Source organism: Neopsephotus bourkii, unplaced genomic scaffold, assembly GCF_033783945.1.
Source record: "Neopsephotus bourkii isolate Nb327-2 ecotype Australia unplaced genomic scaffold, CSIRO-AGI_Nbou_v1 NB_1107, whole genome shotgun sequence".
Taxonomy (NCBI): domain Eukaryota; kingdom Metazoa; phylum Chordata; class Aves; order Psittaciformes; family Psittacidae; genus Neopsephotus; species Neopsephotus bourkii.
In genome coordinates this window covers 36,293-180,471 of record NW_026901594.1, presented here as the reverse complement: position 1 = coordinate 180,471, position 144,179 = coordinate 36,293, and the positions used below count along the sequence as shown (strand labels likewise).

The window sequence follows — 144,179 nt, the reverse complement described above, 5'->3', positions numbered from 1 at the left end:
GCAAGCATGAAAAAGTGTTTTGCCACATTAAATGAATTCACTTCAGTCTTCTTGATAGACCCTTTCTGATCTAGTCACTAGGGGGTACATTGCTTCTTTGTATGAACACACCTCTCACATACTATTAATAGGAATTGCAAGTGTTTGCATCAAGAGAATCATATACTCCTAAATAAATTATAAATGGCCCTGAAGTCTTTCAATGCATCACCACTGTAACTTCCAGAAGGCCAATAGTCCCTCAAAGGCTGGAGAAAAATGTGTATGTGGATACACTGTAAGTCCTAAGAACAGGACTGGGTAAGGGGCTCAAGAACGATTTTGGTGCTCTTTCACTTTAGTGTGATGCCTGTGGCAGTTTGCCCCACTGCAATGGCTGAAGCTCAGGTCTCTGACAAGAGGTTTGAGATGGAATTTCAATTTCATAGTCCATCTGGAAGAGCTCATTGAAACTTTGAAATATGGAAGCCTCAGCCCTTCAAAGGAGTGAAATCGATCGATATTTGTCCAGAATTGTGGAAATGCCATGCCACTTATTTGTAAAAATAGTAACATTTCTAGCATAAGGTCATCTAGAGGATCTTAAATCATTTTGCTTTTTCCTCTTTGGTCGATGCCCATCTCTCTGTTCAAGTCAGTACTTTACCTGTAAAAGCAGCAATTCTCCAGCTGGGAGACATAGTGATATTCTGAATTCCCTAACCAGGCTTAACTGTAGTTAATACAAGAGACATTTTTCCTCTCCTTTATTTCTCTGTGTTGTAGCAAGATTGGCAGCTCAGCCTCAGGAACTACAGCAAAAGAACACAGGAAACCTGCTGGTTCTTTTCACTGAGCATGACGCTAAAAAAGGCAATCCAAAGCCACAAACAAGATGCATGAGCAAGTGCACAGTTAGCAATTTCACTTCAAGATCTCTAGGCTGGTGTGCACCTACTTCCCTGATACCCCCACACAGTGTAGAGCAATGTCCTGTGAGCCGCACCAAGGTCTCACATAGTCCTCTTAGTTCTGGTGCAGTACCACATAGCTCAGTCATCTCTGCTTTCCTCCACCACAGCTCACAGCTCTGAGGTGAAAGCTGGCAGGCCATCACCCTGATGCTGGTTTTGCACCATTACTCCATGTCAGTGGTGGGACCTCTCCTATTTTGACATTACACCCATTTCCCCTTTAGATGAGGACATGTTTTCAGCTTTTGGTGTTTATTTTTTTCCCCAAAGCTTCCTTGGATGTGCAATTGGGAGGCTGCCAAATTCGTTAAGGAAACATTTCTTTGTTGATCCTACTGTGTATGCAAAAGGTACAAAACTAAAGGTTCAAAATCTGTAAGACAAAACATCAAATTTATGAGAATTTTCAAGTCAGCTTCATGATTCTGACTCACAAGGTCTAGATATCTTGGGCTGATGATGTATGCAAGCCTCTTTCTGTGCCCTCCACCCCTTGCCTTTCACTCCCTCTCCAGCCCCAGCTTAAGAGCTGACTCAGGAATTTAACAGTTGGGCTCTCTGTTGTTACTGCAGTCATAGCTAGCTGATTCTGGGGATGGGGTAGCTGCGTAGTGGTCCGGGTACAAATTTCCACAGCTATTTTTAAGCTGCATGCATTACCAATAAACTAATAGCTGATGATTTCTGAGTAGCTGATTTGTCTCCGTGTTCATAAGTAGGGATGCAAACTGGATCCATTTTTCCAATTTCATTTTGCATGCTCTTATCCTCTGATGTGGACTAGAGGCCCTGCTATAACTCAATTTAATTTGAAACAACCAGCCTATTAGGACTGGAAAGCTGACTACTGAGTCAATTATGTTCAGAACATTTTAAAATGCTACTCTGTCCTGGTACTAACCCTCATGATGGCTTCATGCCACCCACTGGCAAGATGCAGCAGGCAACGAGAGTAAACATAATGCATTTTTTTAACATGAGATGAGCTCCCTGGGGGTATTTAGTGCAGATTCAGACCTTAACAGAATCTGGTCTAACTCCACTGATTTTCATGGCATCATTCTTAAATTATTTATCTTCAGTGGAATAAAAAATGGTTTTTTTTGGAGGTGTACTTCAGGCCCTAGAAGTGACATTCTTGTTCACAAAGGTGCAACTCGCCCAGCACAGGAGGTCTGTGCAACTGCACTGGGCTATGAGGAACAGCTTTAGGGGCAGTAAGCCAGTAGTCTTTCTGTGCACAAGGCCAATTAAACAAAAGAAGAATTGTGGAAGTAATGAAGAAAATATTTTTTAAACTGGCAGAACCCCATCTTATGTGAACATTTTCTAATTTATCTCAATCAGGCCTTGATGTTGCTAAGAAGAATCTTTAGTATACATTTCTAGTTAAAATTTTTGCACCGCTTGAAAAACAAGGTCAGTGAAATCACGGTGAAAAAAAACCCCGAAGAACAAAACCCCCAAACAAACTTATGAAATTGATGGCAAGGCAGTACTTTTTCACATAGCACATGAGCAGAACTCATTGCCGCAGGATGTCTTATGGCCCAGATGTATAAAAGGTAAAAAAGCCCAAAACACCAAATAAGGTGGAAGGTTCCATCAAGACCTATTGAAGCTGATGGCCTTGGTGTGACATCTGGGTCAGGAAATCATCAAACCACTGATGGCTGAACTGTGGTAAAAAACTCAACAAGGATCATGTTTTCCATTAGCAGCTGCCAATAGTCACTGACAGAAAGAATACTGGGGAGGATGAAACTCTAATGTTGTAAGTATGGATGCTTTACATTCTCCTGAGAAAAAGATGGAGATTCAGATGGAAAGCTGGTGTTCCTTTATGCATTCTGGTGCTCTTTGTCAGTATCAGAGCACCTAACTAATTTATCTTTACCTTATGACACCTGGTTCTGAATATTTAGTTAATTTTGTGACCCAAAATATCAGTGATTTTTACAATCACACATAAAATCAGTTAGCTGTCTAAATTCAGAGTCCAGGAGGACATTCATGGTTATGTTTCTTAGAGAGTTTGGAATACTTCATTCTTGCAAAAGAATATGTTTTAAATTATCTGTTTGTTTGTTTATTTTTGGTTTTTGTTAAGAAAACAACTTTCTAACTTTGAAAACTTTCTGGCCAGAAAGCTGCCTAATGCCCAAGTAGCCTTACTCCATAAATATGCTGCATCATAACATCTTTGGAGAGAACTCTTGCAGATCAGTGTGGATCTAAACATTAGCCCAGACTCTGTGTAGCATAAAGATTAATATTTAGCAGCAGAAAGAAGATTATTCCTTCTCTCTCCCTCTAGTGCCCTATCTAGGCAAATTTTCTGTGCACCCAAAATGGCATACTCCTATTTGGCTTCTATGGGAGTTAGATATCTGTAAAGACTTATGTTGTGAAGTCTTAGAATTAAATGGCCTGTTACTGGCAGAAGTAATTTTCCTAGGTGATTTTTAGTCTGATACAATTCCTTCCAAGGGATGGGAAGGATCTCTTTGGTTTAGGCACAGTTAAAATTCCCTTTATCATGAATCATTAGGAGAGATTCCCAAAGCTAAATGGTAAATTATACCATAGTCTCATTGGCAGATGAATAAAAGAGTTAGGTTGGCTTCCTTTTCTGTTTTTCAGTAACCTTTGCTGAACTTAATTACCTGTAAATTATACAACCCCAGGGCAGGTTGGACAATAGAGAGGAAACCAAGTTAATATACATACACTTCTCTGTTAGCAATCACAATAGTGATCAAGCAGCCTGATTAATTTTGACTTGGCATTAGACAGCAGCTGGCATTTAAATTCTCCAGCTTGTTTTCATCACATCTCTGTGACTCAGACCTACTGCATAGCTCTTCCATTCAGCCGTTGACAATAAGAACCGAATAATCCTTCTTCAGAGGTTGGGAAGGCAAAGAATAGGCAATGCATGCTGTGTTTGGCACTGCATGGAAAGGATGGGGAAGGGCCCTCTTTTAATGCTGCTGGGCAGTGGCACAGCTGTCACTACATATAGGAGTGGGGCACAGCATGGGAGAGAGGCTGCTGATGCACTGACTCCTTGTTGCTGACAAAGTACCAGCCAGGTCTCCCCACATGGGCTCCCCCAAACTCTAAAGGGGCAGTATGACCACCATCAACCCTATAACAAATTCCCTCCATTCTCCCTTTATCCATTCCCTGCTGACTCAGAGCTGTGAAATTTGTCACAGTATTTTCTGCTTACCATAAAACATGAGGAAGTGCATTGATCTGATGTATGTGTCTGGAATAATCAGTTCTAAACAACGGAGCATTAAACATTTACAGACACCATGTGGACTGGAAACTCATGCCTTTTCTCAATGGAGAGCTGGAAGCCTCCCTGCTTTTCTCTTGATTAATGTAAGGCTTTTATTTCAAGTTCTGCCTAGATTTTCACTACCTTAGTTTATAGGAAGTCTGGTTTATATCACTTCTGGAGCTCTTACATTTTCCCAAATCTCTCCTCCTCTCTCATGCTTCTACTAAGAATCTCTTGGTGCTGAAACAGTTTAGCTTTGGGTGAATACAAAGATATGGGAAGAATACTCGTGCTGATATATAACTTTTCTGAAGGTGTGGTGTAAGTACAGTCCATGTCATTCCATGATAGTTTGACTGTAGCTCTGGCTGTCATTTGGCCAGAGCAGTGAATCACCTGGCCAGTGCATGCTGATGAGCAATGTGCACTTCAGTCCTTTGCTTTCCTCAGTGCAGTCTCTTCTGGTGTGGTCTGCCAGATGCAGTTCTGTGCTTCTTTAAAATGTGCCTTTTTCTGATCCTTTGGCCTTGCCCTGCTGCCAGGGGAAGGACACCCAAGGAATCTGGGGGAAAAACAAGAAAGTAAATTGTTCCATCAGAGCACACAGTGACGAAGTGGGGGCTCTGCTCTTCTTTAACAGATCATTACAGTGGTTTGCAGTTATAAAATAATCCCCTGCTTCCCCAGTGCATGCAGTGCCCTTGGAGGTGGTTGGGTTGAAGTTTTTAAGTGCTCATCTGTGGTACCTCTAATGTGGGGTTCTGTGTTCAGGGTAGGGATTGTGGGGTTTAACTCCACGAAGCACCCAGGTGTTATATCAAGAGGAACAAAGTCTTGCATTTCTTTCAGTGCCCCTCAAAATTATCAGTGCAGATGCAGAGCCAGGCTGCAGGACCAGGGACCTGGTGTGGTCAAGTGCAGATGCTGCAATGGCTGGGGTCGACTCCAGCATGATCCACCTGGTGCTGCCTCTCTCTGTGTTCTGCTTCAGCTATATACACCAGCAACAATTTGGCACTGTCCCTCCTCTCAGTGGTAGCCAGGGGCTGAGTGTGGTTCCCTCGCACCTGCAGTGCCCCAGGCAGGTGGCTGCCTTGGCTGGCAGAAGTGGCGTTCTCAAATATCTGGTTTTGTTCCAGGGTGGTTCTCTTTCCATTGATGCGAGGTCATTGTGCCCTTGACGAACATCTATTTTATAATGTACTTAAACAAACCAGCCCTGCAAAGTTCACCATGACTGGCTGACACCTGGCTCACCTCCAACAAACACGGTGAGATGAAAGCAGTGATGATGGGCTTCTTCCTTTACATTCTCAAAGATCTTGTCCCTTTGACAAATGAGCTCCTTGTACCAGCCAGTGGAGAAAAGGACTGTGGTACAGCATGAGGAAGGGTGGAGGGGATAGACAAGAGATGGAAACAGGGATCTCAGAGAAGAATACATGTGCACTATAGAAATAAAGATCATACTGTTTACGGAAAAGAGCTATGGAAACCCAGCATGAATGTCGAGAACCAGATGCTCAGCCTGCCATCACTCCACGCCAGCCTGGGAGTAGATGACAGCTGGAGCACCAGAGTTGCACGGGGCCTGCTGGGACCCCAGGGCTGACGTATGTACAGACCATGTAAAGCATCTTTGCTCTCTAGTGTCATTAACCACGGTTTGCCCCAACCAAAGATCAAATGTCCTGAATCATTGCAGAGCTCTGCCTTGACACTCACAACTTTATCCTTGGGATTTATTGTAGGTAGCACTGCACGTGCCCAAGTTGATGCCAAGTCAAATTCAGAGGGCTGCCTCCCCTTTTGCAGGAGAGAAGGTATGGTGGTAGGTCTGATTAGGCAATGATGGGGGAGTTAGTCCAGCATCTCTAATCAATGACTGGATTGCTTCAGGATAAATAAGGCAAGGGGCTGGTCCTGTTTTTCAGTGTGTTTCTATACTGGTGGTTGTTGTTTTTTTTTAGTTCCACCTTCTCTATGAACACAATAGCCCTAAATAGTCATGAACATGACTAAAAGATGTGAAATCATGCAGTTTGCTTTGAAATTACCTCAGCAAAAATCGCTTGGCGTTTGTTTCGTTTTTAAAGTTCATGCATTCTGAGAGCATGTTTGGAACATTTTTCAGCCCCTCTCATCCCTCCATTTCTGAGAAACATGGAAATACACACGTATCTTTATCTCTGAATACAGAATATAGTGCCTTTCTCAATATAACAAAATACTGCAAAAACCTGTGTCCAGACATAGGAACACCAACTTTGCTTGCTGTGTTTTGAGGGTTACCAGCAAGTGTCCTTAAGACTAGACAGCTTGTCCCTCAAGAGGACAAGCTGAAACCTTGACCTTATGTGTAGCCTGAGGCCTATGTCCAAAGCACGCAAATAGTTACAGGAAGGTGTGCAGAAGCCTACAGCTGGGTAACCCTCCTTTCCCAGTCAGGAAATTGACAGGCTGTTCTGGAAGTCCTCAGGTGGTTTTTGTCTTTAAATATGGTATAGGTCTATCCATTTCACCTAAATAGAGCACTCTTAAAGCCATACAGGTTAGCTAGTTTGAAAAACCCTCATTGGGGGGGGGGGGGGGGAGGTACTATGGCTGAACCAAGAGTAATATTTCATACTTTTTGCAACTGTGTGGAAAGTCAGTCAATGTGCTTTAGGGGAATTTTGCAGGGAGCGTGCCTGGCTTTCATGGTGGTCCAGCCCAGTGCAGAGGGTCAGCTCTTCCAACACATACTCTTCCTACTTGACTTGAGGCACAACAACTTTAGCAGGCATGGAGTAGAGGTGGTAGTGGTGTGGGGTGACACAGTCCGAGTCCTTTCTTGGAAGTGGGTCTGAGGAGACCTATAAACTATACGCTGTGATAGGTTGATTGAAAATAAACCCATACCATGTGTGTAAAGTTACAGGGAGGTGTTGAAAAGCAAATGTCAACATCTGTGCCCTAAAGAAAGCTTTGCTTGTTGGTAGAGACCTTGCAAACTATCCTCTTGTGTGTAGTCACTGAGCTAGGATCTGTAGTCAACGCAAGATGATACATGTGTGTATAATGAAAGAAGTCATCTTTCAGTGCCCCTAAGGTCCCAGCTGGCAGGCTGTGCTGCCAGGATGGAGGCTGAGGGCTGCCTAGGGCTGTGTAGAGCAGGACTACACCAGTCACTTTGAAAAGAGCTGCTTTGCTTCTGCATCACCTAAATAAGCTGCTTTCTGCAGGGAAGCAGCAGGGATCCTTGCTGCTGGTCACTGCTGCTGCAAGCCTAGTCTCTGAGCCTGCTGTCATCTTGTTCTTCCCCAAACCCTGTGCTTGCAGTCTCCATCTTATGAGCATCTGAATTCTAAGGGCAAAAGCAGCTAGGGTGAAAGTTGCATGAAGGCTCACTGTGAGAAATCGAACAGCACTGTGCCTTACACACTTAGCACCATCTTTTTGTCCCCCTTTCCTTAAGTCCTTCTCACAAGCAGCTTCAGCATGTTCATTTTTCTTTTGTCCTTGTCAGCCACAAATAATTAAAAATGATGAAGACTTTTGTGTAAATCACTCACAGTTCTGGGGAAAAAAAGAAAGTAGAGGCAGTCTTGGGAGTGAAGGACTCTAGCAAAGTACTTAAAGCAGAGATTTAATATGAAGCATATGTGCAGTCCTGCTGAAATCAAATAAAACACATTGAAGGCTTTTCTGAAGCACAGCCAGCTCATCTGCCCAGGTGCACCATGCAAAGGCAATGGGAATTACTCACATTCTTAGAATCAAGCAGTGTGCTTTGCCCCAGTGGAAGAGGGTGTATGTGCTCTGTTTACAGGAAAGTGGCTTCAGAAACAGCTTGCAGAAGTATTCTGTGCTGTTTCACTTATGCACATTGTCTGGATAACTGTATATGCAGATGCTTGGGCCTTGTGCATAGGCAACAGATAAATTTCACCCAGGTATTGGCTTCAAATGGGCCTTCAGGTGGAATAATATCTGATTTCCCAGACCTTGTTTTCCTTAAGTAGTGACGCTACTTCCAGATTTCTGAAGCAACAGTTAATGCCACAGCATGATACATAATACATAGTAGCAGGAGGATGGTAAGTACTTAAAAGAGCTAAAAAGTTATAATGAAAGAAGGTGAGATATCCATGAATAACAACAAATGTGATATTGGACTATTTTCTTTTTTCCATTTAATTTATAAAAACAAATCTAAACTATTAGTGATTTCTTCCATTCTGCTCCCAGAAGATGTTCACCATTTCCTGTTAAATCCCTTAGGCCACTGAAGGTCCTCACAGGATGTCACTCTCCCCAGTCTACCATCCTCAGTTGCCTGAATGACAGCTTAATCCTTGTGGTACAGATCCTGGCTCATTGTGCTGTTGACAATATGTAAGCCCTGAAGCACTATTAAATGCTGGTAGGCCATATACAGGCCTACATTGGGTAGATGAGAGAAAACTTGTATGAATACAATTTAAACTCTGATGTACCATATGTCCTGGAAAAAAAATAATGTGGGCATTTGGAAGATTTATAGGCTTGAAAGGTTTGGGACCACATTTAGCTGATGGCTCTGATTGAGCTCAGTGGCTGGGTGGGCTTCATCAGGCTGAAGAAATATTCACTTTGTGGGTGGAAACCTCTCTCCTCAGGATATGGTCAGGAAAGAGAGTTGGTATGTTACTCTTGTGTTTGGGCAGTGGAAACAGGTACACCTGCCTATGAGGATGTCTGCCCTGGCTTCCCATTGGCAAGTGTAGGTGGCCCCACTTGGGATGCTCTGCTTGTCCCAGGCAATAGCAAAAGGAGCGGAGCTGGGGCTGAGCACACTCTCCTGGTCTGGGGAATTCTGAGACCTTGGTTTCATTAGTCACAAGAGGAAAAAGCATGTTATCTCCTCAAATGACAGAAAGCAATTGGGTTAATTTGAAAAATGTTCAAGCCTCTGTCTTATCTCATCTTGCAATTCCTTCTGTCCATATTTTATTGTGTGCTTTGTGCAGACACACTGGAATTAAAAGAGAAAAATAATTGATTAGTGTAATAACATGGAGCTTATTTTAAACCCAGGCAGCTGAGACCTAATGATGAAACTGTCTTTGAGGTACTCATGATTTTGCCCAGATAAAGCCGTAAAGGAGCCACTTCAGATCTGATGGGCCAGACTTTCATCAAAGCACATTTCACGGTGCAAATCATTTTTATGCATTTGCTCCTCTCTGTGACACAAGTTGGAGATCTGGCCTGTTCTCCCCAGGGGTGAACTGAGGAAGAAAGAAAAAAGAAAAGGAGAAGACATAGCAGGTCCCCTGCGATAGTGTGGGGTATGGCAAGATGGATGCCAAGGAAGCTAGCCTCACTGGACATGAGCCATCCCTCACATGGCTTGGAAACACCAAGGCCCACTGAAGTATGGCCCCTTGTGCACTCAATGTAACTGGGATTGCACCTGTGGAGCTAAATTTGTGTATTGCCTTAAGTTTTCAGATTTCCAGCTCTGAGGTTACACTAAAATCCTTTTCCTTTAAAAGACAGAAATGCAGCTAATGATCTTTCCCTTTCCTCAGAACAGCAGACCAAGTTATCGATTTTAAATGCAAATATTTATAATCCACCACTAATTGGGGATTGGGTCAAAGAAAGCAAATGTGAAAGTTAATGAGACCCTGTGTTCAGCAAGTGCAAAGCCACTCATTTCACACAGCTGAGGACGAAGGTAGAAATCAAGTTGCTTTTCATGTCTAGATCTTAAAAATACAAGACAACAGACTGTTATGGTGAATAATCAGAGCCCTCTGGTACTGAGTTTAGTTGCCATACTTTCTGGATTTTTCAGCCTGGCAATTATCTGTAGGGTCAACATGGTTTTGTTTTGCTGTCTTGCAAATTGCATGTTTTGTCTTGCAAGCTCTTTTACCCTTTTATGAGAAAAAAAAAAGAGACAAATATTAACAAAGATAGATAGTCTATTAAAGAGATTATTAAAAATTGGTTTGGAGTTTTGTGGGAGCAACACAGTAACTGCAAATTACAAAAGAAAAGCACATGCAAACCTGAAGCAGCTTATTATGTCTTCTGCATTTACTTGAAAGTGGATGCATTGTGCCATTTGTACACAGTGAATTACATGAACTACCAACCAGAATGAAGAAAACCACTTTTTCATTCTTTTAAGTGTTAACTTTTTAAAATATATTATTTCCTTTAATCTCAAGTACATATTAACTTTCATAATGTGTGTAAACTTGGATAAAATAAGCAGCATTTCTACAAGTTGTCACAATATTGAATATTCAACTTTTAGGCACCCAAAGTCAGATTTTTATAGGTAATTCTATCCTGTATTTTGAATGTAAGTCTGAGCTCACTAATTTGGACGTAATATGACATAGTAGTGGGCATTAGCAAACTTGGAGCAGAATGGATGGGAAAGAGGGGAAGGTTAGGATCTCACCATCTGTTGGCACAGCCTTAGCTGTGCTGCTGTCTGGTTTGGTACACACAACAGCAGTTTGCTACGTTACTGATCAATAAGAAAGACAGAGGCCACAAGGTTCCTTTTGGAAGGGCTGAGCTGGGGTCTTGGCCACCCCTGTGCCATGTCCAGCAATGTAGGGCACCTGAAGAAGAGCTGAGGAACAGGCTGGGCTTAAACATGCTCCCTAGTGCACTTTTCTGAGGAGAGTACAGGCATTTAGACCAACACGTAAATTTGATCATGTAGAGTCACTCAGCACATAGGCATCAGACATTTTTCTCATTTATACTTTTGACAGTTGAGTCCATCCAGAATTTTCTTTGTTTTAACATGTGGCTTCATCATTAGCATCTTCATCCTGCTGAGGGCTGCGGAATGTGGGAAGGATGGCAAGACTTAACTACAGTGATGATACTTCAGTTCTACTTCAAGTTCCAGGAGATGGTCTCTGTTGCTGGCTGGATACCAGTGATGTAGGTAAAGATAGTGGAGAAAGGCAAATGAGCTTTTTGCATAATAAAAATGTTATGCTCATTGATACATGAGTGGTTGAGAATTAACAATGCCACAGATGCAGAAACAGAACTATGCTGCTTCAAGGGATGGCTGAGGGCTGAGTGTGCAAGACTGTGGGCTTCCATCACCCTGGTGCAGAGCTGGAGCAAATGCCACTGAAGAGGCAAAGCTAGCTCTGGGTAGACTGGGCTGGAGGCAGGCAGAGTCAAAGAAAGGCTCCCAGCTTTGTTGATCGAAATGCTGGCAAAAGAAAACTTATTCAGATGTGGCCCAGGTTTTTAAACTCACTAAAATTATTGTGTACTTTCAAGGAGTGAGTACAGCTGACCTCCATTTCCTAGGTGTTGTAGTAGGGGTTACGGAGTAATTTTTGTCAGGGTCTGAGTAGTGGGAGCCTAATTACCCTCTATGTCTGTTTCCGAATAATTGTAATGATCTCAAACATTTCACCAGATATTGAAAATGCAGGGAAGACATTGATTTCAGATACCTGTGTAGGAGTGCTTCATGTCTTCACAACCCTAAAGAATGAACCAACGAATCCTCAATCCAAGAAAGAAAAAAAAATCAAAATGAAAGAATGAAAGAATACCTAAATTATTTAAGAATTCCTATTTCTGACAAAACTGGATTGTCCTCTCAGCTTTCTTGGAAAAAAAAACGGAAAAGTAAAAAAGATGTTTTAGTGTGTTAGTGGACAAAAGGAAGCTAGGTCAGCATGAGACTGCTGGTCTGTTTTGCAATGAACTGTGAAGTATTCCTGTCCCCCTGTGATAGCTGGGCATTACTGGAATGAAGGCCTTCTGTGCTGAGAGTGAGATCATGCCCCTCAAAAAGTCTCTTTTACAGGAGGAGAAATCATTCTCCCCATTGCTCTATCTAGATAGTGAAACAGGATGTTTTAAGTACCCATTTTGTACCAATGACCTGCTGCCCTCAACTTCCTGTAGCCCTGGGAAAACCCTAGTCATCTTTGCAAAATCTTTGCCGGCAATTATTTATTCCATCGTTTTGTTGCACTCCATGGGCTGGAATCAATTCATAAGTAAAACTTCTACACCAGAAGAGATTTCAGCACCTCAGACCTCCCTTTTTTTCTTGCTCAGTATCAGGACTCAAAAAGTTGGCATTTACTACTACAAAATTAAGTTCCTCATGGATTTAAATCTGGAAATGCTAAGCATGCCTTTAAATGAAAAATTCTATTTGTAAAAGGTCTCTGTGCCTTATTTTGGTTAGACTTAGACATTTTGGTCTGACTTCTTTGTCATTTAACTTTTAGGTAAAGGCATAACACAGCATAAATCATACAGGCCTACTGTATAAGAAGCCACTGGTTCTGCAGTTTTCCATTGAAAGCTATAACCAGTGACCAAGTATTTCTCTACTGGCCTTTTTATATTATCACATCAGTGTTTTCTGAAGGAAAAAAAAAATAACACCTGGAAAATTTCCAGCCAGTGTTACTGGAAACAATGTTCGTGCTGCTGTGTCCATCTCCTTTGAGGTCAGCAGGTTGGTTATTTATTGGCAGGGATGTATGACAATGAATATGTCCTTATGTAAGTCAGATATTTCAGCTATTTCAAAATCAGCAAAGTTTATTTAGCACAGCCATGAAATCCAAAGCTAGCAGAAGGTAAGCAGAATGTAACCCTGCACAGGCTATGATGACTATAATAAACATTGCTAGCCTGGCTTGCCTACAAAACTGGAATCAAAGGATTTGCTAAGCCAGAGGAGCCTTAAATAGCCCAGAGGCCTGGTGCAGTGGGGCACAGCTTCCTGAGGAGCCCTTCGCAGGCTGTCTCTGTGGCCTCGTGTGTCAGGAATCTCTGGGCTGCATCCAGCGAGAGCAGGCAGCAAACCTCTGCCCACTCTTGGAGCTGCTTTACAGTGCTCCCTCCCTGCTGCAATGGGAGATAGAGCCTATAGGCTCTCCCTGGCTTTATGCCGAAGTGTTATCACCCTTCATTAGCTCCGTGTCTTATGTGCAGAGTGGGAGACAGGCAAACTGTGCCCCATCAGTGAACTGCCAGCTTCAGCTGCCCTTCAGCCAGGAAATACTGGCACGGACCAAGAGCTCACTACTGTTGACTAGTTTAAACTGAATCTTAATTTAGACCTGTGAAATATTATGCTAAAATGCTGTTTTAATTGATGTAGATTAATGTGTATAAATAACAGGGAAATAGTATGTTTGCATCAGTTTCAACACAAGTGTATTAGAAGACCCCTCCCAGCAGAAATGCTCACTTTGAGGGAGATGTCATACCTGCTGCTGAATCCTACCCACCCTACGCTCTCTGTTAATCCTCTCCATACAGTGGCATTGTAGATGATGCCAAGCTCCACTGGTGCAGTGCCAGTGCTGGCAGCAGCTTGAGCCAGCAAGCAGTGGGTGGGCATCTCTCAGGATGCCGGCTTATGGTCATGCTGAAAAGAACCTCAGAAGGGTTGGCCAGAAGGAAAGGCAGGGGAGACCGCAGTTATGAACATCTATGGCTCTATGCCCCATCAATTCAACCCACAACACAAATCTCACACAGCTGAGGTGTGAGGACCCAAAGCACATTTCTACTCCGTGTCAGAGGCATGGAGCATAGCAGTAATACTTCCCTCACGTCCTGCACCATGGATCTAAGCTGCTAGTAATCTTGCAAGGACAAGTTACTCTTTCACAGATTAGTTTTTGAACAAATGTGGGAGAGTAAAACAAGCCTGCACCAGTTCAGAGCTCCACAGCCCTGTGAACGTGATTGATCTGAAAGTAAAGCGCCAGCAAAACAGGGTTAGCACCTCAGATATGGGGCCAGTGACAGCTGGTTATTCCTAGACAGACACTACCATGAATACCTTTACAGATCTCATTTATTTGGTTATATATTTCCTATCTGGCCACAAGGCAGGAAAGCAGTTATCTGGTTTGGGATTTTTGAATATATATATGGAGTCCCTTTATCTAGGAGGAATCAGCCTCTTGCTTGCTAGTGTACTAGTGTATTAATTTCTCTGGCTGAACGAAACAGAGATTTTCTTTTGAACATTGACAATATCTGAACTGTTCTGTTCGCTGAGTGCTGTAACTGAAAGATGGTAAGAGCAAGTATGATTTTGTATGCTAAGGCTCCAGACTTGTGCTGGCAGCTTTATACCCATGCCTAATGTCCCACTTATTGCCCAGGACAGTCTAGTCTTTCCCTTTCTCTTTGCCAGGCTGCTTCATGCCTGTAGAATGGAAACTGTTTCTAAATCAGTTGTGGTGTGGAAACCAGATAAGTTTCTAAAATATGTCTGGAGGGCTGTGTACTTGTTTATTTGGATTCATTATCCCACTTTAGTAACTTTCTCAATTCCTCCTCCTCTGCCTTGTTCTCCTATCCCGGCACAGGTTTCAGGGGCAAGAATAAACCAGATTCTTATTAACCAAGGCTGAGTAGAATCATAGAATCATAGAATAGTTAGGGCTGGAAAGGACCTTAAGATCATCAAGTTCCAACCCCCCTCACAATAAACGATGTCACCCAAGGCTCTGTCCGACCTGATCTTGAACACTGCCAGGGATGGAGCATTGACAGCTTCATTGGGCAACCCATTCCAGTGCCTCACCACCCTCACAGTAAAGAACTTCTTCCTTATATCCAATCTAAACTTCCCCTGTTTACATTTTAACCCGTTACCCCTTGTCCTGTCACGACAGTCCCTAACGAAGAGTCCTTCCCCAGGATCACTATAGGCCCCCTTCAGATACTGGAAGGCTGCTATGAGGTCTCCATGCAGCCTTCTCTTCTCCAGGATGAACAGATCCAACTTTCTCAGCCTATCTTCACACAAGAGGTGCTTCAGTCCCCTGATCATCCTCGTGGCCCTCCTCTGGATTTGTTACAGCTCCATGTCCTTTTTATGTTGAGGACACCAGAACTGCACACAATACTCCAAGTGAGGTCTCACAAGAGCTGAGTAGAGGGGGAGAACCACCTCTCTCGACATGCTGGTCACGCTCCTTTTGATGCAGCCCAGGATACAGATGGCTTTCTAGGCTGCAAGCACACACTGCAGCCAGCTCATGTTCATTTTCTCATCGACCAAAACCCCCAAGTCTTCTCCACAGGGCTGCTCTGAATCTCTTCTCTGCCCAGCCTGTAGCTGTGCCTGGGATTGCTCTGACCCAGGGGTAGGACCTTGCACTTGGCATGGTTAAACTTCATGAGGCTGGCATCAGCCCACCTCACAGGCGTGTCAAGGTCCCTCTGGATGGCATTCCTTCCCTCCAGCGTATCAACCAAACCACACAGCTTGGTGTCATGGGCAAACTTGCTGAGGGCGCACTCAATCCCACTGTCCATGTCAGCGACGAAGATGCTAAACAACACCGGTCCCAACAATGCTCCCTGATGGACACCACTCGTTACAGGTCTCCAGGTGGACACTGAGCCATTGACCACAACCCCTTGCCTGTGGCCATTGAGCCAGTTCTTTATCCACTGAGTGGCCCACCTATCAAATTGATGTCTCACTAAGTTAGAGACAAGGATGTCGTGTGGGACAGTGTCGAACACTTTGCACAAGTCCAGGTATATGACATCAATTGCTCTACCCTTGTCCATCAATTCCACAGCCCCATCATAGAAGGCCACCAAATTGGTTAGGCAGAATTTCCCCTTAGTGAAGCCATGCTGGCTGTCACCAAGCACCTTGTTGATTTTCATGTGCCTTAGCATGCCTTCCAGGAGAATGTGCTCCAAGATTTTGCCAGGCAGAGAGGTGAGACTGACTGCTCTGTAATTCCCCAGGTAATGCATTTTCCCCTTCTTGAAAATGGTGGTTATACTTCCTTTTTTCCAGTCATTGGGAACTTCACCTGTCTGCCATGATTTTTCAAATATGATGGACAGTGGCTTAGCAACTTCATTTGCCAGCTCCTTCAGGACCTGCGGATGGATTTCATCAGGTCCCATGGACTTGTGCACATTCAGTTTGTTAAGATGGTCTCGAACGAGATCCTTCTCCTACAGTGGGCCCAAGGTCTTCATTCTCACAGTCCCTGCGTCTGCCTTTCAAGTCTTGGGTGGTATGGTCAGAGCATTTGCCAGTGAAGACCGAGGCAAAGAAGTCATTCAGAACCTCAGCTTTCTCCAAATCCAGGGTAGTCAGTTCTCCCAATAGCTTCCAGAGAGGACCCACATTGTCCCTAGTCTGTCTTTTATTCGCAATGTACCTATAGAATCCCTTCCTGTTATCCTTAACATCCCTAGCCAAATTTAATTCTAACAGCCTTAGCTTTCCTAACCTTGTCCCTAGCTTCCCAGACAACATCCCTGTATTCTTCCCAGGCCGCCTGTCCTTACTTCCACCTTTTGTAAGCATCTTTTTCCCCTCTAAGTTTCCTTAGCAGCTCCTTATCCATCCACAGAGGTCTCCTGGCCCTCCTGCTGCACTTCCTTCTAGTTGGGATGCAACACTCCTGATTTTGTAGCAGATGACCCTTGAATATCAACCAATGGTCTTGGGCCCCCCTGCCCTCTAGGGCTATATCCCATGGAACCTTACTAAGCAGGTTCCTGAACAGGCCAAAGTCTGCTCTCTTGAAGTCCAGGGCAGTGAGCTTGCTGCACGCTCTTCTCATTGTCCTAGGGCCTGGCTTAATCAAGACTTTTCATTGCAAGATTAGAAATAAATTGCAAGAAAGAACAATAACAGCACTCCATACGGAAACTGGGTACTTTTCTCATGCCCAGGCTCTGCTATGTAAGAGCACCAAAACATGAAGCCCATGGACAGGGATACAGAAGGAGCTGAGTGGTCACAGACCATGTTTTCATGTCACAGGGTCCTATACACTCCATATCTTTAAGTAGCCTCTTTCCCCTCTTCTCCTGAACTCCTGCTTTACTACAAAATTTCCTGTACCCCTCTCATTTACTGGGACTAGGGATTTTACATAAAAATGCAAATATCATAGACAGATCTATTAGGAGCTGGGCTGCTTTAAGGACTCCTGGCTCATCTCTATCAGCTTGCTGTTCAGTTACTGCTGCCCAATACAGGCCATTTAATGCCTGTGCCTGCGTACTAAATAGTACCAAGATTATAAAATGATATAACTATGCATGTGTACTGAGAAGGTGTGTTACTAACCTCCCTGAGGGAAAATGCGTGGTGTATTGACAATACTGATGATAGACTTGTGAGGAAACTATTTCAATCATCTTTTACCTCCAGGCAATTATTAGTATTAAGAGCTTTGGTTTCACAGCTGGACAAAAAAGTTCAGAGTAAACATTTTTCCACTGAAAAATTGTATTCTGATACATTTAGATGAAATATTGGATGCAATTAGGTGAGATGAGTCTATTTCAATTAATTGCTTGGATTTATTTTTTACCTTATCAGAACAGAATATCTTCATATTTCATTTTATATTAATTAGCTCTGAATTAATATATTACAAATTATAGAGGTTTCCGTTACTCCTATTTTCACTGAATTCAGGTCTTGTCAAAGAAAGACAACAGTCTTTGTTTGACATGATTATGGGTCTTGTGACCTATAGGTACAGGTAACTGTACTGATACAACAGCTGACATCTTCAAGACATCCTGCATGATAATTTGATTAAAGCACTTGAATGATGCAATTTATGGGGAACATGCTAGGTGGATTAAAAATCATCTACTGATGTGTCTCAAATGCAATCAAGTCCCCACTGAGGACAGTCCAAAGACCATGCATAGGGCTGATCGTGACAAAGTTTCTCACACATCTGTTCATTGTCACTGAGTGTTTTATAATCCATATACAGATATAATCTTGTCATGGAGTCATCATCAAATTACGAAGATCAACAAATGGTCCAGGTATTATGAGGAACATACTGGGATGTTTAGCAAAGAACATTAGCTTTGAAGGATGAATTAATCTTCAGGAGTTCTTTCATATCTGCAGGAGTTTTTTTAATTAAATAGTTGTGTGGGTCTGCATCTAAAGCAACAATATGACTGTGGACACATCTAAATTATGTGAGAGGGCAAGGGACCTGACAAGGAAGTTTTAACTTCAGTTTGATCAAACCACTTCCTGTAAGAATGGTTGTCAGCTCTTCTAACAGGTACAGCTGAAAAGTCATCTCTAGATTATATCAGTCACAGTATGGCCTGTAAATCTGATTTAATTTTGTACACGTTTTTTTTAATCTAATAAAGAAGGAAAATGAAGAGAAGTTATCTTACTGTTCGTTGTACGGTTTTTGCTAAATGCAGCATCAATTACAGTGCATGTTGCCTCTGACTTTTGGTGAGTACATCTGCATATTGTCAAGTGGCATGGAATGAAGTTCTAGTCCCTTGGGACTAGAGGGAGGGCATTTAAAGGGAGGATTTAAAGGGAGGACAGTAATCCAGGTCCCCCCTCAGGTTCAGTCCTGTGGTAAGAGTAATTGCAGTGACCTACTTCTAACTTGGATAGAGTCATCACCCTGATTCTCACTGGCATTTCAGTTTAATGAACTCATTGTCACTTGTTGCTTTTACATCTCAAATTTCTTCCCTGAATATTTATATATGGAAAATATGTCATCCAAAAACCGTGCTCCCTACTCTCCAAAGAACTGTTCTATACTTTCCAAAAGAATGATTAAGGAGCAGCTAACAGACAATATGTCACTTTTTTCTTTCTCCAGAGATTCCTCATTAAAACCCAGTTAAACAGGGGAAGAACAAATCCCTAGTGTAATTGGTCCACACACAAGATTCATATATAGGAGCTCTTGATAACAGACACACACATGCACATAAAAGCATTCCAGCTGCAGTCTCAAGCTTTTTCCTGTCTTTTGTTTGTGCAAGACCATCCTCTGAACTGGGGTATGTAACTATACTTTCTACTTTCTTTATTAAGAGACATGGATATCTATCGGTGAATCTTCATTACCAAGCCACTATCTTCTAGGTAATGCTTTGAAAATCTACCTTCATTGAGATGGCAACAGTACCACCACTAATGGTACCTTGGTCTTCTCCAATCTAGCCTCTGCCATCATAGAGATTGACTAGCTTAATCGCCACAGATATTTTCTTGGGAGGTTTGTGGCCCAAAGCATTGTGTCTTCCAGTGATCTGGAACTGAAAACATTTGCTTGAGATGATACAGTCAACAGCTGGAAGAGAGCTGTTTCATTTCCATTCTAGGTTAGACATGGAAAATGAAAGTAGGGTTTGAGCAGAATGATCTCTAGTGTGTGCATACCATTGATAATGACAGAGAACAAGATGAGTCTGAAGGTATTCTTTCTTTATAGTGAACCACTAAATTTATGTGGCTGGAGCCAACAAAGTACTGTCTACAGAAACAACACCATCTTCTTGCTTTTCCCATGAAAACAAGTATGTGCAACAAGGCAGTTGGAAGGAACTAATGGGATTTACGCTGACAGGCCTTGGAACATTCATCCCACAGGTGTGAACTCCTTATCTTGGAGATCACAGCTCTTTCCTGGCTTACCAAAACCTGTCTACTTACAAAATAAAATGGCAGATTTTCCTAACTGCTTTTTATTTTGACACAAGGTATTAGCAGCAGAAAGTTTTATAGGTGTTTGTCATGTGTATCATACCTACATGTATGCATCATGCATGTATTTACAGAGGCATCATGGAAATCACATATTATTTTGAACTCCATCCCCAGCTGAAATTCAAGACAGAACTTATGTACTTCTTCAAAAAGAATATAACCGGTTTTATGTAGTCTTGAAATATCTTTGAGAATCATACGGGATGCTCAGAAGAATAAGGTATAAGATGGGGAGCTAAGTATGAGACTGGCTCTAGATCTAATGCGTAGACCTAAGGTCACGAGTATCTCAGGAAAAGGTCAAGTACAGGAGTTTCAAAGTTTGTGGCTTATCCTTCAAGTCTTTCTCTGAGGTCTTCTCACAGTAAATAAGGAGACAACTCCCATATAGATCTTGCTACAAACAACTTTACAGAGGTAAGCGTACACTGACATGCACAGAACAAGCCTTCACTTTGTGACAGAAATGCTTCTGGTGTTAGGTCACGTCAGCATATATCCTTTGCTATCTTAGTCGATCTTAGTTGAGTTTCTCTTCATTAGGAACATGTAACCTCAGTGTCAGAGTTGCTTGGAGGTTCTTTTTTAAGTTTATATGAGTTTAATGAGTGTTTCTCATATTTGAAGAAAAAGAGCTGAATCCAGCAGAAAGCTGGGAAGTATGTTTAAGAAATTGGTTTTCTATCAAAGGTGTATTGCAACAGATGGATGTAAGTTAAGGAACTTGGCATCTTTTTTCCTGATCTAAATTTATTACATATAATTTTTGTCTACTGCGCATATTCTTGTGTCCAAAGCTGTGGATCAATCTCAGATGCTATAATGGGCTCCACTTTATGAAGATGCAGAGGAAGAGACACAATTATTTATTCAAGGTGCTTTCAAAATCCTACAGCTTTCTGCATCCTGTTCCTCATCTCTTGCCCATTGTGGCTTTCCTTCGCAGCACAGGAAAACTATTTGAGCTCCCACAGAGGGAGGGGGACCTCACTCTGGATAACCCAAAGGATGGAAGGCATCCCACTGAGCAAACAGCTGTTTTCTGAGATGACTCATTGGTGTCTTGCCCGTGTCATCACAGAGCAGGTCCTGCTGCTGATAGGGTCCACCTGGATAGTTGTCTCTTTGCTGACTTGCTGGAGAACTGTCCTGTGCCTGGGGCAAGAAACAATGCAGAAGCATTGCAGAAGGTCCCCTTCCTGTTATCAAGCCAGGGGACACAAAGAATAGGTCCTGCTTCCCAGATGCCATTTTCCCATGGAAGTACCAGCCACACAGTAGGAGCACTGCATTCTGTAGCACGGCTGCTCTGTAGCTGGGACCTTGGTGACATCCAAGGCTGATGTACAACACACAGGTCTTGCACCTTATACCTCCTGCATAGCTGGGAACAATAGCCACAGGGTGCTGCTAATGCCTACCTAAAAAGAAGCAGCTGCATTAAGTCTATTTCCTATGAAGTACTAGTTAAGGCAGGATCAGCTCCAAATGCACTGTTTTCTGATTGTTTATGCAGGTATCTCATGGAGAACACACATCACAGCCATCAGACAGTTGTAAGCTATGGCTGTGATAATCATGTCTCTAGTTGGTTGGGCTTCACTGAATTTTTTTAACTGAAGAGATGGAAGTACGACAGGAAACATGGACAGCTAGAGACCAAAGATCAGAGACCACTGACTCCGGGACATGGAACTTTCTTCCAGGACTGAGAAAAAGTAGGGCTTTCAGGGTTTAGCCTGTGTAGAAGATCTGTGAAGGAAGACAGGGTATCACCAGAAAAAAAGGGCTTATCTGGTTATACTGGAGAAGATGTGTGTCATGATTTAAGCCCAGGCCGTAATCCAGAACCATGCAGCCGCTCGCTCACTCCCCCAACTTCTTCCTCCCTCCTGCTCACAGAGGGAAGTGGAGGAGAATTGAAAGAATGCAACTCCCATGGGTTGAGATAAGAACAGTCCGGTAACTAAGGTATAACACAAACCACTGCTGCTACCACCATTAATAATAATGATAAGGGAAATAATAAAGGAAAGGAATATAAAAATGAAAGGGGAAAAGGAAAAGAAAACAATAAACACAAGTGATGCACAATACAATTGCTCACCAGCTGCTGACCGATACCCAGTCTGACCCGACCAGCGTTCTGGGCCTTCCTAGTGACTCTCTCAGTTTATATACTGGGCATGATGTGCTGTGGTATGGAATACCCCTTTGGCTAGCTTGGGTCAGATGTCCTGGCTCTGCTTCCTCACTGCTTCTTGTGCACCTCCTCACTGACTTCATGAGAGACTGAAAAGTCCTTGATCAGGGTAAGCACTTCAGAGCAACAACTAAGAACGTTGGTGTGTTACCAGCATTGTTCTCAGACTAAAGCCGAAACACAGCAGTGCACCAGCTACTAAGAAGGAGAAAAGTATCTGCTACAGAGGAACCCAGGACAATGTGACATCTCACAAATAGTGAACTTTCACTAGATCAAAAAGTGATTTCAGTACTGAAAGTGTTTTTCTGGGACCAGATGATTTGGGCTGAGCTAGTACAGGTAAAAGTGATTTTTCACAGGCAACATTTATTCTAATGAGCCATATCTGTGTCCTGCACTCGTGGTCCCTGGTTAACTGGGAACCTCAAGAACTGAAGTTTAGCCGCATCCCAGTGCCTGAGCACCTGGGAGGTTTCCAGTGAGTCCACTGACTGGACCTCTAGAAGGGGCAAGCACAAATCCAGAAAAGGCTCATGAGGAAGTGTCCGATGTGTAGCAATGCATGTCCTGCATCTGAAGGGTTCATGGAGAAAATCCTGGAGAATCAATCACAGGCTGCCAAGCACTCTGAGGGAGAGGTTGGAAGTGCAGTAGCTTGAGTTTAGGACAAGAAAGGCTGAGGAATTTGCAAGAGCAGCATCAGTGGGTGAACCCACACCTCTGTCCTTCAACGTAATTTAAAGAAAAATTTGCTGCTAGCCCACAGAGCTAGTATGTGTTATGTGTCTAGGGTAAACATAAAAGAACAACAGCTGGCTATGAGAAGGAGGCAACCATATCTTCATCCAGAGCTCTCATGCAGCCCATTGCACTGCGTGCTGTCATTTCCCTTCTGTTGTACAAATGCTGCACAAGAGGAAACCAATAAAATATTATCTCAGCCATTTAGACAACTTGAGGTTATGCTCTGCCCACTCAGGATTCAGCACAGATCTCAGTCCTTGGGAGGAGCAAGTTCATGTGCGTCAACTGAGCCACAATAACGAACTATGTTTTCTCTCAGCGTAAAAGGTGGTGATTTAAGCATCAGTGAAAGGCATCTGACCCTGTGCATTTGAGGCTTGAAGTATGCATGATGACATTGTACTTCAGCTGGTGCAGAAGAACTTCACCAGCACAGGAGGAGGTCTTTCCCACCTAGTGGTTAACCCCATGACTATAGCAGCCATCAAAAAGATCATATATGAAGGACTGAGTTATAAAACTGTCAAATTGTCACTTCTGCATCTCCATGCAGAGGGAGCTACATAGTACAGCAGGAAAGCAGAGAATTTGGCTTTGGGGGACACTGAGACCCTTTCTATGGGGAGGATGCCACAGAAACAGCATTCTCAGCTGCAGCTGGGAAGCAGTCAACTGCTGGGGGACACTTGTCTCCTAGTGCAACAAGGACCTTAGTACAACTCTGGGGCAATGTGCATTTAACCAAGGCAAGTCTTCCTCATCTCTGCCTGCCACAGAGAGGACAACCTGCATCCACAGACACGTACCAGCAGGCTGCTGAGATCTGGAATGCCAACCTCCACTTCCTCCTGTCCCAACACCTTCTATCCTTTGGAGCTAAAGGGAAAGACAAGTCTTGATGATACTGGCTCTTGGGAAACTCCTTTTGTCTGCTGCATGCTGGCAGTCCAACTATAAAGGAGCTTTAGTGTCCACTCATAAAAGTGGTTTTGCATTTACAAGCTTCCAGCTTGTTGTAACTGTTGCTTCACTTGATAAAAATACTTGTAACTGGTGCCTATACCAGAGGACATTGAAAACCTGTGAACTACAGAGAACACATCTTGCTCTCTCAGATGTGCTGCTACATATAAGAGGACAGACAAGAACCTTAACTAGTTCTGTTCTTTTCTTTTAATTGTTTTTTCTAGAGTATCACTCCCAGAACACTATTATTAACTTTATCCCTTCCACACAGTATTGAAATAAAGGCTCTGCAATGTGTATGATATATAACCTTCAAAACTCACAGAAAGGAAACCTACATGTTCACATTTGGGCTAGGAGTACAGCCCACCCAGTGCAGACATTGTTTAGATCCTCTAGGTTTATAAAGGAAAACAAACCGTTCCTCTCAAAGAAACCTATGCTGCTCATTCAGAATTAGAAACGAGTAAGTGCCTCAGAGGTTATGCAGGGATGCCGCAGGCAGACCTATTTTCCTTCTGAAGGTCCATTAGACATTACATATGTTTGCCCTGTACTAACATTACATTCCTCTCTGGGCTGTCCCTAAGTAAAGGGGGCAATGATGTTGGCTTAAGAACAGAACTGTCAGGAGTGTCAAGATATTTAGGGAGGACCATTGTCATTGGAATGCTGTTGCTGTTTGTCCCCTTCTGTGTGTGCTGTCTGGCCCCTAACACAGTCACACTGGAGGTGTCAAACCCTGTGCAAGGGCAAACAGGACGTGGCTCCTCCTTCAAAAATGCCAAAGTCTGGTAGAGTGGAAAACCACTAGAAAACAGAAATAACTTTTCCACCAACTGTGATTGTGTGTGTGAAGTTGCACAAGGAAAAGCCATTCTGACCTGCAAAGGTCCCTTAACCACAAAATCACCACCCCTTGCAGAGGCTATTAGCAGATTATTGCTATTTTTTATTGCAAGTGAGTTAATGAGTAATGGCTACTATAGCTTTCTTCATCGGGGCATTTATTCAAGTAGTTTAATTTCTTGTTTCATTAATTTTTTGGATTGACGCTTGTGTTGGGCACTTTTTTTCTTTTTTTTTTTTTTTTCTTCTTTTTAGTTGGCTGTACTGTTCTTTTTGCCAACTTAGCAGTTATTTGTTAACCATTTTTCATTAAGATCCTTAAATTCATCATACTTCCTGGTTCCTGCTAAGGCTTATGCTGCTTATTTCATGTTCTCATAGAGCAACAGAAATTCCGTCAGTAAGTTGTTACTTCAGTTCTTCAACTAATGTGACACTGGTCCTTCTGGCAAATTATCTTCATTAATGTAATTTCACTGTAATTTCTTGCCACATGAGACACTGAAGAGCAAAATTAACTCTTAATAGTTTTTGATTTCCAATTCTACACATAGTATAAAGTCCAGTGATAGTACAGATAGTACATTTATAAAGAGATTCCACACCTATTAAAACTTGACTTGTCATGAAGATTAAGCCTTAAAGTCTGCAGTGGCAGATGAAACAAATTTGTAACAACAGATCTGAGGTTTTTCAGTTTCTTCTTTATTCATCGGGTTGCTACAGTAGAATTAGTCTGTACAGATACTCAAGCTGCACCTAGTGTTTCTTGCTTTTCTTCTAAGTTCAGTTCTAACCCTATCATTGAATTTTGCTTGGGGTGAAGAAAATTTGAACATTTCTTTAACTTTTTTTCTCTTTGCAATCCATACTGTTCTAAATATCTGATACAGCTTAACTTGGGGTTTTCAGCTGAGGAGTTGCAGGTGTGCAGTAAAACACCAGCAATGGGTCAAGCTGACACTTAAACATAGTTACAGATGAGGTCTGCGGTTTGAAGATGTGTTGTGAACCCACTGCTAATTGTGGGTAGCCAGGTAGGCTGATCAGTGGCTTATTCCCTTGTAATGGTCTAATGTTTAGTAGCTATGGTGTTGAGAGAAGGGTGAACAAAATTCTCCATTCATAATAACCTTTTAAAACTGATAATTGGTATTTATGTTATTTAAGAAGTAAAAGTTCAGCTTTCTTTCCTAGATGCAGTGTATTAGTATCTTGCACGTGTTATGTGCAGTGAGAAACAAAATATAGGTATGGAAAATGAATAGGAGAGCAAAAATGTTTAAACCCCTCTACCCCCCTTTAGAATAACAAGGCATGCAGATGGGAGTCAGTCACTGACTGTTAGTGTCAAGAAACAGAGGGCACTAAAATTTACAGTTCAGCTCTCTAGCCTGAAAAAGCCTTTCAAATGAGGTGTTTTAGCCTCTTTTTATCATGCCATATAGGGCCTTCATGGGTATACTGTTTTTCAGGTGGAAGAGAGATGCACAGGATCACTTATTGTATTTGTGTGTATTGTCCTGTAATTGACTGATGATTTCTGCCTTTGTGATGGGAGTGTGTGCAAGGCAGAGCAGGTAAACATTTTATATTTGTACTGCCCAAAATTTTTACAAGGGATAAAACACTGAAATGGACAGTTCTGTGACTATTTGTCACTCTTGAGGGAGCATTTTCCGTAGCGATGTTTAGTATTGCATTGATTTCCACATCAGTTCAGGTATATTTTACTTGTCCAATGTGTCTGCTTGCAATGTGGAAAAGTATTCTGTAAAAATGTAGTTTGACTGATGGCTGCATCTTCTTCCCACTTCACATTTGCCAGGAAAGCTGCCTGTTTCACACTAGGTTTTATTAAGTCCTGCCTGCAGAGCCATCATAGCTGCTGCAGATGCTGTTCTGCTGCAAGACATACTCTGTCTCCCCAGAATGCCAGCTAAATTTTCTTTCTTAATCACATGCTGCTGACAAAGGTTCATGAAATCCCAAGAGTGCTGCTTGGTATTAAGATAAAGATCAAGTAATGACTGTGTTTTGGAAGACACAGAGAGTATATGTAAGGGACGCTATTTTCAAGGCAGGCTTCTTTCTTACATGAAGAAATGTCACAGTGCTACTATGTGATATTACAAGCGGGAAATAAATGGTAGAGAAGAAATGGTGATATGACAGTGTGACAGCTTCTGCAGCAGGCTCCTGCTTTCTTGAATCTATGTTGCACCATTACAATCAGCAGTGTGCACACTTCAGGTAAGCAAGGCTTCTTTGCTGTGATTGTGCTCGGTCTGGTGGGAGTGGAGTTAGCATTCTTCATAGCAGCCCATATTGCATTTGTAGCTAAAACTGTGTTGATAACAGACCAATGTGTTGAATATGGTTGAACACAGCACCCAGGCTTCTTCTCAACTCCCTCTCCCATCCAGAGAGCATGCTGGGAGTGGGCAAGAAGCTGAGAGGGCTCATAGTCAGAAGAGCTGACCCCAGTTGATGAAAGGGATATCCCAGACCATTTGACATCACACTGACCAATACATACTCAGGGAGAGGAGGAAAGAGGGATGTTTGAAGTCATGTTTTTTGTCTCCCACAGCAACCCTTATGACTGCTGAGGTCCTGTTTTCCAGGAAGCAGCAGGACATCCATCTGACAGCAGGAAATGGTGAATGAATTCCACTTCTTGCTTTGCTTGTGCATGTGGCTTTTGTTTTCCCTAATAAAGAATCATTATCACAATCCACAAGTCTCTTCACATTCTGTTTTCTTCCTATCCTGTGGGAGAAAGGAGTGAGTGAATGTATGGCTGGGAGTTTGGCCAGGGTCAACCCACTGCAGTGGTGGTAAGTTTTTTACCTTGTATGTCGTTATTGATACATCAAGATCTCAATAGTTGCATTGCTTAATGCAATGATGTGTAACACAGCAGACAGCAAGTACAGAAGTACATGGAAAATTACTTTCAGCTCTTTTGTCCAGGGAGTAATCGGTAAGTTTATTTAGCTTTGCAAAACAGTTCACACTTACACATCAAGAATAGTTTAGATGTGATGGTCCACTTCTAAATCCAGTAATTTCAGACAAAAAAATCTAAACTTCAAACATACAGCAAGAACAGGTTGTTCAAGCTGTGAATATTGCATTTCAATGGAAAGATTTCTTCTCCCTGTGGTAGTTATAATGCACTGGGGCTTCAGCTGAGGAGAGGAGGCAAAAAGACTTTACAGATTTTTCCTGCTCATATGCACCTTACAGACTAAGTAGTATGGTGACTTTCTTTTTAATCATTAATTACAGTAGACCTACCAGGTACACTTGTGCTAAACTTCCCTACAAAGATTTATTGTCTGTCACCAACACCCACCCAGCTCACGTGAGCCATCGTTTTGTCACAAACTCACAGGTCCCATGTGAGGACTGGACCTGTCACAAAACACTGTTGATTGCATAAAGCCATCAGATCTACAGAAAGCCGAAGCCCTAACAAAAACAGCTTCTCACATGATCTCCCCGCTTAAAAGTACTTCAGCTGTAGCTGACATTCCTTACACTTCCAGAGAGGTGAGTGATGTAGTGTGACCATCTAGTTCCCCAGTATTCATGACACTAACACTCAAAATGCACAAGTGCCTGTGGAAAGTGAATAAGAAAGTCAAAGGTGACTGAATATACATGAGTTTTCAAACATGAACAGGTTTTCAGACATTGCTCTTTTTCTCTGTGTGGGTTTGCTGTGCTGAGAAACAGAGAGCTCAGGGAACGTGCTGACCTCTGGGAACTGCAGGAACAGCTTACACAAGAGTGATGGAAATTAATCTTCTTCTTCTCAAAATCTGCTTCTACTTTCTTTGTTCAGAAATACAAATATCTTCAAATTTCCTTGGAAATGTGAATCTTAAATATTTTTGTTACAAAGTTTATTTTTTCTAAAGCGTGTATCTTTTGAATCGTTTGCATATGTGCATTTTTATATAACACGTACAACTACTGACTTGTGAGGAAATACAGAAGTAAAGCAATAAAAAAGGTTTTACAAATCTTCTGCTAATAAGATAATTGCATTCCAAACAAATTATGTATTGAAAATATTAGTTGGAAGATTATCAAACTTTGTTCAAAGTGTTTTCCCCCTGCTGGATTTTGCTACACTTTAAGCATTTAATGGCAAAAAAATACATTTTCTAATGGAAAAATCCTTTAGACAAAAGCCCCTGATCAGTTATTACCTGATGAGTTTATTACATGACACAAAGACAGTCTTTTCTAATTTTTGGGATCATCCTGTAATCAGGAGGTGGTTTAAGTTGGTTTCATGATCATATAATATTTACTTGAACATTTGCTTTCCTCATCACTCACAGAGCCATTAGCATTTGCTATGGGACTTCCGTACCATAATTATTATTTTTATTAAAACAACTACTTACATTTTATAAGCAGTGAACAGGTACACACACACACACACACTTGCTGATGGAGTGTTTTTAACTTTGAGCTGGGGTGACTTGCATTTCAGCTCTTTCTGAGTCAGGCTGAGCTGCCTTCCATGTATCAAATTCCTGACAAGCCAGTGGTTTTCAGATGACAATGTAAATTTTTTACAAAACATGCATTTTAAGCATGGTGCAGGAGTGAAGGAAAACATTTTTTAAATTGATTTTTTTTGGATTATGCTTCATGTATATTACCAGTGGTTGAAGAGCTGTTGCAGTTTAAACAACATTAGAAGTATTTTCATATACCAGCTCTATTTTCAATTTCTGCATTCTCACTTTAACTATTGCTTATGACTACTGATTTCACTTTTAAAAGTTTTCATATGAAAAGAAGTTCATCTGGATGCTTAACTGGATTTTGTTGCCAGTTGTTTGGAACTTAACACTATAGAGGATGATTCTGGTTGCAAAGAGGATTGCAGGAAAAGGCTACCAACTTCAGTGGGCCAAAGAAATACCTACCAAGTCCTGTACTTTACTGGTGTAGTGGCATTACTGTGATTTCCAACCAGTCACCATTCAGCTGAAAAAGTGACAGTAATGCAGTTATGAAGGAGTTTGCTGTATAACAATTTATTCCTTCTCAGGTTTCCTAAAAAAATTGCTTATTCTTAAAAATCTGCAAGATCTGTATGTTGCAACTTTCATGGCTGAGCATTTTGTGGGTTTGGGTGATGGGTTTTTGATTTTTTTGTTTGTTTGTTTGTTTTTTTTTTTTGTTAATGCAAGTTGCACATTTTTAAAACAAAAGGTTATAAAATGATACTATCTTACCTGTCTGAACAGTGACTTGGCAGCTGTCTGTATCACCTTCTCACCTCCTTGTTTGAAGAAAATACTGTCCATGTTCAGCTCAAATTTACCTCCTCATCCCTGAAGCAAGCATCCCCCTGACAACAGCAGAATTTCTGGTGGCAAATGAAGGATTCCTACAAATGTGTTACCTTTTGGTGAGAGACGAAAAACACTACATGACGTTTGATTGATGAGATAATCCACCCTACAAAAATAACTGTATAGATGCTGACAAAGTTATTTTCTGCATCTCTTAATGACCATGAAATAATACTTTCAAAATATTAAGACTTAGCCATAACCTTAATCAGTGTAAGGCCAAAGCCAGTTTAATGAGTTAATCTAACCTGAGTAATGAATGCCAGTATGGAAGGCCTTACCCAAAGTTTGTACATGACTATCTATTCCTATCAAAGGACAGTGGAGCAGCTTTTTTTTCTGCTGAACTATAAAGATTTTCCACATTTTAACATTAAGTACTGCAGCACAGATATTAGTAAATGTAAAGATGTTCTGAATAAGCAGTTTTCAGAAATTTATGTTCATTAGCTGATCTCAGTTGTAGGTTTCCTGCTTTTTCTTAACGATATACATACCCAGACTAATTTCCCATAAGGTGGCAAACTGTTGAAGCTTTGCCATTCACTTACACGGGCTTGGAACAGGATACCGTATTAGCTTATGGATAGCTGGATGCATCCTTTTCTTCCTTGTGAGGGTGAAAATCTGATGAGTCTTTAGGGAAAAGCTTGGGAAAAAGTTACGTTGAGACTGTAAATGTGATAATGGCAAATTAAGAAGAAAGTTGAGTGCATTTCACAGAAGGGAAGCACACCATACTTTCCAATCATTAGTAACAATTCTTCAGAGATGATCACACACCATAGTTTGAAGCATATTCCTGCAGGATTTTCTTACCCATTTTGTTCTATCTGCACAGAACTTCTGTGGGACCCTGACTTTCATATGGACATTGAGTATTTTCCTCACTGCGGAAGTTCTGGCTACCTTCACATTCTCAGTGCCAAGGAATTTCAACAGTGTGAAGGGCAAAGTTTAAAAAGAACAAGAAGGAACAAGCCAGATGATAGAAATCTGGAAAACCAACACTGCTCCTAAAGTTACAGTTTTAAAAGCCGATAAAGAAATCGGAAACAGTCCTCTCCATCCCACAACATGACATTTACTTCTCTGGGCAGAGCAGGGTCAGCCAGTCACACTGCAACTCGTGTGTGTTTCTGAAAGCACCTTGTAAATGTAATTCCTACTTTTATCTGAAGGAGCAAACCCAGACTCTTATTCTCAGAAGCCCCTAGCATCAGCTGCAAGAAGGTGCCCCCCAGATTCAAATGGAACAGGGGTTTTGCAAGTGAATATTCTGAAGATGTGAGATAAATACAAGACTTTAGGAAAGAATTCACTAACAAATAGTCCATTCATAGGAATGTAAAGCTATAAACAGACCAGTAGTTTTCTGATACCACTGTTACTTAATTACAAACCACACAAGTGCAATAAAGAGCACAATTTGAATGTTAACCCACATGGCATAAAGTGCTTAAGATGATGCTATATTTGTAAACAGGACACTAGGTAGATTGCCACAATGGAAATTCAGTTAGAGACAGAGAGACCTTTTTACTGCTTATGCTCAAAAGCAGCATAAGGAACATTTAATGAACATATTTATATTTAATGAACATATTTAAATGTTCATTTATAATGGACATTTAAGGAACCTATAATGAACATTTAGCTACCTCTACTTTGTTGCTGCTTTCCAATCTAAATGAACATCTCTTTTCTATATTGCAGATGAATTGGATATCTGTAGCCTTTCAATAGAGGGATTTCCGTTTCTCAGCTCAGTGTCCTGAGTATTGTCAATGAGGTCATACATATGTTCTCAGTAACATAATGGTAGCTTCAGCTTAAACATCAAGATACTGATTTCACCCTTGGGAAACTACCAAGCTGGGCATCATTAAAATAACATTTGCCACTTCACAGTGATTGCAGTAATGCAGTATCTCCCCTGGTGCATCAGAGAACAGCATTCCCCCTTACTGTCCTTCCCGCAGTGAAAGCTGTGTGTTAAGTGGTGCCTGCTGCAGGTGACTATCCATACATTAGTTCACCTTAGTACATTTGAAATCAAAATTACAACCTAGGCTAAGATGTGGTTTCTTCCAGAAATAAAGGAGAAGTCATTTAAAAAACTGTAGTGACTTCACCTAAGAGAAATAACTATCATTTATGCATCAAAACTAATGAGTACCATGTGATCAAGATCTGTTTTATCTCTCTTTTACACGATAAAGTGCTATGACCCCTCCACATCATGCTGGTAAATTGGCTCAATAATGACTCAGAAAATGCTACTTGTGCTTCCACCCAGCAGCTGAGTTTTACTACAAGTCCTTTAATTGGAAATACGATTTTCCAGCTAGGCTTTCTTTTGTAACAAAGGTTTTGCTCTTGTGAATATCTTGTACTTGCTTTTTCTTAAAATGTAACAGTTGGCATATACAGTATGTGCTTCTGAATAATATCCTTCAGTATAGTAAATACAGCCAAATATATAGTGTCAGGAAGTGGCTTCTTGAGAGCAGGGCCCTGTTTTCATTAACATGGGAGAAAGGCACCTTGCTGTACAGCATTGGATAGTCTTCAGGTACAGCTGCTTGACTCAGTGCTGTGAGCGAAACAATGAGCAGAAATCAGTCAGGGGACTTAATTACAGGAAAGGAAGGTGTGGGGGATGGGAAGCAACCCTCGTGAGGGTCTGTGATTGGTGGCATGTTCAGTCAGTCTGTGCCAGCCACCTGGACTTTTGGGAACGCAATCAGAAAGCCTGGACAGTTGGTTAGTTGAGGAGTACCCCTGCCAGGCACCCTGGAGAGGTGGAGGGGGTTAATGAGTCCCTCTGGTCCCAGCAGGGCAGGTGACAAGAATGCTGGGGGAAACCATGAACTCACTGTGGCAACTCACCAGAGACCTAAAGGAAAGCTCTCCCTCCTCCTGGGGATCTCCAGCTGAACACAGGGCAGGGAGGGGGAAGGGAAGTGGTTTTGCTACTCTCCAGGACAAGGAGACCGTATATGTACATCATCTTGGGGTCATTGTTAAATGCAACATTTCCATCTCACTCTTCACACAAGTGTGTTCAAGGCAGGAATAGCTAAACTTTTTCCCAACTAAGGCATTTCTAGCTTGTGAGGGACTGGAGACTCTAGGTTTTCAAGGGGGATGAAGGGTACTAAAGAAGGCACTTCACCATGGGTTCCTATGGACCTTTGTCCCTCCAGTCCTTACACGATGATTGCCCAGACAACATGTAAGCTAGTTTGCTCCTGAGCTGCTTTGTGTCATGGATCAACTAACCCCTCCCAGAAATCCAGAACTGGTGGATGAGGACTTTGCTCCAGGATCTGCTCCATGCAGCCCACGAGGATGTGAGCTGTGCAAGTGATCACCACCTCAGCCCAACAGTCTTTCAACATTATCTATGTAAGTCCTGGGCTCTCCCACATCCCATGCATGCATGACAAACTGCTGCTTTCCTGAGACCAAAATGCCATGCTCGTGGATTGGTAAGGCTCTTTCTTTAAATATACGCCTTATTTTGAACTGGTACTAAGAACACTAGCATGTTGCAGGGGCACAGATGGGAAAGCTGGGGCTGAAGGGGTCAAAGTCATCCCAGATGCCCTCTAGAGTCCATCACTGGCTGGAGCATGGACATGGATCTTACCAGCAGCTCCTCCCTCATCATGGGTAACCCTGACTGTGCAATGTAAGTCATGTGGATAAACATTCCCAGTAGAGTGGCATTGAAATGATCTATCACCTGTGTGACCACAATGGATTTTTTCAGCCATTAAATCAATGGCTCCATTAAGTCTGACACTTTTTTTACAGGGAAGTGCCTTTGAAGAGTTGGTGATCTGGCTCAAAGGGGGTTCTCAGTTCCCAGCCTGGCACACAATAGGTGGCCTTCTATCTTTGTACATTTTGCATACTGGGTTGAAGATTTCACATGGTTAGTCCCAGTAGTGACAGACACTGGTATCCGTAACCCCAAACCTTCTCTGTAGAAGGGAAGGACTGCTGCAGGTTGCAATCAAAACTGAGGTTATTTAGCAAGTGGGTCTGTGCTGAGGAAAGCTAAAAGCAAGTGTAGTCTGCATACCTAGGAGCCAGAGGTGAACCATCTTGAGTAGTACCCCTCATGCAAGTGTGCCCTATCTCAGCTGGGCTCCCCCGGGCTGAGGCTCTTCCAGTGAAAGGATCTTTCTGTCAAGTTCCAAGAAGCTGTGGGTGAGAGCAGGGTGGGAGCAGCTTTGCCAGGGAGTCATGATGGATGTGTGCTGCCTTTTTATGGTGTGCTCTGCTGTGTTGCTTGCAGAGTGCAGCACAGGCAGTGAGGAAACACAGGCAGTGAGGACACAGGGGCAAATGAATATGAAGGGCACTGGGAAGGTGACAAGGTTTGTTCTGAGTTTTGCTGCATTTGGACTGCTCCAGGGGGACTGGATCATGAAGAGCGTGAGCATGAGTCACCCTACACCAGCTGATCAGAGGCTCCAGTCTCCCTTCATGGATAGTCAAGACTGCATAGATGTAGCCTAAATATTCCCGTAAGCATCAGCGCTCAACTGTCAGTCAACACTACTACTCACAACTTGTCATTTGACAGAGTAAATTCTTCTGAATCTGATTTTCCAATAAAAGCTTCTAAATCTGTACCTGTTTTTTTCTTGCTGGCGGGTAGACATCCAAATGGTATGCTGTCCAGGGAGAAACTCATGACTAAGTCTTCCCGGAATCCACAAAATATATCTTCCTACTTTTTCCACTTTGCAGCTCATTGTCACGCACATACCCTGAGCCTGCTGATGCAAAGGGTGCGGATTCTTGGAAAGGGGGAAATGAGACTGTAGCAATATCACCTGATTTCACCTGTTGCTGAGTACCTCCTCAGAAAGGCCCAAGGACAGGGTGTGCTCACAGCTGGAGTGCCCAGGGATCCAGGCTGGAGCACCCATCACAGTCAGGAGCCTGTAGCTGGCAGGGTCAACTGCTGCCCATATAAGTATCCCAGTCCCTGGATGCTCTGAAAGAAAGGCTCTGACATCAAAATGGCTGGTCCCCTTGCAAATAGGAGTCCCAGCTTTTCTCAACACTAGTTATTTGAAAGAAAGTTTAGACTACAAGGATCAGGACAGTGTTCATGAGTCAATAAGTCATGAATTTTCCCTGAAAACCTTTCATAAAAAAAAAAACAACCCTCCCTGCCATCTCTTCTATAGATCAACATTCAGATCAATACAGTAAAATAATTGCTCCAAATTCATGTTTCTCTATTTAACACAGGTCTGACCAGTTCTTATTTTGTAACAAAAACGCACACCAAGACTGCTGCAGATAGCATTTGCTTGATTTATATTGATCTGAACTGCCCTATAAATCTGTGGGGAAAACCCATGCTTGTAGCACCATTACAGGCAGGTAGAAAGGGAGGAGTGGCAGAAGGTAGCTAAAAAAATAGACTTCAGATTTACTGTGCTAAAAATGATAGAAGTGGCGTTCTGATCTTGCAGGTTTGATGGAACAAAAGGGGAAGTTTCAGTAGCATTTAGTGGTTTGAGTGAAAATGAATGAAGACTGTGGATTTTTTAACAAAATCTTCCCTATTTCATGTGTTAATTAATAATTGATGCTACCTAGGTGTTAATAACAGAAACAGAAAACACAGAGCTTTGTAAAAGGCTTCGTGCGAATGAAATCCTTTCACTCTCTGTTCATACTGAGCTTTTTTTTGCCCTACATAATCTCACCATTTCTTCAGCTCTTCACTCATCCTGGTCTCCCTAGTCTGCAGGGTTTTCTAGCCTGCATTACTGATGGAAAAAAGAAATTCCTAGGGGAAGGGACAGTCTTTTGCTATTCATTAGGACAGAGCCTCGCTCAGTTGCTGGGATCCTGATCTAGAATCATGGCCTGTAGCTGCTGTCCCAGTGGCAATGATGTGAAGAGTGAGAGAGAGCCCTTGTCTCTGGACTGGGGATCACATGGTGCTGAGTCTCTACTTGGTGCTGAGTCTCTACATGGTGCTGTGCTGTGCTCCACTGTCCTGTCTGAAGTGCTGCAAGTACTGCAAGCAGATAGTACTAAAGGGCAATCAGCCTCTCCACACTGAGGTCTGTAACTCCATACGTGCTGAAGTCATCTCTTAGAAGAACACTAAATACTGTCTTTCACCTTACTTCACAGCCACAGGTATGAGAAGCTGCATCTCAGCCATCACAGGGAGGGCTCACATGGGGGGCTTCATAAAAATACTACTGCAATCTAAAGCAAAAGAGATGTTGCTATTCTCACTCCCACTCCTTCATAGTGTGAAACGTCAGGCCTGTTGACATGCAAATGGAAACACAAATTACAGACACTTGTCAATTATTCCTTCATTTACTTTTACTTTTCCTGGAAATACTCTTACACTGCTACGTTATTACTCTCGGTAACGTTTGATGCCAAATATGATACGATCTCTGGTGTGACTTGTATAGTTCATACTTTATCTTTCTTCAGACAATGGCATTAATATTTTTCTTCTTCATTGCAATGGAACATATTATGCCTACATTTTCAAACACATATAACGTTTCACTTTTGTCTTGGAAATCTTTTTAAAGTGAAGCTAAAGCTTCTGCTGGGACATCAACTTTCAATCTAAACGTATGTCTAAGACCTTTAGACATCCTTTTCATGCTGAACATAATTTGATTTCTCCCTTTCCGGATAAACTCCACCCAGAATCTGTTTGGTGAAAAATGGTGAGTAAATAAAACCCTAAGTGTCTGAGATGGGTCTTCTATGCAGCCTTTCAATGGTAAAGGTAGTTAGTTCTTCAGTCGTGCTGACTTCATCCCTTCAGGGTTTTTCCATCCCCTTAGACACGCGGTACACTCTGTCTTTCCTTTTTCTGATGCAATGCAGCCTACATTATTGAAACACTCCATTGCTGATTTACTAATTAGCCTTTATTACCAGAATTGGTCTGACCTTATCTACCTTCAGTACTATTCTTCCTGGCTCTGTTCCTCCAGAGCATTCTCATCTATTCCCATGTACAATGCGCATTCAGGAGCTTGTTTGGGTTATGAGTCAGAAGATAAGCCCGTCTCCCAGTCTCCAGCTGTAGCTGGAAGGCTCTTGAGGCTGCAATCTCCAATATTCTTTGCAGTAATTGTTATTTTCTTTACAAAGTAGATTGAGGGATCGATATCTAAAAGCAGTAGAGATATTATTATAATTTACCTGGCATTTGTAATCCAGACTATAGACTACAGAGAAAATTTTACAGGCATAGAAGCTCATGCCCCGAACATCACAATGTTTTTTTTCTGCTATTAAGCAGAGAGGGAGTGCCAAGTGTCTGTAGCATGAGGTGAAGAGTCTCTGGAGGGTGGGTAAGGTTTGTTCCACCATGTACTTCTTACTCTGAGAAGCATGATGGAGGTTGGTGGGAAGCTGTTGTCCCACCTTCTCCTTCCTGAGCAGCTGTGAAAACAGTGCCATGGCATACATGATCAAAATAACATTAACTTTAAACCAAACACTAACCAACCCAGGAAACCTCTCTGTTGGAGTAGGCAGCTGTAAACTGCAGCTTCTCACAAACATGCTTATCTGCTCACCAGTTTAGGTGATGTGTAGGAAGCCTGGCCAAGGGGGCTGATTCACTAGCAGCCATCAAGATTACACCTTACAGTCAAGTGCAGTTGAAAGGCTAGGACTGTTCTCAGAAACTGATGAGTTCAGCCACACCATAAAATGGATGCTACCACAGAGTGATGTGCAGACTACACGGGAGGTTTCTGGTACTTGGGGTTTCATATGCGCAAAAAGCCTGGAGTGTTTCTCTAAGATGCTCTGTTGAGTCCCATAGAACATACCTGATTTCTTCAGACCCCTGAGCCTGCTACCTTCAGTGGAGCAGCAGCACCCTACAAGAGTTCAGGGCCTAAGCAAGAGGAATTATATGTTGTTAGATTGTGCTATTCATACCCTGCACTTTAGGAATGTCACGTTACACATGCATAGCAACATGGGAGCCTTAACATTTTGCTACCCAGATGAAATGTAGGAGGAATTCCCTGCATTATATGAATGTGACTCCACCTCTCTAATCACAGCATGATTTACCATAGAGATTTGGGACAGAATTTCTGTAAAATACATTTTTGCCTTGATAATGGAGCCATTTTCCACAAAGTGGGAAGCACTTCTTAAGGCTCTCTGCCTTTTACTCCCTTTCATAATAGACAGATTCATTTTAGACTATTTTTGAAAATTATGTTTATCATATTTTTTAAGCACAATGCATAGCACTTCTAGCAGAACACTGTACAAACCTATTGTATTGTTGTCTCCTGCAACATTGGTTACGTTTGTTATATAATTTGTTATATTATAGACTTTAGAGATAGCTGGTACATGGACTGTTCTGTAGGCAAAGAGACCAAACTTCCATTATGAGACATTGTTAAATTATTGACAGCATAGAATTGCCCAGTTTGAGCAGGCTGGGGCATATTGTAGTGTTTGGAATAACACCTTCAATTTTCCCTGTAGGTTTCGTCCTGAGAGAAGATGATGCAGTCATTATTCATTCTCTTTATAAAGCTATAGCAATTTTGCACTCAGTCCCTCAGTTGAGGGAGCAGAAGGGGACTGTGGTCTTTATTCAGACATAGCCATTTTTCAGGAAAATACAGCTGACAATGACAGAAGACCTCCCAGTACAGTACACAAATCATGGATGAAAAAAACCTCCCAAAAATCCAAAGTGCTCCCAACAGTCCAAGCAACCCTCCTTAAACAAAGAAAATGGTTCTTGTGGTAGCAACCAATTTCCTGTTCCCAAGCAGATGCTCCTGAAAAGGGATGAATTTACCAGTTATTTTGGCAAAACTATTTTTTTGCGATTGTGCTAGTAAAACTAGAAGACTGCAAGAGGCTGGCTAAAAATGAAAGCAAAATTAAGAACTGGCTATAATGTTAGCACGGTGGGAAAGACCATCACCTGCATCAGTAGCATTCAGCAGCGGCAGACTAGGAGGCTCCATCCAAATTCCTAGAAATGCTCAGAAAGCATACTCAGCTCCCAAAAGGCATAAACCAGCAATCTATCTTTTCAGTGGCAGTGCTCACAAAGAGAGAGAAGAGAGACTGATCAAATTGCAGGGCATGCAGAAGGACTGACTTGAGCAAGAAGCAGCTTGGAAAAGGTGAAGCAGTTTTGACTAGATTCATAATCCGCATGAAAAGCAACAGTATTCAAAGTAAAACAATCCAATCAGCCATTTAACTCCACCAAGACCGACGGTCTTGGGCAGGGCTAATGGGCAATTTTGCACTTGAAAATGTGGTGGTCTAAACAGGAAAGCATACTCAAGAGGAGACAACACTAGGAATGCCATGATGGAAAAGCTGTACCAACAAGGGAAAGAAAGGAACAAAATAACAGAAACAAGTAGGCATCCAAGGAGTGAGTACTCGTGCATATGCAACACAAAACAGCAAAGGAAACCACCAACCACAAATGAGCAGAAGATGCCTGTAAAGCTCAGTGGAGTATCAGATACAAGAGAAGGGCTGAAGCCTGGGATAAACTAGAAGTCAAAAGCCAAACAGACAGTGGGACATGGCTCCCTATTTTATGTCATGAAGGTACCCTGAACCTTTTGCAAGAAAAGAAAGTGAAATGGCAACAAACCAAAGCAAATTAAAATCTTATCATGGCATACTTACAAAATCAGAAACAGAGAGTAGCTTAAAAGCATGACGTAGGGAAAGAAGAAGCCTGGGATTTCAGGTAAAGAACAAAGACAACAAAGAAGCCCCCGCTTTTATGAAAATGTGACCCTATCAACCCTGAAGCCAAAAGAAATGTTTCTCTCATAGACAAATGGCAAACTGAAGGTGTAGCAGGAGGAACTGAATGTTCTGTTCCATCAAGGCAGACAGAAGGCTTGTGAATTGCTATTATGTTGGGTTGGTTTTTTTTGATGTACCAGGATGTCTTCCAGCCTTGTTACATGTGATAATAGATAAAACAGTTTGGCTATTATAGGAACTGATTCCCAGAAAATCAGTTCCGTTACAAGAGCAAAACAAATAACAATGGGAGCCACAAAGAGGATGGAAAAGGAGATTGTACTGTTACAGAAGCCAAGAGATGGATGAGTAGCATGCTTCTTGCTTAGAAATCAGACAAGCTATTTGCCAGAGACCCTTATGCTTCAAACAAAGCAAGGACTCAACATCACAGGCATGCAAAAGGAGAAATATAAACTGACTTGACATCAGCAAAACATCATTGTCAGGCAGTGGCAATGATAGATATTAGTAAATGTCATCAGAGCTAATTCACCATATGTGGGATGTCATCAGGTTGATAGAAATGGCAAAGAATGACATTTGGGGTAAAAACTAAGGGCAATACTTTCAGTGTTATCAAAAAGTTGCAAAACCAAGATTCTTAGGAAGTCGCATCATAGCAGATGAGGTTTTGGTGGCACAGATACAATCACAGCTTAAGGAAGGCTGCTGCAAATCATGGCAGAAATCCTTACTGTCTTCTGGGACCATCCAGGAGTGCAGGACTGCAGCTGGAAGCGGTGTCACATGCAGGAATCCACTGACCACGCAAGGTCCATGATCTTGCTTTGGAGAGACAGAAGTAATAGAACACAGCCACACTGGTAGGATTCAGTCAGTTTACAAGCTAGTAGCACTGGTAAACTTACTACACATTTTTTCCCTCTGAGCCTTTAGATTTAAGTAAACTTTCTTTCATGATTACTATTATACAAATGTGCTATATAGTTACCTCAACGTAGCATAGCTATCCTAAATGTCAGTGACTGCCTACCCATCCCAAAATATTGTGGTGTCTACAGAAAGATGTGACAGAGGCTAAAGAAGTGGCATTAGGTGGCTTCTGTGTGCAAGGCCACACTGAAACAGGGGCTTGCAGGACCGTGTGCACGTGAAAAGTACATGGGAAATACATCCAGTGTGTCCAGCTGTGGGAAACCTTCAAACAGAAGTGACTACGAATTACTAGATACATTTTTTAAAGCCATTATTGTCAGCTTCTGGAAGCTTTCCTTACTTGCCACTGATATTGCAGAGCTGGCATTTAAATATACACTTTAGGAGATTGAGATGTATCTAGCTGGCTTCTTTTCCAAAGGGAATCGTAACATGAAGCATGGCAGTTCACCAAAAATATGACATCATCTACTTGAAAGAAATACAGGCAACTGAATGACACAGAAAACATCAATCAACGTAGTTATGAGATAATTTCAAGACAGAGGTTAAAAAGAATCTGAGAACAAGCTATATAAAACAACAAACTGCAAGTGTTCATACCAGTTGTTCTGTTGGGAGGGTGAACAAGTGGGGCAAGGCATGATCTGCCTCTGAAGACTAGTGAGATGGAGAGCACGGACCATGACGACATCATATGCAAAAGCAGGCATATCACAGCAAAAGTTTTCTCCAGAACTCATTTGTGCCAATCTGGAATAAAAGCTGGGAAAGCAGAGATGCCATAGCCAGCAGACCATAAGAGCCTGTGGTCACTGCAAATATTTGTGGAAAGATTCAAAAGCAATTAAAGTAAACCTCTTTCCTAATAGACATGGCAGCATTGCAGGGATGGAATTTTTCATTGCCATCATCTAGTGTGCTTCCAATAAAACCTTCTTCTTGCACTCCTAGGGACCAGAGATATGGACAATGTAAGCACAGCAACTGTTCTGAACAATGCAAGGAAGATGCGGCAGGTCTGTAAGCTCGTGGTGTGGTTTCATAGGTGAAATTGAAGTTACACAAAGCTTCATTCAAGTTACCTGTGTCTAGGAGGTAAATTATATCACATCAACACTACTGGAAGAGGGCTAGAAATGTTTTTTCATGTCCAGCACAAAGTTATGTGATTACCACAATTTGCCATTTCTGCAGCAGAATTTACTGAAGGCATTTGATGTTCCTTGTGAAAACCACAGGAGAAAAACACAAATGTAAAAGAGGGAAGTGGTAGTCCAAAGATGGGGCTCCCTTTCATGACTGTGGTGGATTCAGCATTCAAGCTCTTTACTCAGCAGTGAAGAAGGATTTTTAGCTGGGTCTTCCATATTCGAGGAGAACATCTTTGACCAGAAACATATTCTGTTCTGAGATCACTTGGCTTTTCTCATAAATTCCTTCCCTTAATACTCCATGTTTCTGTTATTTTGGGGGGAAAATGAGGGGAGGAAATAACTATTTTTATTAAGGATATGCTGCAGAAAATCAGAGGGATCAGTGTCTATAGGGGAATGGCAGGCCATATGATACTCCCCCAAGCACTCTCTCATCCTTCACTACTTCAGCTCAGGGGATACCCTGACTTAGATGTACCTCTGTCTACTAGTTTTTTCTTGTCCAGTGTCTTTCTGAGTCCCTGTTAACCTTCAGTAGTTACCTCTTTGTCTCACTCTTGTTTCATGCTTGCACGCTGAGCACAGTCAGCTGTCTTAAGCTTTTGCTTGATTCTATATATGGAGAATTATTAAACAGCCTTTTAAGTAAAGAAAATCCTTTAGGTGGCACAAGGCTCACAGTCTGTAGCTACATTAATTTATAGAAAAGTCCTTGTTAAAGACAAGAAAAATAAAACACTGTAGATTTTTCATTTTATCAGATCATTATACCAGTAGCATGACTTCAAATTTAGATCCTATCCCCACTACAGATAGGTTTAAAAATTTATATACTGAATGGAAAGTTTCATTCAGCAAGATGTATGATTAAATGACACTAATATCTTCGTCATTAATTTCTTCAGTGCTCCTGAACATGAGCCTCACACTGCATTTTTCTAAGAAGACCTGAACTCTAGCTTATGTTTGCACTGGCCACCACTCATCATCTGTAGGCATGTGAAGCTCCTTCCTAAATCTGCCTACCTACATATCTCCTTTAGTGATAGCCAGAATGGGTCTGGGCTGAGTACAGAGGCTGGCTGGACACATTCTTCCCCACGCTACCCATTCTGCTCCACTTGTGCCTCTTCTGCCAGGAAAGTCTTGCAGTTAAGTTTTGAACCAGAAGGAAATTAGGACTGACATTAAGAGTTCAAAAGCCAGAATCATCTGCCATTGCAGACAAGTAGTATTGATCACTGTTCGAAACACAGAGATGTTAATGACTACTCGGGGGCAGGTGCTTTGTTTTCTCAACCTGTGGGAGTTTTTAAGGTTTCACAATTTTTCTGTATCTCTTATCAAGGCATAAAGTTGAAATACTGAAAGCCAACTCAAATCCACTTCCTTTTCTTCCTACTGGGTCTTGTTGTTCAAAGTGTCTTTCAAATGTATTCTTCTTTATTCTAATTTTGCCTTTCGGAAGAAGTCATATGTCATCCTTAATCTGCTCCCTTTTTCCCACTGCCCTCCAGAAGCAAATGGCCACACCTCTGGCTATGCGCTCTCACCACATCCGTATGAACAGTGGAGCTGAGCTAGTGTAGAGGTACTCAGCACTCTCCCTCTTACTGCTACTGTAGTACCTATCCAGCACATCTGCAAACCTTAGCCAATGCACACAACACTTGTTCTTGAACAAGCAAGCATATTAACAGATAAGCATATTAACAGATAGGCATATTAACTCCACAAGGCCATACCTAATTTCTTTGCTCCCATTATGTGTCTTTTAATGACAGGACGCAGAAGGCCAGGCCATTTAGTTCAATTCAGACCCCTAGGTTGCACCTTTGCTTGCCGCAGCAATGGCAGCAGTAGTAATCATTTAGCATTATTACTGCAGGAGCCGGAAGTCTTTTTTGTGCCCTTGGAACCACCATGACAAGGAGAGAATAGCCACAAAGCGAACAGGAGTTCCCTGCCTTCAGGGAGACTGCAGCATAGCAGAAAGAAAAGAGCTTGGGCAGATGGGAGAGCACAGGAAGCAGTAAGATGGCACTTGCTAAAATAATGGTCTATTCACACTCACAGCAGCACCCAGAAAGTCTAACACTCTCAGGTTGCCCATGGACAACTGCAACAACAGCCATGCATCCTTTGCCTGCAAACAACCGCAAAACCAGCCTTGTGGTTCTTTCAGCTGTCACCTGAGTACACAAAAATCAACCACCAGAACCAGAAGTCTGCTTAAATCCAGACTTATGGATGCAGAAATGGCATCAACTGAGTAAGGCTGGTACCCAGGGATGTGCTAAGCTCTCTGCAGCCCCAGTCACATTATCACCACAAATGCTTGAAAAATATCGCAGAGAAAATAACCATGGTTCTACTAAAAGGTCTTCTGGCCTCCTGAGTGCGCCAGGGATAACCAATGCCCTAGCAAATTTTGTCAGTGACCCTAGAAATACCAATTCAAAAAAGGGACCTGATTCATTGACATTCGTTCTGTGAAATCTCACACTGATGCAGTTTGGGGTAAATGCACATAGGTGGAGTCAATCCGCTTCTACTTCAGGTAAATAGCATTTATTTCTTTCCCATGACCACAAATCAGCAGAATGAATCTGCTTCAGCCCAGCATATGTCCAATTAGCTGATCACGAAGCAAGAGATAATTTTCGCAAATTGATACGGGTAAGTTTTAAAGCCAGCTCCATTTCTGCAAGAATCCCAGAAGACTGAAACTGCAACATGAGATAGGCAGAAGGAATGACAACAAAATAAAACAGACAGTAACTGGAGACTCGGTAAAAACCTGATAGACACTGGATGGCTTTGTGCATTTTTTCTAATGCCTTGGCTTAGTGCTATGACTTAGCAGACAGCATGGGAAAGCTCTGAGCCTTGCATCTCTGGCTCTGGCTCAGATCAGCCCCTGATGTGAAGAAATCCCTGGCAGAAGCTGTAAACAGCAGTGAGGACAAGGACATGGCAGTGGGGTCCCCTCTCCAGACCTGGTGCCATGGTGGCTCCCAGCAGGACCACACAATATGTGCATCGTCAATATAGCATAGTGTTGAGCCACTGAGTGGGGGGGAAGACAACACTGCGCTCCTTCAGCATTTCTCCAGCTTCTCTCTGATCCTCCTGATAGATGAGGAAGCGTCATAAATTGACATTAGGGTGCTGCACCTCGCCGGTGCACTGTTAACACTTCAAACACAGAAGTGAGCTCCAGTGTTTGCATGCAAGGCTGTTGGGCTAACAGCAGCAGTGCACGCTCTCATCTCTCAAATCACTCTTCAGCAGAGTTTTAATTTATTTGCTCAGAACTATTTATCTACCTTTTTAAACCTTACATGAACACGGTTTCAGCAATTTAAAAGGTTTAAAACCATTTCCACCTCCCCATTTCATTCCAATGTTGAAAGAACAGATACCTCATATGCATTATTGAACACCAAAGATGGGAACAGAATTGAAAACCAGACAAGCTAATGCTAAACAAAATATACTTGGCAGTGTATATGTTATGTTTTTGCTCAGCTCCGAAAGACCCAGAAGAAATTGCCCCATGATACCCTACTTGTGTTACGTACCATTTAGAAATCAGAACCTAAGGAACAGCTTTAGCAATGTTTTGTCAGCAGATAAGCTGGCTAAATGTTAACCACTTTTTGCAACCCCTAATCAGAGGTTTCCATTCATACAGCTGCTCTGTACTCTGAACCTTGAGTTAATGTGTCTCTGTTTTACAGGAAAGCTCTGCTCACATTGCTTTTGGATTCTGCAGACTTCACAATGTGACCTCCTGCTGCCAGCTGAGGAGGCAACCTGATGCTGCCTCTGCTTAGGTCACGTTAGTTAACAAGTTCACATCAGGTCCAATGTTTAGCTTGTTGAGCACAACTTGTGGTGTCCAAATGAAGAGGACCATCCTGAAAGCAGAGATTTACAGCCTGAGAGAAAGTGCTGTGATTTGGAAAGTCACATTAGATAGACAAAAAGTAGCTCCAAATCCTGTACAGGAGCGAAGCAAGCCTGAAACACACTACTTGCATGGGAAAGCAGACCCTGACAGCAGAGCATCTACAAATCCTCAAGAGTCTTCCCCCATGAAAAAAGTAGAAAATGGGACATTTGGGGGTTTATGGATTGTGTATCAATGTGGTCTGTTTTTAAAATGTGAACAAGAGAATCACATTAGCTCATCATTTATTGGTCCTAATTATTAAAAAGTAAACAGAGATAAGGGACATAATAGCAGCAGAAGTGTTAGATTTGCACAGCGAAAATCAAATTGGTAATTTAGGATTGTTTTGTGATTATTCAGCAATGTGGAGCTGAAGTTAAACTGATGCAGTTAAAATGGTTGTGGGGCAGATGCAGAGTCCTGGGGCAAAAATGTTCTTGCAGAACAGCTCGTGGCTCCCTGGTCTGTTATAGTGGGGTGAGGAAAACTGGAGGATCTGAAGAGGAAAATGCATCTAATAATTCTGTCTGTCCTGGACTGCCTGGATTTTGAGAATATTTTGTGGGCAGTGCTAGGCCAGCAACCCCACATGACACAGCCATGCTCCCTCTTCACCTCCCAAATTCTGCGGCTGTAGGAATTGCTGAGCTACAGCAAGAACTTGGGGCAAGTCTTGCTCTAGGTATCCTGGGTAAAGAGACTTTGTTTCGGTGTGCCACTGCAGACTTACCCTGTCTCTTCTCTGTCCTATGAACCTAGTTTTATCCCAGCTTCTGTTCAGACATTTTATTTTTCCAGACAAGAAATACAGCTGGGACACAATTCAATAAACCATCCCTATCCCACACAATAATTTGTCACACATTTAGCTATAACTTTAGCATGGACCTGAAGGGGATGTAAGCCCATGCTAAATTATTTTCCTGAGCAAGGACAGCACAAAGGATCAATCCGTAGTTGAACTGGGGCCCAGCCAGATTTTATTTCTGAGATCTCAGATGGGCTTTTTTTTTGCTGTTGTTTAGCTTGAAATAACCCCAACTGCATGGCAAGAATTTGTTTTACAACACAAAAAAGATACATGTTTTATACTCTTCTATAACTCAATGACAATTGAAATGATAAAGCTCACTAATTTATTTGACCAGAAAACAGAGACGAACATTTTCAGCTCAAAAAGTGAATGTTTTTCAGACTTACAAAAGGTAAGAACTCGGGCTGATAACTGAGACAGCACTGTGGTCTTATTCCAGACTTCATCAAAAGTTCCTGGGTAAATTAGGTCTTCTTACATGCAGTCTGAGAAGTAAACTTTTTTAGAGGTCCTTAGGGTACTGCAAAGCAGTCCCATGAACATAACATCACCAGTACAGGGATTGTATTTAATTTTCCCATTGTACAACTCCAAACACACTCTGACATTAAACAAATAAGGGATGGTAGCAGAGAAAAGGGTCAAATATAACCCCATGCTAAAAACACAATGCTGATGATTACATTAGCTTTGGATTTGAGCACAGATGAAGATACCATTTTCAGACTGTGTTACAGCTGTGGCCAGGATGAGCTCTCCACCAGCTCTCAGCAACCAGAGTTCTTGCCTGAGGAGCTAAACTTTAGACTCATGCAACAAACAGCAGTACTATAGAATCTTCCTGTCTCTCTCCAGATCCTTTGAGTGTGTACCACAGTGCTAAAGCTCAGTGCTTTCTCAGTATTGGTAACTGGCTATTTATAAGTGTGTGGACCCCTGCTCCTATTTTGGGTATGAATCCTCACGGAACAGGCTCAGTACTGTAGGGTGCAGGAGGCAGCAGAGCCTTGGATCAGAGCCTGACACTGCCCTACCTCCTTGCTCAGCTCCTTTCCAGCCCTAAAATGGCACCTCTGATAAGGCTTTTTACAGAAGTATTGAAGTCCTCCAGCGCCCTTCCTGTCATGGCCCTCCTAAAACTAGCTGTATCCCAAGCACCCTTCCCTTCCCAGCCTCCAGGAAGCCTTTTACAGTCTATATTGTCTCACCTATGTGGATGTGCTTCTCTCTGGGATGTTTCTGTACTCATTTAAGAGTGGGAAAGTAATTTCCTAAGAAATTATATAAACTTTACTTATAAATGCCTTGTGACTTACCACCCTCATCAGCAAATTTCTGTTACCATTTTTTATGTTAGGTACAATCTAAATCATATATACATGTGTTCTAGGCTTCTGCTATGCAAAGGATTTCCAACATACTGAAGCAAAACCTGATAACTGCTTAGGACTAAGCAGTATTATCTGATTTTTTTTTTTAGCATCTCAAGAACAGTAATCGTACATTACTCTGCAGTAAAGCCATTATATAATGACCCATCTGTGGAAGAAAATTTCCCATGAACCTAATGGTAAAGAGATGACCCACTTTAGCTGCCAATCATTTCCACATGAGGAAGAGGAGCATGGCTATAATGCCTGAAACTGCCTCTCCAGGCAGGCTGATGAGAATTAGAAGCACATGGATGGATAGTGGCTTGCTTGAATAATATTTAGCATGGGTAGGCTGCAGTGTTATTGTCTGTATCTGTTTAGATTTACCTCTGTGGTCACTGAGGGGTAGCAGAAGCATATAGTGTCATGTGCAATTACAGAATCTATCCTTCTCCGTGTGGGAGGAGGCAGCACTGCTTTCATTAAACTTTTTTCTTATCCCAAGCTAAGAACTGTACACAACCGATCAATAAACTGGAAAGTAAAACATATCTTTTATTCAGATTAATAAAAACTCAAACTGAAGGATAAGCACAAAGGGTCAGACTGTGATGTCCTTATGGCCAGAGAACAGCACTAAATGTGGTTTGGTGGAAGCACATAGTGGACACAAGGGAGCTAAGAGGTTAGCCAGTGTCACTAAAGCACCACAGTCAGACAAAATTACAAGAAAAAATGAAAAGAGAAAGACAGTTTCATACTGCCAGGGTTGCATGGAACCAGGTAGGTTTTCCTCTGCTGAGAAATGTTGCCTAATATTTGGTGCTTTGGTACACTGAATCCTCTCTCTCAACAGATTTTCACAAAGATACGGCATTTCAGATTAACCCACCTTGAAGCTATATGATATGTTTCTCTGTATTTTTGTTATGTGCATGCACATTATGTAGCGTTAAAAGGCATATACTACAGAGCATATAATAGATGTTACCAACTTTACAGTGTCCAGAACAACCTGTAGAAAAACAGCAGTGACCCAAGCCAGTAAAAAGTACTGAATTTCTTCCTGCACTTGCAGCACATGGAGAAAGGATGCAACTTCTCAAAACTGAAGTGGCTCTGCAACTCTTAGAATCATAGAATAGTTAGGGTTGGAAAGGACCTTAAGATCATCAAGTTCCAACCCCCCTGCCACGGGCAGGGACACCTCGCTCTAAACCATATCACCCAAGGCCTCGTCCAACCTGGCCTTGAACACCACCAGGGATGGAGCATTCACAACCTCCCTGGGCAACCTATTCCAGTGCCTTACCACCCTAACAGGAAAGAATTTCCTCCTTATATCAAATCTAAACTTCCCCTGTTTAAGTTTTAACCCATTACCCCTTGTGCTACCACTACAGTCCCTAATGAAGAGTCCATCCCCAGCATCCCTATAGGCCCCCTTCAGATACTGGAAGGCTGCTATGAGGTCTCCATGCAGCCTTCTCTTCTCCAGGAAGAGACTCTTGCTTCCTTTGCAACTGCCTGAGTTTCTACAAGCAGGTTGACTTACTTCTTGCTTGTGTCTCTTGCAAGGCAACTGTTGGAGCTGCACTATGAGGTTTTCTTCAAGTTGGCTGCACTTCCAGATGAGGCCAAGATTTTGGTTTGCTCGTTTCAGGGGGTATTTTTTGTTTTGCAGTTTCCCTCTTTTGGCTTGCAGGTAAGATTAATAGCTTGCTTTGTTTTTATGCAAGAGCAATTATTCATTTCCTTTCCACATGAAAACTTCCATGTGCTCTTTTGTGGCTGCTTTTCTTTTCAGGATGCTGTTTTAGATTCAAGATGTCCTAGCAGTAATAGTTCAAATTTTCCACTGCTGATCGACAGTTAGAAGACACAGGGCACTAGGGCTAGATGCAAGCTGCAGTGCTGATGGGGAAAAACAGCTGAATAAACAATGCTGACAATCACCTACTTGCTCCTATGTGAGCAAGATACACACACACACAACCATGCAGAGAGGATGGACTGATGAATCTCTCCCTTGATGTGTATCTTCACATGGAGAAGGCCTTAGAGTGATTATCTGCATGGCTTGATAAACCTTCATCAGTTTGAGGAGCTGTTCTCTTTAACCAAGAGATGTTAAAGCAGGCCCTTAATACACAAACAGTAAACGATGTTAATATCCTTTGTGTTTTAAGCGAAACTGACTGCCTTTGTTTTGTATGTCAATGACAGACATCCTCCTTTCCTACCCAGCTCACTATGCACCACCAGCAACTGCCGGTATTGCCCCTCAGGGTAACTGATTCATTGAACGAGTCTTTTGAAACTGAGTCCCACAGGCTTTCTCCTTTGCCAAAAAGCATAAAGTCTGATTCATCTTCATGACCATGCACAACTGCAAATATAATCGTCCATGACAAAAATAACCTCCTAGCACCCAGCCCAGCTTTCGACTCTGTAGCCATTTCTGAAGTGCAAGCCACACATATTTACAGTTCTGCTGCTGAAAAGCAGGGTTTTGAAGTCAGCATGTCCTTCTGGGTTACAGCATACACAACCCAAAAAAAGCCTTTCCTAAAGCTTAACCCTTTCCTAAGACAAAGTCCCCAAGTGAAAAAAGCCAGCAGGAGACCTAAAAAAAAAATAGGTCTGGGGCACACAGCTGAAGTTCAGTTTGTCACTGATAATAGCTCCAGAAGCATGCTCTATGTTTGTAAGCCTGTGGAAAAGAATTTATGGACACCAAAGTTTTGGGGAGATAGACTTGAAGGCTTGGCAGACATGGTTGGTTAGTGGTAAGGTACTCAGAGGTTGTACAGAATGAATCTTCACATTCAGTGTAGTGCAGCTCCCTGTCCCGCTGCTTACAGTGCACTTTGCAATTGTATCTGCAGTGTCTCTTGCATGAACAGGCATTCTCTTATTTCCACAGATGAGGAAACTGCATCACAGAGGGGCTGAATGATTTTCCCTCAGTCACGCAAAGTCAGAAAGAGACCACAAAAACATCTGATTCATCTTCCTGGCTTGAATCATGAGATGGCAGTTCCTTGGGACGAAGAAAACAGGCCACTTTTTCAGTAGCAGGTCATAATTGCTCCACCACAGGGAAGATTGTGAGGCCATACTTATCTGAAATCATTGACATCATTTTGAGAGGCTAATAAAAAGTGAACCATCATTATGAAATGGTTGTTCCAGTTTCTGTTCTTGGTTCTGTCATTAGCACTCCAATCCTCTGCACCTTTCTGAAACCATGGCATTTTTCTCCCTTTTCTTAATCTAAGAACTTCATCCACAGCTTCTGTAGATAGGTTTGCAGTTTTAGATAAATGGTTTTGTGAGGGGTCTTAGAGAATAAATGCAGTGGTCAGATCTTACTGCCCATATATCTGCTTCCAGAACCTAGCATAATTTATCACAATAGAGTGTTAACTCCTGACCAAGATTTGACTGACCAAGTTATTTGATAAACTCTGAGGAGGACTGCACAGAATACGGTATCATCTTTCTTTCCTTAAGTGCTCAATTTGAATTAGATTTCAAAGAATGTGGGGGGAATAAAGAAAAAAAATCCTAAACCCATGACCTAAAAAGGAGATAAAAAGAAATGAGTAGAGCAAGGGAAGTTTTTAATAATATGGAGATCCAGTTCTTCAAGTAGAAAGTAGTTTGATAAATTTTAAAATATTTAAACTAGGAAACATTTTGTAAGAAACATTTCAGATAATTCATTCCATTAAAAAAAATATAAAAATTGCCAGAGATGTGTGATGGAAAGCTGGAATGATTCAGTAACAGGATGGCTAAGGATTCCTAGTGGGCTCCTGATTATTTTCTCTGCCAATGCTTTCTAGAATTTCCTGGGTCCAATTTTTTTCTACTTCTGTTGCTAGCTGCACAGTAAGCACCAGGAGTGAGCATGCTGGGTCAAGGAAGCTATGGAGGTGACAAGCAGTTAAGCCTCTAGGGAGGTATTAGCATATGGAATGGCACCAGGGAACCAGAGCACTTCCCAGAGGAAAGCATCACCAGCCAGACAGAGAGGAAACGGAATGTTTTCAGGGACACTGGTGTTTTCCTTGGTTGAGCTAACCAGAACTGTGTTAAGTTCTTTGTATCTGAGTGGTGCTAGATACCTAATTTTCACAGCAAAGAAAGATAGCTTTGGGCCTTGTATACTGACCCCCTGCTTTGTACTTGTTATTGTGGGTTTCTCTTTCCTTCCCATTTTTGTTTTTCTTCCCCTTCTCTATTATTTCTGAGGGAGAGAGAGAAGTGCCACTTCTGTTTCAGAAACTCCAGTCTTTGAAACTCATAGCAGTTCCTCTGGACTCCTAAGAGAACAAAATCAGGACTGTTATCCGGTACTCAGTGGGAGTAGATCAAGGAGACAGATTACAGTCTGGGGAGCTGCAAAAAGCTCTTTCTGTCTCTGTGCACATAACTGTGCCCCTGACTGATCCCCAGATGCTGTAGGAATCTCTTTGCAAACTTAGTTATTCAGATGAGAAATAGGCAAGGAATGGAAGAATTACAACAGGATCACTGTTTTGCCTCCTCCCACCACAAAGAGAGGGTCTTCATTTCTAGGGTGTGTAAGCTGTCCAGAGGATAGCCTTACACTCAGAAGAGGCCACAGAAGAGTAATGAAGGCTAGTTTAGCTATGAGAGGCTGTAGTCTGAGGCTCCACTGGCATGTGAAGTAGCAGTGGTCCTACCAGTTCTGGGACATGTTTTCCTCTTCGTGTTTTGGTTTTATTTCTCATTGAGTGTGTTATGGAGGAAAAATCTGGACATGGCTCAACTGCAAATAATGTGTTTTATTCACACATGCACCCATGAGTCCTGGTGATTTCTACAGCGTAAGAAAAAGAAAACTGATCAAGGTCCCAGGCTAGTAAAAGGAGTGCAATGTTATAACTTTGTACCATTGGAACAATTGGTGGAAAATCATCCCAAGGAAGTATAACTTTCCTGAAGGAAGGGTTTTCTTTTACAGCATCCTGCAAGTTCTTCTAGTCTAGGGACTATAATGGAAAAGATTTTAAGGAAGCATAAAAGAAATAACTCACCTGTCAAATGTAATGCCATTTGCGTTGTAATCACTGAATTCAGGAGCCTTCTTTGCTTGCTAAAATTTCTTCTGGGTTCAGTTATTTTGGGGGATGAAGTCATCTACATTAGGCATACACAAAATGATTGAGTCATCTACATTTCCCAGAACCTTTTCCTTCGCCACCCTGTGGCACATTTGATGCCTGGTGAGACAGCAAAGAACAGTTGGCACAAGCTCTTGCATGCTGCCATAGGACAGTTTCTGTTTTCCTGCTTCCAGATGTGGGATGTTAAATACATTTGGGGGCTGCCATTGGAAGCTAAGGGCTCAGCACTCTCAGCTCGTCAGCTGAACCTAATGCTCATCTAATGCTCAGTCTTTAGCTCAGGCAAAACAGCCTGGAGGATCCAGACACCTTGCTGAACTGTAATCTCTTACAATGCTGCAGGAGCAAACTCCTTTGATATAGAGTTATGTAATGAGATTTTTTGTTTTCTACAGTGTTTGTCACTCAGGTATCTTTTATTACTTCCATTTGGTCTTTGCTCAGAGTTCACCCCTTTCCTGTTATTGTAGTGCTAATCAGAATTAACGTCTTTCAAAAGTGTCCTTTTAAACACCTTAAACAATTTCCGAACTGAACTGAGTATCATATCCCATGAGCAAGCACAGATGTTTTTAAATAGACTAGAGGTATATGCTAACCTGTACGTGTTATCAAACGTGTTGCAATATCATGAGTTAGTCTCAGGGGCTTGCCTGACAGTCAAAAGGTTTAAAAGAAAATATTTATCTGGTTACATCATAATTGCAGTATTCAGAAGTGCTTTGGAACCAAGCCTAATATACAGGATTAGTCAGGTTCAAAAAGTGCTCCCAGGAGAGTCCAAGCTCTGGTTTAGGAGAACCAGTGAGCTACCTTCTTCATGGTGGTGTTGACAAGCTCTCTCAGTAATGGTGCTCATAGGTATTTCTCATTAGCTATGGTTTGAATAGGTTTCACTTACATGTAGTTACTCTGATTTCCTACAGCACTTCTCTGCTGTCTGACTCTGTTAATGTGCTGACATATGGAAGGGAAACACATCCTCTTGTGTGCTTTCAGTGTGGCTGCTTACACATGGAAATGGCTTCTGCAGTGCCAGAGATGCCTGACACATGCTTCTGCCAGTCCCCGACACTGTGCAAAGTTCATTTCTGGAGAGAGTGGCGAGCATTGAGGGCTGACAAGTGGATGTAGAGGTTGGGACAGTCTGGAGTGTGGGAAGAAATCTAGCTGGTACAAAGGGAGAACTGAGACATCTCCCTGCCTTTGGCACATCCATGATAGAGGATTTGGAGAATGTTTGGAGGATATCTGGATCTGCTAATATTTTTCATGCCTTCTGTTTTATTTTCATTTTCAATATGTAAACCCAATTTTTCCTGCAGGAATGGTTTTGGGACAGCTTGCACTACAGTGACAGCAGTCTTCTTTGGTATTTAACTATAATTCTTTACCAGCTTTTAGGTGCTCCAAGGAGGGGACAACATTCCCTCAAGGTACACTTCAGCTGTGAAGCAAAGAAGGGGTATGTGTAGGTGGAAGATGGAAGAAGAGGTTAACACACAGAAAAGAAGTGTTACTCTGTTGAGTTTTAAGGTACAAAAGGAATAGTGCTATACCATAAAAGGAATTTACATCCCTTCATTCATTTTCACTGTAGTATAAAATGCCCTAAATGTCTCTGTGCTTCACTTCTTATTGGAAAGCACATAAAGAAGAACATCAAATGATTAAAAGTGCCCTTGTGCACTAAATAAATACAACAACAACAACAAAAATGGGGGGGGGGGGGGATGGAAAGGCCAAATCTAACATACTCGAATTGTTTTGTGATACACCAAATTAATTCTTTAGTATGATGCATTGATGTGAGAGGTTCTTAGCTTATCTGCTGTTAGGAGATTTTATGCTGCCTGCTCCAACATTACACATACCAACCAGAGAATGGTTGGTTACCCACATGTTTAAGTAGTTACAGAACAACAAGCTTTTGGGTTTGCTGGATACTTAGGGTGCTTCAGTCTCCCCCTTCTTAGACTGAAAAGAGTCATACATAGACCCTGGGAGTTCAAAGAAAAAATAATGGGGGACACACACATCCTAAATGAGATTTGGGTCTTGCTTAGGCTTGACAGTATCCAAACAGAAAAGCATATAAGCCTTTTGCATGCTTACTAAAGCCTCCAATACATAATTCATCCCTTCTACTTTGCCCAAATGTAGTCCTTTCCCACACCATCAGAAAGATCAATTGAGTCTTTCTTCAGGAGATTTGCTTTTGGGCTGGTTTCCTGGGTTTGGCTGTAACAGTTATTTTCCTCCTTAGTAGGTAGAGCAGTGATGTGTTTTTGACTTTATATCCTCTTGCCCTGCAACAGGACTTTGTTTCCTGCAATGCAGGTGAGTTAAAGGGTCACCTCTGACCCAGTGTAACCAGTGCTGAATACCTTCCTCAATAACCACTATAAGGTGCCAATAAGGTGATGAATAGATAGATTTGTTCATTCAATATCATATGTTTTAGATAGAAGACTTTATTTGAGATTAAGTAACTAAAATGTAATAATTCCATCATTAATTTCCATTTTGATATACTGGTGTCTACAATGACAGCAAAGAGTTGTGGCCCCTACATGATAACGAAGAAGAAAACACAGACAACATCTTTGATAGCAAAGAGGGTGACTGATCACAGAATTCAGTGGAAAGGTGAAGCAGTCTGAGTGTTATCAGGCTGAGCAATTCAAAGGTAAAATATCCACGTCTTTGAGTTGGAGATTACAGACTTGTCCTGCTATTACAATGCCTCACTACTGTTAATAGGAGGAATGGTTTGATCAGGAGCCTCTAAGAAAAAATAGATTCACAGGCAAAACTTCTCTCTGAAGGACTACCGGTGGCTTTGGCAAATGGGCTGGGGCTTAGCATGCACTACAAAGAGCAAAAGGTGACTCTTCCATACCACGTTTAGCTGAGCCAGTGCTCTGTCTGATCAGTGCTGGAGGGAGGAATACAATCATACAGGTAAAAGAGCTAATGAAGCAATGGTGTGTAGACAGCTGTAGGCCTGGGGTATAGAAGAGCAACTTAAAATTAATACTTAGGCAAAAAAAGTCAGTTTCTGGAAGGAAATCACAGGTTCAGGAAGAGCACAGAAAGCATTGGAAAAAGAGGTGGCAAAGGCACATTTGCCTCTGCACTGGTACAGCAAGCAGTGAGCAGGCTGAGAGGAGTTGTGTGATGAGCTCTGGGTAAAGACCATTTTACACCAGCCTCTGTGTGCGAAACCAGACAGATCATTCTACTTTCCCTGGGCTTTTTTCTCCTTCCCGCTATGGAAATGTACCTTGCTCCAGGTCTGCATGGTTCTAGCACAGGAGGGCCTCTGTTTTTCTGGAGGCTTCCGGCACCACGGCACTAAATGTGACCTAGCTGTAACAGAAATAACAGAAAGGAGGCCAGGTCCAGGTCCAGGCCTGGCAAATTCAGGTGGTTACATAGAGAGGAAGTACAAAATGTCCATAACAATTACTAGAAAGGAGAAGTGCTCACCAGCTCTGAAATGTCTGCCCATCCTTCCCTGTGTCCATCCCTTTCCCTCGTCGTTCCTCTTGTATTGTGCTTTAATTTTTACAGATATCAGCCAACATCCAGCAGCTAAAATTTACATGTGTCATTCCCAACTAACTATAGCTTGTACATGGCTATAAACTGCCTCCCTAGCCCTGTTTCCATGGAAATGGAAGTTAGCAGCATGACAATAAAATCAGAGAAAATCATCAAAAGAGAGCAGTCTAATACCTTTATCTTTCTTCTGCTTAGTAGCCTCAACAAGGCAAATGCTTTTTATCTAGAGCATTTCCCATGGTGGATCTCAAAGTACTTTCCAAGTGTAACGGTAGCTAGCATCAAAACATGCCCAAGGTAAATAGTACTCCCATTTCATAATGGGCAATCAGACTTTTTAGTCTTGAAGCTCCCTTCCCAGGTACTTATAGAGCCCTTGTCTCAGACATTTTACGCACTGCATAGTATTGTCACATAGCATGTGACATGACAGCACCATGCTAATGTGTTCAGAAATAAACAGCAGGGCTGCCCATCACATCACTTCTCCCCAAGAAGAATCTTCTTCCTAGGTGTAGAAGGAAGTAAAATAGCCTTTCCTGGCTTCCTGGGATTGCAGATGCAAATTAAATACCACCAAAACATAACAAAAAGTGTCTTTCATTCCTATTTCCATTCTCAGAAAAAAATCAAACTGAGGAGCAGTGAAGCCTTTCAAGCATCTTTAAAACAATTGCCTAGACCATGTTCCTGACCTTCTTACTTCCATTTCCATGGAAACAGAGGAGGGAAAAAAATGCAGTGAATGGGACAGAGGACAGTTATGCAAGTGTATGTAATAGTTCTTACTAATAGACTCCAATTTCAGGCTGGGTGCATTTTTCGCAGTGAAATTCAAGATCCTGCAAATATGTGAAGGTGGATCTATCCCCAGTACAAATCTTCACCAGCTAGTGAAATCTCTCTTTCTTAGCATCACATCATAATAAACTTTATTGCATTGTTTGTTAGGTTTCTTCAGCTTCGTTATTCGTTGCACCGAACTTTGCTGTGTAGTCCTACGGGACAAAGTACTATTAGAACAGGTACAAATGAACATCACAGTCTTCAAATAAGTCTCAGATACATTGAAAGTAAGTTTGTCTATTTGTCTATCCATCTGCCTTTGCATTACCTATGCACTTCTGTTTTCACTGGGCCAAGCATGTAGCACTGATGTCAGCTGCCATATAGTTCTCCTTCTTTGCTTTCTGGGGTTATACAAGCATTGTAATGAGTGATACTGTTAATTCTGGATAGTACTACAGATTAAAGGGAATACAATAGCTTTTTTTCCTGTGGGTATTCATTTTACGTGCCCTCAATGAAAATTTGTGTTCACAGCAAGTCTATGGGAGGCAGCAGGTTTGGGTTGTAGGTTCCTGGAGCAGAAGGCTCCTAACTTCCTTCCTTTGGCTGAGACGTAAGAGAAAGCGGTGACAGTGGGTTCACACACTATACACTCTTGTTTATTTTGTGTCACTGACAGCAGCGATGACAGAAAATTCCAGAGCAATCTGTAATATACAGCTGAAATACTTCAAATGGATTAAACTGACATTTGGGAAAAGGGAAAGAAGGGTTTCTTTTTGCTGTCATCCTGGCATAGAGGTTGTCCTTCATGCATGGGCATGAAGGGATACTTCTGCATGGATTGACTGTTGCAGAGGTCTGTCTATGCTAGGAGGTTTGCCTACCAGCATCGTTTTCTGGGTTACATCAGTCAGGAAGCTCCCACTGACACCCTCCTAAATGAGATGTATCCTTCAGGAAAGTGTCTGGTCTTATGGAGAAGGAAGAGGGGCATGCTGACTGTCAGGACATTACTCAGTTAAACAGAACTCACACTCAGGAAAGGCCCTTTGAGCAAGAAGCCTGTGTGGCTTTAAACACTTTTTTTTTTTTAGCTAATTCTTCATTACAGCTGCCTCAGGGCTACTCCAGTCTCTCCTGTGCCCTCACTATAGAAAATTCAGCCAGAAAAGAAGGGAAAAAGAATGCCCTGAGGCCAGTAGCAGCCAGTTACAGAAGGCTCTTGTTAAAATACCTGAAGGGGCTCAGGAAAGGATACTGAGGAATTTCAGTGTGCAAAACGGTGTCGATGGGGACAACAGAGGGGGAGAGACTCTCAGGGAAAGAAAAGGCATTTAAAGGAGTCCTGCTGGCAGGAGAAGGAAAGGGGGAGCAGATCATATAGTATAATCAGTCTTGCAACATACTCATTGGGAAAATGCAAATAGAGAATAAATGAGGAGGATTTGTGATCTGCTTATGGATACTCTGGAAGCAGACAAATAGGCTGACTTAATTGGATAAGTTATTAACCTTTAATTTTCCTTTCCATCTGGATGATTATCAGGTCCGTTTATTCTTGTATCCCATAATAGCTGCTCTGCTTCCCAGCCTCCCCACTCTATGGGGCCACTCTGTGCCTGTCTTCCTGTTAAACACTTGTTACGTAGACCAGCATTTTTTTCCAGGTCACTTGTCCCCCAGCTGCCTTAGGAGGAAGGTGGAGGGGTCCAGGTACTCCAGGGATGAAGGCTGACATCCACCCTTAGAGCTTACTTCTCGCTTGATGCACAAATGCAATGCTTACCTGCAGCTCTGGACAGTGATTCCTCTGCTCTGTTTTAGAGGAATGTGGACTACTTTACCTTGCACAGCTCAGAACCAGTCCTACAGGGAAGGGATAGCCTGCAGTGGGTCTTGTGCCCCAGAGTAAGTCTCCTCTTGGTTGACTAGGTCACGTTGCATGTGTGCCTTACATATCGTTTTGGGAGCCAGGGACAGGTTTCTTTCTTAGATTCTCAAACCTTAGCTCTATCTTTCTTCCATAACCTGAAAGTAATACACCAAAATGGCAAAGAAGGCATACAGTAGAGAAAGGTATGGTAAGTCTGAAGATATTTTTGTTTGAGTCTCTTTTGGAAGCCTTGTTTACTGGAAATCCTTTGTGTCTTTTGAGGAGGGAGTCATCCATCTCCCTTACAGACAGCCCTGCTCATCCATGGACTTCAGGAGCTTTTTTTAGAGCTGTCTCTCTGTCACTGAGCGCAAAGCAGTTCTAAGTCCACCACACTGCAGTGCCTTCAGATTGCTATGATACAGTGTGAGGTGGTACTGCTGAGAGGTGATACCAGAGGTGCCTGGAGTATCACAGTATCACAGTATGCCAGGGATTGGAAGGGACCTCAAAAGATCATCTAGTCCAATCCCCCTGCTGGAGCAGGAACACCTAGATAAGTTTACACAGGAATGTATCCAGGTGGGTTTTGAATGTCTCCAGAGAAGGAGATTCCACAACCTCCCTGGGCAGCCTGTTCCAGTGTTCTGTCACCCTCAATGTAAAGAAGTTTCTTCTCAAGTTTAAGTGGAACCTCTTGTGTTCCAGTTTGTACCTATTGCCCCTTGTCCTATCATTGTTTGCCACTGAGAAGAGCCTGGCTCCATCCTCGTGACACTCCCCCTTTATATATTTATATACACTAATAAGGTCACCCCTCAATCTCCTCTTCTCCAAACTATAGAGACCCAGCTCCCTCAGACTTTCCTCATAAGGGAGATGCTCCACTCCCTTAATCATCTTAGTTACCTTGCGCTGGACTCTCTCCAGCAAGTCCCTGTCCTTCTTGAACTGAGGGGCCCCATGTAGAGATCACGACCACCAGACACTAGAAAGAATAGAGGTTTGGGGCCATCCTTTTCTTTAAATATATATTTTTATTTATAAATATATATAAATGTATAATTGCAGCCTTCTTGCTTTGCCTTTCCTGCTCATGAAGTTGAGAATGTAACCTTGGAATGCATTTGCATTTTGCAAATACTACCTTTTGCTTCCAAACATTCTTTAGGAATCTTATCAGCAATGCTGGGCATTTTTTGAATTTAGCTAAATTGCCAAAACAGTTATTTAGTTGGTTTGTGAATCAAAAGATCTGGTGTTCATTCAGTGCTCTGCTACCAAGTTTGTCTACGGCCATAAGCAGTTCCCTTCATCTGGCTGTAATGCAGAGGGGTGAACTAAGAGCAGAGCTGGGGGGGGGGGGGGGGGATTTACTTAACTAATGTTTTGCTTGTTGCAGAAATTATGATGGCCCCACAACATGTTAAGAAGGAAGTCAGTAAGTGAAAAACACTGACAAGGTCTGCACAGCTTCAGCATAGTACCAGAGAGCAAAGAAAAGGAAGAAACAAGCTTCTAGAGAGTTCCAACTAGTACTGCAGCTATCTGGAGCCTCTGGAAATGTTTTAGAATTCATCATGTCACAGCATTTGTCAGGGTGATTTTTGAGTTTTTACAAGAAAAAGCAAGTGTGTGCATGTATTTATACCTGTAGTTGTACAGTTCTGTAGCTGTAATTATAAATGTAGTTTACAGTTGCATAGATGTTTTAAAGTCATACAGTTCTTATATATAACTCTGCACATACATAACTAGAAAATCATGCACACTTACATGTATATATTCTTTATTTCCCTGCTCTAAAGAAGATTTTATGGGCAGGACTCTCAAATGTGGCCAAAGATTCAGGGCTGAACTCCTACAGACAAACTTCTTCATATCTACATGTACTACTGAGCACTATGCTGCCAGGGACAGCTGCCTGACTCTAGCAATATTACAGTAAATTGAAAGAATCGGTGCCGTGTATATAAGGTTTGTCCCAAATAGAGTCTTCATTGCCTCTGGGTGAGCAGTTAATTTGGACTCCTTTCAGGGCATGAAGGACAACCTCTAAATAGACTCTTACAGATAAGTCAACAGATACTAGGCTAACCAAGAAAGTTTGGAAACATTTTGACTTGGAAGAATTTTATCATTTCAAATACCATTTCAGAAGTTTATATATTCAACAAACTATGTTTTTTTTCTCAGAATTCATCAGTTTTGTATAACATCTTTTGAGTGACCAGGGCTTGAAAGTACTAATGGCCATTCTTGACAGGTTCCCATTTCTTTTGACATCTGAACTGCGACACCAATGCAAAAGGTCCCTTTAAGTTCCATCCACACACGAGTTCCCTTCTTTTCTTCTCTCCACTCTCGATCTGTGACCCCCATTATCAAACACGATTTAATCTTCCAGGGCTTCTTGCTCAGCAGCTACATTTCCAGGAATAAGAGGCATCTTTGCAGCCTCCTGACACAACCATTTATTAAACCCTGTGCACTGGCACAGTTTATATTCTTGGTGGTTGCTTATGTGCTGTGCAGGCACTGGGTTTTGGTCCCATCCATGTCTTGTTGTGGCAGCCTTTGTGCACCTTGCCCTGCCCGTTTCTTTCCCCCCTACCCCTCTGCTAGCCTGACTCACCTCCAATGAACACTGCCTGATGAGATGAAATGTAGCAGTTAGTTACAAGTATTTACACAAAAGCACAATCTACTGTGGAACAGTATGGCCACTGGAAAACACAAGAACTTCACTTATTTTTCCTGTATTGTATTTCTTTAGTTCCTTCTACATTTAAAATTACTTTTGTAAGCTTATAGAGACCAAGATGGCATTTTCCTTCTGGTTTTGCATCTTATTTAAGGCAGTGGATTGTATTAAATAATAACAAAAAAGTTTTATCAAGATGGCAATGGTTTTTGACATAGCAGAACACAAGCAAGTAAAACTGTGCCAGCCTGCAATAAGCATCATGGTTTTTGAAGCTTACTTGTAGTCTCTTATTCAAGTCATTAATTGATCAGAACAAAGAGAATTAAGTGAATTATCAGATTTTGTGCACCTCTCAGTGCTTCAGTAGATGTGAACTGCAGAAAATAAACTCTTGCATGCAAGTATTCAGTTACATAAACAGCTTATTAGCCCATCGTTACACAGACTGGGCTAAGGCAAAGCATCCATGTGGCGCTTCATTTTTGAGAGTAAGTCTCCCATTCTTCTTGTCTGTACTACTAGTCTTGGATCTGAAAATTTCCTTTTTATTCAGTCACAAGGGGAAAAGCAATCAAAGATAGTTTTGCATCTTTCCCATGAAATGCTGTAAATTGCTTTGCTATAAACCTGTATTTCTCCTTTGTACAAGAAACTGGCTGATCTGATGCTGCTTGTGAGCATGCATAAAGTTAGAAAAAATACCAATGATATCCAGAATCAGTTATGGCTTATTCCACTATATTCTGATGGAGTTAAGTGCAGTTCCATCTCCCTCTTCTTTAATTAGGAGTCCTATGGAGAAAAAAATCACCTAGAAAAACTATTTTTAATTTTTCTGTCCTCTTATATGGATTTAGGCCCACAATGATTCATGAAATCAAGAATATAAAATCAGATAGTACTGATAGAGAATAAGGAAGGGGAGATAAGGTTGTACTTAGTGAAACACCTTGAAAGATCTCAATCTCAATCAGTGGGTGGAATAGCATGCAACGGACTCAGCATGCTGTGGAAGGTTATTTTTTGCATTGCAACCTTAGCCTAAATACACCTTCTCTGCTGCTTTAATCTGTATTGGTTAGCCACAGATTCTTTAAACAAGATGAAGCACTGTTCTCTCCTGAATTTCACGTTTATTAAAAGATTTCATCTTCTCCTGTGCAATGTTTGCATCACAACACAAATCATAAGCTTGCTTTGACCCTGACACCATTTTATAGGCTTAATAATAATACATCTATGTCCTGAGATAGTTTCTGCAGATTACAGCAATCAATCAAAATTCAGGGAGCCTTAAACCATTAATGTCATCGGCAATGATCCAGCACCCTGGGAATCCATCTAAATCAGCCATTATTACTGAAAATGCTCCTTAAGAGCCTTAAGATAAAGGTAGTATTTGGGAGCATAAATTGCAGTTCTATTTTTATCAGGCATTGAGGGATGATTTTCATAACAATTTTTTTTTGTATCTGTTTCGAACAAGACAAAGCCAGAGCAATTCTTTCTTTTGCCTCACGCAGCTGTTTTGGTTATTTTAACAGAAAAATAGAAGCCAATGCATAGCAGATTGCTTTACTAGAGTGAAACTTAAGTATTTGTTATGTAAAGGAGTCTCTGGATTTTTTTGAAGGAAAAGGAAAGAGCTGCCATCACAAGCCCTTACTGCACTTTATGTTGAAATATTTCTAGTTCAAGGCAATGCTGCTAAGAGAAGCTGTGCCCACCTTGTTGGACTACAGATATCTACAGGTTTCATAATTTCACACTCTGGAGCTTTTTGATGTGAAGAAACAATGTGAGAGTTCAGGACAAAGCAATTCCTTCACTGAGCGATACAACTACACCTCTGTCTTGAGACATTTTCTGTAGCTATCCATTAGCAAAGTACCTGAAAGCCTGTCAGGTAAAATCAATGGTATTAGCCAAATGTTGCAGAACTCAGATATTTTCTTTTCTGGGTAAAACTTGACTTACTTTATGATTTGCATGCTGATTTTTAATCCGTTTTCTTTTACCTGCTTTAATTGCATTTTGTATGATTTTTAAATTTTATTTTTTACTTAGCTGGTTGGGTTGAGGGATGCTAGTGAAACAGAAGAGCCACATGCTCTGGGGTGGGTTCATCTGAAAGAATCAAAACTATGTCCTGCTGATCATTGCTAATGTTCTATGACAGCTTGTTCCCAACTAGCTGGAAGCACACAACACATCCCAAACACATCAAAGCAGCCTCTGTGATCATCACATCCAGAGAACAGCCATCATATTGTAAAGATCAGAGCTCCATCACTAATGGGAACTGATTCAAGATGCCAATGAAGATGAGGTGAGGCCTCATTGGTTTACTAGAAGCTAGCTGATCCTCCAACAGGCTAAACCTAAGAGACAGTGCTGAGGTACTTCAACAGTTTCCATCATCAGCAATCAGTATCCCCGCAGATATACAGCTGGATAAACGTAAAACATGCTAGAAAACTCAAGTCAGAGGAAAAACGTGTAAATCGTGTTGCTACAGATAGCAATGTAAATCAGATAATCAGACTGTCCCTATAACAAGACATCTCTGAAAAAGGGTAGGGTTTTTTTTCCTGATGCCCTAATTTTGCAGCAGGTGCAGTACTGTTCTGTTGTTCATGCTTTGATTTTTCCCCAGAATAGAGCAAACATGAACTGCATGGATAATTTTGAATCATAATACCTAAATAAGAAAAGAACACAGACAAAACCCTGTCTCAGAAACTATGTTGTGTGAGACTTGCTGAAAAACAGCTTAAATTTTGTTCTAATTCAGGAAATATATCTACAGACAGGCTTTCAGCCATCCATTTCACACTGAAAAGTGGAATATGTAAGAGACTAATTTTCTGGTTCCCTACCTGTGAAAAGCACTCTAGTCTCACTTGGTGACTCCCTGTTTTTGCAACTACTATAACTCCCTCATAAGAGATTAGATGCTCTTCCGCACTCCAAATCTGACATTGCGTTGTTGTCTGATAATAGCTCAAACCAAGCTTGAGGTGTGTAGGGAAAAAGATTTCCATGGCTGACTCATTCCCAGTAAGAAATCTCTAAGCATTGCTCCCCACCAACACAGAGGTCTATAAAATTCTGTTCCTACCAGTAGCACTCAAAGTTACTTTACTTGAAGCTGGACTATAGCCTGTGGAGTCTATGCCGTAGAGACAGGCGTAAGGGGAAAACAAGCAGGTATTCTTTATCATATGTTCTGTGAGTTAATGCAAGAATAATCTATGAATATCATAAACTAAGGAGCATGCAGCTGAATCACCTTCTCTTGCTCTTGCCCTAACCTTGTATTTCCTAAAATGGTACGCTTGACCTTTTGCACCTTTTAAATTTGATAGCAGTATCTTTCAAAAACAGACAGGCAATTGTGACCTCGACAATGTAAACTGATTTTATCTACCATTAGATGCCAGTCCTTCCCATTTAACTGATTTGCATTTGGGACTGCAGCTCTCCCTGAGCTAGGTGGCTGTTAATGGGGCCTGCTGCTGCGGTTGGTGATGCAATGAGCTATAAATGCAACCTTTTATTTTAGGTTTTACTATGCAAGCGAAACCAGTTACTGTAAAAGCTGTTTGGGAAAAAGGGTGACGAAGCCCATCAATTGAATAATGTAACCCATTCTGTCTCTGAACTTTTGCTACAGGAATTGCAGTTAAAGACTAAGAGTGGGGATCAAAAGAGCTCCAAGGCCAAGACTTCGGAGGTAGATAACTACTACTTTAATGGAATTGAAGAACAAGCAACAAAGTTTTTATTAGGTTATTTCTGAAGCAAAGCACTTGGCTAAAGTGGACCTGGGCAGAAACAGAGCTCAGGGGTCTTCCAGGTAATGCCCTAATCTTCAAGTGAGGATAAAACCAGCTTGTTTCTGAGTTGCATTTTATCTTCAGCAGAACAAGCAAAGGTTAATGAAATACCTGTATTCTCCAAACAGGTTTGAAAAGATGAAAATCCCTGGAAGGTCCTGGGAAGAACATTTGGATTCCAAAGAGCTAACTCCTTGATTCAGTATCCCTGCTCTCAAAGGAGTGTTATCTTATCTGAGAGAAGTGCTAATTTGCACTGAATTTATTTTTATGCAGTCTAAACAGGAAGAGAGAATTTCAGAATTGCAATGTCTGGTGTGTGTGGACTCCCTGTACTTAGGAACATTTAGTCTTTTGGTTAACTTTTGACCTTCCAGAACCTTCTGTCTGGTTCTGGAAATCTGGGGGTTTTGATCCACGGATTCTCGTCTTTCACCTAAACTGCAAATTGAGACATCGATATCAGCACAAAAGGGGAAAAAGACCAGCAGGATCACCTGCATGCATGATGTTCTGTATGGCATAGACCGCCGTTATGGCAACTAAGTACATCCCAGAGATTTACATTTAACAATTTCCTGGTTCTTTTGAGGAGCAGTCCAGATTCTGTCAAATTGCACTCTGGTGAAATTACTTAAAGGAGATTCATAGTATCATGGACAGTGCATATACTACAGTACATAAATAAGAACATACATCTGATTTTTTACAAATACATACATGTGTGCAATAGAGAGTTCATTACATCTAGTTAACCATATGGATAAAATGTCTCTAAGAGCTGAACCTTAATTACTGAATGTATTTAATCCTGTTAGACATTCTCTTGGATTTATATCATAAAGAAGAAATTAGTGAAAAGCTCTTTAAACTGTGGCCTTCCTGGAGGTTAATGAAGACAAATTAGTATGGAAAGGCCTGTCTTAAAAGTATGCATGTCTTGCTAAATAAATAAAAATTATTTTTTCTTAGTTTGAATTAATCTTAGCTGATTTGGTTTCCTTATTTCCAGGTTCCACACCCCAGAAGATTCAGAATCATTCTGCGGGTTCAAGCAGCTCAGGGGAGGTGGGGGAGAGTGTGTGTCCCAGTTCTGCTGGTCCAAGCACCATTGAAAAGCTATGCCACAAGGCACCCCTTGCCTCCAAGAGCACAGCGCAGCCCTATGTCTAGTGAAGTTTAAGAAGCTCATCAGAAGCATCAAGTACCCCCTATAGGAGCTATTGAAGATGTGAGGTGTTGAGGCACTTGAAATGAAGAGTACAAACAGAAATGTCACTGGGGTACCCAACTGGTACCCAACTGGGGTACCCATTTTTCCTGCCTACAAGGACTAGGCCCTTCAGATTTGCTGCAGTTGCAAGATAAAGTAATCCAGCCTAGAAGTTTTTGGCCATGTTGAAGGGAAAAATTGGAAAGTTGGCAAAAAGACAAGCAGAGTCATACAAAAATTTACATAGAAAAAAAATCTTCAAAGCTTCTGGGTGCTTTTCTGCTCCTAATCTGAAAACCTAAGTCTCTTTCTCAGTGAGCCTGTTCTCCCAGTACCTGGCTCAGTACTTCTGAGTAGCTCCTCAGAGAATGAGGTCCAGAGAGAAAAAGCAGTAGGTGAAGGCAGACTAGTGACTTGAGAGAGCAGTTCTTATATTATTGGTTTTATTTTTTGTTAGTGCTTACTTCTTATTGCTTATGAGGCTATTTATAAAACTAAGAATTGAGGGAAGGATTATTATTTTGATTATCAATCTGCTGAACATCTGACAGGGGCATTTAACAATCTCCAAATTCTCCATGAGGAAGTGTTGGTTCTTCCTCGATTTTCAGATTAGGCAGGCTACCTTGTGTCTGACACTTACAGATCCAAAGGTGGGGGCAATTATGTATAGTAATGAACAGTAGGAGTACAGTTCTTTTCCAGAAAAAATAGAAAAGATCTTGCACTAAAAATTCTTAGATGTATCTCTCATGCTTTCATTTCCGCATAGGTGTGTGCTGCTGTTCTCATGAGGTCGAGGTGGCGTCTGAATGGGACTGTGGAAGAGTGTTGTTTCCACAGGACTACAGAACAGTGTTGCCTGCACAGTTGTAGAGTCATGGTCCACAGTCAGAAAATAAGCATTTTTACTTGATATTGTGATGAGGACTTGTATACGCAAGGCCTAATGAGGCCTACAGAACAGAATGTCCATGATAGAGAAGCAATTTTTATTATCTACTTTTTTATCGAGATTATTCTAGATATAATGGGAAGGAACCTCAATGAGTTACAACTTTGAAGTGGATAATAGAATTTCTTAGTCACAGACTTTGAAATGTGAATTTTTTCCTTGTTAGAGATGAAATGTCAAGTGGAAGTGTTGTCTGTATCGTGGATGATGAATTCTGAGTGTAGTGAGTGAGCAGAGAGCTGACAAGTTTACAGTGGAGGACTTCTGAAAGCTGTGGTTTTGCGTTGACATGCACGCCAAGATGTAACAGAGAAATATGTCTCATTCAGTGTTTCCTCTTTTAGGCTTGCTAGCTGTTGTGTAATTCCTAGTGGTGATGAATGTCTTTCTTTGCATTTCAAGAAGTCAAAAGGATCAGTAGGTGCTTAGCACTTCGCCTCTGTGAGGACTGAGCAAAAAGGCTCACTGCAGATCAGGTCCTGGGGCAGTGCAGGTAGAGAAATACATATCTGCTGGTGGGCAGAGGTTGAAACCTCTGTAATCTCCCTGTCAACAACAGCCCAGACAGTCTCAGATGCAGTCCTGGGATAATGCAGTGATTTGGTGTTGTGCAACAGAGCTGGACTTGGCTGGGCAAGGAGTGTCTGATTGAAGTGCCATCCACCCATGGTGGTCCTACGCATGTCAGCTACAAACCCGCAGTTTTCCATGCTTTCCTGCACTGCAGCACTACAAGCAGGTTGTGCTTCACTGGCACAACTAGAACTAGAAACCCCACTTGGTCAAGCAAAAAGCAAGTAGCTTTTACACCACACCTATACCACAGCATTCACAACCATTCAAGATTTTGCCCACAAATTTTGCTGGGCAGAAAAAGCAGTCTGCATTATAAATTTATCCTTTCATTTTGAACTCTGTTCTTGGTTCCTCGGATATCCTGTCTCAGTAGTCTAAAAAGCATCATTTCTCACCCTTGTTAGCTCAAGCAATGCAACATGTGCAGCTCAAAAACTATGCTAGGCTGCAGGCTAATTTGATCAAAAACTTGTTATCTGCCCATATTTGTCCTGGGGGGAAGTCTAACCTACAATGCATTGAGTAATACACCTTCGAACTTTGCTTTGCTCTTAACGTATTATAAATAGACCCAGGAAACCATACAGGTATAACTGGATTCCAAAGAGATACATAGTATGCAGATAGCTATACGTATAGCTTCCCTACCTAACTTCTCTAGCAGGTTTCCAGTGGCATTCACAACAGTTTACCTCTGAGGTAAACAGCAACTATAATACATCATTAAAGCTAAGAAAAGTATTTTCTAGTCCACACTGGAATAACACTGCATGCGTACAGGACTGTTCCTAAACCATGCCCCACCAAGCACCCTCTCCCATGAGAGAAACTCTTCAGCCCTTTTGCCCTGCTCCTTACGCTCATGCTCGCATGACTTCTTCCTCCACACAGCCTCCTGCAGTAGCAAATCTTCTTGAATGCTTTCCTTGAAAATCTAACAAAAAACAAAAAATTAAAAAAAAAATCCAAAGCACTCTCCCAGTCTTTGCTATTACTCATAGCTTTAAAATATCTAAGCAGTTTATTTTAAGCCACTCCTTCATTTAATTCTGTATCTCTAATCAAATTATCCTGCTGTTAGCTGTTCTTTCAGTAATCCTCAAAAAATTGTTTCTCAGCTAAGCTGATTTGTAACAAAGACTCCTCCACAAGTTCAGTTCTGGGACTAGAGCTCTTCGCCCCTCCACCCTCATCCTGAGCTTTTAAAGTCTTGAATGTTTCCTCTTGGGGTTGTTTTGCCTGGATGTAGATGACACAAGGTGATGCCACACTTCTGAACAGTTCCACAAGCAAAGCCTGTTTCAGGTGGCTTCAAAGCCTATTTGCAGCAGTCCTTGGCTTCCTTCTATATTCTGAAAAGTTATCAACTGAGGCAGCTCAGCAGCTGGGGTGAAGTTTTTTTTTACCACATCAGTGGCAGGCAACAATTTGCTTCTGTCATGAAAGTAAATGAAATATAAATAATATTATTGTTTGGTAGGAGAAAACCCAAGGGGGAAGAACACCCGTCTCCTGCTCACTAGAATGGCTAATTGCTAATGAGCTTCTGTCTCTGAGTCAGTTTAAGAATAAAAAAGAATCTTTTTCATGATGCAGTGGCATACTCTCACCATGATGCTAATAGGTACTTGCAGCAAGACTTTTCCAAGTGAGATCTCTTGTTAGTGCTATTAAAGTAGATAAATAGTGTCTATTAGGGTACATAAATAATTAAATGGATGCCAGAGTAGGATTTTGAACCTTGTTCTCCAATATCCCCTGGTGAAAGATCTAGCCACTGGGCCATCATACCTCTCCTAATCACTTCTCCTTGCTCTGGGCCTATGATTGTTTACTTATTTCTATAGAGAAGAATAACTCCCACAAAAGAGATTGGTATTGATAGAGTATGGCAGTGATATTGGTGTTCTGAACTTAGTGTGTGGTTATAATACCACAACGTTCTTCAAGAAGTGCAGTGTCCTTGATCATTTCTCCCAGATACTGAACATGGAACCTTGGTGATTACAGAGACTGTGGAAATTGCTTCTGTTAAATTTCAGAGTTTTTTTTCTTTTTGTGCTTATGTCTAATTTTTCACTTTTAGTTTTTATGGATTGAGTGCTCATCATGCCTTTCTTCCCCACTGCAAAGAAGCTGTGGCAAAAGGCTAAGAGGTAAGGCTTTTCTGAAACAGAGAAGAAGAAATGTGACCAATTGCAATAGCAAACTTGCACTGGGTAATTTTATACAGCTCAAAAGCTTGCCTAATAAACTGTCTTAGTCACTGTAGAAGTCAGAACGCCACAAGAAAAGAGAACAAAAGGAAAAAGAAAGAATGTGAGGAGGGAAGAACCCACCCATATTCTCAGGGAAGGGATGACTAAATTCTTGATACATTAATATTTTAGGTGGATTGCTTCAATTTCTCCCCAGAGCCAGCTACATTGAAGAGGCAAACTGATGAGAGTCATCATCGGTGGGGTTCCTGTGAACTGACTAGTCTGATAGACAAAAAACATTTGGTAAGCCTCATGCCAATTAACTGCTATTCTTACACAAAGCCAAAAGTGAAGTTAAATGAACTGAAAGTCTACCGGGTGAAACTGAATCAAAGAATAGGACAAACTTTATCAGATCCATGTTGCATACTGTCTTCTATGACTGAGCTTCACCTGTCAAATTTAGAAATGCATCAGGTGGAAATGCCACTACTGATCTGTTATAATTCAGGGCTGAATGGGCTGAATGTGGCATGACCCTAGGGCTTTTGCTTTCCCCCCTTCCACTTCAAGACAAAACTTTCCTTTATAGCTAAACACTGGGTAATAATGAAAAAAAAATCATTATCTGCTGGTCCTTTGGGGGGAGTTTTTTTCAGAATGGAAAAGAGGATGAACTCTACTTGAATGTCTGGAAATTAAAAGGACTAGATGATCAGGAAAATGTTTCTAACAAAGTGAATGTTAGTTTCATGCAGTATGAGTTCTGAATATATGGGCAGGCGATTATCCAATCTATTATAGGCTGCTGAATATTGGGTGGCAGCAACATGTTGGGATAGAGAAGTACCTTAATTCATCTTCCCATTTCTGTTAATGGGAAGAACAGCAGCTGGGAGGAACATTTGCTGTGGGCAGAGTGTAGACTGCATTAAGGATCAAACATTTAAGCAGAACATTTCAACAGGGATGCAGAACCCATTTAGAGTTCAGCTGTGAACATGTTCAATCTTGTTTAAAACTGAGCCTCTCAGAATGCCTCTGCAAAAGCTGGGAAATACTGGAAATTAAGCTTGCAATTACCACTGAAGCAAGAGGTCAGAAGAACACAGTGAGAATATCTGCATATTTGTTTATGTTGACAAATACTTGGTGTAATTTTAGTATGTGTAGCTATGGTACCATATACCCCAAAGTTTGAAAGTCTCACTTTCTGCAGTGGAGATGGAATTCTGACAGATTTTTCCAGAACTTTTATTAGATCAGTCATGAGCTCCTGGACACATTAAAAAAAAAAAAAAAGTCACAAGTTTCAATCAAAATTATGAAACAAAAAGGGCAAAGCATAAGAACACCTCTCTGAATGTAGCAATTGAAATACCTATGTGGAATTGAACACTGCAGCTGAAGTTATAGTGAGCCTAACCCCTAAATCCTTAACAAATTTGGAATCCAGGTCTGAATTCCCTCAGTGCGCTGGTTTGGTTTTTTTTCAGATACTTGATTAGTTGCCCTATAATAGCTTTCTTGATTTATCATTTCTTCAGTTCTACCTGCAGCCTAAGGATTTTATTGCCTTGTGGTTGTAACAGCCGTTTTTTGTTCAGAAGTCCTGGTGGATTTGACTGCTATGGATTTGTGTAGTCACTCTTTGGCATTCACAGCTACCCAGGTCAAAGAGTACCTATTATTTGTACCCGTGTGTTTTAAATCAACCACCTATTAACTCTGTCTGATGCTCTTGGACTTTGTGTTCTGAGAAGAAGTAACTGGATTTTCTCTGTTTTCCTTCTCTGTGTCTTTCAGAAGTGGTTCTATCTACCACATCCTCATCAGCCTCTTTTCCAGACTAAAGCCCCTGAGTGCTTTATGTCCCCTCACAGTGAAGCTACTCTTCAGCTTCAACCATCTTTGTCATCCCACCTGGTATTTTTGCTAGCTTTTTCATTTGCTTTTCCAGATGAAGGAAAGCACAACCATATGTAGTGCAAGATTTCCACTGTCTGTGAAACAGCTGAGTTGCTTACCAATTTATGAAGCTTGGGTTGGGTTCTATAAAAAGGCTTTCTCACAGATTCAGGTTTGATAAAGCAACAGACCGAGGTGTGAATTTCCTCTGTCAACCAGAAAAAAAAATGTAGGTATGGGACATCTGACTGATTGTGCTTATGGTGCAAGCTGGTGCTGCAGCAGTAACAATTTCTTACTGACTTGTCCTATATGTCTGTCTACACGCTTACAAAAACCCGCAAGCAGCTTCATACATTGCACTTTTAGAAGAGGAAATGTACACCTCCCTTTGCCTTCCCACTAATGAAAAAAACCACTTCCTCCCCACCACTCCCAGGTACCTCCACAATGAAACAGAGACAGAAAAAGTGGAACCTTCCTGATTCAGGTGACTGTCACAAGAATATCTATCACCGGCCCCTGTGAATTTGCTCTCGTGTCAACTGTGTATCCCATACGAGAAGTGACCACATTAAGTCAAGTACCTGAGCAGACTGCCAGTTTGCCCTCTTTCCCTCCTTCCCCTCACCTTATTTTTCAGGCAGGAAGAACATGCACAAGAACATTTAAAAAAGAAGTCGTCAACGTGGGAACAATATTTAAGCACCATTTACAGTTCAGATTCAATGGACAAAATACTCAGGAAACTCAGGTATCTGTAAGAACAGTCAAGCTTTCTAGCTGGGAAAAACAAATTCTGTTTCCTGTTGCAAATACCATTCAGATACACCAGGTACATGCAGTCAGACACACAAGGGGAACAGGTTTCTGTGTCACTAGTCTAAAAGCACTCTGTAGGAACTTGTGGCAGCAAAATAAAATGTGACTGATAAATTACACTTTCTCATTTACAAATGCAATGAGTGCTAGATAAATTATTGAGAAAGTTGTCAAACAGACTGTGTGGTAAATATGATCACGATTTTGCTAGTGGAACAGCATTGGAACAGGGGCTCCTCCAATAGCCTCGAAAAGGGACTGAGTGAAGTTTTAATGTGACTTCTACTAAACTTTCTTTCATGAATACCTGTGGTGCAATTCTATCACCCACTCAGGATTCTTGCACTTTGATACTTGTTCCCATGCAGGTGACAGAGGAAAACATTTTGCTTTACCAGAGCATGCATATCTTCAAGGTTAAGAGCTGTGAGCAGTGATTTCTGTTCAGTCACAGTTTAAAACATTGGTAAAGAAAGCAGAAACAATTCTAAAATATATTTGCTTAGTGGGTGGGCAGGGCTAATTGCTTTAATTTAACAGTAAATATAGTAACCTGAATGGCAGCCAAACCTATATATAGGGAACGAAGATAATTCCAGGGAGTGCTGGGATCCGGTGGAGTCAGTAAACCTAAAGAGATTTTTGGCACACACAGGCTCATCATGTGTATTTGTCAATTTCTAGTTCACATGAATTTGTGCTGGGATTGGAGTAATCTGGAGGGAAGGGGTTTGAAATGTTGGATTTTTTTTTTTTCTGAATTGGAGCTTCCAATCAGCTAAATCGGTTAACTGTGGCACATTTTTAGAGACATAAAAGCTTCTAATATATTCACTGGCCTTTTTGTTACTGCTGTATACGAATGTTCATGTTTCTGATCCAAAAAACTAGGCAGTATTGAGAATTTTAGTAAAAAGGAGCCAAACCAAAACTGAGGATCTGAAATATCTTTGATTTGTGACTGTATAAAGTATGGTTATGAAAACACTAGTCCAGTCTGGTTTCTGTGTCATACTCAGAACTGGCTGGGTTTGGTTTCCTGTTCTGTTCTTAAGTTACATCTGTTCAAAGCAGAAGGTCTGCGATTTCTACAATTGCATGAGATGGTTTTTCATGGCAGACAAACCTCTCAGACTCTGGTCCTTTAGAATCCAAAGACAGATTGACACTGCAGACCAATTAGGCCTTGAAATGTAAGCATTGATCTAAAAGTAGTTCTAATCTATATGTCAGGTTTTGAGCTGTAAAACTCAGTAAAAAAAACCAGGAAATCAAAATGCTTAGAGAAAAACACCACCATCTTTATAGCTATGTTGCCTGTCTCAGCCTAAGCCTACTTACTTTTCAAGAAGCTTGAAGCTTCATGCTGTACTCATGCAGTAACCATTGAAGCAGGGATGAGAATGCAGCCTTCTCTTCTCTCTGGTGAATGCCAAAATGACTGGGCATTATAGTCAGTTTCTATATCCCAATGAATATTTTTATTTATATGGAATATAACCACCAGTGGATTGAAGGTAGCTCTTTAGTCTGCTGGGAAGAGTATTCACCTAGGATGCCTTGTTTCTGACTTCAGCCACTGCTCACTGGAGACTCTTAGACCTCACATATGCTAAATGGCTACTGGCATGGTCACTGTACCTGGAAAATTGAGTCCTGCTTTTAATTTAGAACATTGAAAAAGTTCTGCTGAACCTATAACCCATGTTAGGGTTTCACATCAAACAAGTAAGGATTTTTTTTAATGGTAATTGTCCTTGCAGAACTATTCTTGATCCACTCTAGTATGTACATGCTGAGCCTTACATTCCTAGTCTTTTCAAGCTCCATGACTAGATAAATTCCTAGGAAAGGATGGTGAATGATGACATCTTGTTGCTGAGTGGGCCATTTATCTGACACAAGAATGTAGCCTTTGATTATCAAATGCACCAGCACTAACAAGTGCATCAATAACTTTAAATTGATAAAGATGTTGGGGTGGAAAATTTTGCCCTTAGTGATCTCCATAGAAAAATTAAAAAGAAAAGTGAACCCAGGCTTTTAGAAGACTGTATGAATAGAAAAGGCTAGTCATTAACAATCTTGTCGTATTTCTCTGCCTTGACCCTTCCTCTTGCGTTCAAGTAGCTCTCCCAGGAAACTGATTCACTGAAAATAGGTAGCTCAGGAAAATTCTGAAATAAAAGCTTTTTTTCCACTTCTCATGGTCCCTCAATCTCAGAGGGAGCCAGCTGTTAAAGCTCCAGAGTTAGGTTTGCTTCAGAAGCTAGACGTGAAAGTGAAGAGATATTTCAGATGTGAAGTATCTGCTGGGGCAGATATCCGCAGGTATCCATTATTTGTTCCATGGAAGCATATAGTCGGCTATTTCAGCTTCAAGTCTGTTCAGAGCAGAGCTGACATGAAACAAAAAGAGCAAGGAACCATCTGCCTAACTTGTGATGATGCCTTTTGTGAGTGAAAAAGCTTCAAAGATGACAGTTCAAAGAAGAAAACATACACGTTGAATTGGGCATGGACATGCATCAGTCAAAGCCTACATATGTATTACCAGATATGAGAGCACTTTCTGCAAGTTTCTGAGATCAGGCATGTTCCCTTATTTCATATCAGGGGATAAGCCAGCCACCACCTTCCCTGCAGCCCCACTGCCACAGAAAGCAACCCCTGGCTGTGTGGATGGGAGCAGCTTTGGCCTAATCCAGCTGGTTCCCCTGTCAGTGGGGTCAGAACCTTGAGGACAGTCATAAAGATTGCTGTCTTTGGTTTTTGACTGGAGGTGAATCCACCAAATGTGATCTAGAAATCATGGTATGTACAATAAGGATGTGATGCAGTGATGGAGCTGAGACTTTCCAAGCTCCAGTGTGTTTTACCTGGAAAACTCCTACATCAGTCTGTTTCACTTGTGCAGTGTGGTTACTTCTTCACTGAGTAATTGATACGGATTTCTCAAGGTGCTTTTCAACAATTTTATACCATTTTCAAGAGATCAATGAATATAAAAAGGGGGGGAGTGTGGCATTTTGAAATGAAGACTATTTATTGGCACTGCCTGGCTAAGAAGCTGAATACATTCTCAGTTAGGCAGCTTGTCTTCAGATCTGAGGCCATGTTGCTGGCTTTATTCACCTAAGAAATGCCAGGGTGTGCCTGGGTGCGCCTGAAGGTATTATAGTATCTGCAGCACAGCCATGTTGAGGGAGCATGTGAATTCACGTTGCTATAGGTGTTCTGAAAATAAGGGAGGGAAACCTGTTCATTTAATTGCCACAGCTAACTGCCTTCCCTAGTAAAGGAGCTTCCTTTATCTTAATAGAGGATGCGCTTTTCTGTTTGCAACACCAAAAAGAAAAGTTCTTGTGAACAGAATTCTTACCAAGACCCTTCCTCTCTGTTCCCATCCTCTGGAAATGGCTGTTTAGCCATCCTTGGCCAGGAGCAGTCACATACAGCTGGCCAGAAGGGTGCACAAGCACCCAAGTGGCTAAAGGAAGGTCACTTGGGTCCAGCCTCTGGCCCCACCCTGCTGGCAGCCCATGTGTCCCAGCCAGATAAGAGGCATTTTTTCCACTGCAGAGCTATGGATGAGAGCTTGTTCATCTGTGTGCCAAGATTACAACGAGAAATGGACAGACTATGACATGATTTCAGTTTTAATAACAGTTATTGGTAATGAAGATAAAGACATTTTGAAACATCAACATTATTTAATGGTGTTTGTACACCAGTTTGCTTTTCTGTTGTATTTTATCAGTTTGTCCTCTCATCCCCTCTGAAATGCTCACAGTCCAGCAGAGGAGTGGTTGTGCACATTTGTTCACCTGCTGGGTCAGTCTACCTTCACCTAGAAGCTTTGTTCTTTTGTCTGGATACCTACAGTGCCTACCGTAAAGAGGTGTAATGCTATGAACCCGCTCTGGGGATCTTATTCACATGTCCTGAGGGCTCCTGCTGCCTAAGCGTTGTTCAACAGCCCAAGGCTGCCTTGTTTACATTGCCTGTTATCAGCTGAGCAACAGCTGTTTGCATAACAGCTTCTCATCTTTCATCTCAAGTCTCGTGAAGCTCCTGCCCAAAATGTTGCTCCTGCCTTTGACCTGTCACTGCGTCTGTTCTAGCCACTAAGGCTACACAGGACCTGATCTTCCATTACCATGGACAGGAAAACTCTCCATGCAGTCTGCAGACCCCTCTCAGCATTCTTCACAGGCAGTTTGGTTTAACTGGGGCAGGTATGTGTATACTCCTGTACTCCACAACATCATAGGGCCTTCTTGAATTTTCCATGCAGTAGTTGCATGGGGAATTTCACAGGGCTTTCCTGCCCTGAAGTAGAGCTCATTACAACTGAAAGGTGATTTGACTGAAGTCCTTCCTATCTTAATTTCACTGACACAGTATCCTATCCTGTGTCCTTGGCTATGGATCAACCGGAAGGAAAGAAAGTCAAGTTCCCTAAGTTTCCCCTGGATAAGAAAGGGAATATAGATGTGGTGAATAACAAACTGATCTCACTTGGAAAAAAAAAAAACAGCAGCATCTTCTACCATGTCTTTTCAGCTGACCACATGGCTGGCACAAGACCAAGTCATTCCCTGAAAGACATGCCTATGGCTTTCATACAGACAGGCCATTGAAAGGCACTGATAAGCTGGGTCTGAGTCAGTGCCAGGTTTTGCCCTGGAGCAGGCAAAGAAGCTGGCAGTATCCTGGTATTACTGCTTATCTGCATTTCTCTGTGTGGAGTTCAGCTTTACAGCTCCAAGTTGAATACATCCTTGGAGCATCCTTTTGAACCTGTCTGCCATGTTCAATTATGAAAGACCCAAATTCTATAAACCAACTAAACTTCCAGCCCCAAACTAATTGCCCTTTATCAGTATGCCTATGAGCAGCTGGAAAGATTAAAACTGAACTGCCTATCAGCAGGCAAAAGAAAGATTTCATCTAACCTTAACCACCCTAAAGTTGCACGTCTAGCATAAGCCCTTCGCCTGGGCTCCCCCTCCAGTCAATGGAGTGACGCCAGAGCATGATTCACTGCATCCTAAGAATAGTGCCTGAGGTAGGTGGGGTGAATCACACCGGGGAACTGCCTGGCTCCCTCGGTGAAGAGAGCTTTAACAGATGGCTTTAACGACAAGCTTTTCTTTTAGGTACTTAAAATTATATGAGATGAATTCCACCTCAAAATGTTCAACGTCAGTGCCTTCCTCAGTCAGGGAGAAGCTCCAAATTAACTGAGCATGTGAACAGCTGCTGGATTTGACCGTCAGACTTTACCCAATAGAATAATAATCCTGCATGGATTTCACAGGGAAGGTGGGAAGTGCCTGGAACCCCAGCAGTCTGTGCTCCTGCCCAGAGGGTGCGCTGAGTGGTGCAAGCCTGTTCCCTTCGCTTCTGCTCCTTGGTATGGCCTGGCTGGCTCCAGCTCTGGCTCTGACAGCTGCTGGCCTTGCATTCCTCTCATACTTCTACTTCACGCTCTTTCAGGTCTTTATTCCCATTCAGCCTCACAGCATACAAGCTGCTAAGAGCTGCTATACCCACCTTTTAGACAGGTGAAACTTACGCCTCTTTCCCCTGAGTGCAGTAACAGGCCTGAGGGCACATGAAATCCTGCATCAGTAAGAAGCACTGCGGCAGGTACTGGATGGGCAGGGGTGATGGACCACCCTGTCACACAAACGTGCCGCACGGTTCCCTGTAGCAAGGTCTGCCCCGTAGACAGATCTGCTGGAGTACTTTGGGTAACTGCAACATGGAAAAATCACACGGAAAGGATTAATGCACCAACCTTTGCAGAACGCTTGGTTTGCACCAGGCACAAGAGTTGTAGAAAAATAAAGTAAATCATGTAGGAAATAACCATTTACTGAGGAAGAAATGCTCTTAGGTATGAATTCATTATCTTTCTTCTCAGGCTAGTTTCTAAGGAATTAGGAGTACGAGACACACGACAGTGAGACCAGCAGCTGAATTAACCATATTTACGTCAGTTTTGTCAATATTGCTTGTTCAAAGACCTGAGGATGGCAAGTTTTAGAACCTTTTGTGTGCTACCTGCTAGATTTTTTCTCCTGTCAATATTTGCACATGTTTAAATCAGTGCCCTAAACTCCTCTTTTTTTAGTATGTAAAGGTAATTCTTTGCAGAGGGAAGGATACCTCACAAGAGATGCCCTGGCAGTGCTGCTCTGGCAGGAAACATGGCCTGGTGCAGCCATGGGTAAAAACCTGCCTTTTCAAAGAAGTGTCTGGACATTTCTGGTTATCTGATTGCTGTTCAGAGGTTAAAGTGCTGGTCCCTGCAAAGATTATCCAAAGTTTGAATAGTGGCAGATCGATGCATCTGTTTGCCCAGGAAGTCCCTCCCATTTCTATTTTTGGTACTTTACATATTTGAGGACATAGGTCCTTCAAAGGGATTAAAAAAGAGACACCAGAACCACATCCTCTGCAGCACTCCCACAGTTTACGCTTCCTGTTGTTCCAGAGGCAATGGGGGAGGCCTAGTTCCTTCTGTACAGCCCATGTCTGACAGGGAGCACGCCCAGTGCTGCTCCCCTGTGTGCCATCCTGCAGGGAAAGCGCAACTGAATTATTTTTAGCCTTCTTTCCAACAGGGTGCTGGCAGGACCTCACCGTTTGCCACTTTCCCAGTTTCCACCTCCGAACAAGGGCCCCTGTGCTGTGTCAGACCCATGGGGTAAATGTTAGGTGCATCCTAAATGTGATCATGCCAAAAGAGTCCCTGTGTGATCCTGGGTGTTGGGTCTGGGATGGGATGATGGGGCTGGGGGCTGAGGGAAGCAGATGCCACCTATCCCTACAGTGACGCCTGGAGAAGGCAGCAGTGGGAAGTTTCCACATCTCCTCTTCCCTTTTTGGCCTCGCAGCTTATACAAAAGGATTTGCATGAAGTTACTCACACGCGGCTTCACACAAGTCAAGTGGCTTGGGTAGGAAAATCCCCACAATGAACATTCTCAAGCCTTTAAACCTATCACACCCACTTGCAACTGCACAAAGAGAGATTTAAGCAGTTTTTAATATTCCCTATGAGAAATGGCCATCGAGCCTTAGCAAGAGATCAGCAAGGGAAGTGGGGATGTGTTTGACTGCAGATAGCAAAAACAGAATGCCGTTTTTGCAAACTCTTTCCAATCTGCCAAGAGTGATTTCTCTACAATGTATGATACAGGCAAGATACCTGCGGAAAGCAGGGTTCTGCTGACTATGATCAGCCACTCTTAATTTCTCTCAATAGCTGATGATGGACAATGCGTGACTTATGGCCTAGCTGACTTTATGTTTAGATGTTGAGCTCTATGGCTGCCGAATCATTTCTGTTGCTCAACACTAGTTCAGAGAGCAGGAACAAGATAAACTCGGTGTCTGTTTAAAAGAATCAGCTTGCTGAGAAGAACTGCGACAGACACGTTCATCGGAGATCTAGCCCTACTTTCTAATAAGTGGGCTAAAAATACGATAATAGCTTTCAATCTAAGTTTCTTGTGAGAACCTGTAAGGGCCAATGGCAATGTTGTAGCCTGGGTTGCCCGAGTACCTCAGTCAGGAAGTATTGTGTGACTACTGCAAGCAAAGTGTCGGCAGATTTTGGAATGGAAACCTTGGGCAGAATGGGAATATGAAGGTATTTTTGCTTCCAGGGTGGCTAGCTGACTTCCCAAAAGGACCTCTCCTGGGGCAAGGTATGAATGGGCTTGAAGAAGTCAGATAACACAATACCAATAACAACAGGAAGAAAAAAATTCTCAGTCTTGCTCAGTCCCATCCTCCCTCCTTTTCTTCATTCTCATGTTGATTTTCACAGTTAGATGCCGCCATGAAGTGGGTAAATGATTTCTAGCTATAAACGCTGGTAGGCTGGCCTCATGGAAATCAGTGGCAAAACTCACACTGATTTCAGAAGAACCAGAACTTTATCTGCAGTGTAAAAAGATCACAGATCACTGTACTGCTTTTGCAAGAGTATCAGATGAGTTCTGTCATTTTACCACTCCATTCAGTTCACAGGATAGCTGTGAGTCAGATTATTTGCTCCCTAATTTGCTCTAATGATATGAGCATTTGGGCCTCATTTTCAAAGTAGGCCATATATAGACAGGAAAAGTAGGCCAAGGATGCTGGTAAACAGTTCAGTCCTTACTGAAGACTCAACGACTGAAATGCAGTTTCAAAACAACCTTTATTCAGCTTGAAGACAGTACAAGTTTTAAAGCAACTTAAAAACAAGACACAGCTCCATCAACTCTATAGCTTGAATGAAATTTCAAGGAGGCATGCTGTCACACTGTTGCCTTGAAAAGGCAATTTCCAACCCACGTTACGCTCCACCTCCTCAAAGACCATTTAAAGACAAAGTAATCTTAATGTTTTAAAGACATTTAACAGAACAGAGCTTTATTTTTAAAAACAAGAATAATAATTAAAAAAAAAAAGTAGCAGCATCTTGGGCAGCTAATGCAATCTCATTAGGACAAGTACAATGCAGTGTTACCAACTCCCACAGCCCAGTGTAGTCTTCAGCTGCAGTAAATCCAACATGATTCTGTATCCAATGTTGCATTTTGGAACCCTGTCCCATGGGAGGCATTGTGGTTTGAGCTGCCCATTTCTGAAGTGACCCTGAAGAGAAATAGTATCAGGATTCACTTTCCCAACTTAATACCATGCATAGCAAAAGCACTGAGTGAAAATCGGCAGAAGTTTTGCCCATTAGAAGCATCAGAATGTTTTCCCAAGCATTATTATTTCATTGCCAATTACAAGACAAAGCCATTTCTTCACTACAGAACAGTTGACACCAAATAGAAAATTTAAGATTTGGTTTTACAGATTGCTTGACAAGATTTCTCAGATAACTGAACCATACAGACAAGTTTTTTTTTTTTTTTTTTTTTTTTTTTAAGAAAATATCCAACAACACAGAAACCCAGTTTTCTAACTGCATTTGGAAACATGCTGCACTCACAAAGGTCTAGTGTGCATGTGCGTGTGTCTTTAAGCAAAGTCAATTATATCACTTACTGAATTCAGCAAAATGATCACGTTTGGTGAAAATACACCTAAATTGGTATCTATTCATACATAAACACAGCAAATGTGCACACATATGCACAGATACATATCCCCAAACCTGCCAATTCAAATTTAAACTTAGGGAAATCAGAAACTCCTAATTTTGCTTAAGGGTTTTGGTTCTCTGTGTTATTCTCATATGTTTCAAAGGCCTTGTGAAAGTGATGCTGCAGTGCAGCGTAACTCAGGGATTTAAAATAAAAGTACTCCAAACTAAAAATACATAACAAATAAATCCCACCCTTGAATTACATTGGATGGGAAAAAATATATGTCATTAGAAATACAGAAAAACAGTGCGTTTCTTCAGTTATACCCACCTGTTTTTTTTCTGTATATATTAGTCTGAGACCAAATCAAAACTGGAGTGAACAACATGGTACCTTAAAGACAAACAACTCTGCAGTGAACAGGGCCTTTGACAGGACTTAGCACTGTGTATTAAGCAGTGAGGGAAATGCGGACGCCATGCAATATGTAAGTACCAAAGAAAACCCACTCAAACCAATCTGAGGGCGTAAGTGATCCTTGCAAATTGCACAGACCCTGTGTAGGCAGGATATCCCCATAAGAGTCTTAAGCACTCATCCCCACAACATAGTGCTTATTTCTCATAGTTGCTTGTGCAAGAAAAGCAAGTGCCAAATTTGTACACACACTATTTTTTTCTCTGCTACAACCACAGATGAAGAGCACAACAGGAAAAAGTTATATTCCATACTGGGCTGGGCATGCTAAGGATAAGGCCCACTGACATAGCAGAGGATTTCTTACTATGAGGAAAATTAGATCCAAATGCCTTAACTACGATAAAATTTCTTGACAAATGCTACGTGAAACATCAATTCAGATTACATATATTTTGCTTATAGAGAAAAAAATACAATTTTACTCTTAAAATATTTAACATTCAAAAATTAATATATGTCAAAAGAGTATCTTGGATTGCTACAAGTGTTAAACTGTTGTATATTGAACTAATTTATAACTTCAAGCCCAGTAGTATAACTGGCATGATAAGAGTAACTGATGGTGCTTTTCATAGTAAAAGCCAGTTATTAGTAAATCAAATTTACATGACTGTACAGGCCTGAAAAGTGTGGAATGAATAAAGGAAGGGATGAAGACTAAATTTCTATTGAGTATAAGATATTCAGAATAATTTTGAAGTTGTGACTATTCTGAAACACTAATGTTGGTTGAATCTTATTTTCTTACCAGAATTTGTATCAGGAATCATATCTATAGGGAAGCAAAAACAATCTCCACACCCACCCCCCCCAAAAAAAAAAGAAAAAAAAAAAAAAAAGCACAAAATCAAAATAAAACCAAAAGCTTTACAGCTTCAGAAATGAAGGAATAATGTAAAGAATCAAAAATAATATGAAAAGTACCAGAGACTGACAAATTTCCTCTTATTACTTCCAACAGCTTAGTAAGTACCTCATACTTTGAACTAAACACATGTATCTCTAAACCAGAGCTATTATGAGAGAACACCATGGGTCTTACTCTTTTAATTGTGTGTACAACTCTCTTTAATAGTAATGGGTCTTGCCTTTGCATCTTGGGAGAGAATAAATTCGTATGTTCACCTAGTTAGAACATCTTCAAGATTTCTCTGAACTTCATTACTTTATCAGTTTGCAATGTGTGAATTTTCTCAGTGGTCAGGACAGTAAGCAACCATTGCAAACCACCCACAGTGAATTATCCCAGAATTCTTAGTAAGTCTGCATTAGTGGAATTCATGTATTCCTTTCCTTTAACTCAAACATGATTCTATAAGTCTCTGGTGCTGGAAATTATAAAAATGTTTACTTTTTATATGGTATCAGCCTGCAAATTTATGGAAGTAAATCCAAAAAGTTAAATGTAATAACCTAATGATTTGAAAAACATTTTCCAGTCTTAAATTAGCTCCATGTTGTATCCAAACACTATCAGTAAAGGTGGGAGTCTCTTTTTCACAATACTAATACAAAAAAACAAAGCTAGGCAACAGGTTAGAGAAAGTTCCTTCATATGAAATGAAAATACCATGACATGCTGACAAAAATTCTGCCACAGTAGGTCAAGAAGTCTTTTATTTACTGTGAAAAATGGAATAATTCAAAGATCCAAACTATCTTCTCCAATAGCTAAATATCCCCTGTTTTTCTGCAATTGCTATCAGAGAAGGATACACAATTTTTCATCTTCCAAATACAAAGACAATCATGACAGAAGTTCAAAATGCTTTAAGAAGCAAACAGCGTGGTACCGTATTCTAAAGATATTTCTGAAACAATATTGTTGGACTCAGTGATGTTCCATAATGTTCATATATTTTTTATTGAATAAAGCAGCTTTGAAGCTTATCAGGCACTGCCCAACAAAATATTTAGTGAAAAAAAAAATACTCTTAAAACTTTGAGCTAGTAGCTCAGTATTCTATACAAAGAAAATTGTAGAATATTTCATAGTTTTAATTCTGAAGCCAACTGTTGCTGGCTTTCTGTACATTAAAAAAAAAAAAAAGGAAAAAAAAGCAAACACCCCCCCCCAACAAAAAACCAAAACAAAAACAACAACAAAAAAAACCCCAAAACCAAACAAACAACAAAATGAGTAACAAAAATAATCACCAGGAAATATATTCTCAGGCAAAAGAACAAAAGGAAATAGAAGACAGGGAAGCAAGAAAGAAAACCAAGCTTAACCTGCAGATATGCTTGAGAAAAGACTACAGCCTAAAGAAAATTCAGTATTGCATAGCATGATCTAAGAATTTAGCTTTCAGCAAAAAGAAAAGGAAAAAAAAGATGCAGTTTGGTATTGATAGTTTCCATCCATGATAGTTAGTCATCCAATACTATGTACATAATTATATATTGTATGCCATTGAAAGTCCCGTTTTCTTCAGTTTTATATTCTTAAAACTGGATTTCAAACGTCTAAACAAAACACTTCCTGGCACTTTGCTATTACAATTACTCGGAACAACATACTGTAACCGAAGTCCTTTTAAAGTGTCCCTAGAAATGAAAGTGCCATTCTGCTACATATCATTCACCAGAAACCAAAAAATCCACAATGCTGTGTGTCTGGATCCACTGAGCGCAGCAACACCAAATCCAAGCCAGGTTGTGACCATGAAAATTCCACTAATCAAATGACAAAGACCTCTTATACCTTTTGTCTGGAGAATCCAATGTTCTAGCTGGTAAAGCTTCAGAAGTGGTCGTAAACAAGCACCAAGCTTAAAGGCCTCTATGTCCCTGCAGGGAGATCAGGTTTGGATTTCTCTCTCTTGTGTTTATCTTTTCTTAACTAAAAAAAAAGCACTTCAGATTAGAAACATACATTCACAGCTTAGTACTGTGATTTCTCCCACTGCAGTTGTGAAAGAAAGCTCTATTCCCATCTGAAGACAGACAGCTTTGATACTGCAGCTCAAATTCTTCAGTAAGGCTGAAAGGAGCCTTTTCTCTCCAGAGGCCTCAATGTTGTCAAATCTCTTCTACAGAAAAAACCCAAACAACCCAGAGTATTAAGATCTTCATCGCCTCTGCTGTGCATATACTGGGTAGGCTAGTGTGACATTGAGAGAGTCATTGTGCTGCACAAGTGATGTGTGTTGATAATGTAGCACCAGTTCTTTGAGTGAGCTGTACAAGTTATACGGCTCGGCAAATCCGTATCCAGTAGGTGTTTTATTTATCACACAGTGCTTTACTTCTCCATCCACCCTGAAGAGGAAAAAAAACAAACAAAACAAATGGGTTTTGGTTTGTCAGTAAAGTTAAACTAGAAAATAAGGTACTGGCAATAAATTTTAAGATGCTAGTCACTACATATAATTCCTGTATTCTGTGGTAGGATAATGGTAAAAGCCTAGGTTTAACCCAAATTCCCAGATGTTGTGTTAGCTTAGAGAGGGAGGAGACAGGCAGGACTTAGCAGTTGCACAGAAAGGAATGCATCCATGCTTTGGTTTCCTTTCTTTTGCATGAGGCTTATCTGTGGGAGTTGCACAGCTTTGAGCTGTGAAAGAAATGGAGCAACAATAAGGATGGCCTCAGGACTTGCTAGTGTGCTGCTGAGCCCAAAGGTCTAGTAGGATCCATGCATATTCGAATTGTCTATGTGTCCTTGGCTCAGAGTAGGTGCCTCAAATGTTGGCTACATCATTCACAAATTAGGGTACGTACACAACAGAGCAGGCATAGCAGCCTTGTTTGCTGCTCTCTCGAACAAGGAATGTTCCATCTCGTTTTCCCCGCAGCAGATTTTCAGCTTGGCTTCTATTGATATTTCCCACATTCCATGTTCTCTCATCATGATGGGGCAAGTCTTCATCATCTTCTACCATAGAGTATTGGCTGTTGAAATAGGACAAAATGTGTTTGTGAAAAACACAGCAGAGCAAAATCCATGAATTAAGTAGTCCCCATTTCATATTACTTTAAAAAAGAAAAAAAAAGTCAGTGGTTACTAGAATGCCTTCCTGGCAAAATTAGGGATGTAAACCACTTTCAAAACACTGCATAAAAATAAAATATAATTTCTGGCTCTTGCGTCTTTTAAAAACACATGTAAATCTGAAGAAGTATATAAAAGGATGCTGTTTTATATTTCAGAATCTGCTGCAAGTTTGTCAGTACTTCTACTACGGCTAACTGTTTTGGTAAATAGCAAACCCAACAAAATCAATCCCCTCTGAGTCAGCTTTATTTCCAAAGATCAGAACATTTGGTCAGCAGTGAAAAATCATGCAATGTATCAACAACAGATGCTGCTTGGGAAAGCTATGAGCAGTTGCACAGGTAGACAGATTAATTATTTATATGGGAGATGGCTTTGTGGAAAGGGTGGAAGAGTAGAGTGCTCTCTCTCAACTTATTACTAGACTATGACAAGAGCATATAATATAGGGCCTTCTCTACCAGAACAGCCACCAACTATAAAGCTGATTCAGGGTTATAAAGAACCCTCTGAGCTAAAGCCCACCATGAAAGATGTCTCTGGTTCAGCTGTGTGAACAACCACTTTGATATTCTGCAGTCTCAGAGCTCCCCACTCCCCCAGCAGCCTGCACTGGTGTGCCCTGCCTCTCCTGCTCAGCTTGCGATCATTCTGTGCTTAGCTAATGTATTATTATAGGTTTTTACTCAGTTTTCTTTGTTCTACAAAAACATGACCTCTCACTCATCTTCTGTCTTTCTGAAGATTCTCAAAGTAGTCTACACAAACTCTCATACAAGAATGAACTTTTGTTTCAGATGACAAGAAGGTCCCTAGAGAGACCTATACTCTCTCTAGGTCTCTTATCCCATTGTATACTCTTTTGTCATGCATGACGTTCAAATGGATTCAGCAGTGGCTCTATTTGCAAACAGAGCATACAGACAGAGGTTCCTGTTTTACTTTCTGCTCAAAGTAAAATATTAATATTTCACTGCATTACAACTTCAGGAAAAAAGTCATATTTTGAAAGTTTCATTTTCCAGCAGAGACCCGAGCACTTACCAGACTCACTAGCAAGGAGAGTCACAGAGTGAGAAAAAAGGAAGGTTTCCTTTAAACAGTTACATTTACTGTTTTAATGTTACACTAAAACCATGGCCTGGCATTGATGTTTGTCTACTGTTTAAAGTGATGGGAGTACCACTGGAAACAGGTGCCTTCATATACTCCATCATATCATCTTTGAGCTGTGGTAAGACTGAGTATACAATATGGCTTTAAAACATGTATGCCATTTTTATCCCCTGCTTCTACCAGTACAGCTAGAGCAGAGATGCACAATTTCCAGGATAACAGTAGGAGACTCAATAAACCAAGACAAAATAAAACAGATGTGGACAAGGCTAGAATGTAATCCACTAAAGAGTCGTTGTCAGTCTGCTGCTTTTGCTGTGTGCTCAGGCAGGCACTGTGAAAGGCGTGCACAAGAAACTATACAGGCAGTTTCTGTTGATATGAACATTACTAGGACAACTTTGTTTTTCTGATTTTTCTACTTGTTCATTCTTCACTGTTACTATACTTCTGATACTATTTTGTGGACTGCTTTTGTTTAAATTTGGTCTACATTCACAACCCCCAGATGCTTTTTGCTTTTTTCTCAGGAATGAAGTGAAACACACTCGTTAGCCAAGCTCCTGTCAGAACCTACAGTAAAATGAATTGCTTGAAATGTCAGAATACTATCCCACCATTTCCCAGAAAAATTAATTAGACCACAAAACCAGAGAAGGACCACTCTTCAGCTTATACAGTTTCATCACATCCGATAGCAATGTGACACACTAATGTGGGTAACCCTATACTAGATAGCACCATGGCACCAATGCCTGAAGGCTGGAAAAAGCCTTCAAGCTGACCCCATGCCTCAGAGACCTTCTGAACAATTTATCCATCCATATAGCATCTTTATAAGATACTAACACCTTATGACCTTTATTTTTCTGGTAAGAATAAAGACACAGGTTATACTGAGCGCTTTGCTATAGTAACTTGATTATATACTTCCCTGAATAAGAGTATGGTGCGAGACAGAATCCTTTCTAATACTTGCATTATATAGGCCTGCCATGTTTTAACAGTATGCACTGTTACAGGAGACCCAGGCTTAAGATTTCCGCTTTGTGGTTCAGGAATTAAATATGCTTAATCTCACTTTAACATAAGATGATTTGGAATACCAGAAATACTTAAATCTTTTAATACTCACTCTTCTGTATTTTCATTTCCAAGCCATTCATTCAACTTCTTTTGACGAACACCTTTTTGAGTCAGCCACCTGGACAGTAATTGCAAATAAATTTATTTTTTTGTCACAGAAGTTGGATACCAATTAAAAAAAAACTTAAAAAAACTTTATTAATTCATAATGATACTCACATCAAGTATTGATCTCTTGTCTTCCTCAGCTGTATGAGGTCTGGCTTAATGCTGTTCATACGCTTGTCTATCTCTCTATACTCAGCTGCTTGCTTCTTCAAATCCTCTTCTAATCTACGTCTGCTGTCCACGATTTCACTGATTCGAGACTTCAGTTTTTCATAGTTGTGCATGATTCTGAACAGAATAACATGATTGGTTACACTCTGGTATTTTATTCATAACTTTATAATCTGCTATTCAATGGTACAGACACTTAAGAAAACAGATTATTTCTCTAGATGTAGCTATACATTTTGCAAAAGAGGCTTCTTTTGCTTCAAATGGGGTAGATGTGAAACGAACAACTGATGAGCAACCTCAAACTTGCCAACTTGCAGATCTATACTTGGCACTGTTTCTTTCTTCAAAATCATACAAGTTGGAAATGCAAATACAAATACTGACCTTTGTATTTCTTTTTCATTTCCTTCCCGTTTAAATTTTTCAATGTATTCCTTACTGTATCTTTCTTGTGTCTGGCACTGCTCTTCAAATATTTTTATTGTTTCATTAAATGCTTCAATAGCTGTTCTTTTCATTTGAATTTCCTGAAAATAAAATATTTTTTATTACAGTTGTTATCAGACAGAGGGGATGATTTATTGGTTGCATCACAGAAACACTTCAATATATTGTAAAAGAAGACTTCAATATCCCTTTACCAGAATGCATTCTGTCTGCAGAGCCTTGTAACACAGAAATAACAGACCTGTGCAAAAGGCTACCATGATGGGGTTTTTGAAGAAAGAGAAAGTGCTAGACAAAGCTACCTACAATATTTTTTTCCATACAACTATATTTAATTTGTGATGATTAGAGCCTTACGGCAAGGCACTTTGCCCTTCGCACCAACTAATGTCTTCAGAGGCACATCTGGGTCTCTGAAATAAAAGAGTAAGGTACTTGCCTGGACAGGTCTCAAGATGTCATCTAGTCCATCCTCCTGCCTCTACATAGTTAGCCAATAGTCAAGTCTTTTAAATAATTTTAAAATGTTCAAGTTGCCTGAACTTCTTCACCTTTCTTCAATTATTTTTTAGGCATATTTCCTGCACATTTTAAGAAGCAGTCTTGATTCTGGGTCTGTAAAACCACATTAATTCACTGGAACTTCAAGACTTGGCTAATAATTGATTCAAACTGAAAGAAGGACAGAAGCAGCTTTTCTTTCCTTCACTGTATCTACACACCATCTCTACTCTGTACAGGTGAAACCATACCCTTCAAAACCCAGTAATAAAATGCAGTGCTTCCCTGCAAATGTGCATTGAAAACTGTAACTCAGAACTTGATGAGGTCAGTAGTCAGGAGTGCTCGTATATTAGGACAGTTCTGTGCCTGTTTTGGATGCACGTGTTGGAGTTGGGCACAGCATGGGTTACGTTACAGGTGGTGACTTTTCAGACACCAATAAGCAATTCTACTTATTGAGCAAGCATATTAGGTATGTTTCCCTCTTTTAGGCAATGGTAGTGGTGGCAGAATGGAGGAGGATGAGGATGGAGGAAGACAGCAGCATGAATTTACAATAACATTCTAAATCTACAGAAGCCTTCCCCTCTCCCTTTGGTTTCAAATCCAGCTCACCTGTGAAGTTCTTGTGTAGTCTTCATAAAGTCTGTCATATTCTCGGCTTTTTTCTTGGAATTGGGTATTATATTCATGTAGTTTCTTTCCCACTGCTTCAATGCTATCCTCTTTTACAACTTGATCCTGGAGTGACGAGCAGATGGAAAGATATTCCATAAAGAAACAATTATATTGCATACATTTTCAGGATGGAACTGCTAAAAAATTGCCTAGATAGTTACATGGAAATGTGACTCCTCTTTCATAAGCATGGAGATATAACATATTACATGCATAATATGCCAATAAGAAAAAAAAGACAAAAAGCAACTTTGCATTGCAAGTGGTCACCTTTATACTGAAAATTATATATTTCATCATAATGAGTGGAATATTTATTAACATAAGTTTGTTTCTTAATAATGTATCTGCAGTATTTAATTATTTGTATGTAAACTGTGGAGTTGGTTTTAAACAAAAATATCAATTTTTATACCCACTTAATTTTTTTCATGTTCTAACACAGCTGAAGTTCTTCATGGTAAATGACTCCCCAGTCTGCAGTAATTTCTATGTATTTAAGTGAAACACAAAGAAAACAGATGAAATTACCTGCTGGTACTTAGATACTGGATACAATAATTTTACATCCAGTTTAGGATTGTACTGGGCTAGAGATTCATTCCGGTAGTGGTTTATTAGCTCAACCACAGAGTTGAAAGTTAATGGGTCAGAAAAGCCGTATTTTCCATCTCGATGAAAGATTTTGATTAATTTGTTATTTCCTCCTTTCCTGCAAATAAAGTTTGTTGAAAAGTTAGGCATAATTCAATTACTACTTCCCAAAGAACACTGTATTTTAAATGCAGTATTGCATTTACTGTCAAGTATTACAGACCTACTGTAATTAATCTTACCTTAGCGTAAGTGTGTAGTCCCCATGCATTTTGGTTGAAGCATCTCGTACCAAAAAGGTACCATCAGCAGTGTCTCGGAGCTTCTCATTTACTTCTTCTCTAAAATGAAAGCAAAAGTAACCAATCATTTCAGCTACTTCTCACTCATTTATTCTCTCACTGAGCTTTAAAATCTTCTGGTTTTGAACTTGGGGGTTTCAGAAATCTTCTTGATCTCCATATTAATAAATACAGTTACTTAATAGCTTAGTTAACATTGCAGGAGAACAACTGTGATATAAAAATGGTATATTCTATGTCCTCTCACTGCTGGATGAAATTATATTCATGCAAAGGTCTTTCTGCTTGTTCATACAAGCCTGCACAATTGGAGCAGCGAGTGCTGGTCTAGCATACCTATATATAGTACAGTTAAAAATGTTGCTAATATATGGCACTTGTTAGTCTGGCTTGTTAACTGCTGCTCCTACAGTTGAGGTTCTGAATGAAAGACAAGAAAAAAATGCTTACTTTGTGCTGTCCTGTCATGCTAGCATTACATACACTGTATCTTAAAGTAATAGAACGATCATTTCACATACTACATTCTATGTGACTGCCACCAACTTTTTGGTCGTGTTTGGATTAAAATCAACTGTAATATATTAGTTTTGGAAAATGTCCCAAAATTGGCTCTTAGAACTGTAATTTTTCGATACTGAAGCATAATACATATGCATAAAATAGCATAGCAAAACCATATGAAATACATGTCTTGAGCTTATTTACCTTGAGATATCTCCCCAGTACCATTCAGCATCTTGTAATGCCATGTTGTTATTCATGCTGTTGTTAGTTACACTATTAGGTTTTGGTGGTTTAGGAGGCAGTGCTGCAAATGAAAGGAAAAAAAAAAAAAAGTTGATTATAACTCACTGAAAACTTGACTATATAGTACTTGAAATTACACACTGTTATGTGAATGAGAAAAAAAAAGAAAAAAAAGTCACAAAATAGTGTTTTCTGCTACTAACAATCTTTAAAAAACATTAGAGCAATCTTTAAAAGACATTAGAGGAATTAAGATATTTTACTGAAAACAATGTAAGTCCACAATAAAGATGCAGTGTTTCAAAAGAAGTGCACTACTTTTGCAGTAATATATTTTAAGCAAAATATAACACCATACATTCTCCCCCTGTGAAGAAAGCATTTGACAGAAAAAAAAATCTGAAGTTTGCTTCTACCTTCTTTCACTATGGTCAGGTGAATATAAACAATAAAGCACGTAAAACTGCTTCTTTTTTGCCTCTTATGTAATGACCTTAGAGGAATGTTGCTGATTCCTCACCTAGAACCTGAATAATAAAAGATGCAAACCCACAGCAATAATGTATATTTAAAGAAGAATTGGGGTTTTGTCATCCTCAGCATTCTGCATGATGATTTGCCAAAACCAACACTTCAAGAAACCCATCTGTGACCCAAATATCCCTTATGTTAATCTTAGTATTCTACAGACTAAATTGTGTTCCAAATGCTAGGACTGATTAAAAACCACATCCCCCTCTTCTCAATGTCAAAGCTGCATACGTATACCAGTGAGTGCCAGAGAAGATACTGCAGCACTCCTGACTTAGTAGCAAGGGGAACTACATTGGAATCAGGATTAAAAATCAACCCAGCTCTTTTAGTTTTTCAGTAAGTACATCATTCCTTACAGACATCCCTATCCTGTATTACTATGACCAGCTAACAAAAATGATACTTTTAAAGTTTCAATGTATATCAATATAGCATAGTATTTTATATGATATAAAAAAAAATCTAAAATCAGGTCTTTAATTAATATTGTTAGATTTTAAAGTTTTTTTTTTTACCTCAAACAAAACAATGATTTGCAATCACTGTTTCAGGAAACAACACAGTTACCACAGCATCTCCTTTTAATTATGCTGTGATTAATAGAACAGAGATAGCAAAAATAATAACAGAAATACAAAATGTTTAGGATACAACAGCAGAACTAGAACTACATCTGACAGAATAAAATCAAAAGAGAAACAGGTAAATTCAGTAAAAATTACGTAAGCAGACAGGTATTTCTACAGGTTAAGATTCTAAGTACATACACTAAACCAAAATTTAACCCTAATTTATGAAAAAAGAAAAAAAAAAAATATTTGTATTAATAACAAAGTAAAGAAATCCTACATATCACTAAAAATTTTTCAGCAGCTACTGTAAAGACCAAAATGAATTAAGTCTTCCATAATAAGGCAGTTTTACCTGGTGGATCCATTTCTATGTAAAACATCAAGTCTGTGCCACAATTTATATCTGTCTTAGGATATTCTATATCCAGTTCTTCCATATTCCAGACAGTATTGTACATTTGTATAAGTTTCACTGAGTGAGCTCAGATTCAAGAAAAGAGTCAGGCTCTCTTTGTAATGGTGTCTTGGAATTCATTTTAAAACCTATAAGGGGCTGCACTGTAACCTATTACATCATAATCTTCAGCCAATCATGTCAAAATAATGTCACCAGACCACTCCTGTTTCCTCATTTTGTTCTACATTAATCTTAAGACAATTTCAGTTTCAGAAAGAACGTACATTTAGCAGAACTGCAATATAAACCTGGTATTAAAAAGAAAAGAACAACTGGGCTCTCCTCGCCCCTGTTCCCGTCTCATTTTCTTAACTTTACAGCATGGTACAGTCCAATCCTGGCAGGACGACAAAAGGCTGATATGCTGCAGCACGTAGCTCTACACACAGGCGCACACAACACATGCACACTCACACACAGCTCCCTTTAGAAGTAGGTCGGTCACATCTCAGCTGTACTCTCCTGCTTGGATGCCTGAAGTTTACCATTCAAAAAGCTTTAAAAGGCTTCTGGACTTTTTGCACATATTAAAGATGCAGAAGGGAAAAGAGCATGACTCTGTGTGTATGTGTATTACACATTCAGTTTACACATATACACAGAGGCATATGTATCACCACATAATGAAACATGGATTATGTTTTTAAATTGTGCAGATTTCTGTACTTTAATGGACATTCAGGTCTGACATACTGGTATTATTATATAAAATGTGCTAAGTGCAGAGATATCTCCCCCCCCATCATCATTTTGTAATAAAATACAATTGCAATTGATCTAAACTAACTCCTTTTTTTTAATCAACCCCCCAAATATTGTAATCTTACATTCAGTAGACTTGCATAAATCATGGAAGAAAGTCAAAACTATTCAAGATACTGAGAAGTGATTTTGCTGAACATACAAAGCCGGTCTGTCAGGATACAAGATTTAGTCTGCCTTTGCACACTGTTTCTCTACCCTGTCCTCATTGAGATATTTATCAAGTTAATTGTTTTTAAAGGCAAGAGTCCCTTGTCAGTGTCTCATTCCTCACTTGACTTTATGTCACCAGTGCCCTCCTACTGTTTAGAAATATTCCTTCTTAACTCCCCCCATCACAGACTATAACTCTCTCAGACCTCTTGGAAGAAACATGCACAGAACAGACTTAATTCCCCAGCAGCATGCTATGTAAAACAGTGTGAATGCTTCATACTCACTATAATCTATGGGGGCAGAAAATCAGATACCAAAAATAACCACAACAAAGAATAGCTGTAGCAACTATCTGTGCCTGCATCATAAGATAGCCTGGTGCAGCTGAAATATGCTCTATCTCACAAATACTCATTAAAAAAAATTAACACAATTCATGTCCTTCCCAAATATTTCACACATATCCACACCCCTCTGTGCCGCTCAGCAGCTTACCCCTTCTAGACAAGCACCAACATACAAGAACATGTCTGGAGTACCAACAGCTACAAAAAAATGCATGATAGCTTGCTTTATAAATTAACAACCATAAATTCATTCTGAAGTACACTCCCCTCCCTGTTTAGGTAGACATGCTCTAAAGATTCCTTCCATTTCCAAAATGAAACAGGATACTTAAAATCACCCCAGACACAAGCCCAAACACTGAACTTGGAGGGTTAGCCCACCTGCTACCCAAACAGTTGAGTTACCAAGGTAATTATTTAAATCAGTTATAAAGATTTCCTACAAAGACTACACTGCTGCATTTAGATCTCATCTGGGATCAGTAGGATATTTTATTTCTTTGAATAAAGGCTTTCAGGAACAGTTACTTCTCTAAGGTTTCACTGGTGGCCAAATTCTGGACTGCCCACACTTGTAGCCAGATTAGTGCTCAGCTCAGACTAACCTAGCTTCAGGCAAGAAAAGACAGGAGGCAGATAGGCAATTCCCCATTCTCTAGATAAGCTGGAGAGGTACTGAGATACCTCACTTTCATTGACATATCTTAAGACCAGGAAAGCTCTACCTGGTAATCAGTTATAGTACAGTACTTCCACAAGGTGATGAAGAAAACACACAAATTCAAAATCACTTACTTTGTAAATTATGCATCACAAACGCTCGCCCTTGTAATACAGCCTGAAAATACAATCCAATAACCTGAAAAATGGTTTGGTTTCCTCTTACAAAAATCTTCCTTAAAAAATACTCCCAAAACCTCCTTTTACTAGGAAGCTTCTCTGAAGCAATGAAGGAAAAAAAATTCTGGAAAAAGGCTGCTCTGCCAGTGTTCCATAAAAATCTCTAGAAGAGCTGTAACATGCAGTGAGAAAATCCAAGCCTTCTCTCTCAATTGCTCAGAGCTCTGTGCTGTGCAGGAGGTATCCACTTACTCTGGTTCATCATTAAAAAGTGAACCTGACTTTAGTACTGTGGAAAGAAAAAAAAAAAAAAGAAACCACCACCCTCAGTAGCTCGTACGTCTCTCGCTGATAAAGATCTCAGTTTCATGATTAACTTGGGCAGGTTCAAATATTTGCTGAGCCAGGGATTTCAGGTGGGGGAGGGGGAGAGCAGATTCAAAGTAAAAGTTGTCATCAGCTAACAAGTGGCCAATGCATAGCTAACTTTCTCATTTTAGCCAAGTAAATGAGAAGACCATTGTAAGAGGTCTTAAAATAGTCTCTGTCACTGGCTGCTGAGTGCAGCCTTAAAGCTGATAAAATTGCCATGAACAGCCAAATGCAGGAAGTGGCTTACTAACACTGCTGGAAAAAAAGCAAAATAAAAATCTTTCTTGAAAAGAGCTACATATCTCAGAACAGCCCCGTGCAAGCAGAATAACCTGCTTGCAAGCACAGCATCACTTCTTCCACACTCACGCTGGATCACAAATACAGGTGCTACTTGAAGACCCCTGGTGTGATGCTGTGAGGCATCTTATCCATTCTCTATAAACTGAAAATAGTAGAAAAAACACCTGCCCGTATCCTTGGTGTTTTCCAGTACATCAGGGTTGTTCGTTTCTTGGGCAGACAGGCATGAAAAGGGACTGCTCAGAGTGTTTGGTGGAGATCAGACTGCCTTAGTGTTTGGTGGAGATCAGACTGGCTAAAGAACAGAGCAGCAACTGACGAGCCCACTCCCCTTTGCCTACAGAGGTTAACATCTCTGCTAGCCATACTTTTACAAGGAAATAAATTCAAAGTGAAAAGAGAAGCAGAACACAAGATTTAGTTCAGAGAAAGAAGAGAATTAATATTTTCCTCCCTCTTGTTGGAAACTGAGAACTTCTAGTAGCTGCATACCTTGAGATTTGCTTATGCTCCTTAAGGCAGTCAAATGCTATTGTAAAGTGTTCACCTCCTGAATACTTCACCTACCAAAATCCTCCTATGCTACAAAATACCACTTATACCTAATAATGAAACTTCAGATATCTGCAGTACATTTTTGATGTTTTACAGTTGATTGATTAGCTTCACCCATAACAACCCCCTACTTTTCTCATTTTAGCCATTGCCTGCTCGAACAATTGTCAGTTCTCTATATAATTTAATGCAGCACAATCATAAAAGCACAGCCTACTTCAAATGGAAATAGTAACCTGTGTTTCTGCACTAATCCAACTTCTGACAGTAACCGCTATGCCTCCTGTTTACTGTTAAAATCATAGAAGGGGTTGATAACGCTTCTTGGTTTATAGGGAGACAATACACAACAAGCATACTTCCAAAAAAGAGAAGACAACCCAAACCTGGTTCACTGAATTGCTTATACTTTTAAAAAACACAGGTACCAACACAGAGATAAAAGATAAGGCTTTTTCCCAAATAAATTTTATTTTATTCTTTTTGTATTCCAGTGCCTTGTGCAAAAATTAGTTCCTAATCATTCTACAGAGCGGAATCGAGTGCCTTGCCAAAAAAAGATACCGGCATGCACACAGTTGCATTGTCACACAATTGCTCTATCTTAATACTTAGGAAATGTAAATTTAAATTTCAAAACCTTGAGTGGTGTCAACTGAATCTATTGATTTGTATTTGCAGAAATTCATCAGCCTACTATGTTTTTTTGCAGTCATATTTGGCGTTCTTCTATCTTTAAAGCTTTTTCCCCCCATCCCCCAGAAAATGATGTATGAAGGTTTGATAGGCTTGCTGTGTGTTACATGTACTTACATACAAAACCACACGCATATAAAGTACAAAATTCTAGTAATGTTATACATGTTGTTTCAGTTTTACCAAATATATTCAACTGGGTATTGAGAAACATAAAGCGTAGACTACTATCAAAACCAAGAATACAGCGGCATTCCTAAGTATGGTGATTAATAAAGCATTTTGCTGTCCTCTGAAGCAGGTACAAAGCCTGACTTTATTAGCTTAGAAGGGGAGCCCTCTGCCGGGTGATGGGCGGACGCGCAACATACCTCCTCTGCAGCACAAGCTCTTCTCCCCCAGACGGACTGCCTCCTGCAAGCCCCAAACCATGCTCAGCACTGCTTACAGTCCAGCACAGCCCATGATGTGATGCAGCAAAGTCCTGGCAAGGGACAGCGTTCGTACAATATTTTTTCTGTCCCTAAGATAAAACCAACAGGACTATGGGCTGAGCCTGACCACCACAGCAGTCAGACGGAGCTCTGTGCTGGATTCCAAGAGGAAGGAACAAGGCTGGCCTTCACACTCCCTGGTGCTGGCTGTCATGCTAGTATGCTTGCTAATATTTTGTGCAGCTAAAAGCAAAGTGTCTACCGATTAGACTCTCAACCCATCTCCAGTATTTGAGCAGTTACATGTAAGGCAGTCTCACTGCCTTACTTTTAGCTATGACCCTGTGAGAGTAAACCCTACATCTTCATGCTTAAAACTGCAGTATTTCACAGCTTGAGCTATTATTTACAGTGTTATTTACAAGCCTGGGAAACAGGAATAAACTAGGATAGACAGTCTAGATGGAGCAGCTGAGCTTGAGTTAGTGCATAGGCCATTACAGGCTTCAACTCACAGATACAGCCACGGCAGCTCCTTCTGGGAGCTGTGGTAGTTCTCCCTCTATTCCTCACCAGCCTTTCTGCCTGCAGAGCCATGTTCCTTTGCTCTCCCACCATGTCCCCTTTCCTCTTTGCCTTTCTGTGATGTGAAACACATTAATCTCACACACCCAAAGCCAATCCACACATTTTAACACTCCCTCACTCTAAAAAGACCCCCATCTGCCTGAGTTCCCCCTGAAAATCACTTCCGAGCTCTTCCATCACCCCACCTTCCTATGTAAGACCTGCCTTCCCAGCCACTCACTCCAAATTGACTGCACTGCACCGAGCACCCATCAGGCCCCATGGACAACTCAGACTGGCATCCAAGGCAGGCCTCCTCCAGACAGAAAAGCCAGAAGCCTTTATGATCCACGAAAATGAACTGAAAAAAATGATCCAGTCTTCTATAGCTGCACATATAGCTTATTTTTCAGTATTTACCTCTTAAAGCACACAGGCCTTCACACCTCTGTATGATATATGAGATTCTGTGAGACATAAGCAGCATGTTAGCTATTATCTGTTACAATTAAGATATTTTCTTCAAATGGTATCGTTTTGAATAGCATATTTAGCAACATTAACTTTTTTTCTGAGTGTTAAATCAGCATTATCCTTTATATTAAAGCATGTTTGGCTGGCTGTTCATTAAATTTGGGTGTTAAAAAGGGATGCTACATCACCTAGCTTGCCCACCATCTTTCAGCTATCCTAATGATAAACTTGAATGAGACAGGAATCAGAAAATGGATCTCCTTACCAATTATTCAAAACACCAACCATTTCTCCAATCTTACTTCTCCTGCAACATTATTTTGTCTTCACCTAGTACACATATAGGCACAAGAGGTACTTCAACTTTGGTACTTTAAGTTTTGCTGATGGCTAAGAACTATTCTAATTCACAAAATTAAATGCATCATTTGCTGTTCAACTCTGACAGCGAGAAAAAAAATCAGCCTGGAGTTGTCCTGTAATGAAAAAAAAATAATCAAGTAGTGGCTTAGGAGTAACTCCAGTTTTTTGCATTACCTGTGCAAAGCATCACTCTAGCTGTAAGATGTCCAATTAAAGATACCCAATTTAAGACTCTAATGTTAAGATATATTTAAGGTCCAACTGCATACTTCCTATTGCTTTGAGGCAAGAAAGATAATTAGTGGGTGATGTGATAAGAAAAAAAACCACAGCTGTGCAAAGGTTTCCTTCTATTAAGTTCAGTTATCTCCAACACGACACTAAATATATCTATGTACTGTGTAATATACCAATAAAACTTAACGCACAGCTCATTTTAGACAGTGTTTTCATCTAGGCTTGAGAATAACAGAAGTAGAAGCTATCACTCCAGCCTGTGAAAAATAGAAGAAACCAGACAGGACTGGCTTCTGGGTTACCACTTAGTTGCCATTCCATTATTTTCAACAAGATTCTTTCTACTTAAAACCTCTTAACTTCTGCACTTCTAAAATTCTATTACAGAATGTAATTCTCAGAACACTTATATGACAAGTAAGTTATTTTTTTCCAGAAATCTTCCTTTTATTACACTGTCTCTAAACAATTTTTATGGAAACTCGAGCCACTACAAACAATAATCTTGAGGATAGTAATTTTGAAAGATACATCTTAGAGTCTTCTATGAGGACTATAACAACAAGAGCACTTCAAATGATTGGTCATTGAGTTATTTTGGTGTGAAAACCAAACCTGTGTTCTAATCCTGTGGACTTATGTAACATTCTATCAGGACGCAACTTTTGAAAATCATTCAAGTGTTTTACAGAACTAAGAGCAGTGGATAGCTAACCATAGAACTACAAAGCTTGAAAATTTGTATCTAAGGGTTTTTTTCAGCTTAGTAGATGTGCAGATGTTCTACTAAGAGTCAAACCCCATAAATCTGATGGATAGAGCCACATTCTTCAAGTGCCCTAATGATACTCTCAAGAGTTCTCTTTAGTAGTTCTAACACTAACATCTTTCACTTTTATACTTCCCTCACATGAAGCAACTCAGGAAGATATGCAACCAAGTGATCTCTTACATGCAACTTAACTCATCACTTTGAAACTCAAGAAACTCTCACTGCTGACTTTACCTTTGTAACCTCCCAACCATTGCCTCTAGCCATATAAATGTATACACTCTAAGGCAGTTGCAATCATGTAGTTTAAAAAATGCTACCTGCAAGCTCCTTAGAAGAACAGAGGATTCAACAATGTATTTTGCCTTTTCAGGCTTGTAGCAGGTGACAAAGACAAGAATTCTTTAACAATCAGCAGTCACTTGCTGATTCTTAGTAAAACAGGACAATTAGTCATACAAGTCTGGCCTCTCCTGGTTGTTATGAAGCATGAAGAAGAAAAATACACAGTGGTTCTGGAAATGCCTGCTTAACTATTTTGACAAAAATTGAATAAACCAAATAGGTATAAAGTAGCCAAAAACAGATGGATACAAAATCTTAGGGAAAGGTTTCTAATTATTACAGCTGGCAAGGTTGAAAAAGCCTTCAATTTCACAGCAGTAGGAACAAAAATCTTAGCCATTTTAAACTAGTCTTCCGTAGCTGAGGAAGGCGATTATACAATGCACCCACCTATAAACAGGAGAAATAAGGCATTTTACTGCTGCTGTGCTCTTCAAATCTTAAGCATCTCTACAAATCCTACTGCCATGAACTTTACCTTGTACTTCGAATACAGAGGCGGGAAAGCTACAGCCTGCCAAATTTTCTGTTCCCCATCAACCTATCCTTATTTTTGGATATTCTTTGTTAATGATCTGTAAAAGGATTTACTTTAAACTAACCTAAGAAGTGTTGAGTTAACAATCTCCTTTGTAAAGAGTCAGCAACTCTGCCTTCCTCCTGTCAAATATCTGATTGAAACCTGGGGATTTTTATTAAAAAAAAAAAATTATGAGCATTTACTGTCCTTAGGTTGAATTTCATATTTAAGAAAACAATGGTATATAACTTTTAAAATTAAAAATAGTTTTTACCTGGTACAGGCTGTCTCTCATTCCATTCACTTGTGATTAAAACTTCTAGGATTTTTATGTGATATTCGGTATTATCAGAGCTGAAAAAGATGGTTTAAGCAGTAAGAACTACAAAAAATTGCCAATGTTTGCTAAAATTGTAAAAAAAAAGGAAATTGGAAAAGATTTACAGAAGTGCCCTCCACGTTAGAAGGTCAGGAAATTAATTCATTGAACTTACCCTTATGTAAAACTAACCCGTATGCACAGTACAAAACAGAATACAGATGACCCACGTACCTTGCTAACTGAAATTTGAAAAGCAGAGGGCTGAAAATTTCAGCCAGAGACCTTGCATTCAAAAGATTTTTGCTGGAGGCTTGACAAACTCTGAGGAAATGTTTGAGCAAATACTGGAGTGTGAGCCAATACTGGGGAGGTAAATTTGGAGATCTGATGAGTTTCTTCAGCAACTGAGCATACTCTTCTGAGCTCTGCACTTCTGCAAGCAAACAGATAAAAGGCTCTTAATATCAGCACAGGAACATTCAACAAGTAAAATGAAACTACATATGACTCCTTTAGAAGCATCAGTTTTAGAGGAAAAAAAAATAAAATTCTGTCCTTCATTAGTGCAGTAAGACTTCTTTCTCCTTTTGAAAAAAGTGAACTAGCTCAAGCAAGAGTAAAGAACAAGCATTTAAAAGTCAAATGGAAACAGATACGCATTTTGGTAAAAACCACAATGTGTTCACAGTGTACTGGTAGAAGTCTGTCTTATGTTTAGTGTCACACATGATTGGGTAATTCTGAGATGCATTAGATAAGTCTCACAGGTGCTGTTGTGACTTTGAAGGTTACCAGTAACAATATTGTGTCCTGAGATACATAACAGACTATTTGGTCCACACGCTGAAAGCCTCTAACCTGTACTTGTTTGAAAGGACCACTGTAGATGATGAACCTTACATGTATGTATTTCTCACTTCATAAGCTGCAACTTCCAACATACTGCAGAATGTCATGACCTCTAATACATTTACATTGTCAGCACTGATAAAAAGTTAAAAATTAGCTTTTTGCATACAGATAAGTCCTTGATTTTTCACCCTGGTTTTTCTAGAGTCATTCTACTTACTAAAATGAAGAGAACTGTGTTATCCCATATATTTTCCATTATGTTTACCTAGATAGGTAACTAAATAATGTGTGTCTACATCTGAATTGAAACAGCTTTTATGAAGTGGTATGTATGTTTTCTGAAATGCTGGCAGGTTGTGCAGAATCTTCCTTGTTCTCTGGGTGACAGCTAGACCACTGGCTATTCATGGCTTGACTTCGCGAACGAAGATTTGGGAAGGGCTTTTACCCACGCTTACTACAAGTGCGCTGATGACTAAGAAGGCCAATGTGGGATAGGCAAATCCGGCGACAAAAAGCACAGCAGAAGGTCTCCTTGGGTGGAACAGGTGGGACACGATTCTTCCTGCGTTGTCTTTTCTCCTCGAGACTAGTTCTTCGTGAGCTCTCAAAGGAGTCAGCGGCATTATGTATGGTGTGCCTTCAAGTCTCCCGATTGGAGGCCAAGGTGGACCACTGATGGTAGTCAATATGGCCAAGGCTAAGGTATTGTTTCAGGGAGTCCTTATATCTCTTCTTTGGGGCACCTCTCTTGCGGCTGTCGGTGTTGGGCCTGCGCAGTGGATTTATTTTAGGAGAGGCACAGCGTGAGTAGAACTGGCCTCACCCTTTACACCTGAGGTTTATCTGCCAGGGCCTAGCGAGCTTGGACGGTGACAGCAAAGTCCTCAGGTCGTAGGTTTAATTAGAGTATCCTTCTCTTAGATGGATGGCCTTACAGGGCTACACGAGCTCCATCTGCCCGGGTTTGAAGTTGGAGTTATCCTTCTCCTAGGATGGTTGCCCAAAGGCTAGTGAGCCCATCCTGCCCATGGACACACTTTGTCTGACCCTTCATCTGAGAGCTGACTGGCATGGGAGACCCTACCAGAAGCATAAGCCACCACCAGCATAACTCCCAACTTCACAAGGGCACGCAAGCTCTTTCCCTACAACAAGGGGGTGTCCGTGAAAGAGACTGGCTATTCAGAATCCTAATAACAGCTTTTTTGCCTGACATCTGAAATGATGTGATAATCATACCTTGAGCTACAGAAATCATGTCACTGTAAACAGCTGCTGGAATGATGGGATTTGGCAGGTCCAGGAGATACCTCTTGAGAGCATCTGATAAAGTGTGCACATCAAATGTCTCTAAATCCAGTGAAGAAGCATCTAGAGGGAAAGAGCAACATACTTTTTAGACATTAGGAACTGGAAAAAATACACAAACTCATGATATTATACCAATCCAAACCTGCTAACTTCTATCTGGTTTATGAGGAGCAAATTACAAGAAAGAGTGCACAACACCAAGAAACATTTCTGAGATGAAGAACACACAGTGCTCAACAGCATGGCCAGGCCTTTGACATCTGATGAACCAAATGGTTTCCAGATCTATGTGTGGCCTTCTGTCACATAGAGCACAGGGCTGAACTCAGAATAACAGTAGTTACCGACTTTGCTGACAATGCTGACACTACTGACAATGCTATGGAACATCAGAATATTTTTAACAGCTCTCTGTTTTACCTCTAAATACTTTGTGTATGAAGTAAGTATTAATCAAGGTTTTGGGCAAATGCAGCTTCTCTACTGACAGCTACCTCTATTACAACTGGAAGTTTGATTAACAACTTGGGGCTCCAAGTCTGTAAATATTCATGTGAGCAAGTCAAAACAAATATACACGTGCAGAAGTTGGTGCTTGGTGTGTTATGCAGCTGTTAGTATTTATCTTGTAAAACCTGATAGCCTTCCAGGATGGTTATGACTTGGGCTAAGACATGGGAGTGGCACATAAAGAACTACTTGTTAATGCTGGAGCAAGGAATATCAGCAGCACAAATGAAAACAGGAAAATACACAAATGCTTACTTAGTGCAGGCAAGATTAGGGTTCATCTTAAAACAAAATCTTGGGCAGTAAACTCCTAAATGTTTACAGAAAGATACATCTGGTACAAGAATTTAGAGGTGTTAATGCTGATCAACTTTTTCAGGCTATCCAAGTCCCTTGTAAAGTAACTGCTGAATCTATCTGGCCAGTTTGATCTAAATTTGACAGAGAGGTACAGGAATCAGATATGTGGTTTGTCTACTCACACTGTAAAAAATGGGCAGCCAAGAGGGGGTAGTGAAAAACTCAGTGCTACTCCACCTCATTTCTAGTTTCCCCAAAGAAAAGCTTGCAGTATGAGCTCAACTTTATCAGACACCAAGGAATTTGCATGATAAAAAAAAAATAATTATAGCTCACATGATAAAAAGCTTGTAGTGTGGGCATGAATTGTACAAAAGCAATTATGCATCAAAATCATAGAATCATAGAATAGTTTGGGTTGGAAAGGACTTTAAGATCATCTAACTCCAACCTCCCCCTGTACCATGACACCCAAGGCTCTGTCCAGTCTTGCCTTGAACACTGCCAGGGATGGAGCATTTACCAATCCTTTGGGCAACCTGTTCCATCGCCTCAACACCCTCACAGTAAAGAACTCCTTCCTTGTATCTGACTTGAACTTCCCCTGTTTAAGTTTAAACCCATTAACCCTTGTCCTATAGTCCCCAATGAGGCGTCTTCTCCAGCATCCTTGTAAGCTCCCTTTAGATACTGGAAGGCTGCTGTGAGGTCTCCATGAAGCCTCCTCTCCTCCAAGCTGAACAGCCCCAACTTTCTCAGCCTGTCTTCATAAGGGAGGCACTCCAGCCCCCTGATCATCCTCGTGGCCCTCCTCTGGATTTGTTCCAACAGTTCCATGTCCTTCTTATGTTGAGGACCCCAGAACTGCACACAGTACTCCAAGTGGAGTCTCACAAGAGCCAAGGAGAGGGGCAGGACCACCTCTCTCAACCTGCTGGTCATGCTCCTTTTGATGCAGCCCAGGATATGGTTGGCTTTCTGGGCTGCAAGTGCACACTGAAACTGGCTCATATTAAGTTTCTCATGTTAAGACCAACACCCCCAAGTCCCTCTCTGCAGGGCTGCTCTCAGTCACTTCTCTGCCCAACCTGTGGCTTTGCCTGGAATTGCCACTGCCTAGATAGTACTGTATTGAAGCTAATGTGCAGTTATCCTGTTAATAGGGGGAACATCTCATCCACAAGCGGAACAGCACCCTAATGCAGTTCACAACTTTGAGACCCAAGCCAACTTTGCACTCTAAATTAGTGCTCTGCTAATTCAAAGACAATAGGCAGAAGAGATGAGATCTGTCTTTATCCATATATCTGGACACCCACACACTGCACCAGCTCTGTCCGGGAAGTTTCTGATGGTATCTTAAAGAGAACCCACAAAGATACACTGTTATTAAAGTCCAGTTTCATTTTGCCAAATGTAATTACATTCTAAATAAAAACACATGTAAACATGTTCTTGACCTCAGGAGATAGATGAACCTTCCATAAAGGTACACCACAGTTTAGAGATTTAAAAAGGGATTCAGATAAATTAAGAGATACATCCATACTGGTGCCATAGAAAATCTGGATTTAATTGGACTGAGAAATTGCAATACTAAAAATATAGCTTAGGTTGCTAGCATCGCATGCACATCTCCTCTCCCTGCTTGCACTCATATACTTACTTCACTCCCACCACCATCAGGAGAGGATGTTCTTTTGATTTGAAGGAACAGACAACTCCTATTATCAGCCGTTGTTCATTTTGTTAATAATTGCAATTACTAAAAATAAAGAGAGCTAATTCACCGTTTGAATCTGCCTTCTTTGTGGCCCTTTAGCAAAATGGCACGTAACCAGTTTCATTTTGTATTTTTGTGCTTGCCTCTGCAAGTGGAAGCTCACACCTGACACTGCGACCCAGCTTGCAAAGGTGTGGTCAAGCACTTCTACATCATCTCCTGATCTGTCATACTGTGACAGCGTTGCCATGCCAGTATATTCTGGCCTGAAGTAGAAATAAAGAGTCCGAAAAAGAGAAGGAAGTATATTTCAGGAAACTTGAATGGGTGTAGGATGTCAGTGGTGTAGCTGCATTTTACTGCCCAAAACCTGAGAATCCAGTCTACTGCAGCAACATTAATTAAATTCTCTTTGCCTTCCAGTATTATCTCTGTAATAGGCATGGAATGTGCAGCTATTGCCTCCCCGACTGCTGGACCAAAAAAATGCACACAGAGAACTGTATGCAAACAAATGGACATTTGTTTTCAAAATAATAACCTGTAGCCTTACAGGAATAGTGTATCTTGTTTCTGATAAAACATCTTGTTTTTCTCTGTACAGCTAGATTGTCAGTCTTTGAACAAGCAAGTGACCAAGAAATTATTAAAATAATTATTCTTAGGAAAAAAAAAATGCAGTGAAACTATGGAAAAAAGAAACCCTCTAAAACTGAAAAATGTTTCATACTAAGTGTAAAAGTTACAAATATTTTTTTACTTATCTTTTTAATATTGTATTATTCAGAGCCAGCACATGTATGTAAGCAGAATAGGGGAGCAAAGAAGAGAGAAACGGTCTGACCACAAATTCTAACTAGTGCTTTAAGGAAGAAAACTATACTTACCACATTCAAGAATTTGTCTTAGTTCTGCTGAGCTGCTTGAACCTTGTGTTCCATACAAAGTTGAGCACTCCAAACCTTCAAAACAAAATTGATGGGATATATTAATATTCCAGTGATTGTTGCCATGATACAATGTATTTCTGTTTCCTTCAAATAAGTGCCTACAGCATAAATAGCAACATTCTCCCGTTAGCATCCATCTACCATACATGGAATGTGATTGCTTTTTAAGGCTGTAAGACACCTCTTTGTACATGCAAATTGCTGTCTGCAGGAAGAGCTGGCCAAGGAAAATCAGAGTTGCCAGCAGTCCCACATATTCTGTACAACTCTCCACAGGCTGACTGCAGAAAGCCAAGACTAAGAGAAGAAAACAGCTTGCAGGGGAAACATGTGAGCCAGATCTTCCTTGACACTCTGCATGCCCGCTGGAAACACCAGGTCTTTTAGTTGGGTAAGAAGTGAATAATCTGAGTCAGGCCACCCCACAGGAATATTGGACAAGGACATGACAGAAGTTCTGACACATCCTAATAGGTTCAAAGATTTAAATGAGGCTTCTACATTACAAGCGTGACTTCTGGCATCCTATGTAGTCAACAGACACTCATGGCCCCTTCTACAGGACAGGTAACACTTAAGTCATTTTTGATTGTCCAGAGAACCATGACCTCACTGTGTACATAAGGTGAGTGTCACACCACTGGTATGAGAGAAATATGTCTGATAATCCACCTGAATAGACTACATCAATACAGTGTTTTCATGTGAAAGATACTGTTACAACTTCCCTACTTCAGTGAAAATAAGGAAGATAGTCCACGTAGCCTCCATTGAGCAGAAACCTTAAATGAGATTATTCCATGTCTGTTAAGCTAGATAGGGGAAATGCCAGCTCTGGATCTGGTTCTGTAATCTCAGCCCATGTAAGTAAAAAAATAATCTTGGTAAACTGCTCTTCAGCATACCTTTCTTTTCAATGGTCTCCACTATCTTGATAAGAATCGGTGGAGCAACATCAGGAGGTGCAAACTGTTCTGTAAGATCTGGAAGTGAAAAAGCTGTAAAAGAAAAAGTACAGATATAAGCCAAGCTACAGCTGCATACAACTTCTATTTAGGAAAGTCACGACACATAATGCAACCAGGTAATTTTTAAGAACAGAACAAACATCCCACTGGCCTAAACAAGAACATTCCACAAATAATTAGAAAGCTGAATAAATATGACGACAATTTCATTTTTATAGTATATTCTTTTAGGGATCTCAGTCAGTCCTAGAATCACTCTCCATATTGCCTAGGAAAAGAAAACATAATGAAAGTTTGCAATCTATGGATGGGCAGAAATACAGTGCAAGGAAGGAAAGAAGTCTTTTGGTCTGAAACATTTACATCCAGTGTGCACCAGATGAGGGAGCTAAACACATCACCGTCTGGGAATTGCTGATCCCCTGGGTAAAATAGACTTTAAAAAGACCTGTATTTCACACTCTCACAAAAGTTCAGTAACTTCTGTTTCCTTTCAATTTCCAAGCATGCTACTATTAATAGTGTTGTGCTTCACGTGAAGCAAGAACTTTCTCTTTTACAATGACTGGTTAAGAATAAATAGCAGCATAATCAGAAAGGGACATTTTGCAGATTCAAACAAACCTGCGTACAGATTTTATACAAAGTCAGCTTTCATGCAAGCCACTCATTTCACAGAGAGAACACACTGCATAAAGGAATGTCCTAGCTTTGTGATGTGAGGGATGGTCTATCTCTCAATGCACTATTTTTGCCAAAAGGGTAATTCAAAAGTTTTAGAGCAGTCCTGCTTAACTCTTGGAAAGAAAGACCGTTTACATAAAGATATTATTAAACTACTGCCAGAAACATCTGGCACAGATTGATGGATTATGATTGATAAACAAAGCTTAATCACTGAAGTAAAAGTTGCCAGTTGCCTAAGTGATGGTGATCTCTGCCAAATCAAACTCACCATGGACAAGTAGACAGCAATCCTTAAACACACATGCACAAGTATGCCTGCATGCATATGTATACATACATACATACACATAGTTTATTTCTAAAAGACTGAAACCGGAAAAAAATATAAGGATAATTAAGAAATAAAAAAACCAACAAACCAAACCTAAAAAATACAACAGCTAAATATGAGTGGAGAGTTTTTAATGATAAACTTTGAGATAGCCAAAAATTAAATGCACCAAAACTGAGAAAGAGAAAGGAGAATCTTTTGGCTGAGAATTCACCCTATTTTGGATGCAAAAAAATATACAACTTTTTAAAAATGCAAAAAATTAAAAATTGGTAAGACAGCAAGGAACATACAGAAGAAGTTTGGACATGAAGAAAACTGAGGAGAGAAATTTAAGACAATAAATAACAATTACTTACAAACTAGCAATGGAAGTGGTGCATACTGGGAGACTGAGACATGTCCCTTGCAAAAAGAAGAATGATGCTAAAATAATAACAGAATGGTTTTTGTTGGAAGGGACATTAAAAACCATCTGGTTCCAAGCCCATTGCAACAGGCAGGGAAACCTTCCACTAGGCCAGGTTGCGCAAAGCCCCACCCAACCTGGCCTTGGACACTGCCAGGGATGGGGCAGCCACAGCTTCCCTGCACACCCTGTGCCAGTGCCTCATCAACCTCACAGGGAAGAATTGCCTCCTAATATCTGATCTAAATCTACCTTCTTTCACTTTAACATTACTCCTTGTCCTATCACTACTTACGCTTACAATGATGAAATACTTTCCAGTTCATTCAAACTGAAAAACATGTGTTATCCATAATTTAACTTTGGAGGCCCAGAAAATGAGCATTCAGGAGTCCCTAAAGAGTTGCCTAAGCAGATCTCTGAACTGATGATATTATTTTTTAATGACTTGTGAAAAATCAGAGAAATTCCTGGGGATCAAAAAAGTTCTAATACCGGATCCTCACATAGAAAGAATAAATAAGAGGACTACCCCTAGTTATATTACCAGTTCTGGACAAAATGAAGGAAAACATGATACTAGACTGACATGATAAAGCAATAAAAGACAGCACTGTAACTAAGGATTGTCAGCTTAGCTTTTTAGAGGATAGATTCTGTTAAAAACCACAGTACTTCCTTCCTTGGTGGCACCCTAGGTAGCTGAAAAATGCAAATGAGGAGACATAATAAACTCTAAAGTTTTGTCAGATAGTTGACTTAGTATAACACTGCGATTAAAAGTTAGAATTACAAGATACTAACAGACTCACAAAATGCTAAGGGCATAAAATGCACGCCTTATATGGAAGCAGAGGAAGAACAGATTTTAAAAACTGAGTTTACATATTTTGACTTATGATATCAACTTTCTGTTCCCTTAGGTACCTAGTTACATTAAGTACCATTCTCCCTCTTGCATAACAGCAATGAAATTGTGTCACCTCTGAAGAAAGATGCTCACCTCATAATTCCAGCTGGAGGCAGCATGCAGCAACAGTCTAAACTGAAGCTGAGGAAAGAAAGGAGAGACAAGGAGAAATAGAGACAGAGGACAGAAGTAAAATGCAACAGGCATTTGAAACATTTTGGGTGACAGCTAGGCAGTTCAGGGATGGTCCTTTAAGGCTACTGAAAGCAAAGAGAACCATACTTTCTCACATTAACCAAACTGTGCCTTGAAATAATCACAAGAGATACCTAAACAAGGTGTATTTAGAAAAATAATTCTATTTCACACTACATTTTGATTTTCTACATAAGGGATGGAGTCCAAGCAAAGCAAAAAGGAGAACCCAATGCCAGGAAAAGATTTCAGTTCATGGGAAGAAGCCCTTGCAGGGTGAAAAAAAGACTTTTGTCTCTGTGGGACATAAGGAATGAGGTGGATGTAGACTTTACCTAGATTACCTAAACAAAGACTGCCTCCTACGGCAGCTATCCTGATGCTCCATACTTTTTGTCTACACTTTAAGCAGGATCTTAGGTTATAAACTAGGTTTGTATCACAATCTGTTACAGAATCTCTTCCATTGTACAGTGTTCTTGATCAATAATCACCTTAGTGAAAGTGAAAGGCTTTTGGAAGCTATGCATTTACCTTTTTCTTATGCAAAACCTGTATTGACTACAGAACATAAGTATGTAAAGCTGACGGCACACTGGTTAAAAGGAAGGTTTCCATCACTCCTCTGCTACCCTAAAATATGCAATTTGAAAAATATTAAAATTTTAGGAGTTTAAGGGATTTCTGGTGTCTCTTCCTCCATATATCAAGTTCCTTTTCTCCAAAATTATGAATTTCTAGCTACCAAAGAGACTGCTGAAATTTTAGATATGAAGACAGCCTTTAAAATAGTAACAATTTATGCCACAAATACATAAACTGTAAATTACTCGTGTATTTTACTAAAACCACACGATATTCACTTATCTTTTAATACTATGCATACACTGGTGAGTATAAACTCTACAGCAAAAAGACACAAACATATACACACAGATGATGGCAGGAATAAAGCCTGCAGTTATCTTTAACACAGCAGTAACAGAAGAATGCGTCTAATCCACACAGTTACAGCACTTAGCAAAACTGAAAAAAACACTCCCTCCATGAGCGTGTAGGAGATGACATTAACAAATTTAAATCACTTAACCTCCCACCTGTTCTAGGATTCCCTACTTATTGTGCCACCTCCAATATAATTAACTCACAGCATCAAACTGATTTGTACTTTAAACTTCCCAAATTTTGCACAAAATAGAAAATTATCTTCAGTTAAAGGCCCCACAAAACACGTATCTGTCAGGAAAAAAAAAGACTTAGCAGTACTTACAGAGCTGAAGCCAGTTTAGAACATTTACACAGAAGACAGCCCAATTTTTGCAACAGTGCCCTTCAATTTCAAAATGAGCAAATGGCAGAGGCTAAACTGAACAAAACTACACCTAATTTTGGAAAAAAGCACCCCCTTTGACACTCAGAGGAAGAATACAAGTTATCCTTGAAGAACTCCTGATTCTAGAAAAGGTGTTCCAGAAGAAAACTCAGCATGCAGATTAAGATCTACAGAGGGAAAGGAAAACATTTCAGACACACCAGTTTTAATAAAAGAGAAGTGAAAAAAGCTCACATGCAACCTGCATTTATTACCTGATTTCAAAACCATCTTTTGCTTTGAAGCATGCTGCAGTATAGCACGGAGGTTTGGTGAACCAAATCCACTCCTAATAATCTGAGCAACTTTGTAGATCCCTTTGCTAAAATCCAGTATCAGTTTTTCACGTAAAGCAATCATTTTTTCACCGAATTGCTGTAATTTTTCTCAAATTCCAGACTCTCCAAAATATTACGGTTCTGAAAAGCTTTAGCACAGTTTTCGTGTCTTCTTTCTAGTTACAAGTCTGCTAGTGGGTCTCCAGATAGTAAGGAAGCTTCTGATGACACATGATAAAAGCTAAATTTTCCACTAGCTTTATTTTTACCTTGACACAGTGAGAGCCAGTGAGACAAACCACAAGCCAGGGTTTGCTTCAGTCATAAACTCTTCCCTCTCCCTGACACAGACCTGAACAGTGCTAAGGCAATGGCAGTGTGTGAGAGACAGGAGCATACTATGTTCAAGGGTTGCCAACAGAGCCACAGAGTGGAAGATGAAACCAGCACACAGCTGCACCTTCTGGAAGGGTTCTCAGTAAGAAGAGATACTTTAGAGTTAGTACCTGGCAATGACAAGTGGAAACTTAAAACTGGCATTTGGCTTCTGAGGCTTCTGAGCCAAATGTTTCATTACTTCTAGAAGCAGAATTGAATATGAATATGAATATGGAAAAAAACCCCAAACCCATGAAACAAAAAATCCCTCAAACCAACCTCCTGCCCCCCCAAAACCAAACAAAACAAAAAAACCCCATCCCAACTTAAAATGTAACAATACATACCACAGAAAGCAGCTTGAGTTCTAAATATTTTACAGGAACTATACAGTATCAAAACTGGAATTTAGCTGTGAGTCAAGATTAGTCCATGCATGTTCTTCTTTTTTTCAGAAATTACATTCTGTTTGCACATATATACTGCATTCAGTGACAACACAGCTCTGCATAAAGCCTAATATTTGAGAGCTCAGGTCTTAAGATGATCACAACTTGCTTATGTGCATGCAGATTTACTCTTTATACAGGCAACTGGATTCTCTAGCATAGTGAATTAGGTATTCATAGATTTACACATATCCTTGTTTTAAAGTCATACAGCATGTCCAAATGTGAATGGTTTAACCAGCACTGAAATTAACTATAATAAACATAAGCACATAAATTAACACAGTGGTAAAGGTCATTGTCATGCAAGTTGTGATAATGCCTCCAACAGGATTAGCTTGCAAACTATACTGAAACAATGCTGATTGAGTACCTAAAATACTTTTGCCAGTGGCACCATTAGTACACAATGCATCACAAACTGTGGACAATGGAGAGGTGTCCACAAAGTTCCATGTGTCCTATGTTTGCTATTCAAAACTCCGGGAAATGTGGGAGCTTGCCTTCTTTATTGAAATGCTGTTATTTCAGCAGTTGTGTACTCTACTAGGTATGAGAAATGAATTAAAAAAATGTTGCTCTATTCTCACCCCTCTTACTTAAAATAGAATCAGAATTTTAGTAAGGATCCTAATAGCTGAATTTAATCATTTGTCATTACATACAATGTCAGCTTCAAGTGAAGGTGCATTGGAAACAAGGGCAGTTTGGCTTTCCTGCCTGTAAGGCAGCATGAATTGAGGCAGTCCCTCATGATCCTGTGTGCTGGGACCCCCAGAGCAGGGACAGCAGTGCTTCAGGAGACTGCAGTGCAAACACACCAAAAGACAGGCCTGTGGAAACAGGTTCACATCCTGTCACACTGGGAAGCACCAAGAGGTGCCTCCCCATGGGTGACAGCAGGGCCCGATGCTTCTGACAGCTCTGCTGTGGCAGCTGGTCCAGATGCCCTCTCAGCACCTGCTTCCATCAGCTCGGAAGAAAGGCCACAGAGGTCTAACAACCCATCTGAGTAAAACGACTTACTGACACAAAATCCTTGCTTTTAGTGAAAGGCCATTCCATGGCCCTGTGTATGTTTCTTTATAGCCTTACGAAGCAGCAAGTTTGTACAGAGACTTTCAGTAGAACAGTATGAAAGCGTAAAAAAAAACCCAAACCCTATAGAGAAAGTTTCCACTGAGGTCTGTTCTTCGGGTTTAACGCCAGACCAAGACAGAAGATAAATCTGGTATTGCAAATAAATACCAGAGAGTAATTCACTCTTAGATTTGAGAACCGCTGCCCTTGCATTTGTAATTTTGGAGAGCATAATAGCATTTATCAGAAGAACAGTGTTCATAACTACCCAACTGCTATTAGCAAAAGGTTTTCACTGGGCAAGGATGAAAGACAAGAAGGTGAGAGCAATGACAAAAAAACTGATGTCACAGTATGTCTCAAATCGAGGACTGAAATAGTAAATTAATCTGCAACTGCTGGAAGAGAAAAATACCCCTCCTCAGGCCCTTCTACCCTTAGAAGATTTAGTTTGGCAACAGAAGCATCACTGAAAACCGCAGGAGGAAGAGCTGTTCAGGCTCAACCACCTTCTCCAGTACTGGTTACATTAGAAAGATTTTAAAAGACTACACTGTTCATGGAAAAATATGAAAGAGATTTAAGGTTCAGTGAATCTGACACATCATTACAAGTGGCTTAATAAATCTGTCTACTATTACTTGCCTTTTATTTTTATGAGATGTCGTCAATCAGGCAGACTGTGGACTCAGAATACCACAGAAGCCTTGGCAGCCAGAGGAGACTAGATCCAGGAGAAATGAGGAGAGGTGAAGACTATACCAGCACTAGAAAAAGAAGTTTTCTGGCCCACCAACACTATCACCTTTCGGGCTCACAAGAAGCCCATTTTTATGAAGGCAGAAAAATGGCTGTGAGTCAAGATTTACTGAGATATGAATGACCCCAGAGCTATGAAAAGGAATAAGGAAATGCTGCCTGCTGGTGACCTTAACATGACTGGAGTATAACTGAGAAGCTGGATGGAAATGCTGCCAATTCTACAATCCTTCAATTCTACGTGGCCAGCAGAGCCTGCTTCTTCCATTGGTCAGTCGGTGTTGGGTATGAACCAGAGGACAAAGTGACAACTACATTCAGATGTTCTCTGTTAATAGTACACTGCCGATTTTAGCCACAGAAGGAAATACAGATCTGTATTGACAAAAATGGTTTATCACACCAGCTGTCACTCTTTTCCCTTCATCTTCAATGGAGAAACACCTGGATAAAGCAAAACACTATCCCTGGGGCATCTCAATGACAACATCTGACCTTCAGGGATAAACAGGGATAAACAGTTAATACGCTTCATATAGCTTTTTAAAGCATCTATACTTCTGCTGTGATCCTACAACAGTAACAGAGAATGATAAGAACTTTTCCAAGGGTCTTATTCCAAAGGATGACCTATAGGAGTTCTCACCAGCATGACCTTCTGAAGCCCAGTCAGTCCCAGTGTATCATCCAAAACACAAAGCATCTCCAGAAAACTCTGAGTGACGTAGGTACTGACAACATTGCGTATAAGCTTAAAACAGGGCATTTCAATCTGACTTTTGTAGAAGAATGTACATAACTTGTTTTAACATATGTGGCACTTAAGAGAATAAGGATAGGCATGACATTCTCCAGGAGGACAAATGTGTATGTATGTTCTGATTGTGTCATTTATAGTTCAACCCACCGAATCTAGGAGGGTTAGAATATAAATTGAATGTTACTTCATTTTATCCTGGCTACACGTATGTTAAAAAAGACATAGTTATCTGTCTAAATCAATCCTGTAACTGAGACAAGTCAAATACTTTGCCTAGATTCTTTCCAGGGTTATCACACATACATGCAGGCAATGATCTGATTGATAAAATATCATGTGCACAGTGAGTATGCAGGAAGTTTAGGGGGCCCAGAGAACTAATTCCTCTCTTCAACCCTGTTTATAAAGTTGCACCACCTGCACTCTCAGAGCTAAGCAGAATAAGGGGCAACAACTATGGAACAGAAGAGAAAGAAGCCCAGGCAAAGAAGATCATCTAGACAGAATAAAGCTTTTATTTTAGATAGAAAATCAGACTTTCTAATGTACCAATTCTCTGAAAAGAAATCTGGGTCTCTTTACTGTTCACTGACACAAAAATGAATCTTTGTCACAGAGCTGCTGCCTTAATCAACAAACAATTCCTCTAAGGTAAAATGAAATGAAAGCGTGGACAGAAAAACAAAGAAAAAAAACAAGCTAGTGTCTGGCTTTAAGGAAGCTTAGCTGCACACATAAGCAGAAAAATAAAATCACCAAGCAACATAGTGCAGAGCACTATATTCCTTTATAATAGTTTAATAATTTTAATACTGGCTCCTAATCACGTTTCACACATATTAATATAATGTTTCATGAAGTCCTATTTCTATTATCTGTTGAAAGGGAAATGATACTGTCTGTACAGAGAAGGAATTCTGTACATAATATTCTATCAGATTAGACTGCAGTAACTTCATAAATTATGAGCTGTCAGGCACTTTTCTCATCTGCTACAGAATACACTTCTTAGAAATAGGAGCTATAATTAAGACAACAGATGTTCTTTGCTGGCTTCAACTGAAGCACAGATAATTTCTAAAAAGCAGTCTGTAGTTAAGATTGTTGTAAAGACAGTCTTCTGCTTCCCTCTATGGGTGAGCTTTTGCAATATTCATTTTCAAACCAGAACTTTGAATTCAGGTTTTGAAATGGCTGCAACTATTTACAATTAGTATTAACATAATTAGAGAAATGAGAAGCCCTGTTCTGCAGAGAAATTGCACGGCTTATGAAAATTAACCATGTTCAATATTCTGGCATGCAGCACACTGCATTATAATGCCATACATAATTCATGAACTGTTTTGCAAAAGAACCTCTCCCCAGAACACAAATGAAAGATGGGAATACCACCTGGTTATTCAACTGTTCTTTCAAAGAGCTGTGAGAGAAGTAGAAACAGTAAAATAAGGAATAAGCAAGAATGTGGTAAAAGATGCCCTTCTGTTTCTAAGCAGAGGAAGGGACTTAGTAAGCTGAGGAGCAGAGAGGGGACCCAAGACAGACAGCCCTGGAGCTGAACCCCAAACATGCTGGCACTGCGACTTTGACAGTACAAGTGTCTGGGAGAGGTGCACCTCACCTCCTTTCCACGGCGCAGAGCATCGGGCGTGGCTAGAAGCTTCACATGCTTTTCCCAGGGGTGGCAGACTGATGCGTAATTCCCTCTTACCCCTCATTCTCAGGGATCACCCCAAGCCCTGTGTGACATTCAGAAACACAGCGGGTAGCAGTGTTCTTACAGTCCCTAAGAGCACCACTTTAAACCAAAGAGCAGGTTAATGTCTCTAAACAGAGTGAGCCACCAGCATGGTCTCAGAGTGTGATTGAGGCCAGAAAAAGAAAATATTTTAATGAGCCAACACCTATTTTTTTGTGTGTATTGCTGATGTCTGCAGGTTCCCTGCCAGCAGTTTTCAGTCAGAGAGATATCAACAGATGAGAAGTAAAACGTTGTGTAGGCACCCACTTACTGCATCCCCACAAGCAAGGAGATGATGACAGAGGTCACAGCAAGGGAGGGACAGGGCAGGGTCAACCAAGAAGCTGGACCCAGTGAAGTGCAAAACATTGCATGTTACATTCCCTTCTTCTCCTTCTGGATCACTGCTCCAGTGCTCTGCAAGAACTTGAGCAATTCTGCCCAATTCTCCTCAGAGATACTAACTGGCAATGAAAAACTTACCATTCCAGCTTCTGGCAGTGGTTTAATATGAAACCACACATTATATCAAGAAAGAACACATGAGACTGAATATTCAAGTGTAGTGTGGGTAACACAGGTGTGAGGACAAACTGCGTGTTACACTGGCAGCTACATCTTGTGACCTACTTACCAGGTTCTCAGTGCAACCTTCAGGGTTATTCTTATCATTAAACATCCAGATTGCAGCAGTACCTGGAAGTCCTTATCAGAATCAGAACAAACCTGTGATAGTTCTCAACAAACAAAACCTCCCTTACAGGTCTTATGATTAACTAAGCAATCTCTTAGAACTGATGCCAGCTGTCTTCCCACAAACTCTGCCTCATATTTCCCAAGGATATTAAAGCCATGATATTACCTTCTGCACTCTATTTTTTTTTGTTAAAATAAACAGTGGAACTCTAATAAAAGCATTATTTAATTTAAAGAAGCTATATGCAAGTTAATACATTTACACTGTATTTTACTACAGGCAGTCTACAACGGATCAGCAAAGCTTCCCCTGTCTGATGCTGGGTATACTACAGAGACACATAAAAAAAGTACATTAAAAGAGCATCAGCACCACAAGGTCAAGCACTGAAAACTTAAGGCAACAAAGAACTAAGGCTGCACGTGCAATTTCAGTTCCTGCTTTCATCTCTTTCCACATAACGACATAGCACTTTTCCCATTAAATTACCCTGTCCATTTCAGCACACAAAACCTAGTGCTCTCAATGGAGAGAACCCAGGTGAAAAGCTGAGGTACTTTTTACCTGGAATGTTATCCAGATTGTAAAAGGACACAAGGTTGTCCAATAGGCTCATATTCTCCTGTTTACTTTCCTCTTCAGACCCGAATTTTTTATCATCTCTTTTCAAGTCAGCTTCCTATGCAAAAGTAATTCATAACATATAGCTCACTTCTTCCTACAAAACGGGGAAGGAAATATGTACTCGCTTGTTCCTGGAAATCTTCAGAGAGAAACACCTGTCTTGTATTTCATGGGAAGAAATGATGAGGTCCACCTCAAGAGGCACTTGAAAATTTTGGCCAACCAGTGGAGAGTCGTGATGAGATGATTTCAGTGACCTCCACCAGGTAAAACTTCACAGATAGAGTTCCTTGTGTGGAACTGTTTTTATCTACAAAGCAGTGACATTTATTTTCTTCTGAATAGTTTGGCACTAACCTACTGAGATTACTAAGCTCAACTCCCTCCTCATGTAACCACGATGATGGTGAGTAATGGTGCGCCAGCATTATCTGCTCTTTGTAACTGAGATAGGTCTGCTGGATGGATGTTCACTGTAAGATTATGGGCATGCCAAAACTCTCTCCACAATGACCTGTCCCACCTTGTAAAGCATCCCTGTTTCCTTTTATTTTTACTATGAAGATGTTTCTAATGCAAGGCCAGTTAACTTGGCTTGAGAAGTGTATTTTAAAACATTTTCTTTTTATTCAGTCATTGTAATACATAAAAATTCAGGACAGTATGTTGTTTTGCTCTGAAATAATACTTTGTTTTGATACCTTTTTACTGTGGAGGAACTAATGGGATTAAAAATGGCAACAATCCCCCTCAAACTATCCACAGACAAGCAATCTAGAGGAAAAAAATAAGCTCTTCACTACTGGGAAAAAAAAAAAAACTAAAGTGTATTACAGTGCTTGAGAAATCATGTTGTTTAGATCTGGAAGATTTACATATAAGTACTGTCAGAGGCTGCTGACAGATAAAAGCCAAAACCAGCTCCTTCATCTTTGGGGAATTATGGGAAACATTCGTAAGTACACAGAAAGTTATAAATAATGAGTTTATAGCAGTCACCCAGAAAAGAAAAATGCAAACAATGGCAATAGCAATCCAGCATCAGAAGGCTTTTTTTATTCTAGAAACTAATGTATTTCAAATCAAGTCTTTGTCCTCCTACTAAAAAAAAAATGAGAAAAATCCCCATAGCTGAGGGCTCTAGCTGTAGCAACAGAAATAAAGCAATGCTGAAAGGCAGTCTTGCAAGAAAGTAAAACTGGGTTAATCCTTACGGCCATTAAATCATGGCTGATCTGATATACACAGAAAGAACATTATTAGGAAATTCCTGAACTGGATTAACAAAGAGTTAATCCCACCATCATCTTTAATTTCAAATAAGGAAAAAAAAAAGACCCAAGTCTGTATGTAGTACAATTTTTTTAACTGTATCATACACCTAGCAAGATTTCTCTGCACAGTAATGTCAGTGTTGATTTCTCATCCTAATCTATCTCAACTATTAAGCTGTACAAAAAGCACATCACAGAATATGAAGTACATGTGCTTAATGCCTGAACTTAAAGACCACTGTTTGCTCACACTGCATTGCTGAAGTAACTTTAATTTAGACCTTAGCAGTTAAAATGGTGAATGAATTTCATGGGCCTTTACAAAGCAGTCAGGGTCTCAACTGGCTGGCTGTGACCAGACAAAGACCTTCATTTGTGTACTGTATAGCACATTGTGTTGTGGAAATTCATATAGTGCAAAACCTGTATATAGGAAATGTAAAAAAACAACAACAACAAAAAAGAAAATAGCAACAAAGATGGTCATAATTAAAAGCTAGCATAGAAAACTGGCTATGATTTTACATTACCCTCAGCAAGCCAAAGATTAACTGATGTCAGGATAAGGAGGTAGGGAATAGGATTTCAGCCTCCATTGGAAGTATGCATTTGTAAAAAGACTAAAAGAGGCAAAGCCTCCCTTTAAGAAAACCTATACATAATTCTAAGCACTTCAACTTAGAGAAATCCTTTTGCAACCTCATGCAACTCCACAGTGTTAAAGATTTCTATGGGGTCTAAAAAATGTGTCCCTATTGAAACATGCAGTGCGCGCTTCCCCGTGATTTTTAACTCAGGTGGAAAAGAGAAAGCTGCTATTACAGAGAAGAAGGCAGTGAGGCAGAAGGTCTTTTTATGTCCTCTACAGAGCCTCATAGGGAGAGCAAGAAGCACTCTCATCTGCTGCTTCCCTTTCTTGCCTCTGCCAGGCAGCTGCCCTACACTGGCCTGCTCCAGCACAGGGGGGAGTGCTGTTGATGTTCCCTGACTTCCCTGTAGAAAATTAATGGGGACCAGAATCAATGCTCAAGTTGACTGCCTCTGAGCTTAGGAGGCGTACTGACTGTATAAATGAGCATGCCAAGAAATACTAATCTGTTGAAGCCAAGAAATACTAATCTATTGAATGTTTAAGTGTTGCAAATGCACAGAGCTTCTACAGGTCACACACATGAAGAACCTGAAAGAGTTTTTCCACCATCCTGCTCCTGCCAAGAAAATTAGCTAGTCTTCTAACTAACCCATCCATACCTGAAAATATAATGGCACTATCTATCTATACATCTATTTCTATTTCCACATATGTACAAACAGAGCTTAAAGCTACAGACACTCTCTTGTTTCAGAATGCTGATTATAGGATGCAATAAAGAAGTAAAAATACATCCCTGACTTGCACAAGATGTGACCAAACATGTGAAAAGGTCTTCCAGCTATGACTCACTAAGAAATGGGTGGAGGTTTGCAAGGCTGAAAAGCTGCTGGCTGGAAGGAATGAGCCTTCTTCCATGCTAGCCAGCAAGGACTGGGAATTGGCTGCTATTCTGTCAAAAGGCCAGGTATATCCTAGTTGTTTTCCTGCTATCCTACTGGGGAGGGTGAGGAGAGGGAAATAAAAAAAGGAAAGTTTTACCTGTCAATTTTTTTTGTTGTGCTCCAGAGAAATCTCTTGGTCGTCTTGCCAAAACAAAGAACCAGAGTTAACTTTTATTTGACCCTACCAGAAGGGAACACCTCTTTCTTGTTTCATTTTACCTTTGTAAAGGAATTTATTTATTTAAATGTGGGCCATGCCAAGAAGTGAAAGGATGTCTCACTTGACTCCCTGATTGAGAATTCTTTCAAAAAAACAGTTCCCTGTTGAGAGCAGAAGGAAGAGGAATGCATTAATTTTAAACTGACCTGATTTTTGGCTTTTTACAGTTTTGACTGTAGTTCACATGAACTGCCTGCTACATCAGAATAAGCATCTTTTAACCTATCTGTCCTTCTAATTTTACCCTTCCAAATCTGCACATGAAGCTGAAAGAACTTGTATTTTAATTAGCTCAGCCGTGGCATCTTGAGAGAATTTTATTGAGGCTTTTACAAGATAAAGCTCCTCAAAAATGGTAGATGCAGCAGACAGCTGTTTGACACTGGTGTAACTCACCCAAGCTCTGCTATGCTACCACCAGGCATCTAATTCTTGCAAGACTCAGAACTGCTAAACAGGAGCTGGCCACCTCCCAAAGGGTTATAGTATTTCATGCAAATGTGCACCTAATAGCCTCTTTTAGAGAGATCAGTATGAGCAATCATCTAAATCTCAGTCTTGTTTTAACAGAAACGCTTTCTGTTTATTATTATTACTTTAAACAACATTTTTCTTGATGTCTCAGGGGAGCTTGCCCTTCTGCTTCTCTTTTGTGTGTGTGTGTGTGTGTGTGTGTGTGTGTGTGTTTCACACCAATCAGCTTCCCGCGTTTCAAACCTCGCTCTCAAACTGAGAAGCCTTAGGAGACAGAGCAAGGCAGCTGGTTATTTCAATGCCAGGGCCCAAATGACTGCTCTAATCTGTTCTGCTTGAGGTTGTGAAGGGACACAGCTTGAGTAAGAAGGTGCAAGGCTACAAGCGCAGACTTCTCTGAACACACACACTCAACTTGTTTGGCTGTTGCTTCCAAAGCCTTGGAGGTTAGTTTAGTTCTAAACTGACACACATAAAGGTTGAGTTGGTTTTTGTTTTGCTTTGGGTTTTTTCTTGTTTGGGTCCTGTCCCAAATAGCTACATATCATCAAATTACATGCAGAAATTTAACACATACTGGGAGTCAGTAACGTAGTCTTCCATCAAGCTGATCGAGTCTAAGGACAAAGTTTCAGAGCCAATTAGAGTGCCCACTTATGCCACAGTCTGACAGTGCTCCATAAAGTTTCAAAGCAAGCTGCTTTGGTTGGTTTCATTTGAGTCAGGAAAATAAGCACGGATTAAAGATTTTTGACAGGCTGCAAACAGGTGACCAAATTTAGTTAACGTGACAGAAAACTCTATTTTCCAGAACATTAAATTCATGCTGAAATGAGAGAACTTCATGCTTTTACTTCTGCATGGCTATCAACCTGAAACCAACAGAACAAATTGGAACCACATTTAAGTCTACTTTTTTCTACTGTCTCTATAGCTTCCCCATGCTTTCTGCACATTACACATTCTCTCTCTCTCAGTATTTGGTCTCTTTCTCCTTCAGGCATACTGTAATCCTGCCAGCCAAAGAGCTTTGCTTTTAATAAGTAGATCTGCCAACTTAAACACCAATCTCCTAAGGCAATCAAATAATGAAACACACATGTATGTACTTGCACGTAATCTGTCAAATGCCTCTCTAGCCCACTACAAATGATTTTTGCTATTTGGGGTTTTCATAGGAGCATGCATTCACAAACTTGGGGTTTTCAAAGACCAAATGCCATGGTTCTTCAGAGTCCTGTGTCTTGTTTGTACTTACAAACCCAATGACCCTGCAATTTCTGTATCAGAATCTACAAGACATGGAATATGAAGAACTTAAAAACCACAAAGGTTGTGCAGACAACTTCATCTAAAGTAAACATCTCCTTCAATTTCTCCAATCTGACCTAGAGGTCTGGTGCAATATTCTTCCACGGCACAACACTCTTCCCGTGTTTTTAGTTTGTCTAGAAAGTTGATGAATAACCATGCCAGGTGTCAAGAGTATTTTTCATACCTCCCCCATTAACCATCTATCAGCCACTCTGAAGCCACCTTGATTTCCACTTTATAAACTAGTATTTCCCAAAAGAGAACCGTAATGTGGGATGAGATCCATGTCCTTTTTATGTTGAGGACACCAGAACTGTACACAATACTCCAAGTGAGGTCTCATGAGAGCAGAATAAAGGGGCAGGATCACCTCCTTTGACCTGCTGGTCACGCTCCTTTTGATGCAGCCCAGGATACGGTTGGCTTTCTGGGCTGCAAGCACACACTGCAGCTGGCTCATGTTCATTTTCTCATCAACCAGCACCCCCAAGTCCTTCTCAGCAGGGCTGCTCTGAATCTCTTCTCTGCCCAGCCTGCAGCTGTGTCTGGGATTGCTCCGACCCAGGTGCAGGACCTTGCACTTGTCGTGGTTAAACTTCATGAGGTTGGCATCAGCCCACCTCACAAGTGTGTCAAGGTCCCTCTGGATGGCATTCCTTCCCTCCAGCATATCAACTGAACCACACAGCTTGGTGTCATCGGCAACCTTGCTGAGGGCGCACTCAATCCCACTGTCCATGTCAGCAACGAAGATATTAAACAAGACCGGTCCCAACACCAATCCCTGAGGGACACCACTCGTTACTGGTCTCCAGCCATTCCTGGTTTTCGTTATCTCTCTCAATGAACATTTAAGTGTTAGACTTCGTTAAGTTAAGTTCCATCCCCAGATTCAGCTTTTTTAAGCATTTTTCCACATGATGTCCCTATTACAAAGAGATTAACCTTAAACTCTCTTGAACCAGTGGTCATTATATTAATTGTCTTTTCGGTCTACCTCATTCCTCACAGGAATCATGATCCAACCTCTGCTCACAACAGTGTCCTGAAGATGACTTGGTATTTGTGAATACGAAGTTTGATGAAGCTGTTATCAGCCACATTACTCAAAAAAGCAGAAGAGGCAATGAAGAAACTTGTTTCCAGACAGAAATCTGAAGGCTGTAAAGAAAAGTATTAAGACCACAAACTAGACAACCAGAATGAAACAATTCTCAATTCAGTGAAGACCATAATGAAGAATGAAAGAATAAGCCGGAAAAGGGGTCAGGTGACTGAGTAATTAAAAACTGTATCAGGTGGCATATACTACAAGAAGGTACACTTGCACATATAGATACGGGTTTTAGATGCATAGTTTTGCAATCTTAACATCGTTCTCCTACTACAGAGTGCAATTTACTGTATATATATATGCACATACATCAAGATAATAAAATTCTGTGCTTACCATAAATGTAGAAATTTGTTACAATAACAGAACATAGAATTATAACTGTCACCATATAATTTCCTCAATTATAAGAAACCCTCATTACCATCACACTAGTTAACAAAAAAGGCAGTCCTAATAAAAAAACACAGCCTTGCCAAAGGATCTAGAAGCATTAGGCGTATTTTTCAAAGGCATTTTTTCAAACTTAAGAGGACTGAATACAGTGGAAGAAAATAACTTGGTAAAAATAATCTCTATAGTGATATCATCAAATACAACTAAATGTATGTGTGTCCCCCAAATGAAGATATACCTATCACTAAACTTGCAATTCTTACTATATAATGGACATACAAATGGCTAAAAACTTATCTACATGACTGCTAAAGGGAGAACTTTAGACTAATTAGGAACATATTCTAAATCTATCCATAAATTATAAGCTCTGTACAGGAATTACTGAGTGAAATTCTACCCTGACTTAGACCAGTACCCTAGTGTTTCCCTTCTGAGTCTTCAAAATCTGTGAAAGGACAGTCAGACACTATTCTTTACATCAGTATTTATTGTGTAGTTTTCCATGCATGTTCGTATTATATTCAACTGGTATACTGGAATCTCTTTAGAACAGAGCTAGCATTTGTGCTCCAAACCCTAGTGGCAATGGGAATTTTGCCTGAGAGAAATGGGAGTAATAATTGTGGATTTACCCCAGTGCTGCTAAACCTTGACTCTAGGTCTGACCTTGTTCCTTCTGAAGTTAAAATGCATCTTGCCACCAATTTACAGGAAAGTAGAATAGGAGCCTGCTGCTTCTTGTATGAATAAGTCTTTCAAGTAAACAAAAACAAAACCCAACAAAACAATCATGTATAATATTTTCAAGAACATCAGTACTTTGAAATAATCTTATTTTTAGTTTGCATACAAAGGGATTTTGAATAATGCATTTTAATAATCTGTTTAGAAGAAAGCAACTCACATTAACAAGTATGGACATGCTCCATCTAAACTACCAGATGATTTACCAGTTTTAGACTGACTACCTGTTTAAACAGACAATGAAAAGCAAAAAAAAAAAAAAAAAAAATCAAACAAAAAAAACCCCAAGCAAACAAAATAAAAAAACCCAAACATTCCCATCTTACTGGTGTGTTCTTACTGTGTCATAATAAAACCCTAGATATTTGTCTTAGAGGAAACATCTGGAGAAAAAGCATTAACAGTTGGTAACCATCTTCCCCTTTTTTGCTGAACTGTACATGCAACTCAAAGTCCTACATCTTAAATCACTGGGGAAGCCCACTATCCTTTTCAGTGCCAAGTTTTAATACTAAAGATATAAGAGATTTTATCACTACGAGAACAGTCCAAAGCAGTGACTAGCATTACACAGAACAGATAAGTGCCAAATGTTTCTCTAGCAGACAGAGTTCTCTCAAAAGGCAGGAAACTGGCTAAAGAACCAAAATTTCATGCTAGTCACTCTGTAATAAACATACTTAAACCACTGATTTTCTAACCCCCCTCCCCAAAAGTGTGCTGATAATACCAGGATTGTCAAAGTCTCTCATTTCACGTAAGGGGCTGCAGCTTACTCAGACTACCAGAAGGGTGATGGAGTTGTCAGCACCAAGTTTGACCCAAGAGGAAGTTAGAAAAACATGAAAGTGGTGAGGAATGCACACTAATCTTTCAACCAATGGTAATAAATTATAAATACAGCACAGCAAAGAGAATTCAAACATTCATCCCTCTGTGCCCGTAAGGACCCCTCACTGAGTGAACAGAGGTCCTTTATTTCCAGATATTTGAGATGAAGTTTTGCTACTTGCTGTTTTGAATATGCTTTCCTAACACTTTCTTTATTGACCAGGCCAATTGCAATGACCACTATAGAAACCCTTTATTCTCAGAATTGGCTTGCTCTGGAGCTAAAGGTCTCCCTAAATCTTTCTCTCCGTAAGAAAATTGCGTATGTAGGCTAACAACTAGGCATGTTATTCTGGCTTCAGAACAATGGGAGTAGATTTGGACCGGCAAGAACAGATTCTAAATTATACTCCAGCATCTGTACAGATTCGACTCCAAAGTACCCAAAATAACTTGCTTCAAAATGTCAAGGGATGATATTTTTTGACATTTCTCTCAAGGGAATGGCTAATTTGAAAACAGTGTAATATCAAATGAAGAGTGAAAGACTTTATTATAGTAAGAGGCAAAAAGCCTTGTCAGCCAAGAGTGTTCTGTTTCAGAGTTGCTCTTAAAGGGTGACCCCTCAACAGAACCCCCTCCCACTGGTGGAGATGGGAAGACTAGGAGAACAGACTGCGCTCCACTGCACATGGTGGTCTGGAGCCTCACAACCCATTGCAGACCACAGCAGGGCAGATGCCCCTCAAGCGTGAACCAGTCACTTAGAAGGAAAGAGGAATGTGATGGAAGGTTTTGCCATGGCCTCTGTCACCCCCCACCTATTCCAAGCAGCTATATCTCAGCAAGGAGACAATTCAAGGCTAAGTTCATAAACGCAAGACGCTTTTGCATCTCCATCCAAGTGCAGCACATGAAAAATTGCAAATTAGCACTAGACGGCTGGAATGTGTGGTTGCAGGGTTGAGCACCACATGCAAGTAAGAAAAGGACTGCAAATCCTTGTCCTTAACTGCTTATTTCTGGACTGTTCCTGGATAAAAAGATAATAAAACCAGACACAGCTGTGCAGCCTTATCTACCACTGTGCATAATTAGTGGTTACATTCATTAGTTTCCTAATTTAAGCACTCTGGTCTACCTCCAGCCAAAAACAGCTTAGGAAGGAAGAGAACTCGGAAATTAAAAGGTAACTTCGAATTAAGACCTCCCTTTTGAGACAGTCTGCTGGAGAAGCCATAGCACACCTTGAAATATGGATCTGCTGTGCCTGGTATCATTTAAAAGTTTCTTCACCAAGAATAATCCTCCATGATTATCTGCTACCTACTAATTGTGTCCAAGTTGGATGAGGAGATCTAGGAACCAATTGGTGCCAGCACTGAAGTTTTCTCTCCCAAAACCAACAAATAAATTACACCAATATACCTGCAAATACAACATAAAAACCTGGTGCAGCCATGCTTTGTGGGAGGTACAATCCCTCCTCGGACTACAGATCTCAGGTTGCACTAGTCTCCCTTCCTTCCCAGCTGGTGAGCAGGAGGCAATGGTACAGAAGTGCTTGAACATGCTTCATCCAACGTATCTGATCCCAAGGGGAAGAAAAAGGAGGGAAGAGACTCTCAATTACATCAACCTGATGTGTTTAAGTGGAATAGCCTGGCATTTGGCCAGTATCTTTACATTTTTAAGTGTCTGTGTTTTTCAGAAGGAAGCATCAAAACTTAGAATCCGTGCCTGGCTTATTTACTAAAAATACAATAGCTGCTGAAGAGCTTCTGGAAGCTGAGTGGACCAGAAGTAAATACGATTCCTGCAGCAGGTCTGCCTTCTGCAGGAGCATCTTCCCATACAGGACACCACGGAGTGATCTTCCAGCACAGATGGCAACTGGCATGTTCAGACCTGCCAAGGGTAGATCTCACTTCTTGCCCTCTACATCCACAATCTCTAGTGAAGAAACTCTCAGGCATCAACCTCTGGAAAATACTCTAACACAGCATATGATGCCAAGTGTATACAAACAGATCTAGTGGATTATACAAACAATCTGACAGGTAACTGAACTGTTGAAGACCTTTTTCATCATTCATGTCATAGTTTACATAGCAGTTCTGAAGTACAAGGTAGTCTTAAAGGATAAAGTGTGGGAAACCATACATAATTACATCTTTCCCTAACTCAAGGCAGTAGTGGGGTTTTGAAACGCTGTCCTGAGGATTTGGGGTTTTTTTTTCTGCTGAAAAACCATCAGCTTAGGTATTATTTTTAAATGCAGTCTTACACGAAAACTCTTACAAAGTGGATCAGTATGTGAAAATAAAGAATAGCATTTTGGTGCTATTCTTGTGGACTGCTATTATTCAGTATTCCTAAAAGACAGGACAAAAAGCAGTAAAGTTTGTATAAAAAGTTACACCTGCTAACACTTTACCAAAAGATTACAGGCAATGTCCAAGGACGGAGGCTTTTCTATAGTGGAGTGCAAAAAACCCAAAAAAGTAATAGCTAAAAAAAAAACACACAACCAAACAAAAAAAATCCTCCTATTAATGAAACCACGAAATGGGATGTCTTTCAGACACACATTTTACTGAAAGCATAAAAGCAAGTTAGCATGTATTAACCACAAATATTACTCTATATTTTTTAAAACAAAAAATTCCCTTTAAATTCTCTGAAGTACCTAAGACTCTCACCAAAGTTTTCTCAGGACTTAAAATTCTTCTCCAGCTAAAATAAATATTTCTTTAAAATCCTGTAACTCCCCTTTTCATTCTTAGCTATGAAAATAAAGCAGCTCTTTGTATTCTAGCCTTCAGATTGATTTCATGGATGTTCATCACAGAAAGTGGCTTTGGAGCAAGACGCAGATGTGAAAGAGTGCACAGCCAGCTGCAGTTACAAGACCGTGCTCTTTCATGTAAGAAAATCTGGATGGGTATATGGCATCACACAACTATTTAAGCGGGCATGGTTATTTGCTTGGGGTGCAGAATGATACATTCTTGGCAAATAGTTAACACCATGCATTGCTGAAACTCAGAAATAAAGTTATCATATGCAAACCTAAGTAAGAACTATTTGCTAACCTGTGTTTTTTTTCAGATGTTCCTGGATCATAGCTGAAGGAACAGATTCAAGATGATTCCAAAGGAGAGGAGCAGGCTACTTCACCTTTGCCTTGTTTTAAGTCTGCCTCAGGCACATTCATGTCACCAAGTGGTATTAACAGACTAAGTCAGTATTACAGAAGGCTAAAGAAGGGTAAGCAAAGTCACTCAACATAATGCCACTGCTGTAACTATACAAAGGCGTATTACAATCAGTGTGATACAAGCCAGGAAAATATTTCTTACAGCATCAAAATAGAAGTGTCTTATTCTTTCAGCTTCTTAAAACAAAATGTGTAACAAAAGGTAGTAATTTTTTAGACTAACTGATACAGCTGGAATCAAAAATATGCATTTCGGCTATACAAGCCTTTTCCGTCTGAGGCCATCTCTGAGGATCAAAAGAGGGGTTTGTGTGCCCCAATTAATACATTTTTCACAGAAATATCAACTGGCCCATTAAAATATTTTTTAAAAAAAGTTCTCTCTTTTATTTTTCTCCTGTGACGACTAAAACACAAAGGGGAAGAGACTGGCTTTGAAGTGCCTTCCTCCCTCATGGTTCCTTCCTCCTCTACCAGCAGGTGGGGCCACACATCAACCATGAACTTGCCAAGGTCCGCTGTAAATGTGCAAATTCGTACTAGGACTTGCAAGCATATCCCTGTCTGCTCTGTGGTGCATACAAAGGCTTTTTCAGTAACTACCATACTGGTTTTTTCACTGTGAAAAAAAAAAAATGCTCTGGCTCACTTTAATGAATCTTGAAAAATCTTTGTTTTCAACAGTTATAAAGAAAGTGGCAAGAACTTTAGTTTTCATCTGGCAGATAGAAATTTGACTGGTACAGCAAATAACATGGCCACAAGCAGCTGGCAAGGCTCTCTGGCAGGAACCTACCCGATTTTTTCGTTAAAGCAACCCACTTGTCATAACTGCCCTGTAGTCATGAACTTCGCAACTGCAGCAGGACAACAGTTTATGTTCAACCTGGGGTTTTTACAATTAATCCAAGGGTTCTGGCTTGAATGGCAAATACATTTACCAAATGAGATAGTGACTCATCACTTCACCCCATAATTTCCTTTTTCCATTTGCCTAAATCAGGAGATGATGACTGTTTTCTTCTCAACTGAGGCTCCAGGCTCACTGCATTCCACTCAGTCTTATGTCCCCTAATTTACAAGTGTAAATAATTTTCAGAAATGCAATCACTGTATTGGCTTTATAGCAAAATTAAAGAAACAAATCCTACTGCATATTCAGTTCAAACATGCACAAACAGTTTTACACTGTCAGTTTGGATCTTTGTCAAACATTGCATAACCTGGTCCCTGAAAGGAAGAGTTTCCAAATGTGTGTCATTATCTTTGTTTCATCTGCTGATCTGAATCTGTTCTAGAAGAAACGTCTAAGGAAAGGTCTTTCGGGATTTTTTGCTTGTTTGTTTCTTAGAGAATCTATGCTACAGTTTGATCACAAGAAGGAAGAGCTTTGGATTATTTTCAGGCTCTAAACCAGCAAAATGGCACAAAGCGCCACATACACAACCCTTTCAAGTTACACAGGAAGTTGCAGGAAGCTCCAAAATATCAAAACACACAAATTATTCATATAAAGATCTGGTCTGCCCTTCTGCAGTCTGTCCTTCATTTCCAAGTGGGAATTTAGCATTCCAAGTTAAATCTGAAAGTGTTTCTGTTGATCAAGCAAAGCTTTATGCTCCAAAGTCTGCTTAAGATCAGCTTTCACAAACCATGTAGAGAAACAATACCATATGAACAAAATCTGAACGTATGCAGCTGTATCAGATCAGCTGAATCAAAGTGCACAAAACTCAGCTGGACTCAGTGCAGTTTACACACTTTTCATTTTCAAAGAATTGGTTGAGACAGGGATAAATGAGAGGAATGAGCTCTATGTAGCTCCAATTTAAAAATAGCATTTCAAGGAAAAAAAACCAAATACGTGTCAAATCTTTGCTGGTTCACATAAACTTCAGATGTTTAGTGAAGGGCATAAAGATTACCCAATTCTATTGCAAGTGCCTTTACCCTTCTAGCAGCAGTCAGTCACCCTTGCCTGGTGGAAGAAAACTGAGGAAAAGAAAGGCTGGGCCAGTGAGAGTTTCACATGAGCAAGAGGAATTTAATCCGCCTTGCTATAGCTCCGACCTGTGCCAGGTCTGAAACTGCTTCCTGGGGCACTAAAATTCCTGGGGCACTTGCATTCCATTTCCTTTTGTATCTTCTCAGATGAAATACAATAAAAAAACAAACAAACAAAAAACACACACAAAAAAACAAACAAAAACAAACACACACACACAAAAAAAAACAAACAAAAAAGCAAACAGACCACCAGAAAAAAAAAATCACAAAAAAAAAAAAAAAACCACAAAACACAAATTCAGACTAATCTATTTCTTTATTAACATGGGTAAGGGTAAGACAGGCAAAATGCAACAGTCATAAAATTTCAGTCAAGGCACTCCAGTTCTCGACTGATAGTTCTGGAAATTTGAATGCGTCATGTTAAAAATCTGGGGAAAAATCTTACCTAAGTGTTGTTACAAATAAATAAATGTTTTAGTAGAACTTGAAACCACCAGCAGTTTTATTCTGTCTCAGATCTGCTTTTAACATGTGAAGAGCTGCCTATTTATAAGTAAGACTGTGATTGCATAAGACAATGGCCCGATGAGCAATCCTGCCCATGTTACTAGCCTTATTGACTGCAAAGCCTGTTCAGATGCCTATGATTAATTGTGTATGAGTACTGCAGCATTATGAATACTGGCAACACTGTGCCTAAATATTGCAAATTTGATCTAATACAAAACAATCTGGACATTGATGAGCAAGTGCTCAAGCTTATCAGAGCCAGGCAAAAAAAAAAAAAAAAAGCATTCAGAAGAAATCATTCAGTATTAAAAAGTACTGCAATGGTCGCCAAGTATTTTATTATAAATAAATCTATGTATTGATTAAATTAAAAGAACTCATAGAATCTCAAATTCAGTTTCTGATATTCTCATTCAACATACACACAACAGGGGTACATTCAGAATTGACTCTTCACAGAATGCAGAACTATATGGATTACAAATAACTGAGGTACATTTAAGAAGTCTGCTTCCAGTTAGCCATTAATTTGTCATTTTGATCCACAGCAGTTTCAAATCATGAAGTACTGAAAATGTAAACTTGACTGTATTTGGTCATGCAAGTTTCATACTAGGCATTAATTTACTTGAAATACACTCTAGGGGTGTAGAGAGAAGTGTCATCCTGGGAAGAATCTTCTGGCCCACTGCCCATTATGTTGGCTGCTGGACAATATTAACTGTCCTATTCCCTGCACCAAATCTTATATACGAGTAAAATGAAGCCATCTTGAAAGTGAAACGTACATTACTACATTATTCTTTGTCCAAAATGTATTTCCAGCTGCACCTCTGTTTTCACCATAGGTATCATTCTGTATCATTCTGCTCACTTAAAGTATCACCTTAGTTTTGTTTTTTATAATACTCTTTTGGTGCAACATTTCTCAAATTTGCTTCTAAGTTTTAGAGCACTCTCTGCCTTTTTACTGTAAAGTAGAAAGATATGTAAAGAGACCACTTATTTAAGTAAACACACATTACTTTAAAAGTAATTAAACCTAACTCTTGAGCTATTTGGAGTTCCAATTTCAATATTTCCTCCAATCCAGTTGAGGGGGCTCTAATCCTAGGGTGTTACTGTAGGTGCCTATCCTTTTACATGAACCTTAAAATCTTTAATTCAAAAGGAGTTATATGAACTTAGCTTTTTTTTTTTTTTTTTTTGGTCAGAAAAAAACCCAAGGCTGGATTGTAAGCTGATTCTTAAACATTTCAGAGCATGGTATGATCATGTGTGTAGACTTCGAGATTAAGACTGCCAGTCGAATTAACACATTTTCTTGTTTCAAATCCCCACAGTCCCAAACTATTAAAAATAAACACGTTGTATGTAAACAGTACTCTGCCTAGAGGCAATTAATTTCGGTTTAGGAGAGATCTAGTCACTAAGGCTTGGGGGCACTCTCATCCCAGAGAAGTAGAAAAGTCTATACATTTAGGCAAGGCTCCCCAGATCTGTAGCAGAATTTCCCACACTAGCTCCCAGCAGCTGAAACTCTCATAAATGTTGGTTACAAACACAGCTCTGGGGCATGCTTGAAAACTGCAAGATTAACACCAGGATTTCCCAGCACAGTGCTGTGGCCACCTCACAGCGTTGAGCTGTGGAGTATCAAGCAAGCATGAGTACAGAGCCCAGGCAAGTTACAAAACACCACTTTTATACTTGAAGCAGTAAATGCATCAAAGCCTGGGATGCCGGTTACTTCAGCACAGCACGCACATATAAAGAACACCATTTTCTTTCCACCATCTGCCTCTCAAAGCAGCATTGAGGTGTCTATCCAAATAGCCACATTTATTCTGCGGTTACATACAATGGAGGCAACCATCTCTGGTTTAAGAAAAAAAGTCAATGTTACTTACTGGAACTTACTAATATACAAGGAATGATCAAAGAAGTAATAGTGTTTCCTTTAAAAAGCAAATAACCCATTTTCAGAATTAATCTAATGTGAAACCATGAGACTTATAACTAGAGGCTGAGGACTTAAGAAGTAAGGACAGTAAACCTACAACCCCATCTGCCTCCATCTTCAGTCTTAGTGTACACGTAGGCATTATACACTTACAAGCAATTCTTGCATGCTTAAGGACACTGCTTCATAAGCCAGTTCAGATTTAACTTTTTATTAAGCCCTCATCAAGCTAGAAATGCTTCTCCCAGGGAAAACTCTTTATTAACAGAAGATTTCTATCAAATTCTGAGGATTAGAAAGCCATATATGTTTAAACAAAGGAAGTATCTTCCTTTGGTTTTGTCTACTGCATGCCCCACTGTCCAAAAAAGTTGAATCTGATTATCAATCTGATTTTCTCTTTATTGCAATTCCATTGTTCATTTTTAAATACCCAGTCTTACCTTTAATGCCACAGGTTAACCTCCACGACAAAGGACATATTTTTTGTTATTAGCAAGAGGTTTATTATAGGAACATTCATACTGTCAGATTCACCAAGAAGTTTCTCAATAGTGAGTTTGATGAACCACAGAAGGAAATGCTTCCATCAGCTTCTTAGAAGCCTAAAAGCTACCTAAACCTAAAATAAGCTACTCTGCTTATTCTCCATTTAAGTCTTTACAGTTGTGAATTATAAGCATACTTTCCAAGCTGTGTGTGAGATGTACCTCACAGTAAGTTATCAGTCTCTGTGGTGCCTGAGAAAAAGCACATTAAATTACAACATGTGTGAGCTAGGTACTATGAAGTAGAAAGAATTCTTAACTGACTGAAATGAGCCATGCATTAAAAAAACTGACCAGCAGGTGTCAAACACAAAAATGTAAACAGACAGTGCATGAAACAAAAATGTTTGAAAAACATGGGGACACGAACACACACCTTCTGAGAACAGTACTGACCTTGTTGCTCACTTTCTGCTTCAACTTTTGCAGGACTTGGTGCTACAGGAAGGGGTCGAGGAGGACGAGGCTTCGGAGTTGGGGGAGATATTTTTTTTCTTCCAATATACTCTACGTAAGTTCCTGGGAAATCCCCCCTCTCCCCTGTGGTTTCATTAAAGCCATTCAACCAGCCAATTTCCTCAGGCTTTGCTTCTTCCCCTTCACTGAATCCAAGTGCTAGTAAGGTACCTTTATTCACAGTTAATATATCTCCTAAGTGCAAGTCAATGTCTTCTTCTCGCTCCTTTTTGTAGTCATATAAAGCTCTGTATTGATATCCTTCGGCACTCATCTTGGCAAATTATCTAACATTAAAAACTTAGAAGTATCAAAATGCAATTGTCCAGTTATATTTTTATGTACAGAGAGATTCAAGATTTATTAACTGGGATAGTAAAAATGTCAATAGCAATGTCTAAGTAATAAAATCCACCAGAAAATCAAAGAGCACCAGAATCTGTCATTTCACTGCTGATGTTTTTACTGATGTATTTATAAAGTCAATGATTGTTGCAGAAGTATGCGATCCACTTCTTCTGTCTAGCAATATTCTTCCAGTTAGTTCCTTTTCTGGTCTTGCTGGCACTTCTGAGTATCCGTACTCAAGGTCAGCTGATTCTTGTAGCCGGTCACACCTTCTTAGATGGACTTGCCACAGATACCTTAAATATTCTGCCACTGAACTCTCCACATATGCTTTGCCTGGAAAGAGAAGAGAAAACTGGTGAAATGGTTTCAAATTCTCCTGAACTCAATTTTCAACTTATAACAAGCTTTTTGCAACCTTGGAAGAGGTTCTGCCCCAATGAAGAGCCCTAAATAACAATAAAATAAAGCAGCTTCACAAAAAATCTGCAAGCTAGCGCTTGTGCCTTTAGAAAGGATATACGCCCAATTACTTGAATCAAATTTGCACTCCTGCAATATGGCTTACGGCTACTGAAGCCTCAGAGTGAGGGCTAAACCCTGGAGCTATCCCTCTAGTGCAGTATCTAACCTGGCAGGAACATCTTATCTCCCCGAAGACACATGACCACTTCTGCCCACAAGAGGTCTCCTAGGAAAGAGGAGGAGCTCACTGTAATTAGTGCAGACCCTCACCACTGGGTTATTCAATCTCCTGCTGCTTATGCAGAAGGCAAGGATGGGTAACAATCCCTCAGCCCAAAGCCTATATTCTGAAAACCTATTGGAGGGAGGGGTATTTTCATGATCTGCAGGAGAACCCAAATTCCAAAATGCTTGCAAGAGTACCATATTTCTTTTTTCTTAAAAAGAGTGTCTTCCCCATTCCCCCATCTTCCTGATGTTTTTAAATGTATTTATGGTGTAACATGAGACAAACAATCAGCAACTGAAATGGGCACACACCCCGACCACCTAAGCAGCACTAGCAGGAGGTAAGTATAGGGTGTATGCTTAAATTACACTAAAGGCAAGAGAATACAGGCCTGAACATTTGACTCAAGGTTGCCCGACCATAAAATAAAAAGGAAAAATATGACTAAAAAAATTTAGAAAACAGTAGCTTAAAGACACATAGAACAGCGAAAGTCTTCCTAAGCATTATTTAAACTGTCACTCATTCTCACCTACTTAAAAAGACAAGCCCAATCATAACCTGAAATGCTACAATGGGAACTCGAAAGTCGTAACTACTCAAAGATGCACTGAAACTTCTAATAAAAGACCCAAGTGGGCTACACAATACCAGCAGGTAAACTACTGACTGTATACTATGTACTTAAGTGTACAGAAAGATGGATATTTTTTTTTTGAGAGACACTCCCTTTTACACTGCAAAGGGACACCAGTAGACAGGGCTGGAAGAGCGAACTGCTGACAACTCTTTTCCACACCATTCTCTCTAATGTCTCAGACATCAAGTCCCTGGAACATGACTAACTGACAGAAGTGTTCATAAGAATGCATATGGACTTCCTTTGCCAGTGAATGACCCTTACGCCAAATTTGTATGTGGCTTCTCTTCAGTCTGTAAGTACCTGTGGCCTATTGTGCAAAGTCTCTTGCAACAGAACACAGAAGAAAATCTTAGAAAGTTCTTGAAGAACTTGCTTATCATCCCTTGCAACCATTTTTTGCTGTAGGAAAGAATTACCCGGGCTTGAATTAGACTTCTCATTTCAAAAAGCCTACACACAAGTATTTATTTTAATCACTAGAACATCTATCCACGTGGATTAGGCATCCAGCTCCCACCAAATTTTAATGAGAAATTTCTGCAGCCACTTCTGAAAAACCAAATTATGCTGCTTAGTTCACACTACAAAACATCACAGACTTTGCATTTAATGCAAAGAGTTTTGCTTCTATTTCATCTGCCTCTTCTACCAGTGGAAAGTGTACAGACAAGAACTTGAGGGGGAAAAGAAAGGAAAAAAATCTAAAGCACAAGTATCAATTAAATCGCTCAGAAGCCTTTTCAAAAGCATGGGTTCCTCCCATTTCATATAGCAAAGGAACAAATACACTTACACACCTTAGAGCTAGGTTTTGGAGCTAATCTAAATGTTTCCAATCAAAACCAACTATGCACAGCAAAACCTGCTAGAAAATTACCACTCTGACTACATTAAATATTCAGAAATATTTATTTTCTTTTTAAAGAAGGCTCAACAAGTGCTCTGCTACAATTACTTACTTCACTCTTACTGCCTACGGGCATTCTGGCAGTCAGCGAAGCTAGCCTCCTAAACACTGCATAATTTAATTGACTTGACCTACTCCTCTGATCTTTTATTATCAAATGTATCATAGCAACTTTATGGCCAGATATTTAAAATAAGTACTTGTGTCTCTTATGCTTGGACTGACAATATAGAACTGGAAAAGTTATGGCAACACAAAAACTGTTTATGACAATTTTTTACTGTGTTTTAAAAACTCAAAACCTGAATCAGGTAGGACAAAAGGTCCAACTTCCTTGCATGTTAGAACAAATCAATGCAGTTGCAGCAGCAAAGTTTCCTAAATCCAGTTTCTCTGGGGCTCAGAGCTGCAGTACTGGCTCAAATGACTTCTCAGCACTGCCCTCAGTAGAAAGCTATCAGCATCCTACCCCTTGACTAATCTATGGTTCATGTACCTGGAGACACCCCTGTGGGTGAACCATGCTGACTTTCTTTGATCTATCCCTTTTTCTATTGTCACTGACAGGTTTGGAGATGGAGGAAGACTTGGCCTCCAGCCTCACAGAGAGGCCTAATGCAGAGACAGACACCATTTCCCCACCTCAGCCTGATAGCACTGCAGCATCTCCAAAGGAGTCTCTTTGACAGTTCTTTACTTACTGCTCTGTTAAGACCCTGTATAAACAAATTCCCTTGACTCCAAGTGAAGATACATGGCCTCTACACTCACATATTTTCACCCAAATTGACTTAAGCTGCCTAGGCTTAGCTCAGAGACCATCTTAAGTACAGGGAAAAAACCAAACCAAACACTTTAGGCAAGAGACATTGTTGTATTTGAGATGATGTATTACTGGATTTCCATTTGGCTGGTGCAATGGAAAAGGAGGAAGAAGTATTGTAAGAGAATTAAATGCTCATTTGTTTTTTATTTACTGTCTAGGAGCTTGATCCCAATGAAAGATTCCTGAGTTCAGGCAGAATTCTGGTCTCTCAGCAGAATGGTTTCTGTTTGGCATTTAAACAGTTCTAAAATTTAAAATTCAACAGACACAAGAGATTTTTGTAAATTTAAATGGGAAAGGAAGGGGACATGAAATCTTCCCCTCCATTCCTCACTTATCCCCCTATTAAAAATGATGTCTGGCTCCTAGTCCACTGTTACCCAAGCATTTCCTCCCACACTAGCTAGCATTCCTTTGGTGACCGAGAATAAAAACTTCTGCTCCACAAATATACACTACTACCAGCCCAACCAGAGGGGTACGTGTGTGTCAGCTGACATGGCTCCCCATACAAGGCAGCAAACATTTCCTACACCTTTATATTAACATGTTTAACAACTGTATCTCCTTGTACTGCCATCTCTCTCACGTTTACTCCAAATATCCCTAAGGAAACAGTGCCTAACACCACTTCCCTTCCATTGCGATTATGATCTTTGTCAATATAAGAGCAGATAACCATACTTAGGGAGGCACTGAAATAACAAGAATTGCAGCGTAAGTGGGAAATTTGCTTGGATACTGACTCGTCTCCCCACTAGGTGTCCACACACCTGTAACTCAGGCTGCATTATCGCTTAAGTCGGATGCTGCCGCTCTCCAAACGGAGATGACCAAGGCAAGTACCACATCGGAAAAGTACTTTTTGCAATACAAAGAGGTCCGTGATACGTCGTGAAAAAGAAGATACACACTTATAATACCTCTATAATACTTCCAATCTTTGAAAAGAGCGATTTTGAGCTTATGGAGATTCTACTGCTGACCACGTCCAAATACACTGACTCGGAGAACTTGTCTCAACATACAACACAAGTATACTAACTGCACTGTGAACACTGTAAAGCACATCCTATTCTGAAACATCTCAAAGACTCTATATTGGCTGCAAAGCTATGGAAGGCGGCAGGGCAGATCATTTCAGAAAATCATTAAAATAGTTATAATCATAAAAAAAAAAAAAAGAAAGAAAGAAAAAAAAACACACCCAGGAAGTCAGTACAAACTGAGGTTCACTCCTGTTAAGAGGCCGGCAAGTTAACTCCTCCGGAGCCCTGCACCAACACGCTCCCGTGCAGCAGTCCCCGCCGCAAAGCGGCTGCTTTCCAGGGGCTGGGGGTCGATCCCGCTCCCCGGCCCCGCTCCGGGGGCGCAGACCCCCCACGGCCAGGACAGGGCTGAACGGAGACGGCGCTCCCCCACCCAGGGACTGTGGCGGCGCCGCCGGGACTGCCCTCAGCGGAGTCCGGAGGACAGGCAGGCTCGACGCCGCGTAGTCCGCATCCCTCCCCGGCGACAGTCGCCCCAGCGCTTCCTACGGATACCCCTGCCGCGTCCTCGGGGGACGCCAGCCGGGCGGGAGCACCGGCCCGGCTCCCCACGCCTCACGGTGCGGCCAGGGCACTCCGTACCCCACCGCCGGAACGGCGCGCCGCCTGCTCAGCCCGACCAGGAAGCGCCGGGCCGGGCCGGGCCGCCCCCGTCCGTGGAGAGAGAAGCTCCGCAACCCCCGGGGTTCGTCCTCGGCCGCACTGGGGCGGCTCGCCTGGGCCTGCCGCGCCAGAGGGCTCGGCGGCGCCACTGCTGGCCCTGGACGGGGGAAAAAGTTGCACGGGGAGGCAGTGCTGCCGCTCCCTCTGCTAGCGCACAAGGACGGCCGGTGCCTGCGTCCAGAGCGGCCGCACGGCTCAGCAGCGCCCTGCCGTACTCCCTTGCCCCGACAGCCGCCCGCGGGGCAGCGCCAGATGAGGCGTCCGCGGCGGCGTTCGGTTTACCTCAGCAGCGGCAGCGGCGGCAGCTGCAGCAGCCGCTGCTGCAGCAGCGGCGGCAGCACCGTCTCCCTCCCGCCGCCGGGTTCTCCGCGTAGCTCTCAGCCGCGCGCCCAGCCCTCTGCACACTCGAACCGCACTCAGCTCAGCCGCACTCGCAGCCCCAATGCCTCTTCGGCGCCCAGCCCGCCTCCACCACTGCCCCCGCCCCTACCTCCGCCGCGCCCGCCAATCCGCGCCGCCACCGCCCCGCCGCGCCCGCTGACTGACGGCGAGCGAGGGGCGGTCCAACCCGCAGATCGCCCCCGATCAGGCGGAGGGCTCGCCACAGCCTGGTCCGAGAAGGTCAGCAGCAAGAGACCGTGCGGGTGGCCCGCGGCAGGCGGCGGATGGGGCGCGGGGTCGCTGTCCCCAGGCTCAGCGAGCGATGGTGCCGGCCGGCGAGGCCCAAGAGCACTCTCTGCCGTGGGAAGCCAAGCGTGGCTGGGGAGCGGCAGTGAGAGGAACATGTGCTTCTGCCTAGTTCCTCTTCGGGGATTTTTCTCCTCTTTTTCGTTCCCTCCCCCCCCTCCCCCCCCATTGGTGTAGTATGTTACGCTGGTGCAGTGTGCCCATAACAAAGCAGTCGGCTCCTGGGCTGTGGGTGTCTGGCTGGGCTTGGAGTGAGGTCGTGCAGCACAGCAAGGCGGTGGCAGCCTGCTGTCCCTCCTGAGCTGCGTGGGGCACCAGCTCTGCTTCTGCTCCTTCAGGGGCCTCAGTGGTGGCTGGTCTGCCTTGGGTGACAAAAAGGGCCACAGTCCTCCCCTCGTCCCTGTCCAGCCCTGTGACCCACCAAACGTCCCTCAGCCCCTGCCTATGCAGGGTGGCCTTGCAGCCCGCCCAGTGGAATAGATGGAGGTGGTACCTGTCTGCAGCAGCTGAGATCATCAGTCGATACTCTTAGTTACCATTGCACGGTGCCCAGGTCAGTTAGGTTCCTTGCAGCACAGAATGTCATTCCCTGCCCAAGGAGTGCAAAATCTCCACAGGATCTGACAATATGAGGGTGTGATACACCACACAAGGTCGCAGCAAGAGAGTCCTGCTGCTGAGGTATGTGCTGTGTTTGAACAGGTCTCTGTTTAAATACTAAATACGCTTACATGAGTTAACCATGTCTCAGTCATTGTAGGTGTCGCTATGGAAGAGGAGAAAGTGATCTGAGCAAAGACATAACACATCCAGTCTGGCAGGGAATGAATACAAGGGCAGTCGTGCAAGAAGCAAGGTAAAAGTTCATTGAGACTCATGCTGTGAATTCAAGTGCCAGGGGTTGACGTGATTAAAAGCAGACAAATGAGAGATAAGTAGAACACAAAAAGCATTTGGCATGTACAGAGTGCAAGGATCAGGCCTTGAAATGCCCTATAACAAACAATAGAACTGGTCAAGTAAGATATCCCGAAGTCTCATGACTGAAATAAAAGAGTATGAATTGGCTGGGGGGGGGGGGGGGGGGAGGAGCCTTACTCTAATTTGGTAGTTGGGCATTCTGGAACAGTGAATTGACTTAGGTCTGATCACAGACAATGGAAAGAAAAAGTGGAATAGTTTTACTAGAACAATGTGTAATTAGTTTCTGCAAAGTGCAATAGATGGGTGAATATGGCTTCAGAATCCTTAGACTTTTAGAGGTATTTTTGATGAAAAATGTTCTAAACCAAAAAATTTGGTTGTACCACATATGGGAAAAAGTGGAAATCTCTTATCGGCTATAATTTCTTTTAAAGATGGTTTCATCAGCTCTTACGCTTTGGAGAAGATTTTACTTTTTTTCCATGGAGTTTCTAATTTTGCAAGAAACTTTAACTTCCAAGAGACACTAGAAGGATGTTTCCTCATGTCCACTGCTGTCCTGGGTTCAGCAGCAGCAGTCATTTTTCTCCTTCTTAGTAGCTGGTGCAGTGCTGTATTTCTGACTTTCGGCCTGGGAACAGCGCTGATAGCACCGATATTTTTAGTTGTTGCTCAGTAAAGTTTACTCCAACCAGTGACTTTCTGAGCCTCATGCTCCGCGAGGGAGGAGAGGAAGTCAGGAGGAAGCAGAGACAGGACACCTGATGCAAACTAGCCAAAGGGGTATTTCATATCCCAGCACATCCTGCCCACTATATAAACTGGGGAGAGTTACCCAAAACGGCTAGGTCACTGCTTGGGTCGGGCTGGGTATCGGTCGGCAGGTGGTGAGCGGTTGTATTCTCTTCCCTTGTTATTTCCCTTATCATTATTATTATTGGTGGTAGCAATAGCGGT

The 144,179-nt window shown here is 40.9% G+C and overlaps 1 protein-coding gene and 1 long non-coding RNA gene across 5 annotated transcripts in view; both read right to left on the bottom strand.

Annotated features, from left to right (window-relative positions):
* LOC133217122 (uncharacterized) overlaps positions 1-53,243 on the bottom strand; it is a 55,927-nt gene extending 2,684 nt beyond the window's left edge. The window contains exons 1-2 of the long non-coding RNA XR_009726807.1: positions 53,068-53,243; positions 4,642-4,807 (exon numbers count right to left, since the gene is read on the bottom strand). This is a non-coding gene — a long non-coding RNA (uncharacterized LOC133217122). The remainder of the gene's footprint in view (positions 1-4,641; positions 4,808-53,067) is intronic.
* Positions 53,244-81,812: 28,569 nt separating this feature from the next.
* Positions 81,813-137,120, bottom strand: PIK3R1 (phosphoinositide-3-kinase regulatory subunit 1). Of its 4 annotated transcripts, none has more exons than XM_061362255.1 (15): positions 136,422-137,120; positions 109,133-109,225; positions 108,165-108,239; positions 104,673-104,804; positions 102,810-103,011; positions 102,531-102,610; positions 92,909-93,011; positions 92,141-92,239; positions 91,836-92,016; positions 91,242-91,367; positions 90,060-90,202; positions 89,613-89,789; positions 89,443-89,511; positions 86,918-87,088; positions 81,813-86,455 (listed from the first exon to the last, which is right to left on the bottom strand). In XM_061362255.1, the coding sequence occupies exons 1-15, from the start codon at positions 136,753-136,755 to the stop codon at positions 86,266-86,268; spliced, it is 2,175 nt and encodes a 724-aa protein (XP_061218239.1). In that variant the 5' UTR covers positions 136,756-137,120; the 3' UTR covers positions 81,813-86,265. The 4 variants fall into 4 exon arrangements, with proteins under 4 accessions (XP_061218239.1, XP_061218240.1, XP_061218242.1 ...); XM_061362256.1 differs by lacking the exon at positions 136,422-137,120 and adding an exon at positions 113,315-113,738; XM_061362258.1 differs by lacking the exons at positions 102,531-102,610; positions 102,810-103,011; positions 104,673-104,804; ... (1 more) ...; positions 109,133-109,225; positions 136,422-137,120 and adding an exon at positions 96,574-96,891.
* Between the last annotated feature and the right edge of the window lie 7,059 nt (positions 137,121-144,179).

Coding starts and splice junctions, on each gene's coding strand:
- PIK3R1 (XM_061362255.1), bottom strand. CDS start 136,755: ATGAGTGCCGAAGGATATCAATACAGAGCTTTATATGACTACAAAAAG. Junction 93,012..102,530: donor TGAGAGACAGCCTGTACCAG/GTAAAAACTATT, acceptor TTTCATTTGCAG/CACTGCCTCCTAAACCACCA. Junction 91,368..91,835: donor CAGTATCTAAGTACCAGCAG/GTAATTTCATCT, acceptor TCGTCACTCCAG/GATCAAGTTGTAAAAGAGGA.